This window comes from Rissa tridactyla, chromosome 20 (genome assembly GCF_028500815.1).
Source record: "Rissa tridactyla isolate bRisTri1 chromosome 20, bRisTri1.patW.cur.20221130, whole genome shotgun sequence".
Lineage (NCBI taxonomy): Eukaryota > Metazoa > Chordata > Aves > Charadriiformes > Laridae > Rissa > Rissa tridactyla.
Genome location: NC_071485.1, coordinates 1,080,680 through 1,215,355, shown reverse-complemented (window position 1 = coordinate 1,215,355; position 134,676 = coordinate 1,080,680). Strand labels below are relative to the sequence as shown.

General features: G+C 59.1%; 8 protein-coding genes across 33 annotated transcripts in view; 3 read left to right on the top strand and 5 right to left on the bottom strand.

Annotated features, from left to right (window-relative positions):
• Positions 1-36,424: 36,424 nt before the first annotated feature.
• PPIA (peptidylprolyl isomerase A) lies at positions 36,425-38,656 on the bottom strand. Its single transcript, XM_054180895.1, has 5 exons — positions 38,505-38,656; positions 37,410-37,440; positions 37,213-37,301; positions 36,870-37,042; positions 36,425-36,744 (listed from the first exon to the last, which is right to left on the bottom strand). Exons 1-5 carry the CDS (start codon positions 38,571-38,573, stop codon positions 36,609-36,611), a joined length of 498 nt encoding a protein of 165 aa, XP_054036870.1. The 5' UTR covers positions 38,574-38,656; the 3' UTR covers positions 36,425-36,608.
• A 692-nt stretch (positions 38,657-39,348) lies between these two features.
• ZMIZ2 (zinc finger MIZ-type containing 2) lies at positions 39,349-46,183 on the bottom strand. Of its 2 annotated transcripts, XM_054224836.1 has the most exons (19): positions 46,110-46,183; positions 45,846-45,918; positions 45,663-45,777; positions 45,295-45,497; positions 45,016-45,208; positions 44,681-44,935; positions 44,424-44,597; positions 44,261-44,326; positions 44,008-44,179; positions 43,242-43,386; positions 42,445-42,655; positions 42,250-42,355; positions 41,089-41,246; positions 40,929-40,996; positions 40,739-40,807; positions 40,399-40,646; positions 40,165-40,316; positions 39,848-40,048; positions 39,349-39,737 (listed from the first exon to the last, which is right to left on the bottom strand). In XM_054224836.1, the coding sequence occupies exons 2-19, from the start codon at positions 45,884-45,886 to the stop codon at positions 39,630-39,632; spliced, it is 2,685 nt and encodes an 894-aa protein (XP_054080811.1). In that variant the 5' UTR covers positions 45,887-45,918; positions 46,110-46,183; the 3' UTR covers positions 39,349-39,629. The 2 variants fall into 2 exon arrangements, with proteins under 2 accessions (XP_054080811.1, XP_054080812.1); XM_054224837.1 differs by lacking the exons at positions 44,424-44,597; positions 44,681-44,935 and having other exon boundaries at positions 39,350-39,737.
• A 1,303-nt stretch (positions 46,184-47,486) lies between these two features.
• Positions 47,487-82,259, bottom strand: OGDH (oxoglutarate dehydrogenase). Of its 10 annotated transcripts, none has more exons than XM_054224833.1 (25): positions 82,158-82,217; positions 81,338-81,519; positions 79,257-79,505; positions 72,352-72,540; positions 66,618-66,708; positions 61,413-61,457; positions 58,954-59,069; positions 57,634-57,788; positions 57,050-57,196; positions 56,463-56,553; positions 55,322-55,501; positions 54,086-54,214; positions 53,392-53,571; positions 52,877-53,029; positions 52,092-52,194; positions 51,745-51,873; positions 50,696-50,846; positions 50,468-50,595; positions 50,203-50,381; positions 49,948-50,019; positions 49,335-49,457; positions 48,736-48,808; positions 48,047-48,210; positions 47,801-47,955; positions 47,487-47,712 (listed from the first exon to the last, which is right to left on the bottom strand). In XM_054224833.1, the coding sequence occupies exons 3-25, from the start codon at positions 79,476-79,478 to the stop codon at positions 47,592-47,594; spliced, it is 3,096 nt and encodes a 1,031-aa protein (XP_054080808.1). In that variant the 5' UTR covers positions 79,479-79,505; positions 81,338-81,519; positions 82,158-82,217; the 3' UTR covers positions 47,487-47,591. The 10 variants fall into 10 exon arrangements, 9 of the variants coding, with proteins under 9 accessions (XP_054080808.1, XP_054080804.1, XP_054080801.1 ...); XM_054224829.1 differs by lacking the exon at positions 66,618-66,708 and adding an exon at positions 66,386-66,488 and having other exon boundaries at positions 79,257-79,508; positions 82,158-82,215; XM_054224826.1 differs by lacking the exon at positions 66,618-66,708 and adding an exon at positions 66,386-66,488 and having other exon boundaries at positions 82,158-82,215.
• Positions 82,260-83,362: 1,103 nt separating this feature from the next.
• On the top strand, positions 83,363-85,733 carry LOC128919630 (interleukin-1 receptor antagonist protein-like). 3 transcript variants are annotated; one of them, XM_054225019.1, is made up of 6 exons: positions 83,363-84,177; positions 84,272-84,320; positions 84,405-84,594; positions 84,703-84,873; positions 84,983-85,128; positions 85,216-85,733. In XM_054225019.1, the coding sequence occupies exons 1-6, from the start codon at positions 84,137-84,139 to the stop codon at positions 85,426-85,428; spliced, it is 810 nt and encodes a 269-aa protein (XP_054080994.1). In that variant the 5' UTR covers positions 83,363-84,136; the 3' UTR covers positions 85,429-85,733. The 3 variants fall into 3 exon arrangements, with proteins under 3 accessions (XP_054080994.1, XP_054080991.1, XP_054080993.1); XM_054225016.1 differs by having other exon boundaries at positions 84,405-84,873; XM_054225018.1 differs by having other exon boundaries at positions 84,272-84,594.
• Positions 85,734-86,341: 608 nt separating this feature from the next.
• On the top strand, positions 86,342-94,237 carry CKAP2L (cytoskeleton associated protein 2 like). Of its 8 annotated transcripts, none has more exons than XM_054224838.1 (9): positions 86,342-86,648; positions 87,960-88,026; positions 89,641-89,707; positions 90,078-91,201; positions 91,641-91,833; positions 92,516-92,671; positions 93,194-93,257; positions 93,591-93,738; positions 93,831-94,237. In XM_054224838.1, the coding sequence occupies exons 1-9, from the start codon at positions 86,351-86,353 to the stop codon at positions 94,072-94,074; spliced, it is 2,361 nt and encodes a 786-aa protein (XP_054080813.1). In that variant the 5' UTR covers positions 86,342-86,350; the 3' UTR covers positions 94,075-94,237. The 8 variants fall into 8 exon arrangements, with proteins under 8 accessions (XP_054080813.1, XP_054080818.1, XP_054080817.1 ...); XM_054224839.1 differs by lacking the exon at positions 86,342-86,648 and adding an exon at positions 86,731-86,807; XM_054224840.1 differs by lacking the exon at positions 86,342-86,648 and adding an exon at positions 86,785-86,886.
• A 733-nt stretch (positions 94,238-94,970) lies between these two features.
• Positions 94,971-99,801, bottom strand: LOC128919555 (cytosolic purine 5'-nucleotidase-like). Of its 4 annotated transcripts, none has more exons than XM_054224850.1 (18): positions 99,697-99,801; positions 99,083-99,156; positions 98,873-98,990; positions 98,674-98,769; positions 98,491-98,582; positions 98,322-98,379; positions 98,126-98,219; positions 97,954-98,007; positions 97,767-97,850; positions 97,603-97,644; positions 97,403-97,510; positions 97,165-97,231; positions 96,915-97,085; positions 96,665-96,716; positions 96,510-96,570; positions 96,217-96,393; positions 95,957-96,058; positions 94,971-95,857 (listed from the first exon to the last, which is right to left on the bottom strand). In XM_054224850.1, exons 1-18 carry the CDS (start codon positions 99,777-99,779, stop codon positions 95,801-95,803), a joined length of 1,590 nt encoding a protein of 529 aa, XP_054080825.1. In that variant the 5' UTR covers positions 99,780-99,801; the 3' UTR covers positions 94,971-95,800. The 4 variants fall into 4 exon arrangements, with proteins under 4 accessions (XP_054080825.1, XP_054080824.1, XP_054080827.1 ...); XM_054224849.1 differs by having other exon boundaries at positions 97,403-97,514; positions 97,604-97,644; XM_054224852.1 differs by lacking the exon at positions 97,767-97,850.
• A 1,157-nt stretch (positions 99,802-100,958) lies between these two features.
• Positions 100,959-109,877, bottom strand: SLC20A1 (solute carrier family 20 member 1). Of its 2 annotated transcripts, none has more exons than XM_054224848.1 (11): positions 109,799-109,877; positions 109,087-109,569; positions 108,855-108,995; positions 108,682-108,767; positions 107,039-107,135; positions 105,294-105,413; positions 103,432-103,680; positions 102,794-103,343; positions 102,506-102,691; positions 102,128-102,212; positions 100,959-101,676 (listed from the first exon to the last, which is right to left on the bottom strand). In XM_054224848.1, the coding sequence occupies exons 2-11, from the start codon at positions 109,400-109,402 to the stop codon at positions 101,515-101,517; spliced, it is 1,992 nt and encodes a 663-aa protein (XP_054080823.1). In that variant the 5' UTR covers positions 109,403-109,569; positions 109,799-109,877; the 3' UTR covers positions 100,959-101,514. The 2 variants fall into 2 exon arrangements, with proteins under 2 accessions (XP_054080823.1, XP_054080822.1); XM_054224847.1 differs by having other exon boundaries at positions 109,776-109,873.
• Positions 109,878-126,515: 16,638 nt separating this feature from the next.
• NUDCD3 (NudC domain containing 3) overlaps positions 126,516-134,676 on the top strand; it is a 32,540-nt gene continuing 24,379 nt past the window's right edge. For all 3 annotated transcript variants that reach the window (XR_008469911.1, XM_054224960.1, XM_054224961.1), the window contains exons 1-2: positions 126,516-126,781; positions 129,309-129,616. Coding sequence is in view for 2 of the 3 variants with exons in the window: in XM_054224960.1 (XP_054080935.1) it covers positions 126,584-126,781; positions 129,309-129,616 (506 nt within the window). In the remaining variant the exon portion in view is untranslated. The remainder of the gene's footprint in view (positions 126,782-129,308; positions 129,617-134,676) is intronic.

Genomic DNA, 134,676 nt, shown 5'->3' with positions numbered 1-134,676 from the left:
TTTCTGGGTGGTCCCTGGCAGGTGGGCTGGTTTCCCAGGTGCAGGTGATGGCTGCTGGGGTTGGGGCCGGCTCTCAGAGGTGCTGGGACTGGTCGTGCGGCTGTCCGGGCATGAGGAGTACCTGCTGGTGTTGGGCTGGGCTCCTGAAGCTGTGGAGAGGCGGCTGTGGAGAGAGGAGGCTGCTGAGGCTCTGACGTGGCTGTGGTGCCGGGCGGGTGCGAGGGTGCGGGACAGCGCCAGACGCCCCGGGGGGTGCGGGCATCCGGCTGCACGCGGGGAGCTCCGTGCAGGAAAACGGGGCCCTGCGCACCCCTGGGCTGGGGCTCCACTCGCCTGCCCGTGGCTCGTCTCCTCTCCGCCCTGACCATCCTGACCTGGCTGCTCTGCACGTGCCGGGAAGGAGACCCAGGGGACCAAAGCTGGGCACAGCAACGCAGGGCCAGGAGAGCCTCCTGCTCTCCTTTCTCAGCGTGCCTGGCAAGGACCAGCACTCGCCTCCCCTGCCCATCCCTCGCCAGACAAGGGGACAGCCTGGGCTCCCTCTTCACTGAGCTGCTCTCCATCCTCTCTTCAGAATACCTGTCTGCAGAGATACACACCCCTGCCCAGACAAAACCCCTGCCCTTGCTGAGAACACGCACGCTGGCAGCGCTGGGCTGCAGATGGGACAGCTCTTTCTCCAAAGCCGGGATGATAGCTGGGAAGGTTCCTCACCATGGCCGGAGTTGCTGGGACACCTTGGCTCATCTGTGATTTATGGCATCACCTGACGGACTTTGGCCTGTACCTAACTCGGCACTCCAGAACACCCTACCTCTAAATGCTTCATGGCTAATAGCAGCCATCTAATACAGGAGCTTGGCACCTCCTCCCCCACAACAACTTACGTTTTTCTCTCCCTCCACAAATAGATCGCACAACACAGTCCAATCCCAAACAGCACGGAGCCTAAGATTGTCATGGTGCCTTCTATCCAGTACTTCTGGAAGTCTTCAGGATTTGTGGCATTTGTGTTTCTCTTGCCATCCACACCTGGAGGAACAATTCCGTACGTTAGTGTGTCCTGCGCGCCACTGGCAGTCTCACAGGAGGTCTGACATTGCCAGCAAACGTTCTTTCGCACTTTGTTAGCATCCCTGAAGGAGGGAACACCCTGGGGCTGCGTTGTCTCCTTGGTTTCGGTAGAAGCAGAGGCAACTCCCACAGTCATCGCAAATCAGTGCACTCTGGAGCCTCTCTTTCTCCTCTCGCCCCCAGCTCTCCCGCCCCGGCCAAGCACCCACACCCCGAAGGGACGGAGTCAGGCCCTCTCGGGAGACACCCCAACCTCCCTCTCCCTCTTTGCCTTTTCTTCAGCGTGGGCACCGCTTGCATGCCCCGAGTTTTCAGGACTTGTCTCCCACTTCTGGCCCCCTGCAAGACTGCTCAGTACCTGCTTTCTTTGGAAGAACGTCATCCATCCCGGCGTGGCGGGCTTCCCCGGGGGTGGACAGCACTGCCAAAAATCCCAGAAAGGTAAAGCCTCAGCATGGCCCACGCACAGAGGGTGCAAAAGGACGGTGCAGGTTCCCTCTAAGCCGTGCCCCATCTCTCAGTGCATCCCGTTGGACCTCAGGTCACAGGAGGGATCCCCCGCTGTTGTGCCTCGGGGGACTCACGGTGAGCTCTGGGGTGCAGCTATTGCGGGAGGTACGTTCCATTAAGAGCCGCATTTCCCGTCATCTGCTGAGGCTGGTTCAGATGGCCTCCTTCCCAAAGTGGCAAAGTTCTGAACCTCGGGTGAACTGGGTGTGGTGGGCGGTGAGCATCCCCCCGCATCCAGAGAGGGTTAGGCGCACACTGCTGGCCATAACCTCCACAGCCCAGAGGTGGCAGTCATTCTCAGAGAGCCCTTCCTGGCTTCTTTTCCATAGTTTGGCTGCTGACATGATGTGCGGCAGCAGGCACCAGGGGAAGAGCCTGCAGACACCCAGGGATTTTGATTCAGGACGCTGGATGACCGAGGGACGGCAATTACCTGGCACGCCTGCTGATTGAATTGCCCTCGTTGCTTCGTCAGAGACTGGCGCTGCCTGACTGCCTCCTTCCTGAAGCGCCTCCTTCTCCACAGGCCCCCAGTCCCTCACTTGCAAAAGAAAGTAGGTCAGTCTAATGACTCTAATGAGATAGAAGTAACCGCTCCTCATGGGCAACGTGGTATCTTCCGGAGGCGATACTTCCCAAAATACATCAGTATCGCTTGGACACAAAGCCTGGAAATTTGGGGGTGCACCAGGTCACTAGTCCAAACAACGTGGCCTTCATGGAGAAAAATTCACTCGCGACACGTTTTTGGTTTACCACTGCACGCAAGAGCCCACAGTCCCCCAAAAGAAGTGGAAAAACACCCAAGTTTCCTAAAACACAAGCGGCAAGAGACAGCTAAACCACCCGAGGCTGAATTCACAGCCCTTCATTTGAGTGGCCTTCAAGTTAGGTGTCCGGCCTCAAGCTGGGCGTCCAGCTTTCACCTGTCCCTGAGCCCGAGGTGTCCCCGAGAGTCCTCAGACATCAAGGAGAACAACGAGGCTGGACCAGACTGTGAAGTGGGGCTGCTCCGGCCCGGCCAACTCTGCCGGTCCCAGCAGCCCCAAGCTGCCTGCGCATCCTCTCTGCCACCCAGGGGCACTCTCCTCTCTGTTGACTTGCAGAGAGGGCGCTGGCCCTCTCACGGCTTCTCTGGGATCAGCTCCTCGGCAAGTTCCTCACGCGCTCAAGACGCGAGCACCGCCAGTTCCTGCCAGCTGGACACCACCGTCTGCCCAGAGCAGCTCTGAGGAGCAACGCTCTAACTGGGGCAGCAGCTGTCCCTGGCACTCAGCTTGGACCACACCTGGCAGCAGAGACTCTGGACCGTCTCTGTCTGCAGCTCGCCAGCGCCTGCAAGGCGTGAAATTGAGTGTCACCGCAGGGAGGCTCTGATCCATCCCTTCCTGCTGTCTAGGCTACGGCTTGTCCATACAGCCAGCTAAAACCTCGGCTTCCCGAGCCTTGTGCTTAAGAGTGAGATATGCCCACCATGTGCCGCTTTGTCCAATTCCTTCAGGAGTTCCTTTAGGACTTCTGATGACCGCTGGGAAGATTTTCTCTTTTCAGCTTTGGACTTTGCTCTTTGAGGAACTCCAGCCACGTCTGTAAACAAACACACCAGAGCAGCTCCCGTGAGATATTTCAATAGAGTTCTTCCCACCTGAACGGCAGCGAATGCAGTTCAAACACGGGATTGACCCGTGGCACGCGTCTCGCCCTTCCACGCAGGAGCATTGTGCACAGGCACTGGGCACCTGGACCAGGCCCCTCTGAAACAAAGCATGCACCAAGCTGTCGCGAGACGGGACTCCCTGGAGCTCACACCAGCTCTAACCTCAAGCCCAACAAGCCCGCTGGCTTTGCGGCAGGCGCTGGAAGCAGCGCAGGGTCAGAGAGGCTGGGAAGGAACGCTTTGCAAGGCCGAGTGCCCCGGGGCACATCACTGAGCCTGACCCATTCCCCCTCGGCTCTTCTGCATGTCTGAGCATCGGCCAAGAAGATATTAAGTCAGACTTCGTATCAACAGACTATGAAAACCAAAATGCTCACTCATTCAAGCGACACACCTGTGGGATCGCCCTGAGGCTCCCAGACGAGATCCGGCAGAGAAGTCGGGTGGCCGTCGGCTGCAGGCAGAGCTGTAATCAAGCATGTTTCCATGAGATGTGGTGATCTACTGCTTTCTCAGTGACCTGCAGTGACTGGAGGGGTCAGGTACTGTCGTGGGACCCAGACGTGGCTGGAGATTGCCAAAGCTGCAGAGGGGCCTGGGTGACCCGTTCACTGGCACCTGGCAGCTCTCAGGATACTGTTTCCAGGCCAAGTGCACGTCCATCCTCAAGGACCGGATGGGGAAACATATGGCCCCTCGGGGATTCCTTCCCAGGAGATGTCTACCGTGCACAGAAGCAGCCCACAGGAAAGCACCGGAGGGAAACACTGACCATTCACACCTCCCCTGGAGAAGAGCCCTCCCCACCTCCCACGGCTCTTCTCTGTGGAGAAGAGCCACCTCCCCATGAGGCATTTGCCTTCTGACACCCGCAGAGCTGCCCACGGCTCGCCTGGCACTGCTGCCCTCCCAGCCCTGCCCAACCACGACCCCAGCCCCGCTGCCACCCCGACGTGCGCTGGGTGCTGTGCCACGCTGCCAGGGCTGGGGGACGGCTTGCCCGCCTACCTAATCCCGGCACTCTCCACGGAGCAGCCCAGGCATCATGGGCTTGCAGGAGCACCAGGAGGAGGATAAGGAGGCGGGCGGGGGTCATGACCCCCTGCACCTGCACCATGCCGCCGCTGCTGCTGCCGGCACTGCCGCTGCTGCTGGCACTGCCACTGATGGCAATACTGCCGCTGACGACGTTGGCACTGCTACCGCTACCGCTGCGGGCACTGCCGCTGCTGCAGCTGTCACTGCCACTGATGGCACTGCTGCCGCTGACAACGTTGGCACTGCTACCACTGTTGGCAATACTGCCACTGACGACGTTGGCACTGCTACCGCTACCGCTGCGGGCACTGCCGCTGCTGCAGCTGTCACTGCCACTGATGGCACTGCTGCCGCTGACAACGTTGGCACTGCTACCACTGTTGGCAATGCCACTGCTACGACTGCTGCTGACACTGCTGCCGCTGCTGCCGCTGCTGGCACTGCCACTGCTGGCGCTGCCGGAGCACTGCCCGCGGCACAGCTCTGCACGTGAGGGCGTGGCACAGCGGGGCTCTGTGACCTCACAGCCCGGCCACCCCACCGCAGCCACGGCCCTGGGGCACCGCCCCCAGCGGGACCGGCTGTGACACCTGCAGAGTCCCAGCGCGGCTAAACTGGCCAACCCAGGCTCGTCCCCACGCCATTACCTGGAAAACACTGCTTTTTGGCTTGGAAGCGATTCTGGACAAAACACTCCCACAGCAGACAGACTTGGCTGCTTTGTCAAATGGGCCACAAGACAGAAAACAAAACTTCTCTAAAGAAAAGCCCGGCTTCACTCAGCATGTAAGCCTTTTGCCCGCGGGCTCTGGGGCAGTCCCTCTCGTGCACAGCAAAATACGTGCGAAAGCTGCATCCCCGTCACGTAGAGGCGCTGCCAATGAATTACTGAGCCTGCGAACTACTGCACTTCAGTCACAGCTGCTCAGCAGAGTTGTGAGAAGACTGCCCTTGTGCTCTGGCCTTTGCGCCACCTGACGTGCTCGGAGAAGATCCTCGCCAGTCAGACGCCACGTCAGCCTTAATGGGATCCACTGTGCTCAGCCAGAATGAGTTAGACCTTTTCCAAAGGTCTTCCTCCCATTGGTTGACACCTTCAAAATACCTTTCCCTGTCTTTGAGGTGAGGAGGATGCTTAGGGAGAGTTAGATATCCTTTTTGCTTTCTGGATTAAGAAATCGAGTCAAACAAGGCCTGTCTTCTCCAGCGTTGCTTCAGGAACCTACCGGTGAAAGAGACTTGAAAGCTTGGAGTCGCTGGTGAGACTCTGATGAGAGATAGTTGCCTAAATACAGGACTTAAAACTGAGTGCTTGAAATACCAGTGCCTCTTTTTTTGCTTTTGCTCATGAGTCAAATGGAGCATCTCTGACCCCACAGGTACACCAGTTCTCCGCATTCCCATGGGCTCTATCGAAACGTGTCTGGAAGAGCAGTGCAGGGTCAGTTCTGCTCTCCCGGCCGCGTGGATGCCAGATATGTCCATGCGCTGGGTGTGCTCAGATGCGCAGGTCCCACCGTGCCCCAGTGACCAGACCCTGCTCGACTTCTCTCCTCCGACACCTCCAACATCACCAGCTCCACGGCCAGCGCATCCGCTCCTAAGGCTGGGCTCGGCAGGCCTGTCGACTTGTCCACAAAGTCTTCCAGGGAAAACCTGGAAACCTTACCTAACTTTGGAGTGTTACACCGAGTCAGAAGACGCACTGGGAAGGGATGAGGATGCAAAGCCTAAAACCTTCACGCTCCTTATTAGTAACGTGAAATAAAGAAAAGGGCACAACTGAAAGAACCTCGCCAATTTCTTTTAGTTCTGCTACGTGGTTAGCCGCTGATGTTGTCAGAGACAATGACACCTTAGAAGAGTCAAAAGAAGGTCCTGGCTAAAAGGGAATGTGGTAGGCATCAAGGCATCGCAAGCCTGCAATCGCCACACATGGGCTTTTAGTAACTACTTGCATGGGGTCTATCAAACGTCAGTGATGCTCTTTAAAGTGTGGACGCTCATTCAGCCACCAGCGGTCTCCAGAGCGAGGTTACAAAGATGCTTGTTCTTCCTCTAGGCACTGGCTAGCACAAGCCATGCTGCCCGTGTAACAATGAAAGCAGCGGGTGCAAAGCGTGCATACAGGTGGGCTTCTCTCTAATTGTCCAAGGAGCTGCTGTTGCAGGTACTAAGGAACAGATGTATCTCATTCTCTTTCCAGTGCTCTCATGAGGAGGGGCGGGGGAAGAAGGAATTCCGTCCTTCCCTGACACTTACAAAAAAAGGCCCAGACTGTGAGAGAACAGAAATAGAGTCATTTTTATCCCAGACCTTTACCTAAAGCAATACCTTTCAAAAGAGGAAAAAAAAAATCTTAGAAGTCATTTTACCTGAACAGCCAGCGCAGGGGAAACATTCTCTTTTTCTCATTTTCAGGATAAAATGATGTCTGTACACAGTCAAGCACGCCTTGCAAACCTCAGAGGTCACCGAACACGGGAACTGAGAGTTCCGTTTAGTTTAGGATGTTCAGTGTCTGACGGTATGCAAAAGACATCTTGAACACGCTCCTGAAAACTTGAAGTAAAAACCTTTCCCTTAACTTCTCAACTCTTTTGAACCAGAAGAAGGAGAAAAAGGGAAGACTGTGTGGCTACAATCTTTCTCGCTTTAAGATGTGCCAAGCAGGAACGAGGATGCTGGACGTGCTACTCACAAACCAAGCCCACCTGCCTCGTAGCGCCTCAGTTAGTGACAGCCTCGGCTGCAGTCATCTCAGTATTGTGGAGTCTGGGATCCTGCCGGGCGCCCTGAAGGTTAGCACTGAGGCAAAGATTTCAGATTTTTGAAGAGCAAGGTTCAGCTTGCTGAGAGCCCAGATGGCAGGGATTCCACGGGAAGCTTCCCCGGAGGAGCAAGTGAGTGCTGGGAGTTTTTCAAGAATGCTCTCCTGGAAGCACAAAACCAGTTTATTCCCAAGAAAGGGAATTCCCTTCGTTGGGCGGCTGGCCTTGGGAACAACAATCCAGGCTGACGTAAACACAAACCCAGGGAGAGTTGGTATAGAAGCTATTACAGGAGCCTGAGCCCTACACATCAATGGGCCCTGACGATATCCACCCGAGGGTGTTAAGAGAGCTGGCTCCTTTTCAAACTGGCAACCTGTCTGTGCTGGTGTCGGTGGCGGTAGGGTTAATTTCCCCAGGACCTGGCAGGGACACAGGTATTCCATCCCCTGTGGGCCATGCCCTGGGAGCTGCCCCTTCGCAGGGCTGGGGCTTCCCAGGTCCGGCCAGTGAGCGGTGCTATCGTAATCATGTTTTGTATATTCCTCTCTCAGTATTCTTGTTGTTGTTTTCTTCTTCTCTTTGCTGTAATGTTAAACTGCCTTTATCTCAACCCATGAGTTTTGCCTTTTTCTTCCAAGTCTTTCCCTCATTCCATGGCTGGGGGCTGCGTGATGATGGTCCCGTCCACCGTCTGGATGGCCGTCTCCGAGACCCCCAGCTCCACAAAGCACCGGTAATCCGGTCCCCGGTCCCTCTGCTGCACTGAATAAATCTGTAAGTCCGAGCCACTGACGATCTTGACGGCGTCAACGTTGGGCTGCTTGTGGGTGCCGTAGCAGAAGACGGTGCCGCAGGTCTTGTTCTTGCAGATGAGGCCTTGGGTGCCATTGTAAGTGCCGCAGCGGGGACATTTCCGGATGCCCCGCAGCGTGGCCTTCCCCAGGTCCGATAGGAAGGAGGGGACTTTGGTCCTCACCGATGCCAGTTCCATCCTCTGGGAAACCTGTAAGGGCAGAGAGAGTGGGGTGAGTTACCCGCCTGGGGAGGGACAGCGGGGACGCGGTGCTCGGCTGGTGACACCCACGGGTCCCTCTGCAGGTGGCGGTGACTGTCCTCAGCCCCCAGCAGCCACAGAGATGGAGGGGACAAAGAGAGAGAGGGGGAAGCGACTGGCTGAAAGGACATGGGACGTAAAGCTGGGTGGCCTGCCACCATTGCGGGGGGACACGCGGTGAGGGGACACACAGAGCAGCTCCTCGGAGGGACACCGGAGTGGAAACCACCATCTGAGGCAGCAACAATGGGAGAGAAAAGCTTGCATGGACGGGACAGAAACCGAGCGATTTCCCCCTAGATCCACCTGGGTCGGGTTTTGGCAGCAGGTTGGCAGCCGAGGAGCACGAGCGACTCCCGGCGAGCAGCCCTGGTGCTGCTGGACCCACAATCCTGTCTGGATCGTGGAAGGACAGAATCGTTTAGGTTGGAAAAGACCTTTCAGATCATCAAGTCCAACCATTAACTCAGCCCTGCCCAAAACACCACTAACCCACGTCCCTCAGCAACACGTCTGCCCGGCTTTTAAATCCCTCCAGGGGTGGCGATTCCACCACTGCCCTGGGCAGCCTCTTACGATGTTTGACAACCCTTGTGGTGTAGAAATTTTTCCTAATTTCCATCCTAAACCCGCCCTGGCACAACTCGAGGCCATTTCCTCTTGTCCCATCACCTGTTCCTTGGGAGAAGAGACCGACCCCCCCTGGCTACACCTTCCTTTCAGGGAGTTGTGGAGAGTGAGAAGGCCTCCCCTCAGCCTCCTCTTCTCCAGGCTGAACACCCCCAGCTCCCTCAGCCACTCCTCACCACATTTGTGCTCCAGAGCCCTCACCAGCTCCGTTGCCCTTCTCTGGACACGCTCCGGTGCCTCAGTGTCCTTCTTGGAGTGAGGGGCGCCAAAATGAACACAATATTCAAGGTGGGGCGTCACTAGTGCCCAGTACAGGGAGACGGTCACTGCCCCAGTCCTGGCCACACCGTTCCTGACACAATCCATAAACATTTCTCCCCTGCCAACCGCATTTCCCCCTTCCCCTGCCCCACCCTGTCCTGGTGTGAGACACCAGGCGGGCTGGGAGGGCTGCCCGGCTCCCCTCGACCCCACGGCAGAGCCCTCCGCTCACCCCTGCCTCCTCACCACCACCAAAACCCCCCTTTTTGGGGCAAAACCAGGCACCGCGTGAAAAGCCACACGCAGCCCAGCCTTCGAGCCAGCGTCCCACAGACGCAGACAGCGGGCAGAGGCAAAGGGCATTTATTGTCACCGCCGGAGCTGAGCGGTGGGTGTGAGGAGAGGCTGGGGACGCTGAAATGCAGCTCCCGGTGCCTCCGTGCTCACTGAAGCCAGTCCCAGACCTCAGTGGGTATTTACACTGGATAAACTGGCGGCACTGGGAGCTCCCAGCCCAACTGCAAAGGACAGGGCACAGCTGAGGGGACGGTGGGTCTGTGCCAGGTGGGACAATGCCCCGACACCCCCCTGGGTGAGCAGAAGGGCCCTCACCGAGGGGAGCGCAGGGGCAGGGACATCCACATCCCAGCAGGGCCCGGGGACCAGCACAAGAACGAAGGGCCAGGTTGGGCCCTGCGTGAGGCAGGACCAGGATGGGGGCACGCTGCTGGGCCGGGCACTGGGAGCAGGGCCTCCCCTTGGCCACTGTCACCTCAGAACTGCGTCTGGGGCCTCCCCACGGCTACTGTCGCCTCAGGAGGGGGCCTCCACTCGGCTACCGTCGGGTCAGGGCAAGGGCTGGGGCCTCCCCTTAGCCCCTCTCACCTCAGGAAGGGTCCTGGGGCCCCCCCGTGGCCTCAGTCGCCTCAGGACGGGGCCTGGGGCCTCCCCTCGGCCACTGTCATTTCGGGTCGGGGCCTCTCCTCGATCTCCGTCGCCTCAGGAGGGTGCCTGGGGCCTCCCCACGGCCGCTGTCGCCTGAGGACAGAGCCTTCCCTCGGCTGCTGTTGCCTCAGAACAGGGGCTGGGACCTCTCCATGACCACTGTCACCTCAGGAGGGGCCCTGCGGCCCCCCCACGGCCTCAGTCACCTCAGAACAGGGCCTGCGACCTCCCCTGGGCGCCGGTCCCCACACGACCAGGCCCGGGTTCACCTCCGTAGCAGGCCCGAGCCCTCCCCCCGCTCCCCACCGTGCAGCCTCACCCACAGCCCCTCGCCCACCCCCGACCCCCGCGCTGACGTCACTAACGCGGCCTCACCGTGTCGTCGGCCCCTCATCCCCGCCACCGCCACCGTGTCGCTTCTTCCCCTTCCCGTTCCCAGTGCCGTTTTCCCGCCATCCTCCCCGCCCCTCTGATGTCACTGCCTGTCCCGCTCGCGCGCGGGGCCCTCCCTCCTCCCCCCCTCTTTTTTAACCTGCGCTGCGGCGCGTGAGCCCGGCCCCGGCCACCGCGAGGGACTCGGCTGTGGCGCCACGCCCCTTCGCTCCTATTGGTCGGCCAGTATCACGTGGGGTGGCGCGGGAGCTCCTGGCAAGGCGCCAGGGCCGACAACCCGGGCCTGTTCTCACCCCGCGGGCGAAGGAGCCAGGAGGGAAAAGTGTTGCTTCTTCTCACCCTCTCTGGGGACAGCTTTCCTTGCCCCAGTAACCTCTGTGCTAACGCTCTCCCCTGAGCTGGGCTCTACAACTGCAGACATCTAGAGATTGCTCCAAAATGGGAAGTGCCAGGAGGGAGAAGTGTTGCTTGTGCTCTCTGTCTCTGGGAACAGCTTTCACTGCCTTGAAAACCTCAGTGCTACCACTCTCCGCTCAGCTGGGCTCAGAGAGAGCAAGTATATAGAGATTTGTCCCACTGCGAAGGAGCCAGGAGGGAAAAGTGTTGCTTCTTCTCACCCTCTCTGGGGACGGCTTCCATTGCCCCCTGTGCTAACGCTCTCCCCAGAACCGGGCTCAAAACCATCAAACCTCTGAGAATTTCTCCCACAGGGAAGGTGCCAGGAGGGCAGAGTGGGGCTTTCCAGAGACAGTGGGAAGAAGCCTCTCTTTTCTTTATGGGATTTCCATTCTTTATGGAAATTTTTGAGGCTGGACCTGGGGCGAGTGAGAAAGGGTGGTTTTGAGGTTGAGGGCGCCAGGAAAGTCCAGAGCCAAAAGGTCTGACTTTTGGCAGCCCAACGGGATGTCTGGAAGTTTGCCTGCTGCTGCCTGCGTGGTCCACATGCCAACCAAGGGTACCCCAAATTTACTGTGGCAGGATGACTGTGCTAAGTCAAGCGCTGCCCACGCAACAGGGGCAGGGAAATCTCACCCAGCAACCGCATCAAACGGTGACTGGCCGAGCCAAGACGACCTGCAGGCTGATTGATCGAACTGTGAGCCGACAGGGACTATAAACTAGCGCCAAGCCAGGCCACAACTGGGACCCTCACCACCGTCACTTGAGACCTACGGATCAACGGGATGCTGTTGAAGTCCAAAGGACCGACGAGACGCCATCGGGCCTGTGGGGGTGACTATACTCTTGCTGTGCTCCGTAATACTGCTCCTCTCTTTTCTGCCTTTTCTCTACTTCCTCCTTTGCTCTAGTGCTCATCTTAGTGACTAATGATGGGGAATAACAATAAAACTGCAGTGAGCGGCATCTGACCTTGTTTGTGTCTCAAACTCACACTCAGAATCAGTACGAACCCCTCCTGGACCCAACGTAGTTGGACCGGGATGTAAGAGGGTGATGACCTGTTGACAAGCCCCATGGCTGCCTCAGTGGCTCAGAATTTATCGGGCCGGTCCCACCAGGGAGGCTGGGATCCCACGGCCCGTCGTCTGGTCCCGTGCCCAGCTCCCTGCCTGCTGACACCGTGGGCATCCTTGTCCCTGCCCGCCCCAATACGAAGTTTGGCCCAGAATTGCTGAATTCCTGGCATTGCTGCCGTTACAACCTGGATGTCGTGGTTTAGCCTCAGACGGCAACAAAGAACCACGTGCCGCTGGCTCGGGCCTTCCTAATACAGGAAGAATCAGAAGAAAAAGGTTGAGACAAAGGCAGTTTAACAGAACAGCAAAGGGAACAAGCAAAACAACGACAATAACATGGATAGAGGAATATACAAACACGATTACGGAACCACCGCTCCCCACCGCTCACCGACCGGACCCGGGATGCCCCAGCCCGCTCCAAGCGGTGACTTCCTGCCCCCTCCCCCGGCAGCTCAGGGTGGGCATGGCTCACATGGCATGGAATACCAGGAAAAATTAACCCTATCCCCGCCGGAACCAGGACATTATCCACCCCTTAGTCCATACCATCTATGCCATGCCCAGATCTTACAGGTTCCAATGAATTGCCACCACTTTCTCCTGTCATATATATATACATATATATTCATGCAGATATAATGCCCTTAGTTTATGGGCCATCCCTCCAAAGTGTCCGTTGAGTTCTTGTAATCCATGGCTTTGGGATCCATCTGTTAGAACAGTCTCTCAGGGCAGGTGAGATGCTGGGTGGTGCTGGTCTGTTGCATGCTGTATTTTTTGGAGCTTGTGGCTGGTGCACCCGGTGTGGCTCATGCACACAGTCCGTGGGCTGAAGATGTAGATCTTGAGGAAGTTGCTGGGCGCCAGCTGCTGAGGCCAGTTCTTATCCCATCACCCCCGTGCCTTACTCGTAGTACAACTGATAGCAATTATAGCAATGAGGACATACAGTGACAGTGTTACTTAGTAATGAACAACACACAATTTGATTCATTGGCTATTCTCACCCAAAATCAGATCCCCATGAGGTACACATCGGACTTCCCCATCCTTCCGCATCACCCACCAAGTGCACGCAGGTCCTTGGGCAAAAGCAATCCCACGAATGGGTTTGCCTTTGCCTGAGGCAGGACTAACCCAGACTGTCTTCCCTAGCGTATTCTTCACGTGCACTACGGGGACTTTATCCCCTTCTACAGTACGTGGAAGTTTTGATTGGGCAGGGCCAGCCCGATTGTTAGATCCCCTGGTGTTAACTAGCCAGGCAGCTTTTGCTAAATGTGTATCCCAGTGTTTTAAAGTCCCACCACCCATTGCGCTCAGCGTAGTTTTTAACAGTCCATTGTATCGTTCTATCTTCCCAGAGGCTGGTGCGTGACAGGGGATGTGATACACCCACTCGACACCATGCTCTTTGGCCCAGGTGTCTATGAGGCTGTTTCGGAAATGAGTCCCGTTGTCCGACTCAATTCTCTCTGGGGTACCATGTCGCCACAGGACTTGCTTTTCAAGGCCCAGGATAGTGTTCTGGGCAGTGGCATGGGGCACAGGGTATGTTTCCAGCCATCCGGTGGTTGCTTCCACCATTGTGAGCACATAGCGCTTGCCTTGACGGGTTTGTGGCAGTGTGATATAATCAATCTGCCAGGCCTCCCCATATTTATATTTCAGCCATCGCCCTCCATACCAAAGAGGCTTCAAACGCTTGGCTTGCTTGATTGCAGCGCATGTCTCACATTCATGGATGACCTGTGCAATCGTGTCCATGGTCAAGTCCACCCCTCGGTCACGAGCCCATCTATATGTCGCATCTCTTCCTTGATGGCCTGAGGAGTCATGGGCCCACCGAGCTATGAATAGTTCACCCTTATGTTGCCAGTCCAGATCCACCTGAGCCACTTCAATCCTAGCGGCCCGATCCACCTGCTGCTTGTTCTGATGTTCCTCCGTGGCCCGATTCTTTGGTACATGGGCATCTACATGGCGTACTTTCACAACCAGATTCTCTATCCGGGCAGCAATGTCTTTCCATAGTTCAGCAGCCCAGATAGGTTTGCCTCTGCGCTGCCAATTTCCCTGCTTCCACTGCTGTAACCACCCCCACAGAGCATTTGCCACCATCCATGAGTCAGTGTAGAGATGAAGTACTGGCCATTTTTCTCGCTCAGCAATGTCCAAAGCCAGCTGAATGGCTTTCACCTCTGCAAACTGGCTCGATTCACCCTGTCCCTCACTGGCTTCTGCAACCCGTCGTGTAGGACTCCACACAGCAGCCTTCCAGTTTCGATGCTTTCCCACAATCCAGCAGGACCCATCAGTGAACAGGGCATATTTCTTCTCATTTTCTGGCAGTTTATTATATGGTGGGGCCTCTTCTGCACGCGTCACCTCCTCCTCTGGTGACGTTCCGAAATCCTTGCCTTCTGGCCAGTCCATGATCACTTCCAGAATTCCTGGGCGACTGGGGTTTCCCATTCGAGTTCGCTGCGTGATCAGTGCAATCCACTTACTCCATGTAGCATCAGTTGCATGATGTGTGGTGGGGACCCTTTCTTTGAACATCCAACCCAGCACCGGCAGTCGAGGTGCTGAGAGGAGCTGTGCTTCTGTACCAACCACTTCCGAAGCAGCTCGAACCCCTTCATATGCTGCCAATATCTCTTTTTCTCTTGGAGTGTAGCGGGCTTCGGATCCTCTGGATCCCCGACTCCAAAACCCCAGGGGTCGACCTCGGGTCTCCCCTGGTGCTTTCTGCCAGAGGCTCCAGGTAGGGCCGTTCTCCCCGGCTGCGGTGTAGAGCACATTTTTAACATCTTGTCCTGCCCGGACTGGCCCCAGGGCCACTGCATGGACTATTTCCTGTTTGATTTGTTCAAAAGCTTGTCTTTGCTAATTCTCTCAGGTATTGGATACCTCTTTCCATGGTAGTCCACTTGCTTGGTTGACATACAACATCCTCACTGAAGGGGCACCTCTCCCTCACGCCTGACAGGAGTCGTTTCCAGAGGCTGAGGGCTTGGGTCTTCTTCCCAATTGCCTTATCAATGCCGCCTTCCCTAGACAGGGATCCCAGCTGCCTGGCTTCTCTACCCTCTGATTCCAGGCTACTGGCCCCATTATCCCAGCACCGGAGCAGCCAGGTGACAATGTGCTCGCCTGAAAGTCGGCTGAAATCTTTTCGCATATCCCGCAGCTCACTCAAGGATAGGGATCGAGTAATTATCTCTGGTTCTGCCTCTTCCTCCTGCTCTCATGATGACCCTGGTTCATCATCATCTCATACTAAGCGAACTGATTTCTTCGTGTACTTCTTCTTCTGTATGGGGGCAACTGATACTGGCACGGGTTGGTTCCCTGGTTCAGTGGCAGTGGCTGCCATAGGGGTTGGAGTAGCCGCAGTGTCCGTCGCAGGGGTTGCAGTAGCCGCAGTGGCTGCTGGTCTGGTCTCCATCTCTTCCCCCTGAGGGTGCTGCATAATACTGAGCAGTGCCTGATAGATACTGGCCAGGGCCCAGCACAGCGCGGTGAGTTGTGCCTCTCTAGAATAGCCACAGCATTTTCCCTTCAAATGTCCTACCACTTTATCAGGGTCCTGTAATTGTTCAGGGGTGAATTCCCAGACCATTGGAGGTGAGAAGTTCTCTAGGTACCTGCCCATGTTCTCCCACATGCCGTGCCACCCCTGACTATCCAGCCTCGGAGCAGATCTCCGGGTGGTAGTCTTAAATAGCTGTTTAACCTTAAACAGGACCTGGAACACATTCAGCAGACATAACAATAGGACCAGGCTGGTTTGAGTATCCCAAGGATATTCAAAATTCTCAAAAGCTGCCATACCTGACCCGAAGGAGAAGAGGGAGGCAAAAGACCTGGGCAAAGTGTCCCCCCTGTTTCCCCCACAGACTGGGTGTAATTATTAATCAATTCTGAGAGACGATGCCCAAGGTACGGCCAGGACAGCAACACCACATAAAAGCCCCAAAGTAACTGTCGAACAAGTGATGTTATCATCTCATAAGCCGATATTGCACAGGACAACAAAATGATAATCCTCATCCCTCTCCCAGAAGTAACAAAAATCATCGGAAGGAGTACATAAGCCATATAGGAATTCACATAACACAGCCACGAGAACAAACCAAGCAACATGGTGACCAGCGACTATTTGCCTAATACAATAAACGCATACAAGAAATTCGTTTTTTCAAGCTCTAGTTGAATTCTGTCGCTATCTCAACCCTTCGAGCCCCACGTTGGGCGCCAAAAAGGACTGTCGTGGTTTAGCCTCAGACGGCAACAAAGAACCACGTGCCGCTCGCTCGGACCTTCCCAATACAGGAAGAATCAGAAGAAAAAGGCAAGACTCTTGGGTTGAGACAAAGGCAGTTTAACAGAACAGCAAAGGGAACAAGAAAAACAACAACAATAACACGGATAGAGACATATACAAACACGATTACGGAACCGCCGCTCCCTGCCGCTCACCAACCGGACCAGGACGCCCCAGCCCGCTCCAAGCGGTGACTTCCTGCCCCCTCCCCCGGCAGCTCAGGGTGGGCATGGCTCACATGGCATGGAATACCAGGAAAAATTAACCCTATCCCCGCTGGAACCAGGACAATGGACAATGGCATGACTGGTCTGTATTTATGGCTACGCCTTTATTCTGCTGAACTCAGAATGGTCGACCCCTGCAGCTGTCACTCCGGAGTGTTGTGGCAGCCCAAACCCGTACCGCTGTCGAGGCCACCTGGCACCCTTGCAGGACGACGAGGGCGATGGTCTTGGGGGGCAGGCGGGTGGTTTCAGTTCCTGCAGGGGCTGGAGGGCGCTGGCCTGGTCCCGAAGGGTTGTCTGGCCGAGCAGGGCAGTGGGGAAGGCGGGCGTTGGGTTGGGAAGGCCGGGCGGCTGTCCAGGCTGTCGCAAGCCGGTTCCCGGGTGCTCCCTGGCAGGCGGGACAGTTTCCCAAGCACAGGTGATGGCTGCTGGGGTTGGGGCCGGTTCCCAGAGGTGCTGGGATGGGTGGTGCTGTTGTCCGGGTCCTATTAGTAGCTGCTGGGGTTGGGCTGGGCTTCTGAAGCTGCAGAGAGGCGCCTGTGGAGAGAGGAGGCTGCTGAGGCCCTGAATACTCCAGAACACCCTACCTCTAAATGCTTCATGGCTAATAGCAGCCATCTAATACAGAAGTTCGGCACCTCCCCCAACGAGAACTTACTTTTTCCTCACCCTCCACAGACAGATCGCACAACACAGTCCCATCCCAAACAGCATGGAGCCTAAGATCGCCATAGCGCCTTCTATCCAATACTTCTGGAAGTCTTGAGGATCAATGGCATTTGTGTTTCTCTTGCCATCCACACCTGGAGGAACAATTCCGTACGTTAGTGTGTCCTGCACGCCACTGGCAGTCTCACAGGAGGTCTGACATTGCCAGCAAACGTTCTGTCGCGCTTTGTTAGCATCCCTGAAGGAGGGAACACCCTGGGGCTGCGTTGTCTCCTTGGTTTCGGTAGAAGCAGAGGCAACTCCCACAGCCGTCGCAAATCAGTGCACTCTGGAGCCTCTCTTTCTCCTCTCGCCCCCAGCTCTCCCACCCCGGCCAAGCACCCACACCCCGAAGGGACGGAGTCAGGCCCTCTCGGGAGACACCCCAACCTCCCTCTCCCCCTTTGCCTTTTCTTCAGCGTGGGCACCGCTTGCATGCCCCGAGTTTTCAGGACTTGTCTCCCACTTCTGGCCCCCTGCAAGACTGCTCAGTACCTGCATTCTTTGGAAGAAAGTCATCCATCCCGGCGTGGCGGGCTTCCCCGGGGGTGGACAGCACTGCCAAAAATCCCAGAAAGGTAAAGCCTCAGCATGGCCCAGGCACAGAGGGTGCAGAAGGACGGTGCAGGTTCCCTCTAAGCCGTGCCCCATCTCTCAGTGCAGCCCTTTGGACCTCAGGTCACAGGAGGGATCCCCCGCTGTTGTGCCTCGGGGGACTCACGGCGAGCTCTGGGGGGCGGCTATTGCGGGAGGTACGTTCCATTAAGAGCCGCATTTCCCATCATCTGCTGAGGCTGGATCAGATGGCCTCCTTCCCAAAATGGCAAAGTTCTGAAACTCGGGTGAACTGGGTGTGGTGGGCGGTGAGCATCCCCCCGCATCCAGAGAGGGTTAGGCGCACACTGCTGGCCATAACCTCCACAGCCCAGAGGTGACAGTCATCCTCAGAGAGCCCTTCCTGGCTTCTTTTCCATAGTTTGGCTGCTGACATGATGTGCGGCAGCGGGCACCAGGGCAAGAGCCTGCAGACACCCAGGGATTTTGATTCAGGACGCTGGATGACCGAGGGACGGCAATTACCTAGCACGCCTGCTGATTGAATTGCCCTCGTTGCTTCATCAGAGACTGGCGCTGCCCGACTGCCTCCTTCCTGAAGCGCCTCCTTCTCCACAGGCCCCCAGTCCCTCACTTTCAAAAGAAAGCAGGTCAGTTTAAAGAGATAGAAGTAACCGCTCCTCATGGGCAACATGGTATCTTCCGGAGGCGATACTTCCCAAAATACATGAGTATCGCTTAGACACAAAGCCTGGAAATTTGGGGGTGCACCTAGTCACTAGTCCAAACAACGTGTCCTTCATGGAGAAAAATCTAAACGCGAGACCCTTTTTGGTTTCCCAGGGCACACAAGAGCCCACAGTCCCCCAAAAGAAGCGGAAAAACACCCAAGTTACCTAAAACACAAGCGGCAAGAGACAGCTAAACCACCCGAGGCTGAATTCACAGCCCTTCATTTGAGTGGCCTTCAAGTTAGGTGTCCGGCCTCAAGCCGGGTGTCCAGCTTTCACCTGTCCCTGAGCCTGAGGTGTCCCCGAGAGTCCTCAGACATCAAGGAGAACAACGAGGCTGGACCAGGCTGTGAAGCTGGGGCTGCTCCGGCCCCGGCCAACTCTGCCGGTCCCAGCGGCCCCAAGCTGCCTGCGCATCCTCTCTGCCACCCAGGGGCACTCTCCTCTCTGTTGACTTGCAGAGAGGGCGCTGGCCCTCTCACGGCTTCTCTGGGATCAGCTCCTCGGCCAGTTCCTCACGCGCTCAAGACGCGAGCACCGCCAGTTCCTGCCAGCTGGACACCACCGTCTGCCCAGAGCAGCTCTGAGGAGCAACGCTCTAACTGGGGCAGCAGCTGTCCCTGGCACTCAGCTTGGACCACACCTGGCAGCAGAGACTCTGGACCGTCTCTGTCTGCAGCTCGCCAGCGCCTGCAAGGCGTGAAATTGAGTGTCACCGCAGGGAGGCTCTGATCCATCCCTTCCTGCTGTCTAGGCTACGGCTTGTCCATACAGCCAGCTAAAACCTCGGCTTCCCGAGCCTTGTGCTTAAGAGTGAGATATGCCCACCATGTGCCGCTTTGTCCAATTCCTTCAGGAGTTCCTTTAGGACTTCTGATGACCGCTGGGAAGATTTTCTCTTTTCAGCTTTAGACTTTGCTCTTTGAGGAACTCCATCCACGCCTGTAAACAAACACACCGGAGCAGCTCCCGTGAGATATTTCAATAGAGTTCTTCCCACCTGAACGGCAGCGAATGCAGTTCAAACACGGGATTGACCCGTGGCACGCGTCTCGCCCTTCCACGCAGCAGCATTGTGCACAGGCACTGGGCACCTGGACCAGGCCCCTCTGAAACAAAGCACGCACCGAGCTGTCGGGAGACGGGACTCCCTGGAGCTCACACCAGCTCTAAACTCAAGCCCAACAAGCCCGCTGGCTTTGCGGCAGGCGCTGGAAGCAGCGCAGGGTCGGAGAGGCTGGGAAGGAACGCTGTGCAAGGCCGAGTGACCCAGCGCACATCACTGAGCCTGACCCATTCCCCCTCGACTCTTCTGCATGTCTGAGCATCAGCCAAGAAGATATTAAGTCAGACTTCGTATCAACGGACTATGAAAACTTAAATGTTCACTCATTCAAGCGACACACCTGTGGGATCGCCCTGAGGCTCCCGGACAAGATCCCGCAGAGAAGTCGGGTGGCCGTCGGCTGCAGGCACAGCTGTAATCAAGCACGTTTGCATGAGATGTCGTGATCTACGGCTTTCTCAGTGACCTGGAGTGACTGGAGGGGGTCAGGTACTGTCGTGGGACCCAGACGTGGCTGGAGATTTCCGAAGCTGCAGAGGGGCCTGGGTGACCCGTTCACTGGCACCTGGCAGCTCTCAGGATACTGTTTCCAGGCCAAGTGCACGTCCATCCTCAAGGACCGGATGGGGAAACATATGGCCCCTCGGGGATTCCTTCCCAGGAGATGTCTACCGTGCACAGAAGCAGCCCACAGGAAAGCACCGGAGGGAAACACTGACCATTCACACCTCCCTTGGAGAAGAGCCCTCCCCACCTCCCACGGCTCTTTTCCACGGAGAAGAGCCACCTCCCCATGAGGCATCTGCCTTCTGACACCCGCAGAGCTGCCCACGGCTCACCCAGCCCCGCTGCCCTCCCAGCCCTGCCCAACCACAACCCCAGCCCCGCTGCCACCCCGACGTGCCCTGGGTGCTGTGCCACGCTGCCAGGGCTGGGGGACGGCTTGCCCACCTACCTAATCCCGGCACTGTCCACGGAGCAGCCCAGGCATCATGGGCTTGCAGGAGCACCAGGAGGGGGATAAGGAGGCGGGCGGGGGTCACGGCCCCCTGCACCTGCACCATGCCGCCGCTGCTGCTGTTGGCACTGCCGCTGCTGCTGGCACTGCCACTGCTGCTGGCACTACTGGCACTGCTGCCACTGCTGGCACTACTGCTGCTGCTGCTGGCACTACTGGCACTGCTGCTGCTGTTGGCACTGCTGCTGCAGCTGCCACTGCCGCTGCTGCTGCCGCTGCTGGCACTGCCGCTGCTGGCGCTGCCGGAGCACTGCCCGCGGCACAGCTCTGCACGTGAGGGCGTGGCACAGCGGGGCTCTGTGACCTCACAGCCCGGCCACCCCACCGCAGCCACGGCCCTGGGGCACCGCCCCCAGCGGGACCGGCTGTGACACCTGCAGAGTCCCAGCGCGGCAAAACTGGGCAACCCAGTCTCGTCGCCACACCGTTACCTGGAAAACACTGCTTTTTGGCTTGGAAGCGATTCTGGACAAAACACTCCCACAGCAGACAGACTTGGCTGCTTTGTCAAATGGGCCACAAGACAGAAAACAAAACTTCTCTAAAGAAAAGCCCGGCTTCACTCAGCATGTAAGCCTTTTGCCCGCGGGCTCTGGGGCAGTTCCCTCTCGTGCACAGCAAAATACGTGCGAAAGCTGCATCCCCGTCACGTAGAGGCGCTGCCAATGAATTACTGAGCCTGTGAACTACTGCGCTTCCTCCTTCTACACCCGTGCGGAGGCATCCCCTACACATCCCCTTCCCTGTGTCATCGTGCGCATCAGTACTTGGGTCACCCTGCCTCCCAGGTGCCCCCGAATCCCCCTTTTCCTCTGAGACCTCTTGGGTCATCAGGTGTTGTCACATGGCATGACATGTCACATGTCATCAGGTGTCGATTTGTGTCAGCTCCCACATCCCACTCCCCGTGCTGCTGTCTGGGCACGAGGGGGAGTTGCTGGGGTTGGGGCCGACTCTCAGAGGTGCTGGGACGGGTGGTGCGGCTGTCCGGGCACGAGGAGTAGCTGCTGGTGTTGGGCTGGGCTCCTGAAGCTGTGGAGAGGCGGCTGTGGAGAGAGGAGGCTGCTGAGGCTCTGAGGCGGCTGTGGTGTCGGGTGGGAGCCTCTCTCGGTCAAGCCTGGCCAGCGGCAGGGACCCGCAGGGAGCCCGGAGCTCACGCGACAGCGGCTGAGGAGGCCAGGCCAGAGCCTGCAGCAGCAGGGGCAGGTTTAAATGAGGCGTAACCGCCCACCAGTGGTCACTCACTGAGACAAAGCGCTATGGTGCTGGTACGGGAAGCCGTGGTGGGGGTGATGACCTCTAATGAGCCCCATGGCTGCCTCAGTGGCTCAGAATTTAGCGGGCCGGTCCTACCAGGGAGGCTGGGTTCCGCTGGCCCGTCGGTGGGTCCCGTGCCCAGCTCCCTGCCAGCTGACACCGTGGGCATCCTCGTCCCTGCCTGCCCCGAAATGAAGTTTGGCCCAAAATTGCTGGATTCCTGGCATTGCTGCCATTGCGACCTGGACAAGAGCGCCACTGGTCTGTATTTATGGAGATGCTTTTATTCTGAAATCAGAATGGTCGACCCCTGCAGCTGTCAGTCGGGAGTCTTTTCATATCCCAAATCCCTACCGCTGTCGGCAGCGGAGGAGGCAGGGGTGGGGTCGGGAAGACCAGGCAGATGTCCAGTCTTTCGGGGGCCCGTTTCTGGTTGCTCCCTGGCAGGTGGGCCGGTTTCCCAGGCACAGGTGATGGCTGCTGGGGTTGGGGCCGGCTCCCAGAGGTGCTGGGACTGGTCGTGCGGCTGTCCGGGCACGAGGGGTAGCTGCTGGGGTTGAGCTGGGCTCCTGAAGCTGTGGAGAGGCGGCTGTGGAGAGAGGAGGCTGCTGAGGCTCTGACACGGCTGTGGTGCCGGGCGGGTGCGAGGGTACGGGACAGCGCCGGACGCCCCGGGGGGTGCGGGCATCCGGCTGCAGGTGGGGAGCTCCGTGCAGGAAAACGGGGCTCCGCGCACCCCTGGGCTGGGGCTCCGCTCGCCTGCCCGTGGCTCGTCTCCTCTCCGCCCTGGGCATCCTGACCTGGCTGCTCTGCACGTGCCGGGAAGGAGACCCAGGGGACCAAAGCTGGGCACAGCAACGCAGGGCCGGGAGAGCCTCCTGCTCTCCTTTCTCAGCGTGCCTGGCAAGGACCAGCACTCGCCTCCCCTGCCCACCCCTGGCCAGACAAGGGGACAGCCTGGGCTCCCTCTTGGGTGAGCTGCTCTCCATCCTCTCTTCAGAATACCTGTCTGCAGAGATACACACCCCTGCCCAGACAAAACCCCCGCCCTTGCTGAGAACACGCACGCTGGCAGCGCTGGGCTGCAGATGGGACAGCTCTTTCTCCAAAGCCGGGACGATAGCTGGGAAGGTTCCTCACCACGGTCTGAGTTGCTGGGACACCTTGGCTGAGGTGAACATCTGGGATTTACGGCATCACCTGACGGACATTGGCCAGTACCTAACTCGGCACTCCAGAACACCCTACCTCTAAATGCTTCATGGCTAATAGCAGCCATCTAATACAGGAGCTTGGCACCTCCTCCCCCGCAACAACTTACTTTTTCCTCTCCCTCCACAAATAGGTCGCACAACACAGTCCCATCCCAAACAGCACGGAGCCTAAGATTGTCATGGTGCCTTCTATCCAGTACTTCTGGAAGTCTTCAGGATTTGTGGCATTTGTGTTGCTCTTGCCATCCACACCTGGAGGAACAATTCCGTACGTTAGTGTGTCCTGCGCACCACTGGCAGTCTCACAGGAGGTCTGACATTGCCAGTGAACATTCTTTCGCACTTTGTTAGCATCCCTGAAGGAGGGAACAGCCTGGGGCTGTGTTGTCTCCTTGGTTTCGGTGGAAGCAAAGGAAACCCCCACAGTCATCGCAAATCAGTGCACTCTGGAGCCTCTCTTTCTCCTCTCGCCCCCAGGTGTCTCGCCCCGGACAAGCACCCACACCCCGAAAGAGCACCCACACTCCTGGGAAGACCAGGTGGATGTCCAGTCTGTCAGGGGCCCGTTTCTGGTTGCTCCCTGGCAGGTGGGGCCGGTTTCCCAGGCACAGGTGATGGCTGCTGGGGTTGGGGCTGACTCTCAGAGGTGCTGGGACGGGTGGTGCGGCTGTCCGGGCACGAGGGGGAGCTGCTGGTGTTGGGCTGGGCTCCTGAAGCTGTGGAGAGGCAGCTGTGGAGAGAGGAGGCTGCTGAGGCTCTGAGGCGGCTGTGGTGCCGGGTGGGAGCCTCTCTCAGTCAAGCCTGGGCAGTGGCAGTGACCGCAAAGAGCCCGGAGCTCGCGCAACAGCCGCTGAGAAGGTCAGGCTGGAGCGTGCAGCAGCAGCGGCAGGTTTAAACGGGGCGTAACCACCTGTCGTGGTTTAGCCTCAGACGGCAACAAAGAGCCACGTGCCGCTCGCTCGGGCCTTCCCGATACAGGAAGAATCAGAAGAAAAAAAGGCAAGACTCGGGTTGAGACAAAGGCAGTTTAACAGAACAGCAAAGGGAACAGGCAAACAACAACAATCACACGGATAGAGGAATATACAAACACGATTACGGAACCGCCGCTCACGGACCGGACCCAGGACGCCCCAGCCCGCTCCAAGTGGCGACTTCCTGCCCCCTCCCCCGGCAGCTCAGGGTGGGCATGGCTCACATGGCATGGAATACCAGGAAAAATTAACCCTATCCCCGCCGGAACCAGGACATTATCGGCTGGTGACACCCACAGGATACGCAGGTATCCATGAAGCAAAACTTCTCTAAAGAAAAGCCCGGCTTTACTCAGCATGTAAGCCTTTCGCCCGCAGGCTCTGGGGCAGTTCCCTCTCGTGCACAGCAAAATATGTGCGAAAGCTGCATCCCCGTCATGTAGAGGTGCTGCCAATGAATTACTGAGCCTGCGAACTACTGCACTTCAGTCACAGCTGCTCAGCAGAGTTGTGAGAAGACTGCCCTTGTGCTCTGGCCTTTGCGCCACCTGACGTGCTCGGAGAAGATCCTCGCCAGTCAGACGCCACGTCGGCCTTAATGGGATCCACTGGGTTCAGCCAGAACGAGTTAGACCTTTTCCAAAGGTGTTCCTCCCATTGGTTGACACTCTGCAAAGCTTCGCCGATTTCTCTTTACACCGCCATACTGTTGACCTTGCTTTTAATTCTTCCTCATCTATTGAGCACCCCGCTCCTTTGAAAATGCCGTTTCGCAAGAGAACCATGAAATCAGTATTTCAGCATTTTGAAAAAGAAAGGAACACCTGTTGTGTCGACAGTACAGAAATATTGCGTGGATCGATTTCAAAATACCTTTCCCTGTCTTTGAGGTGAGGAGGATGCTTAGGGAGAGTTAGATATATAATACAGGACTTAAAACTGAGTGCTTGAAATACCAGTGCCTCTTTTTTTGCTTTTGCTCATGAGTCAAACGGAGCATCTCTGACCCCACAGGTACACCAGTTCTCCGCATTCCCATGGGCTCTATCGAAACGTGTCTGGAAGAGCAGTGCGGGGTCAGTTCTGCTCTCCCGGCCGCGTGGATGCCAGACATGTCCATGCGCTGGGTGTGCTCAGATGCACAGGTCCTGCCGTGCCCCAGCGACCAGACCCTGCTCGACTTCTCTCCTCCGACACCTCCAACATCACCAGCTCCACGGCCAGCGCGTCCGCTCCTAAGGCTGGGCTCGGCAGGCCTGTCGACTTGTCCACAAAGTCTTCCAGGGAAAACCTGGAAACCTTACCTAACTTTGGAGTGTTACACCGAGTCAGAAGACGCACTGGGAAGGGATGAGGATGCAAAGCCTAAAACCTTCACGCTCCTTATTAGTAACGTGAAATAAAGAAAAGGGCACAACTGAAAGAACCTCGCCAATTTCTTTTAGTTCTGCTACGTGGTTAGCCGCTGATGTTGTCAGAGATAATGACACCTTAGAAGAGTCAAAAGAAGGTCCTGGCTAAAAGGGAATGTGGTAGGCATCAAGGCATCGCAAGCCTGCAATCGCCTCACATGGGCTTTTAGTAACTACTTGCATGGGGTCTATCAAACGTCAGTGATGCTCTTTAAAGTGTGGACGCTCATTCAGCCACCAGCGGTCTCCAGAGCGAGGTTACAAAGATGCTTGTTCTTCCTCTAGGCACTGGCTAGCACAAGCCATGCTGCCCGTGTAACAATGAAAGCAGCGGGTGCAAAGCGTGCATACAGGTGGGCTTCTCTCTAATTGTCCAAGGAGCTGCTGTTGCAGGTACTAAGGAACAGATGTATCTCATTCTCTTTCCAGTGCTCTCATGAGGAGGGGCGGGGGAAGAAGGAATTCCGTCCTTCCCTGACACTGACAAAAAAAGGCCCAGACTATGAGAGAACAGAAATAGAGTCATTTTTATCCCAGACCTTTACCTAAAGCAATACCTTTCAAAAGAGGAAAAAAAAAATCTTAAAAGTCATTTTACCTGAACAGCCAGCGCAGGGGAAACATTCTCTTTTTCTCATTTTCAGGATAAAATCATGTCTGTACACAGTCAAGCACGCCTTGCAAACCTCAGAGGTCACCGAACACGGGAACTGACAGTTCCTTTTAGTTTAGGATGTTCAGTGTCTAACAGTATGCAAAAGACATCTTGAACACGCTCCTGAAAACTTGAAGTAAAAACCTTTCCCTTAACTTCTCAACTCTTTTGAACCAGAAGAAGGAGAAAAAGGGAAGACTGTGTGGCTGCAGTCTTTCTCGCTTTAAGATGTGCCAAGCAGGAACGAGGATGCTGGACGTGCTACTCACAAACCAAGCCCACCTGCCTCGTAGCGCCTCAGTTAGTGACAGCCTCGGCTGCAGTCATCTCAGTATTGTGGAGTCTGGGATCCTGCCGGGCGCCCTGAAGGTTAGCACTGAGGCAAAGATTTCAGATTTTTGAAGAGCAAGGTTCAGCTTGCTGAGAGCCCAGACGGCAGGGATTCCACGGGAAGCTTCCCCGGAGGAGCAAGCGAGTGCTGGGAGTTTTTCAAGAATGCTCTCCTGGAAGCACAAAACCAGCTTATTCCCAAGAAAGGGAATTCCCTTCGTTGGGCGGCTGGCCTTGGGAACAACAATCCAGGCTGACGTTAACACAAACCCAGGGAGAGTTGGTATAGAAGCTATTACAGGAGCCTGAGCCCTACACATCAATGGGCCCTGACGATATCCACCCGAGGGTGTTAAGAGAGCTGGCTCCTTTTCAAACTGGCAACCTGCTGTCCTGGTGCCGGTGGGGGAAGGGTTAATTTCCCCAGGACCTGGCAGGGACACAGGTATTCCATCCCCTGTGGGCCATGCCCTGGGAGCTGCCCCTTCGCAGGGCTGGGGCTTCCCAGGTCCGGTCAGTGAGCGGTGCTATCGTAATCATGTTTTGTATATTCCTCTCTCAGTATTCTTGTTGTTGTTTTCTTCTTCTCTTTGCTGTAATGTTAAACTGCCTTTATCTCAACCCATGAGTTTTGCCTTTTTCTTCTGATCCTCCCGCCTGGCCATGGGAGTGGGGGTGGGACGAGAGAGCGGTTCTTTGTTGCTGTCTGAGGCTAAACCACAACAATAGCATACAAAGCAGTAAGTGCTGATTTTGCGCCTCAAAAATGATTGTGATGTTGCCACAGGTGACGCTCTGGCTGGTTTGATCTCATCCTGTAAAGATGGTAAAATGTATGTCTCTTGACAGACTGAGTTACCTGAACTACAAGGTACCTTGGGTCTCCTGACATTGTGCCCTACGTGGAAAAGGACCCCTGGGTAGCGCGCACAAAGAGAGCAAAAATAGAACTGGGAGGATATGTAGGATGGCAAGACCCGGGAGTAGCCCTTCGCATAGCTTGGGGGATGGAAAGATTTTGGGGATTTGGGTCTGCTACTACACAAACATGATTAGGATGAGTTAAATAAGCCTACCAAGTAGAGAAATTAGCTAATGCTACCGATGTCAGTCTACGGTTGCTTAACAGTCAATTACAAGCTACTTCAAAAATGGCTCTTCAGAACCACATGACACTAAATGCTGTTACAACAAAATGGACATTTTGTTTGGACATAGATACAGCCATGAAGGCTATATCTAAACCTCTCCAGCGCAGACTGCTGGGTGCGTATCCCTAATGTTACACAGGATCTCAACACTCAACTAGACAAAATGCAACAAGTGGAGAAAGACACTGCCCATGTCAAGAATCAATGAATCGCAGCTGCCTTTTGAAAGTGTCTAGTTGGTTTGGAATTGGTGTTGTTCGTTGGGATCCAAAATTTAACACCATATATGTTAATGTTTGTTGTGATTAGAATTGTTCTAAGTGTAGCAATGTCTTGTGTAAAATCAACCATTATGAAAGCTATTAGCATAAAGATGATTCAGCTTACCGATTATACCCCTTTACAAGAAGAGGATAACCCCATCGATGTCGCAACACTGTGGCCCTAATTTGAGACCACGCAGGGTGGAAGTGCTGCACACGCAAAACAATAGCTCAGCATCACTGACGAACACCTGTTGCCTAGAACAGACACCGAGACTGGGTGCAGATCTGGTGATTTTTGTTTCCACAGGCTCTGAGGGGGGACAAGAGGTGAAGTGGGGGTCGCGTGGTCCTGTTCTCCCAGTTCCTACAGGAAATGCACCAACTGCTCACAAGAGATACACAAATGCTGACCAACCATAAGCAACAATGGCTTGACCACAGTCCCACCCACTCACTTTGCCCAAAAAAGAGGCGTAAGTGTTACTCCGATTTCGTGCCTAAAGTTGGAGACGAGAATCCGATGCCAAATTGCAGGGACAGATCGACATGTTTGTCCTCCTCGCGTGTCCCCCCCGCCTCAGAAGGGATGCCTTTTGGTAAGACATGTGACCTCGGCCTTGCCGAGTGCTTACCCGGGAAATACCTTTAAAGCTCTAGAGCTACACTGCAGTTTAGTGCATTTGCCAGCCCGATCTTAAAAAATCTGTAAATGTTGCATAAGAATAAACCGTACTATTCATGACCTGATGGCTGCTTTTGAATGCAGCCGGACGTATGGCAGATCAGCTATTCGTGCATCTGCTGTCAGGCCTATAGTCATGGCAATAATTGGCCTGTTACTAAGAGATAATTAGCCGCCCCTAGCCCCTGTAATCTCTGAGGATCAGCTAGAACGCAAAGGGATTCACCTCTTATGAAATTTATCCATTCGCTAAATGCGACATTAAATTGGTGTCACAGACAAAATTGCCATGGATAAACTACTGCAAGACACAACTGCGCACTGTCCCAGGCAGGGACTGAATGGGCCCAGAAATTTTGGAAAGATGAGGGCAAGGTAGTAGAGCAAATACAACAATGTAGGAGTCAACAGAAACTAAAAAAAGGAAAAGGTAAAAGAGTAATTTATGAAATATTAAATATTTGTGAAATATTAATAAAATAATAAAAACAAAAGATAACAATATTAATTTTAAAAATGAAGTATATACAACATACATAACCTGTATCGACCTCCCAGGATGACGATGACATCACCGGCAGGCACTGGGGGAGTCCCAGACCAGACACAGTGACGGATGGGAGCTGGATTCCAGATCTGGAGTCAAGAACGCATGGATCAGGATCAAAGGCAGATGAACAGACTCCTTCTCGGACACCAGCCATTAAAGAAAGAGGATGACCCCTTGATCCCTCAGCATTTATACTGAGCATGAGGCAGATGGGATGGAATACCCCATTAGTCAGTTTTGGGTCACCTCTCCTGTCCGCTCCTCTCGCAGGTGCTACGCTCTTCCACTTCGAGTTGGGAAACCCGGCCAGAGATGGAGGCGTTGATAAAGCGATTGGGAGAAAGTCAAACACTTTCAGTCTCTGGAGGCGACTCTTGCCAGCTGTAAAGGGCAGGTATCCCTTTAAGGATGATATCGAACGCCGCCCGAGCAAATGGACCACCATGGAGAAAGGTATTAAGTACCTGAGGGAACTGGCTGTGTGAGAGGTGATTTATGGTGACTAGCAAGTGAATGTAGATCCCGATGAAATGCCGTGCAAACGACCTATGATGAGGAAGTTTGTGCAGAGTAAATGTAGTGGCTAACAGAGTACAACAGTGCCTTCCAACCATTCTATGATTCTATGATCCGCAGTCATCAGGAGAGATGGAAAGAATGAACAAAAATAAAATTGCTCAAACTTGTAGTCAGGTAGGTTTGAAGTGGCAAGTGGCATAAAGTTTCTCGAATAGTACTGTGGGATATTAGAAACACCCCTCGCCAACCTCTAGGGCTGTCAGCACCAGAAATAGCATTTGGCAGGCCCTTAGCTGTACCTGGGACCTTTGTCCCTGCTAGGACCAGCCTCTTAGATGGTGATGAACAAGTTAACAAATTCGTGTTGGGGATACAAAAACATCTACAAGAAAACAGGGCACAAGCCAGATGGTTTCATGCAGTACCAGCTGGAATGCAATTACAAGATATCCAGTCTGGAGATGCAAGTCCGCTCTTGCAAAGCAAAGTTGGACCCTAAATGGAAGGGTCCATATTCTGTGTATATGTAAGCAACCACTTACTTTGCTGTAAAGGTTGCAGAGAAGGCTAACTGGATTCACCACTCTCTTGTTAAACAACTGCCAAAAGAACATCAGTTATGTGGACCACCGTCAACCATGTGGGACTCTGTCAAACCCGCCTTGGAGGTTGAGTCTGGGACCATTAGAGCTTCCAAAGGCTAAAGGAATCCCAGAATCATGTCGGTTTTGTTTTCCTTCTAGAGCAACCTAGACCAGGAGTCATCTGCTGCTTGGCCAAGCGGACCGTCAGAGACTATAAATCAAGGACAGTGTGCTATTTGGTGTATTTACCACCCTTACAGAGCAGCGATCACTCCAGACTCAGTTCCAAGAGGGGAAGGTTTGAGATGGCACCAGTATGGTTGGCTTTGGTTATCCTGCACCAGTTGTGGCCCATGTCATCCTGGGTGGTGTATCAATAAAGGTTGTTGGGAAAACCATCGTTGAGGTTGGGGCTGGGAAAATACAACCTGACACCCAGAAGCAGCGGCGAGTAGGTCAAACCCACGCAGGGCTGCCTCTGCAGCGCATTCTCCCCCAGCTGGGCCATTCAGGGCGGATGACTCTGGGGGGCAGCTGGGGGGCTGGGATGGAATTCGGCAGCGGGATCTGCAGGGGGCTCGGCAGGAGACTCTCTGGAGGACCCTTTAGAGGACCCTCTGGGCAACTCTTCAGGGGACTCTCTGGAGGACTCTCCTCTGAAGCCTCCGTAGGACTCTCCTGAGAAGACTCCCCAGGACTCTCTGGCAGCCGGGTGGGGAGGGCTGCCACCACCCTGCCCTGCGTCCTCTTGGGGGTCCAGCAAGGGGGATGGCACCACCCCCAGGAGGGGTCAGCATCCCCCAGCACCACTGCCACCACTCGCTCCTCAGGGCTGTCGCCCTCCGCCCCGTGCTCCGAGACTGTGGGGAGCTGGTCGAGCAAGGCAGGGCTGTCAGGGACATCGGAAACGTTGGGGGTATTGGGGACAGTCCCCCAGCCCCGCTGCCACTGCTCGGTCCTTGCGGCAGCCACCCTTCGCCATGTGCTCTGAGAGGTCAGGGAGCTCACGGACAAAGGTGCTCAAGCTGGAGCTGTCACGGACATCGGGGATAGTGTCCGTGCCAGGCAAGCGTACCGCTGATGTTGGTGTCACCTGCCTGCTGGGGAAAGACCTCGGCAAAGGCATCTGGGCCCTGCTCAGGCAGGTCCGCAGGCTTCTCCGGGGCTGCCGGGGTGGTCACCACTGCTGAAAAGGCAAACAAAGACAACCCAACCGCGGGGTGATGCAAGCTGTCCTCGGCGCGGGCCACCCGCCTGCGGGCTCGGCCTCCCCCCAAACCTCACCTTTGGTCTTTGTCGTGGTTCTGCTGGTTGGCGGAGCCAGGGCGGGCTGGTGGGGGCCGGCGGTGGGGATGCGGTCCTCCATGGCCACCACATCCTCCTTAAAGGCCTCCGCCGGGCTCTGGGTGCCGCCAGGCAGAGTGCGGGGCACGGGGGTCCCTGCACCCCGCGCTGAGCCAGGGCGGGGGCCGGGGCGGTGACGCTCCTGCCGGGCACCTCCGAGGCCATCGGCAGCCAGAGAGGGACCCTCCCTGTTGGGGAGAGTGAAGTGGGTGCTGAGTGGGATCCTGGGGGCCCGAGCGGGTGAGGGGCATCCCGGGACGGGGTAGGAGCACCAGGAGAAGCAGGACCTGCTGCTGCCCCTGCCACGGCATGGGGCAGGGGGGAGTTTGCTGGGGACAAACAGCCTCTGTCCCCCTGTTGATCATTCTGCCAGCACCTGTTTCAGCCAGCCTCGCAAGGGTTTGACTTTTCATACCACAACTGCCTGATTTTTGAGGGTAGGTGAATTTCCTCCCCAAGGGGAAGGGATGAGGCTGGCACCGGTGGCCCTCTGATGCTGACATATGCTGCCCTATGCTGCCCCAGTGGTGGGGATGGGGGGAGTCGGGGAGCTTTGGGGTTGTTTTTGTCCTCCCCCTCTCTGCTCCGAGGGGCCAAGTTGCTGCTCCCAACTGTGGTGGAACCATTACTAGTACCAGCTGTCACGAAAATTTGGCAACTGGCCCAGGCCAACCGAGGAGAGAGGTTGGGACACAAAGTACAGCATTACAAGAGGAATTCTTGCGTTTGTGCGCATGAGGTGTCCCTTTGCAACTGGAGGACCCCGAGTGCAGTCTTACGCATGGTTCTTGCACCTTTCAAGTGTTCAGATCCAACACGATTTGGCCAATTGTTACTTACACACGCTGTTGTTTGGCAAAGCCACCCTGATTCTGCGGCCTCATCATCCACCAGCTTCTTTCTTGATCCAGACATCCCTGCGGTCAGTCTTGCTGCAGGTCCTTGTGTGGAATAAATACTAAATTGGCTAAAAATACAAAAGTACAGCACTGTTCACACATTAAGGAAACTTATAAAATCAAGAGGCTTCTGAGGTAGAAAATAGCCGCAGCTGGCATGAAGGACACAACATCTGTGGTTCCCTGATAAGCTACATGAGGTACGGGACGGGATGCAATTATTCCGCGGCTTTACCTTATGATGTATAGCGGATACGGGAATGGGATGATACCATGAAACAGATAAGCTGCCAATTAGCTGCCCGCTCGATACTCGGAGCCAACATTTTGTCAAATTTTGATGAAATGCTGTCCTTTGTGCGAACTTTGCTCATTATAATGTCATTATAATACCAAAACACACCTCCATCCCGAAGGCTACCCGCCTCCAAGGTGCGACCACTCCTTCTTGAGTCTGCGCCCTGAATTTCTCGTAAACTATACCTTTAATTGTGAAGGGAGGGAATTTTACACCAGTCATAATAAAAGTACGTATGACTAAAGTCACTCAAACTCCACTTTGAAGATAAAAAATAGTATAAAAATAGCCCGAGAGAGGGGGGATACCCGGGGAAGACAGAAGCGTTTGTCTCACTGCAGTGTTTTGCCCCAGCCTCAAGTCTTCGGTCAGTCCTTGAAACCCCCAGCTGAACAGTCACAAAGCAGCGAGGGCCTGAGCGCTTTCTGGTTTGGCTTGGTGTAACTTGTATGTCTGTGTCCCTTTGCCCGTCACCTGTGTCTTTCTCCTTGAAGGGATGATGATCTTTGGGAGGAACCTGAAGCAGCAGCACAGACCTGCTCCCTCCATCGACCCATCGCAGCGTGCCTGCGTTGAATGCCCACCGTTCAACGTTCTTTCCTCTCAGAGCTGTGATCAGAACCTTCGTCCAGAGGAGAGCTGTTCGTTTCATGGCCTCATGAAAGAAAATCCAAGAGTAGGAGGAAGAACTGGGTCTGATGGTGGACCTGACATCCAGAATTGGATACTACAGGCCAGGGGTCAGTCTTGGTCCTGCTGGGGGGGAAGCGAAGCTTTGTGATGTTCATGTGTCCCTTCCTGGGGAGTGCTGGTGGGGCCGTGCCGAGGCAGTGTGGTTGGGCAGCAGGCAGGCGTCCTTCCCTGCAGGGTCTGCCCATGTAAGGGGAGACATCCATGGCTTTTCAGATATCATGGAGAGTGGCTTGGCAACTACATCAGCCAGTTCCCTTGGGGCTCTGGGATGCATCTCACCAGGTGCCCTAGACTTGTGTATGTTCAGGTTCCTCAGGTGGTCACAAACCTGATCTTCTCTTACAAAGGGAGGGATTTGCTCCCCCAGTCCCTGCCTTGTGGGCCATCCACACGAGGGGTGTGGGGAGAGAGGCTGCCAGTGAAGGCTGAGGCCCAAAAGTTGTTGAGTCCCTCAGCCTTCTCCTTGTCTACTGGCTCTAGCATGGGTGAGGTGCCAGAGCAGGCACGGAGCCCCAGCGTTGGTGGGGCTGTGGAAGCGCTGCTGAGGGCCAGCAATAGCTTTCCCTCCAAGCACCTTCTGTCCGGGAGCCTGGGGTGTCCTTTCTGGTGCTGGGCTCTGTGGAGGGTGAGGTGGTGGAGCGCAGGGTTGGTCCTGGCTGCTGGGGGGACGTGGCACAAGGGAAGCCATTCTGTGCTGTATGAGGCGGGAGGGAGAGGCCTGTTGGTGCCAACCGGGTCAGTGCCGGGGAAGCCTTTGCAGCACACAGGCAGGGGAGATGTGAGCTCCTCCTTGACCCACCGATGTTTTCTCGTTCTCCTTCTGCAGCTCTGAGGGGTCAGAGGAGACCTGTCCCTTCCACATCCCCCATGTCGCTGCGCTCATGCTCCAGAGCAGGGGTCTGCCGGGTGCAGCAGCGTGGCCTGCACCCCAATAGCCCCCATCAACCTTGTGTCCAAACCATGCAGGGCTCCGGGTCCCTCTGACATTTCTTCCTTGGCCTCCTCCAGGGTCTGAGCATCCGTCGGGGACGCTCCCAGAGCCCGGTTGAGCAGGGGAGTGGAGTCCCCAGCGACTGGAAAAAGGGAAACATCGTACCCATGTTTAAAAGGGGGAGAAAGGAGGACCCTGGGAACTACTGACCTGTCAGCCTCATCTCTGTGCCTGGGAAGATCATGGAACAGATCCTCCGAGAAGCTCTGCCAAGGCTCAGAGAGGACAGGGAGGTGATTTGAGACAGCCAGCATGGCTCCATGGCGGGCAAGTCCTACCCGACCAATGTAGTGGCCTTCTACGATGGAGTGAATGCATCAGTGGACAAGGGAAGAGCTACGGATGTCATCTATCTCGACTCCTGTAAGGCCTTTCACATGGTCGCCCACAACATCCTTCTCTCTAAATTGGAGAGATACAGATTTGATGGGGGGAGCTGTTCAGTGGGTGAGGAATTGGTTAGATGGCCATGGACTCCAGAGAGGAGTGGTCAACAGCTTGATGTCTGGAAGGAGATCGGTGACAAGTGGTGTCCCTCAGGGGTCCGTACTGGGGTCAATACTGTTCAATATAGAATCATTGAATGTGTTGGGTTGGAAGGGATCTTTTAAGGTCATCTAATCCAACCCCCCGCTGCAGTAAGCGGGGACAATATCTTCATCGATGACATAGACAATGGGATCGAGTGCACCCTCAGCAGGTTTGTGGATGACACTGAGGCGTGTGGTGCAGTTGACGCACCTGAGCGACAGGATGCCATCCAGAGGGAGCTGGCCAGGCTGGAGAGGTGGGCCTGTGCGAACCTCATGAAGTTCAACCAGGCCAAGTGCAGGGTCCTGCACCTAGGCCTAGGCAACCCCCGGCAGAGCACGAGCTGGGGGAAGAATGGATTGAGAGCAGCCCTGACGAGAAGGACTTGGGGATACTGGTGGATGAAAAAAATGATTATGACCCAGCAATGTGCACTCACAGCCCAGAAACCCCCCGCAGCCTGGGCTGCATCCCCAGCAGCATGGGCAGCAGGGCGAGGGGGGGATTCTGCCCCTCTGCTCCGCTCGGGGGAGACAGACACCCCGCTCTGGGGCCACCAACAGCAGAAGGACACGGAGCTGTTGGAGCGGGGCCAGAGGAGGCCCCGGAGGTGCTGGGAGGGCTGGAGCCCCTCTGCTGTGGGGACAGGCTGAGAGAGCTGGGGGGGGTCAGCCTGGAGAAGAGAAGGCTCCGGGGAGACCTTGGAGCCCCTTCCAGTCCCTCAAGGGGCTCCAGGAAAGCTGGGGACAAACATTTTAGCAGGGCATGTTGTGATGGGACAAGGGGTAATGGTTTTTAACTAAAAGAGGGGAGATTCAGACAAGATCTCAGGAATTCTTTACTGTGAGGGTGGTGAGACAATGGCCCAGAGGTTGCCCAGAGAGATGGTGGATGCCCCATCCCTGGGAACATTCCAGGCCAGGTTGGACAGGGCTCCGAGCGACTTGGTCTAGTTGAAGATGTCCCTGCTCATGGCAGTGGGTTGGGCTAAATTGACCTTTAACCCTCCCAGCCCAAACCATTCAGTGACTCCATGAACAGCCCAGGTACAAATGGCACACCCACCACCTCGAGCTCCCACACCAAAGGTGCCAGAGGGAAAGCGGCTGCTAGCCCTCAGCAGCGCCTTCAGTCTCACTACCACCAAGGCCCTGCACTCGCCCAGACCCCTCAGCCACACCAGAGCCCAGCTCCAAAGCAGCTCAGCTCCCAGCTCAGCCCCAGCTCTCAGCACAGGCAGTGGTGCGCCCCACAAAGCACCACCAACCACCCTCAAACTGGAAGGAAGCACTGGGATCATCCTAAAGCTGGGCACCCTTCAACCAGGACCACCTCACCCCAAACCAGGGCTGCACTAAACTGGGAATCTTAGCAGAGCTGGACACCCCCAAACAGGGACCACTGAGGTCCCCCTGACACAGAGCTCCCTGCAAACTGGGTTGCTTAAACTGGGAGCACTAGGATCCTCCCACACCTGGACCTTCCCTTAGTGGGACCATTGCACCTGTTCACCCTGGACCCTACTGAGGGCCTGGTGTAGCTACACTGAAGGTGTCCCCCCAAAACCCCAACTCCTCCCCGACCAGCCCACAACCCCCAGGAAGGGAAGGGAAGAGGGGCGCTGTGGTTTAACTCGTTTTATTTAAGATTCATACAAGGTAACTGCGGCCCAGCTGGACCGTGCACATGTGGCTGAGACCCCGTAGAAACGCAGCAGTAAGTCAGGAGCAGGGTGGGACAGGGTGAGCTGCAGCGGGGCACAGCGCCCAGGCTGCTGAAGGAATGGTCAGTTGTTAAGACAAGGGTTTATGAGAGCTGCCCGCAGTCAGTAATGGTGATCTTCTTGCTTGTTTTGCCATCTTTAGAACCACAGCGTTCCATGGCCTCCACCACATTCATCCCCTCCTTGACGCGGCCGAAGACAACATGCTTGCCATCCAACCTGCAGGAGAAGCATTGGTCAGAGCTGGCACCTGCCATCCCCATGCGAGGGCCTGGGCACCCAGCCTGGCATGTCACCTCCCCACCAGGGACTCCCAGCTTGCCGTCCTGCAGCCCCGAACTCACCACTCGGTCTTGGCAGTGCAGATGAAGAACTGGGAGCCATTCGTGTTGGGGCCAGCGTTGGCCATGGACAGGATGCCAGGGCCCGTGTGCTTCAGGATGAAGTTCTCATCAGGGAACTTCTCCCCATAGATGGATTTGCCGCCAGTGCCGTTGTGGCGCGTGAAGTCACCACCCTGCGAAGCAGTGGCGTTTCAGGTCACAGGAGCAGACTCTTGAACCAGCCGTGGCAGCAGGCAGACCCACCTTCCCACCCCAAATCTGCCAGCACTCAACTCCAAAACCCACGCAAGTGCCAGATCTCCTCACCCACCCACCTCCCTGCTGCAGCGGGAGCACCACACACCTGGCACATGAACCCAGGAATGATTCTGTGGAAGCAGGACCCCTTGTAGCCGAATCCCTGCTCACCAGTGCTCAGGGCACGGAAGTTTTCTGCAAAGGAAGTGGAAAACCACCATGAACTGGACTCGTTTTGTCCACAGTTAAGGAGAGCATCAGGGTTTGGTGCAGCCGCAGCGCGGCCAGCGCCGCTTTACCAACCTGCTGTCTTGGGGACCTTGTCTGCAAACAGCTGCAAAGAGAGGAGAGGTTGTTAGTGAAGTTGGGGTGAAGACGGGCCGCATGCCCAGCCTGCAGGGATACCCCCCCTTGCTGCTGAGAGCGCTGGGCTTCCCTCCAGGAGGTGAATCCCGGCCATGCCTGTGGCCGCAGAATATTCCCCGCCTCACGCTTTCATCTGGAAACTCTGCACTAACGGGCATGGCATCCAAACAACTTTAAATACGCCCCACGCCTCCCCAGCGGGGCAGATGCGCATTCGTTCCGCTGGCTGGGATTAAATTAAAAACCTCTTTGCCGGGAGCTCCCCCGGGCAGGGCGCTCGCCGCCGCCCCGCGGCTCCAGGTGGGTTTTGGGCAGCAGCCGCCATCTGCGCTGCCAGGCGGGGCTCTGCGGCAGCCGCAGCGCGGCCATTCCTGGGGCGCAGCGCCCGGGCGTGCCGGGGATGCCTCACGCCGCGGCCGCTCGCCTCGCAGGGCGTTAAACGCATTCTTTTGGCAGCGATAATCCCCGGCCATCCGCCTGCCGCCGCTCCGGGACGCGGGAGCGCAGCGGGAGCCCTGGGAGCATCCCCGAGGGGGGGAAAGCGGCTCGCTGCGATGCGCCGGGCGAGTCCGGGGGCTGATGGGGCGAGGGGGAGAAGAACGGGACAAAATGGCGGCGCGGGCAGCCGCTGCCCCGCCGCCGGGGCGGAGCGGAAGCTCCTGGAACGCGGGCTAGTGGCGGGGCCGGGGGGGGGGGGGCGGCAGGTGCGGGGGAGGGCAATGGCCGCGGGCGACGGCACGCCCTGGGCGAGCACTCACCACCGCCGGCGCCTCCCCAGAGAGGCCGGCCGCATCCTGCGCCCCGCGGCGGGGCCTTTGTTCCCTCCCCGCCGCCGCCGTGGCCGAGCGGCCCGGGACGCCCATACCATCCCCGGGGAGGCCCGCAGCCACGTGGAGGCACCGCGGGCCCCGCGGCCGCGCAGGTGCGGCGCCCACCGCCCCTCACGGCCCCGGCGAGGAAATGGCGGCAGGGGCCCCTACCCCAGCGCCGCCTGCTCTCCCCCGGCCTGTCCCCCAGCCCACCCGCCCCCACCTCGAAGGTGACGCGGCCCAGGGGCTCGCCGTTGGCGGCGATGTCGAAGAAGACGACGGGGTTGGCCATGGCGGGACCGGGGCAGCGGCGACGGCTCCGTGCGGCGGGCGCGGCGCAGCAGAAGGAGAAGGGGTACGCGCCGCCGCTTATATAGGGCCGAGGAGGACCCGCCTCCCCGGCGGCGCCGCCCAACGGCCGCTGGTCTTGTGGCGGAGCGGCGGGGCGGGCGGCGAATCAGCGGCGCCGCGCTGGGAAAGGCGGGGGGGAAGGGGAAGGAAAAAAGGCGGGGGCGGGGGGGCGCGCGCGGGTCTGGCGGCTGGGCCGGGCGGGACGCGCATGCGCGATGCCGGCGGCGGGGAGGCGGGGCGGGGGGGGGCGGTGCGGGGGAGGAGGGGGGAGCTCGGATCCCGCTCCCCGCCCTCCAGGACCCCCGGCCCGGGCAGGCCCCCCCCCCCCCCCCCCCCCCCCCTCCCCGCCATGCCGGGTGCCGGCAGCGCTGCCCGCCTGGCGTGACCGGTGGCGGCGGACACGCTCCGCCGACCGGCCGGGCCGCAGGATCCATCCAGCCCGCCCCCACTCGCCCCCCCTACCCCCGCGTGGGGAGGTGGGGGGGAGGTGAGGGGGTGGCGTGGGGCCGGCCCCACCGCAGGGTGACAAAGGACGGAGGGGGACAAGCGTGAGCCCCGCCGAAACGAAATCCTTTAATAGGCAGCGATAAGGACGCGGTACAGGGAGCTCGGCGGCGGCGGGGGGGGGGGGGAGGGAGGGAGGGAGGGGTGCGGCGGCGGGGGGGGCGGCGGGGCCGAGCCCCACCGTCCTCCCCGCCCCCGCCGGGGGGGCGGCGTTATGCACATTTATACAGCGGCGCGGTGCGGCCCCGCGGCGACGCACTTGCCTTTAAATAAGGGGTGGGGGTCGCGGGGGGGGGCAGTAGTGTTTCTACACTATGTACAGCCTTGTGCTTCTGAGGGCGGAGGCGAGCCCGTCCGTCTGTCCCTTCAGGGGAAACCCCCTTTTGGGGGGGTTGTCCCGGCTCCGCGGCGGCAGGGGCACGCCGGGGCTTCCCCACCCCCCGGCCCCGTGGCGGGGTCCGCGGTGGCGGGGGGGGCAGGATGGATGGATGGCTTAGTTGTTCTCGAAGAGGGAGAGGAGGTCGTCGTTGCTGCTGGCGGGGAGGTCGGGGGGGCCCAGGTAGGAGAGCAGCTCGTCGGGGTTCGTCAGCTCGGGCAGCAGCTGCGGGGGGGGGGGGGGGGGGGGGGGGCAGCGTGAGACCACCGGCCCCGTCCCCAGCCGGCGGCGGGAGGGCCAGCCGCCACCCCCCCCCCCCGCCCCGGGGTACTCACGTCCAGGGCAGGCTCGGCGCCGTCGCCCGGCCCGGCCATAGCCGGAGGGAAGGCGAGGTCGGCGGCGGGGGGGCCCGGGGGGGGCCGCGCTGGTGCGCTCCGGTGGTGCAGCGGCTGTGGCGGCTGGCTGCCCGGGGGGGTGTTGTGCAGCCCCGGCTGCACCGGGGGGTGGGAGGGCTCCATCCGCCCCGGCGGGGGCAGCTGGTGGGGGGGAAGCGGTAGTGAGACCCCCCCCGTCCTCCCCCGCGACCCCCCCAAGAGGAGATGGGGGGGCCGGGGGAGGGGGGGGGAAGCCTCCCACCCGCAGCCCAGCTGACCTGCGCGGGGGGCTTCTCGGGGGGCAGGAGGCCACCGGGGATGTCAGACTGGTAGGAGATGGGTGGGGGTCCCGGCGTGAAATCGCTCAGCGTCGGGGTGCCGGGGGGAGGGAACGGCTCAGGGAACCCCCCGGGCCCTGGAAAGCTGGGACCTGCAGGAGGAAAGGAGGCAAGTGAGTGGGGTGGGGGAGGGGGGACATGGCCAGGGCCCGTCCCCCGCGGGTCCCCCCGTACCCGGGGCACCGTAGTCGGTGGTGGCCCCCGCGGGCGGTGGCGGCGGCAGCGCCGGGAAGGGCACGGAGCCGGGCCCCAGCGCCGCGATCATCTCCATGATGTTGGGCAGCACCATGTGCGTGGGGCTGAGGGTCCGGCACCGCTTCATTGCCGGCCCCTCCGGCTCCTCCTTGACGTGGACGTCGGGTTTGACCGGGACGGGCTTCCAGCTGCAGGTCGGGTCGATGGTGATCTCCTCGTGCTCTGAGCTGGGGGTGGCAGGAGCGTGGTGAAGGGCCAGTTGAGGGGGGGGGTCCATGCCGGTGGCATAGGGCCGGTCACAGAGGGATGGAGTACTTACTTCTGGATGTAGATCAGGATGCCCAGCATGTACTGGTCCACCTCCAGCCCCTCCAGCAGAGCCGTCTTACTGCCGGCAGGGAGAGGCAGGGTGAGGGCGGGTAACCCCCACCCACAGGCAGGGAACACCCCCCGCCCCCCTCCCCGCAGGCAGGGAACCCGGGACACGACCCTGTCAGTCCCCCACTCACTTGCAGACAGGACACCGCCACGTCCCCCTCTCACAGTTGAGCTGCAGGTAGGACTCCAGGTCGAAGCACTGCAGGGACAGGGCAGCAGCTGAGCCAGCAGCAGGGGGTGCAGGGGGGGGGGACACGACACAACCCCCCAGCCCCCCGCCCCCCTCCCTACCTGTATGTGCCGGCAGTCGTGGCCCCTGGCTGGGAGCTGAATCCTCCGGAAGGTGATGGGGCACTTGAGGGACACCTTGATGGCTGTCTGCTCCACGCCATCCTCGCCATTGGGCCCCGGGGTCCCTGGGATGGTCCCGCTGCTGAAGTTGCGCTTGACTGTGTTGGGGGGGGGGGGGTGAGGGGCACCGAGGGTCAGAACTGGGGCGTTGGGATGGGTGTGGCACCTGGGCATGGTGCCGCATCCACCCCATCATTCTGCAGCCCTGGACCAGTGTGTCGTCCCCCCCACCGTGCTGGAATCCCCGGAGCAGGGGGTCCCGTCCCCCACCCGTGCTGCAGCTCTGGACCGGGGTGTCCACCCGCCCTGTGCCAGAGTTCTCAGACCAGCACGTGTCCCCCACCATACTGCAGACCCCGAGCAATGTGTTTCCACCTGTGCCAGAGCCCCCAAATGAGGGCGTCCTCCCCCACCATGCCCGAGCCCCCAGATCAAGGTGTTGTGTCCCTATTTCCCCCCCCCACCGATGCTGGAGCCAGGGTGTGTGTCCCCCACTATGCTGCAGCCCCTGATCAGGGTGTTCCCCCCCCTCCGTACCAGATGAGGGTGTCTCCCTGCACCGTGCCAGAGCCCCCAGACCAGGGTGTGTCCCGTGGCCACGTCAGAGTCCTCAGCCCAGTGCGTGTCCCCCACTGTGCTGCAGCCCCCAACCAAGGTGTCCCCCATGCCAGAGCCCCTGGATCATGGTGTCCCTCCCACCACACCAGAGCCCCTGGACCATGGTGTCCCCCTCACCATACCAGAGCCCCCGGACCAGTGTGTCATTGTCCTCTCCATGCTGGAGCCCCCCAACCAGGGTGTGTGTCCCCACTGTGCTGCAGCCCAACCAGGCTGTGTGTCCCCCCCATGCTGGAGACCCCTGGATGAGGGTGTCTTCCCACCACCACGCTGGAGCCCCCAGACCACAGTGTCCCCCCGACTGTGCTGCAGCCCCCAACCAGGGTGTCCCCCCAGCACGCCAGAGCCCCTGGATGAGGGTGTACACCCGCACTGTGCTGCTGCCCCTGACCAAGATGTTGTCCCCACCACCACCACCGCTGCAGAGGCCCCGATAAGGGTGTCTGTGTCCCCGTCCCCAAGCATGCCGGCAGTGGCGCTCACTTTTGGTGATGCAGTGCTCGGCAGGGAGCAGGCGCTTCTTGATGAGACCCTGCAGCACTGAGCGCACCGAGGGCCGGTGCACCAGCTGCAGGACGAAGAGGTGGGACTGTGGAGAGATGGGGGACGCTGAGCCACGGCCCCAGCTGCCACCACTCCCCCACCCCACCCCCGCCCAGGACCTCCCCGGTGACTCACACAGCAGCAGGCGGTGACAGTGATCTGGATGGTGTTCCTGCCGGGCTGGCAGACGTGCTTCAGGTAGAGCGGCTTGTGGGAGGTCTTGTTGTCACCGCGCTCGATGGTGAGCGGTGTGGCGTTGACGCTGACCTGGACGGAGGCCGGCCAGTTGGTGTTCATCTGGCGGTCCTCGTGGTGGTAGCACTTGAACTGCAGCTCCAGGTCAGGCCTGGTGGGGCAGGGCAGGGTGTGGCTGGGGTGTGGCAGGGGGTGTGCCACACCCGCGAGCTACCACACTGGGTACCGCCGCACCATACAGCACCGTGCCAAGCCACCCTGTGTGCCACCAGGCCATGCCACACTGGGTGCCACCACACCACGCGGCACTGTGCCATGCCGAGCCACGACACGCAGCACCATGCTGTGCCAGATACGCCCTGTGCCGAGGCGTGCCATCCATGTACTGCCGCACCGTACGGCACTGTGGCAAACCGCACCGGGCACTACCACACTGCAGTGCCATGCTAAGCCACGCCACGTACTACAGTGCCGTATGGCACCATGCCATGCCAAACACCGCCATGCGTCCAGCACCGCGCTGTGCCGAGGCCTCTGGGTGCCACTGTACCGCACAGCACTGTGCCGTGTTGAACCGCGCCACGTGCCGCCATGCCGCGCTGTGCCACGCACCACGACGCAACGCCACACTGCGCAGCGCCCCGCCGCGCCAAGCAGCCACTGCATCGCACCGCTGTGCTGCTCTGTACCACGTGGTGCCGCGCCACGCCCTGCCGCGCCCTGCCACGCCCCCCCACCTCATCATGAGGGTCTTGTAGACAGAGTCACGCAGCTGGAAGACGTGGTTGCTGACGGCCAGGTTGTGCTGCAGGCGGAAGGGCTCCAGCACCACGCCGTCCCGCACCGGGAAGGTCAGCCGCAGCTCCTCCCCGGGCGCCGGCCCTGCGGGGACGCCTCAGCAGGGACCACACCCCACGCCCAGGCCACGCCCCCAAAAGCCCCGCCCACTGCCTCGGAACCCACCCTGCGGGAGGCCCCTCCCCCTCCGGGAGGCCACACCCCCTGCAAGAAGCCCCTCCCCCTACAGCCACACCTCGCCCATGCCTGAGCCCCGCCCACTCCAGGGCACCCCACCCCGTACAAGAAGCCCCGCCTCCCAAAGCAGCCGCTCCCGGGGCCCCGCCCACTGAGGCCCCGCCCACGGAGGCCACGCCCTTGTCACAGGCACTGCCCACTACGCGCAGCCCCGCCCCTTCGCGCGAAGCCCCACCCACTGCCTCAAACCTCCCTCCCACTGGCCAAAGCCTGCGAGGCCCCTCCCACCCACCCACCCCCCGCGAAACCCCGGCAGTGGCCACGCCCCCTGCGCGGAAGCCCCGCCCTTTCCCTGCGATGCCTCCCTGCAGCACGCTCCCCTTAAAGGGGCAACGGCTCCCGGGCCGCCACCAGCGGCGCCTACACCCGGGCCCGGCGGGATGGCGGGGGTGTCTGCGATGTGCCACCCCCGCCAGTGTCCCCCCCCCCGGCAGCGCCCCCCCCCGCTCCCCCACCGGGGACACTTACCCGAGGGGGATGGGTGCAGGGAGGTGACGCTGGGCTTCATGTCCGTCAGGAAGGGCGACTTGACATCCTGACCCGGGGACGCGTAGGGGGGGATGCCGCTGCCTGGCGCCATGGGCGGCGTGGGGTTCCCCGCCAGCGGCGAGCTGGGGTACCCCGGCAGCGACCGGCCCGGCTGCAGAGGCACCGTGCACCCTCAGCGCCCGGCCGGGACGGCATTGCCCCCACCACCACCCCACCCGCTGCCGGGACTCACCCCGTTAACGGCCGCCTGGCTGTAGGTGGTGAAGCCAACGCTCTGCCCATTGAACTGGTCAGCTGGCTGTGGGAGGAGGAAGGCCCCCAGGGGGTGGCACCAGGGGACAGCAGGCACCCATCCCCCCCCATTCCCCTCATGCCCACCGTCTCCCCATCGGTACCTTGTAATAGGGTCCAGCGTTGCCCGAGGCAGAGAGGTACTGGCCTATGCCCTGCTGCAGCCTGTGGCCAGGGTAGGAGGGGGACGGGGCAGAGGGCTGGGGGGCGCTGGGGGCGTACTGGGCACCAGCTGCAGCGTACTGCCCGCCCTGGAGGTACTGCTGCGCCGCATATCCCTGCGGGGCCGGGGCGGTCAGTGCCAGCAGGGAGGGGGGGACCGTGACGGCACGCCGCAGACCCCGCCGGTGCGGATGCTCACCTCACTGGAGTACGCCCGCTTGAGGCCCTGGCGGGGGAGCTGCTGGCTTGGGGGGGGGCCGGGGTAGCTGTGCTGGGGCACCCGCTGCCCGCTGTACAGGGGGCCGGCACCGGGTGTCCGCACAGGGCTCATGCTGACGGGGGAGACGCCAGAGGAAGCCATGACACCTGCCATGCCAGCTGGGCTCATGCCGGCAGGGCCGCGGGGTCCGGCGTGGGGCAGGAACTGGCTGCCGAAGGGCTGCCCTGCGCCCATCTGTGGCAGGGAGAGATGGGGATCACAGCGCGGCAGTGGCAGCTGGCGGCCCCCTGGCTCTGCTGTGGCAGGGCTCTTACCGTGCCATACTGGCTCAGCTCCTGGCTCTGCTTCTCCTGCAGTGCCGCCACTGTCGCCGTAGCCGTGGCCGTGGCAGTAGCGGCAGCAGCAGCCACGGCGGCGGCAGCAGCCGCCTGGGTGAAGTCGGTGGGAGGCCGGCCGGCATGCGAGGGGAGCCCCATCCCACTGGGGCCACCAGGGCTACCAGTGAAGCTGGAGAACAGAGAGACAGGGAAGGGGCGTGCAGTGGCCCTGTGGCGGGAGGCACGCCAGGGTGGGAGGCGTGGGGATGGCCTTACCTGGCGGCGAAGCCTGTCCCACCAGGATAGCTGCTCCGGCCATAGACGCCCGGTTGCACGTAGCCCTTCCCGGTCGCTCCCTCAGCAAAGGGCTGCTGCGGCAGGAACGGCGGCGAGCTCATCCCTGAACCAGTGCTGGCCATCCCGGGCAGCAGCGGGGTGCTGGAGCTGCTCCCCCCAGGACCCATGGGGCTGCCGAAAACCTGGGGGGGTGTGGAGGTGGAGGGGTTAGGCTAGGGGTGGCCATGGCTGGGGTGCCCGGGGGGGGGGGGGAAGGGTCTGAAGATGCTGGGGGGTTCCTTGAGGGGGTGGGGCTAAGGATGCTGGGGGGTCCCTGGGGGGGGGGGCTGAGGTTGCTGGGGGGGTACCTGGCTCTGGGAGGTGTTGCTGACCCCCCAGACGGTGGTTACCACGGAGAGGGATCCCGCTGGCTGATTGGTGCTCGGTTGCCAAGGAACGGCCTCGTATGCAAATGAACCATCACTAGGAAGAAAAACAAATTAATTAAAATGAAGATGGGGGGTGGGGGGGGGAGGGGGAGGGGTGCTCACCCGTGGGGGGTGGAGGGTTTCATGGGGTTCATGGAGTTCATCGGCGGCGGGACGGCGTCACCCTCAACCGGGGCTGCGGGGACGAAGGCGCGGGGGGGGGGATGAAGAGGACGGCAATCTCCGCCCCCCCCCCCCCCCCCCCCCCGCGCCCGGGGGCGGTTGTGCCTTGTGCACGTCAGGGGGGGGCCCGGGTGGGGTGGGGTGGGGGGGTGGTGGGGGGGAGCCATTTTGCTTCCCGTCCCCTGCCCGTCCCCCCGCACTCACCGTCTCGATCGGCCCCAAAATGGCCCTGGCGGCGCCGGGCGCGCGCGGCTGCGCGGAAGCTGCGCGGGATTTTCAGCGCGCGCGGCCGCCGGGGGGGGGGGGGCGGAGGGGGCGGGGCGAGGGGCGGGTCCCGGCCGGAGACCGCCCCGCCCGCGCGCACAATGGGGCCGCGAGATCCCGGGGATGCACCGCCCCGCCCCCGCCCCGCCAGGCGCGGGCAGTCGAGCGCCGAGCGCCGGTGGGAGTGGGCGGGCGCGCGACGCGCGTGTGACAGCCGGCGCGTGACGCGGCGCGCGAGGGCGGGGCGCGCGTGTGACAGCGCGACACGCGGGTGTGACCGCGGGGGGGGGGGGGGGGGGGGGGGGGCGGCACACCCGCGTGACGGCACGACGCGCGCGCGCGCGACCGCGTGGGGCGATGAGGCGTGACGCACGTGCGTGTGACAGCGCGACAGGAGCGCGTGGCCGCGCGCGGCGGTGGGGTGCGGCAGGTGTGCCGGCGTGCGCGGGGCGACGGGGCAGGGCACATATGGGCGGCACCACAACACGCGTGCGTGGCGGGGGCCGTGGGGCGTGACACGCGTGGGTGAGCAGGGGGGCGAGGGGGCACGGCACACCTGTGTGACGGCGTGACACGCATGTGTGACAGCACGACACACCTGTATGAGTGACACGCCAGTGTGACCACGTGCAGGGTGACGGGGTGTAACACACGCGTGGCAGGGTGGGACCACGGGCTGCGTGCGAGCGTGCGTGCGTGTGTGGTGCCAGGACGACAGTGGGACAGTAACGCGGCAGCACTGTCACGCTGGGAGGTGGCACACGCTTGTGCGAGCACCCCGGGGTGGGGTGGGGGGGGGAAACACCTCCTGCTTGAAGGCCCCTGGTGGCCCCGGGGGGGACACAGTGTTTGCTGGGGATGCCCCACCACCCCCGCTGGGGGTCGCCCCCACGCAGGCCCCCCCCGGGAGAGGGACACAGCAGCCCCAAGGCTGGGTGTGGACAGAGGGGCCAGGGCTCCCCCCGGGACAGGCACAGCCCCACGGATGGCCCTGGAAGCTGGGGGGGGGGCGGGGGGGCCAGACCCACCTGGGCCCTTCCCCCCCCACCCCCGAGAGCCAGCAGCTGCGGGGCAAGTGCGACAGGAGACCTGGGGAGCGGGGAGGCAGCTGGCCCCATGGCGCCGGACGCCCCCCGAGCAGAGCCGGGGAAGCAGTTCCTCCTGGGGGATGACAGGGGCGGGAAAGCTGAGGGTCGCACCTGCCCTTTGCCGGGGGGCACCTCCCGGCCCCTCTGCCCCCCCCCCGCCCCCCCCCCCGGGGGTGGCTGCACCGACACTGGCCCGGTGCGAGCCAGACAAGGAGTCCAGGCACCAGCGTGGGGTTTGACAAGGTCTGTAGTTAAGGATCGGGGGGAGGCGAGCAGGGTACAGACAGAGGGACAGACAGACAGGCGGGCGCATGCTGCCGCCGCCGCCTGGCGCTCAGGCCAGGTCCTTGAAGGCGTCGAGGTTGAAGGCTGTGTCGAGGAGCCGCTGCAGCTCCGTCAGGTGAGTTTTCTTGTTGCCGGTGGCGGGGGCAGCCGCCGGCTCCCGCCCCGCATACCTGCGGGGAGAAGAAAGAGGTGATGGGGGGAGAAGAAGGTGCAGGCTGAGCTCCCCCCCTGCGCCACAGCCACCCTCCGAGTCCCTACCAGACAGGCTTGGCGCGGTTGATGGTGGTGCGAAGCCGGGGTTTGACGTAGTCGTAGTAGCCCTGGTTCTTGTGCTCCTCCTGGCACCACACCAGCTCGGCTGCCGGGTACTTCTCAGCTTCCCGCTGGAGGAGGTCGAAGGGGAAGGGGGAGAGCTGCGGGGCAGACGGAGTGGCGTCACGGCGGTGTCACGGGGGCCACGGCACCGCTGGCCCGCGGGCTCGGAGGCAGCTGGATCCTGCTCACCTGCTCCACCCTGGTGATGGCCACGTCGGCCTCCATCTGCCGGGCCTTGCGCTCACGGGTCAGGTCATAGTAGACCTTCCCTGTGCAGAACAGCACCCGCTTCACTCGCTCGGGGCTCTGGGCCGCAGGGCCGCTGTCAGGGATGACGCGGAGGAAGTGAGTGCCTGGAGGGGAGAGGATGGCACCGTCACCCTGCACCCTTGTCCCCTGCCAGCCCCCCCAGCACCCTGGCCTGGGCAGGCAAACCCGAGAGGCAGAGCCAGACCAGCTGGGACTGGCTCCGGCTCCCAGTACAAACCATCACGGCTCTGCGTGACTCTAGTCAGGGCTGCCAAACGCTGGCAGTGCCACTCCAGTGGGAAGTGGCTGCGGATGGAGCCACATCTCCCCGGGGTGCCAGGCTCAGCGCTAACGAGGGGTGGCTGCAATTCCCCGGGGTATGTGGCTGCAGCCGGCAGCGGTGCTGGAGGGGAGCGGGGAGGGAGGCAGGCAGCCTGCGTGCCGCACCGGCGCAGTTCCCCGCACGGGCTGTCTGCGATGCCCCGACGCCGGTGGCGTCAGCCGCGCTTGGCCGCTGCAGTGTGGGGAGGCTGCTGCCGGGCAGACTTTACCCGAGGCAGACAGATCCTGCCCTTCACCCTTCATCCCGCGTTGCAGGAGGGGAACAAACACCTCCGCGCCGCTCATACCTGGCAGCATGTCATCAAAGCTGGAGCGGGCTTCGGGGTGGCGCAGCAGCGACTTTGGAGTGAAGATTATCAGCTGGAGGTGGGGGCAGAGGCAGAGCAAGGCGGTCAGCCTCACCAGAAACACCTCCCTTGCAAGCAAAGGCCGGAGCACCGACCTGCCCACCCCGCCCTGCCCCAGCACAGCCGCCGCCGCCAGATTTGCTCCGTGCTCTGCCAGACTGGGCACTGGTTTCCCACAGCACCAGCTTTCCCAGTACGGGTTTCCCCTGGGGAGGAGACTGAGGTGCTGCCCGGGACCTGCCTGCCCCACGGCACCGGGTTATTTACTGATCCCCACTGGCCCCAACGCCTCTGACCTCCCCAGGGAGCGCAGGAAGGGGTTGCAGCCACCCCAGGTGGCAGGAGCCGGCCGGCATCACAGCACGCACCAAGCCAACCCCGAGCACCAGGAGGTCCTTGGCATGGGCAAAGGAAAACTGCCTGCGTTTGCTGCTGAGGTGCAAGAACAAGCCCGCCCTGAGTCCCATCCCCAGGCCGGGCGGGGATGCTGGGCTGCCCTGCCCTGGCACCGAACCGGGCACAGAACCGCCGGCACTGACCGGTTTGCGGAAAGGCAAGAGGATCTGGCGCCGGAGGACGTGGAAGAAGTTGGCCGGAGTGGAGCAGTTCACAACAATCCAGTTGCAGTCGTAGAGCTGGCGCACGTCAAAGTCATCCAGTTTCTGCCTCAGCAGGCACAGCCGAGGGGATTTCAACAAACACAAAGTGCCTCTTGGCCTCGCAGCTCCAGCAGCAGGGAGAAGAGCGGCCCCCCCTCTCCCTCCCTCCCTCCTCTCCCCCTCCAGAGCACATGGAGACCCACAGAGATCTGGAGAGGCTGCAGATCTGTGCCTCCCACCTCGGGGCACCCAGCAGCCCCCTCCCACACCACCTTTGGGGCCACCTCTGCCTTACGCCATGCAGCAGCCCAGGGGCAGCGGGGGTGCAGCCTGGGCACCGGGTTTCAGCCCCTTTCCCCAAACCCTCCCAGCTGCAGCATGAGCCCAGGGCGTCCCACGCCTCCTGCCACCGGCTCCCGACACCCATCCCGACCACAGCGCTGCGCTGAGCCCACCCGGGTGTAATTGCCCCCCCTCCCCGCCCCATGGCAAGGCAGCAGTCGGATCCAGGACACAGGAGGGCCGGGCTGCGCTCAGCACGGCCGCCACTCACAGGGAAGACGTCAGGATCGTCGTTGCACATCTGCAAGAATCGCTCTGGGCGGGCGGAGGAGTGCTCGGGACCCTGCGGGGACCAAGCCGAGGGCAGAGTGAGCTGGGGGGGGGGCAAGGCCAGCGCGAGGAGCCGATGTTGGGCACAGTCACGCCGCGAGCAGTGCTACCTGCTGCCACTGCCCTCGGCTCTGCTGCTGGTGCCGGCCAGGCAACGGGCGCCCCTGGGCACCCACGAGCTGGGGGGGGTCCTTACCATGCCCTCCATGCCATGGGGAAGCAGCAGGACGATGCCGTTCTGCCTGACCCACTTGGCCTGCCCAGGACAGATGAACTGGTCGATTATGCACTGAGCAGTGTTGTGGAAGTCCCCGAACTGGGCTTCCCAAAGCACTAGGGCGTTGGGGCTGGCCATGGCAAAGCCCAGCTCGAATCCTGAGGGATGGGAGAGAAGCGAGTGGGTTATCCTCCCGGAGCGGGCTCACCCACCCTGGGCAGCGGGCACAGACCTCCTCACTCACCGAGGACGCCGTACTCCGACAGAGAGCTGTTGCAGACGGTGTAAGGAGCCTGGTTGGGCCAGAGGTGATTCATGGGGATACAGGTCCTCTTGTCCACGTTCTGATCGTGCAGGACATGGTGGCGATGGCTGGAAGAGGAGAAAGCGTTACTCCATTATCACCCTTTGGATCCCTTCTGGAAAGCCTGGAATCACCTTTACGGCCACCAAAAGCAAGCACGGCTTTTACCTGAATGTCCCCCTCTCAACATCCTGGCCACTCAGGCGGATGTGGATGCCCTCTTTGAGCAGGGAGCCGAACGCCATGTACTCTGCCAGGGCCCAGTCCACCGTCCGGTTCTTCACCATCTCCCCACGGGTTTTCAGAATACGGCTCAAACCTGCCGGGACAGCAGCTGGTTCGTAGCTGGCACGGGAAGGAGCTCCAGTGACACTGTGGTTGTCCCTCAACCTGCCCACGGACTGACAGACTGAAAACGCCCAGAAGCAGAGGAACAGATCCACCTCTGCCCGAGGGATGAAGCAGGGATGAGGAAATCAGGACTGCAGGGAAGAAGAGCTATTCCATAGTTCACTTCCTTAACGACAGCTCCCTCATGAACTAATTCTCATAGACTCACAGGGTGGTTTGTGTTGGAAGGGACCTTCAGGGGTCACCTAGTCCAAGCCCCCCACCACCAGCAGGGACGCCTTCCACTAGACCAGGCTGCTCAAAGCCCCCTCCAGCCTGACTTTGAACACTTCTAATGATGGAGCATCCACAGCTTCTCTGGACAGCCTGCTCCCGTGTCTCACCACCCTCACCGTAAAACATTTCTTCCTTCTGTCCAATCTAGACCTACCCTCTTTCACCTTAATCCCCTTGCCCCATCTCCTGTCGCTACAGGCCCTGGTAAAAAGTCTCTCTGCACCTTTTTTATCAGCCCCCTTTAAATACCGCAGTAAGGTCTCCCTGGAGCCTTCTCTTCTCCAGGCCGAACACCACCAACTCTCTCGACCTTTCTGCTCAGCAGAGCTTTTCCAGCCCCGGGATTATTTTTGTGGCCTCCTCTGGACCCGCTCCAACAGGTCCATGTCTTTCTTGTGCTGGGGACCCCAGAGCTGGACACGGTGCTCCAGGCGGGGTCTCAGGAGAATGGAGAAGTGGAGCAGAGTCACCTCCCTTGGCCATGCAAATTGAAGCACTCTAACAGGTCCCTTGCTTCCAGGCTACGTTCAGCCCTATCCCGCATCTCTGGAACAAACGCCCAGCCTGGCATAGCTTCCACAAGCTCCTACCTCCATGGATAGTGAAATCCTCCACCGGCACTGAGCTGGCCACTTGACCAATGTGCGTCAAGTCCTCTTCATTCAGACCAGTGGAAGGGCAGGTCATGCTCCGGGGCTGGCCATCCAGAGTGAAGAAACCTGCAGGAGGAGGAGCAGTCCACCACGTTGCAGAAGCCACACCCAGCTCCGTGTGAAGACCTCAGGTCACAGACACCCTCAAGCAAGAGTGGGGATGCCAGGAGCCAAGAGCACCACCCCACCTCCCCACCAGGTTGACCTACTAGAAAACAGCTGCCATGGCTCCAGAGAAGCCAGGCTCTTTGCTAGGGACCTCCAGAACATTGCTAGTGACTTACCAGGCCAGGGTGAATCCAGCCAGTGCTTGATGTGCAAGATCTTTTCATCCTTGGATCTCGCATGGGCCTCCTCACAGATCTTATCATATTTGGCAATTTCCTCCTGAAAGCAGAACCAAGGGGCAGAAAAACATTAGCGAGGGGTCTCCAAACAAGCGTGCCGAGCCTGGGGACCTTGGCACGAGCTTGGAAGGGTGCTGGAGAGCACAGCTGGCCCCCACAGCAGGGGAGCCCCAGGGCTGTGCAGCTCAGCCTTAGAGAGCAGAGCTGTTGGCAGGAGGCCCCCCAAGGGACAGCTCTGCTGCCATCTGAACCGACAACTTGATTTCAACCCTAGAGATGCTGCAAAGTGTTACCAGGGCAAGGAAGAGCCGGCAGAGCTGCTGCCACACTTGCTGCTGGGGCGGCGGAGCTGGGGCAGGGGACCTGCCCCAGATACCCCCAGGCCACAGCAAGCGCAAGTGCTGCAGAGCCCAACTCCCAGCTGTGCCGCAGTGGCCCAGGACTGTGTGGCCTGTGCTGCACCGATCATGGGGCAATCCTTGAACTAGATGTTCCTGCACTGTTTGGAGTTGGCACAGTCCAAGGACGAGCCTTGGCTCCTAACCCATCACTGCCAGGACTGCAGCACCCGCCCAACCATACCACAGCTCTGCCACCTTTAGGTGACAAGCACAAGCAGAAACGGGTCCCGTCACATCGTCCACACCCAGGTCTGAACCAAACACCGGTTCTTCCCAGAGATGTCGCCTGCAGTTTTCCTCCCAGGCCCCACGGGACAGTACCTCGTACTCCGGCTGATTTACCACCCCCTGGGAAATCAGCAGCTCTGCGTATTTCTGCAGCACCGGTTTCTGTTTCCGGATCTGTTTGTACATCAGGGGTTGCGTGAACATGGGTTCATCCATCTCATTGTGACCGTTGCGCCTGTAACAAACCTGCCGGGAAGGGAAACAGCCTTTGAAAACAGCCACTTGCAATCCACGGCTCCAAAAGCCGTCAAAGGTACCTGGGTCTCTGTGCTAGGAAGGGTCTGAAACAGCCCAGGAGGGATGCGAGCGTGTCCTCCTCCATGCCGGAGGCGAGAGCAGGCTCCATACAGAGACGGTGTCGCCTCTCCAAGTGCTATTACAGCCTCACTGCCTTGCTTTACAGCACCTCCTCCCTCCCCTCACATCAAAAGGGACAGAAAAGCCCTGAAGAGAAACCTCAGCTTTCAGAAAATACACCCCAAGAGGTATTGTCAAGCACCCACAGAGAGCTGCAGCTTTAGGATAAAGCCTTGTGCCGTGTTTCTTACCAAATCCACCACCACGTCCTTATGGAAGGTGCTCCGCCACTCTGCTGCCACATTGCACACGTAGACAACGGCCTCCGGGTCATCTGCGTTGACATGGAAAATGGGCGCGTTCACCACGCGGGCAACATCGGTTGGGTATGGAGAGGAGCGGGCCATCCGGGGGTCTGTTGTGAAGCCGATCTGTAGCAGGTGAGAGGGAGCAGGACCAACACAGCAGTAAGGATTGGGAAAGCGGCACATACAGCTTTGAGGGCAGCTTGGCTGCTGCGGCTGAGCTGGGGGTTCCCTCACGGCTGCACCGCTCAGTCGTAGCACAACCTGCCTGTCTCCTGCACCTTGGGCACTGCAGCCCGTCCCAGTCCCTGCACCTGGGCTGTCATCCCTCTGCACCCACGGGGATGGGCTGGTCCCAGTGAAACGACTCTGCTTTACGCGGGGGCAGAACGGAGCAGCCCTGTGTGATCTTGCACACCGAGCATCGGGTTGCACCACCTTTGTGCCAGGCTGGACTCAAAAGCTGCTACTGTTGAGCAGCTGGGTATAAAGTATCCCCTGCCGACCCCAGGATGCCAGGCTCATGCCAGGACCATTGCCTGGGAAACAGCTACTGCCTGCTGCCAGCTACCACCCAGACCTGAGCCTGCAGAAGCTGGTCTGTGAGGGACCCCATGGACGCAGGGCATTTGCTCCTCACCTGGTTGTTCACCACGACGTGGACGGTGCCGTGGGTGGTGTAGGAGGGCAGGTCGCTCAAGTGGAAGGTCTCGTACACAATGCCCTGCCCAGCAAAAGCGGCGTCTCCATGCAGGAGGATGGACATCACCTGTGAGACGTGAAGCCACGGCGGTCAGCAGGGGCTCTGCGGGGATGGTGGGCAGGGACAGCCACCAGGAAAGGGCCCAAGTCTCATCCCCGTGAGCCTTCGGCATCCCAGAAAGTACACGGAGCATCTCATCAGCACATCCGATGCTTCTCAAGGGATCAGAGCAGAGCTGGCCACGGTTGGCACAATCACCAGGGAGAAGGCTGCGGCCACCAGTTCTCCCCCGAGCAAGGGCGGCACGCTCAGGCACCTCAATTGGGCAGCGGGACGGCACCCAGCACACAGTGGCTGGGAGGCGAGTCCCATTCCCAAACACACACATCCCAAAGCAAAGCCTTTTTCTAACTGTGGGAAGATGAGAAAAATGCCTCTTCCCCCCAGCACTTTCACCCCAGAAGATCTTTGGGCAAGGAGCCATAACAGGAGCTCGCTCTGACTTCAGTGCCGTTATTTCGCTACCATACCCAGGGGCTGGCTGAGGACGCCACCTGTCAGACGAGGACGGAGTTTGTCTATTTATATCCAGCCCTCGGGGTGTAGAAGGAGGGGAAGCACTTTTGATCTCACCCTTCCACTTCCTGGTGTTGGAGACAGGTCTGCGACGCATCAGACCGCAAATAAACCCCCACACACCAGCCTGTTCCCCACCTGCGCTCCCACCCAGGTGTGCAGAGCTGCCTCCTGCTGCCGGCTCCGGCTTTCCCAGCCTCAGGAATGGTTACCCCTGGTCAATTGAGATCCTTCAGCTTGAGGCTCCTACTGCCAAGGCTCCCAAGCTGTGATTCTCCGGTTGGCTTTCGGAAGCGCCCCTCATTTCCCTGCTTTCCAGCCAGGGGTTCAGGCATCTGCTGCTCCACACAGCCCGGCTGAGCCAGTCGTTCAGAGATGGAGGAAGTGGCAATGGGAGCTCGCGGTAGGTGAGTCCCTACCAAAGTTATCCCAAAGACAGCGGGGAAGGATGGGGGAGTTAGGGTGATAGCAGGGTAATGGGGGAAGGAGCACGGCAACAAAAACCAGGTGGGTTTCTTCACTTTCCCACCAGCCTGCCTCCCACCAAACCCCATCCAGCCTAGGCCACTTCACTGCGGGCATCTCAGCACCACTCACCTTCTTCCCTTCTGTGTCCCCGCAGTAAAACTGCTCCGCTTTAGTCTTGCCTTGAACAACGGGATCAGCTGCCTCCAAGTGAGAAGGATTTGCCACCAAGGAAAGGGTGATGTTCCTGTCGGTGACGCGGTTAATCCGCCGGTGGTACATTCCCAGGTGGTACTTCACATCACCGGAGCCCTGAAGGAGGGGAGGGGAGAGGAGAGTCACCCCTAGGAACATGAGAGCTTTGGGGGCACAGAAGGAGACCTGAGACAGAGCGGTGCTGACCCCAGCGGCTGGACAAAGGGAGCACTTTCTGGAGGCACTGTCAGAAAGCTGCAGGCACTCGCTTTAGTTGCTGACCTGGCACCAGCAGAGCAGAAGTAGCCTGTTCCAGGTGCCGAACCACCAACAAACCTCAGACACGCGTCAAGCCCATTTAGGTAAGGTTGTAGGTGCAGGGGAAGAACCAAGTGTGGTGGGTTTGGGGAAGACACTGGAAAACAGAGCTGGGATAACACTTACCCAAGCTCTGCCCACACTGTGGCAGTACAGCTGTTCCTGGCACCGCTCACAACACCCTGCAGTTCCCAGTCGGGGCACCTCAGAGCCTCAGGCTGATGCTTTCTCACCTCAAAACCCCACCTGAAGGGCACGGCAGGATAAAGCCAGCCCAGCCCAGCTTTCTGAAAGCAAAATCATCCCTGCTGATGATGCTGGAAGCTTTGGAGCACAACAGAGCACATGGCACGAGAAATTCGAGCCTCAGAGCTTTTGGAGCTGCTTTAGGACCCCGTATGGGGACCAGGGGCGGCTGCAAGAGTACAAGCCAACCTCTGCTCCTGGCCGCCTTCCCCTCGCCTTGTTGTTCACCCCACGGCTGCTTTACGCCCATGGAGAGCCACTGACCGCCCAGCCTGCACTGGAGACACCAGCACCGGCCAGGGCACGCGTCCCCCCCGGAAAAGGAAAGGGCACACCAGCACCAGCACCAACATGAAGGCTTCAGTCACACGAGCATGCATGCAACATGGAAATCCTTGTGACGCCAAACTCAGTGAGTGACACAAGCAGTGGAACAATCCAGCTCACTCTGCATGGCCACAGACCGCATGGGGATAGGCGACAGAACGCGCTACAGGCAGAGGAGGAGACTCACTTCATCAGCAGCCTCCAGCTTGGAGTCAAACTGGCAGAAGATCTGCTCCAGCTCTTTCCTGATCACGTTGGCGAGAACATTCAGGCGTCCCCTGCAAAAGCCAGACCGTTGTTGGCAACCAGCAGCGCCAGCCTGGCATCGAGTGCCGACAGTGACCTGCCATCCCCCCGTCACGCAGAGGCAATGCGACAGCCCCACACCTCCAGCGATGGCTGTAGGGTCACCCAGGGAGGGGGGTCTGCGGTTTCACCTGAGGAGACGGCAGACCCCTCAGCTCAGGGATGGACCAGCTGCTGCCACATCCCGACAGCTGCCCCGGAGCGGGCAGGCCGAATCCTGCGCTGGGATTCAAGCTCTGCCGGTTGAGCCACCACCCCTCTCCAGATGAATTTACAAATGAGCTGAAGCTGAAAACACCGTGATGAGCAGAGAGCAGCCAAGGCCTGAGCTCTCCAGCTAAGGTTCACCACTAGCCAAGACCAGTTAAGTGATGGCAGAAACCCGTTTGCCCTTCAGTACCAAACCCCAGCAGCATCCATCCCCCTTTCCCGCACCCCAAGTGCCGCCGAGGAGAGAAGCAGGGTTACCTGTGGGGCATCCCCATGATAACATAATCCACTCCCTTCTCACTCGACTTATCAATAATGGTCTTTAAGGCTGGGATCAGCACTTCACAGCCCTCCAGACCGAAACGCTTCTCAGAAGACCATTTCCGATGGAGGAACTCCTCAAACCTGGAAGGTGAAGGATGAGAGGGATCAGTGCCAGTGCTACAGCTGAGGGCAGAAACCAGAGAAAGGATGGGGACCGCACTGAGGGAGCCACAGCACCAAGCGATGCTTAAGAAGACATCATGCTGCAGACCGACAGCCTTCCCAGTCACCCAGTCCCCTCCTGCAGAGCCCAGCTGGCTGCTGCACCCCCAACAGTGTGCTGCATTTAAACCTTATTTTTAAACCTTTTCTTTCAGGATCATCCGTGTTTTCGGGCTCTTTGCCAGCACTTCAGCCTGCCAGCCCTGCAGCTCACTGGCATCACCCTGCTGATTAAGCTGAGCGCAACAGATGATGTCAAGATGTGACTCAGGTGGTGACTGCACCACTCTGGCTGGGAGCAAACCACCCCGGCAGCAAGGGAAGATAAGGGGAAGGTGAAGACCCCCCCGGGGTACCTGGTAGAGCGGACCAGCCTGGCCAGCAGCGTGCGTTTCTCTTCGTTGGTGAACTGCATGATGCCCGGGGTCTCAAACTTTTGACGGATCCACTGGCACTGCTCCAGGTCGTTGATGAACATGAACTCCACGCCGATGTGCTGGCAGTATGCCATCTGCCCCAACAGGAGACGGGCCATGAGACAACAGCCAGGGCTTTAACACCTCCTCACCCCCACAACACCACACACGCGGCACCATATCGGCCCAGGGACTCTTTCATTCCCCTCTTTAACCTTTCAGCAAGATGAAGAGCCCTCCTGCACCAGCAGAGATGCAAACCCTCCTGTGTCTGGCAGCCGCACCGTGCTGCCCAAACACCACCAAGCGCTGCCTGCGGTGGCAGCCGGGGGGACCCATGAGCAGCGCCCAGCAGCCAGCCCTATTTTTGGAGTCTGGTTGGAGCTATTTCACCGGGAGAGGGGATGCCGCAGAGGACCTCAGACCCTGCACGTGACCCAGCATCAAAATGTTTAATTCCCTTTTCCTGAGGGGCCCAGGATCAGACCCTTGAGTCCTTTACATCCACCATCCACCTTGCAGGGGAGATTTTCCCTCAGTGGCATCAGCTGTGACCAGGTCCACAAACCCACTTCATATGGCAGGGAGAGAATCAGCAAAACGACCTCCCCCAACAAACAAGGAGCCTGTTCTTGCAGCATATCTAAGATGTTGATGCAGCTTTGCTTCTCCCAAGGTCAACCTGTCTTGGCAGAGACAACCCGAGCAAGCCTACAGCGTGCCTGGGAGGCATCTGCATTCTCAGATCAGGCAGAGCAGGGTATGAAATGTGTCAGGAAAGGGGAACTGGCTGCAAGAGCTGGAAGCCCCAGCCCCAGGTTGGAGCTGCTCCTGCACCGAGACCCTCCAAGGGGCCACCGTGCAGGACAGCAGCACTATGGAGGGGAGTACCACCTGCCTCCAGCCTGCTCCTTTGCTCTCCCAGCACTGTTTCCTGCTTTAAACTGGAAAATATAGATGGAGAGGTTTCCAAAAATGCAACGTTTAGTTGCCTGGGGTTTGCTCCACCTTGGGTGGACCAAACGTGTTGCCCCAATGCAGCGTGAAGCTGGAGGTGATCAGAGATGACCAGGTTAACATGGGGCAGCTGCTACGAGTGGGGCAAGCGCCAAGGAGCAGCTCCCAACCTGAAAAGCTTAAAATCTGCAGGTTGGCGCAGGCTGCGGCCAGCAGCAGGGCCCAAGACCTCCAAAAAGCAACTGCTCTGCCCCTGCCCCAGGCTGCAAACAGGTCTCGCACAGCCCTCCCTGCCTTCCTCACCTCCAGCCGACGGATGATTTCCCGGAGCGGAAGAGCCGATTCATTTCCACCGATGAAAGTGGTTGTGGGCAAGTGGAAGACCTTGTCGAGGTCAGATTCATCCAGCCCGTAAAAGCCTGCAGGATTTTTCATGGGTGGGACAAGCGAAAGCAAGAGAGAGAAGGAAGGAAGGAGGACGGGGCGACACCGTCACACAGGGACCGGGTGCGGTTGGGAGAGGTGGGGAAGGGACAAAAAAAAGCAGCATAAAACCAAAAATAAGCATGAAGGAGGTTTATATGGATAAAAACCAAGCCGTAATTAAACAAAAAGACATTAAGCACAGAACAACAAGGTTATTATGAAAGGTAGCACAGGAAATGAAACACAAAGCAATATATATATGCATGTAAATTGGTAATTAAAATCCAGGGTGAGAGTCAGGAAGTTTGAAGCCCCAGGAACGCAAAAAATACACCACAAATTATAACAGAGGGGAGAGAAAAGAAACAGAGGAATTGAGGAGTCACTGAGCACAACGGAGGTGTCACCACGTGATGGGAATTAAAAATGAAGAGCCAAAGTGGAGAAGGAAATGGTTAAAACAGACAAACCCCAAAGAGGGAGAGAAAGAGAAGCGAGAGAGAAAATGACATCAGGGCTCTGCAACGGACTCTCCTGAATAGCTCAGCCCGGGATCGGGGCAGCCAGCCGGCCCCTCCAAGGTTTTGCTGCCCAGATACCCCCTCGCCCAATTACCAGCCTTTGAAGTCGGGGTTTTGCCTAGCTCTGCTCAGCAAACCCTCTCCTTTTTGGGTGCTGGCACCCTGTGGTTCATAGACGGCTCCTACTTATGGCACGCAGGGCTGGGGATAGCTGGGTGCCCCTGGAGAAGGTGCTGAGCAGGGCTGGGAGCCGAAGGTCGGGTTTTAGAGCTGCCGATGAGCCCCGCTGCTGCCTGCTGCTGTTACAGCATCAGCACGTCCCTGCCAGGGCCCGCAGTGGCTCTGCGGTACCCCAAAGCCATCAGAGGTGCCTCAGCGCCCACTGAAGCTCATGGTTGTCTTTGGGGAAACTGAGGCACGGAGGAGGAGGGACCATGAACTGGCTGAATGATGCAGCAAGACAGAAGCAGAGCCAGGGAGTCTCAAGATCCTTTTGAAGCAGGAGCTTGGCTGGAACGGGGGGAGTGAGGGGAGCTGCCCACTCCCAACAGAGCCAGGTTTTGAGGTGTTCTCTAAGCCAGGGCAGGAGCCACAGAGGAGGCAGTGTTACCCCCGCTCCTCCCAGCTCTCTCCAAACCAGCCCAACGCCCCAGCTGGGGTCTCGTTTAGGCAGGGTATGGGGGATGCCACCCCTAAACACTGCAGGGTTGTGCAAACCACCTTTCCCCGGGCAAAGGGAGGCAAAAATTGGCCCCTCCAGACCAAGCCATCTTTGAATTTAATCTTAAAAGAGTCGATCCCTCACACTCTGGTCAGGAATGGAGGATGAGCTGGAGACAGGGCTGGCCACAGCTCATCCCTGTGCAGCCTCAAGGATGGCACTTGCCGGAGGCTGGGAACATCCACAGCAAGCCCGGAGCAGAGGTTTTCCCGGTTGCCACCGATGTCCATCCCCTCCGTTGCCCACATCACCCTGCTGGACGCTGCTAGTCCCCAGGGAAGGAATTAAGCCAGACCCTGGGGAGCTCAGCCCCAGAGCCATGCCTGGGAGCACCGAACCACAGCTGGCAGGTGTTGAGGGTCTCTCCCCGCATCTCCAGGACTTCTCTGTGGTTCCCTTCCATACCGAAGTCCTGGAGAGAGGCGGCATTAGTACAGAGCATCCCAGTTAAGCTGCCTGCTGGAGGTTTCAGGGAAGCCTCGGTAATTTGCTGTGGCTCCCAGCCCCGCGGCAGAAGGCTTCGGCTCGCTCTGCCACACCGGTTTGAAGGCTCAGGCACACTTTGTGGGGTATCAGATTTTACAAGGAGTTTTCAAGGCTCTAAGCATCTCTGCTTCTGCTTTGCTGCAGCCTGCCAGCTTTTTTGACAGTGCTGAGTATTTATAGGCAGCAGTATGATCACATGGCGGGGGAAAGCGAGGGAGGAGCTGCCAAATTTTCACTGGGACAAAACCAGGGCAGAGTCAGGAGAAGACAGCTTGGATTTTTAGGAGATTCGAACCAATCGGGGAGATTGAGGCCTCCTAAAACTAACGTTCACAAAAAACATGTATTCTAGTAAGCTAGGCATGCAAACACACAGTATGGAAAAGGCCAGCGAGGCTCTAAATTGGGGATCTCTACAGGTGAAGCATCACTAACCAAGCGCCTACATCAAGACTTTTAGTGGGACAAATTAAAAATAAACACATTACAAAACTCAAGAGTGGTGCAAGATTGGAAAGGACCGCTTTACCAGTTTGGTTCATGCCCAGAATAACCTATTCAAAGAGAGTCCTGCACTCCAGAGGGTTAAAGGCTCATTAATTGCATACCTCCTACTGTTAACACTCTCAGCCGCTCCTTGAACACTGCAAGATCTGGGGTGGGCAGGGAAGGGGGTGCAGAAAGGGAGAAGATAGAGAGACGCAGTCAAAGTTAGTAAAAAAAAAACACCTGGAACCGTGAAAACTAGTCATGGAAAGCACAAGTCAAAAAAATACAGTATTTAAAATACAGTCAAAAACCATCAGAGGCAAAAGGGCTGGGATGGAGGATGACTAAGCACTAGTCGGAAAAGAAAATCTGGTGGAAAGTCCGGCGAGAGGAGGGAGGAGTAGGGAGGGGAACAGGGGACATCACTGGGTAGCAGTTGAGCTGCATGGTTTGAGATCTCCTCTCACGCGCACGCCTCAGACGGGAGACAGCCCAGCGTGGCATCTTCACCTGCTACGACCAAAAGGCATCATCCCATCACACTGCATCAAGGGGAGCGTTATCCTCTGCAGAGCAGGGAGCTGCCTCCCACCAACATCTGCTCCCGGAGGGTTTTGCTCTGCTCATCACTACGGGGAGGATTTCAGGGTCAGCCCCAAGGAGGCACCACTGCTGCCCATGCACAGGCAGAACGGGAACCAGGGTATTAACGAGCAGGCCGTTAATGAGGAAGCCCAACAGTGAGGCAGGCACGCACGATGCCATTATTTCTCGAGTATGCTCGGTGCAGGCAGGAGCGCCAGGACGCCGTGCCGGATGCAGGCAGGGCTGCCGGAGCGGCAGGCAGCGTGCGTCACCGGAGCGCGCTCCCCAGCTAGGTTAGGTGACCCGAGTGCCTCAATCTCACCTGGGTTACAAGAAAGGCTTTGGAAACACTTCTTCTTTTGGTTATCAGGGAAAAGTCATACATTTAGGTGGGATGTTTGGTTAGCAAGGTCCCAAGCTGGGGAGAGGGGAGGCGGCAGTGTTCCCGGCCCATCTCCCCGCAGGGGCTCGCCTGGCTCTTCCTGAGCTGGAAGACGATTTCCATCAATTTCCCTGGGCAAGAGGCAGGAGCAGCTGGCTTCCACAGAGAGACAGACAGACAGACGGATGCTCAGACACACACCGCCTTCCACGCACAACCTGGATTTCAGTGTGCTAAGGTATTATTTTCTTGGACAGGTCACATCAAGTTCTGCAGTCATCTTGTCCTTGTTTTACAACACTTACCACGCCAGACCAGCTGCAGTAGAGGACCAGGATGAGATTATTTTGGTTTTTAAAAAGAAAAGACAAGATTAAGAGGAATTTGGTGGCTCCGGCCCCACCACTCGTCAGACCAAGTACCCCCAGGCAGGCTTTCCTCCCCTTACATTTTCTCCAAAGCTCACACTGCTTAATCTAACGAGAGCTTCCAAACCAGGTCCAAACCAGTTGCTAAACAAAAGGCAATTGAGAAGAAAGATCGATTTCTGAGATTAACCATGCAACTCCTTTGAATTACAGCACTGCCCGGCCACAGTTTAAGCTGCTTGTGGCAGAGCTCACACCACAAAAGTTGACCTTTTAGGATTTCACTGCTCAGAAAGACGAAACAAGATTGTTTCCAAGTTTCAAAACTACTCTTGTTATTAACTGCTCTGTCAAGTGTTAAGAAAGACTCTTTCAAAGCAAAAAAAAAGCCAGCAGGATCTGCTTAGAAATTGGCTTTCCCTGCCACAAGCAGGCAACACCCGATCTTGGACTCAGCCAACGCTCTGCCCACACTGCACCAGCTCTGCTCTCCTCCCCTCCTGCTGAGCGCTGTTTGCAAGCTATGATCGCCAAGTTGTATTTTAAGATTGACCTGATGAGGTTTTCCAGGATGAGGATACCAGGGAAAGTCTACTCAGTATAAATAATACTTAGAGCAAGATAATAAAGCCTCCTTTGACTAGGCACAGCCATTTCAGTCTGGGGTCCCACCACAGGACACAACCCCAGCATGAGCTATCGGCTGATCCCAGCAGAGCTTGTTCCCAGGACTCATTATTTCCTACCAATTCATGGATTCCTGGTAATTAAATCAACACCAGGAACCACAATGACAAATATGTTAGTACGAAAGCCACAAAGAAAGAGAAATTTCACTTCAGGCCTGGCTCAGACACAGAGATCACGGGCTGAGATTCTCTTCCAACTGATGCCTCGGGACTAGCCATGCCTGAACGCTTTCCACCGTGGCAAGCCAGGCTGGGTCACACTGCTGGGCTCGTGACCACTCACCCTGGGGGAGCAGGAGAAATGGAGCTTATACTACATTACCCGGATTCTGTTACAGCTGTGACGATGCTGTCAGGCCAGCTCTGCAGTCAGGGCTCCAAGGGAAGACCTGCTCTTGGATCACTTTGAGCCCTTGGGCTCTTCATCCTCTGAAGCAAAGATGCTGCTGGAGCACACCTTGCTTCAGAGGAACCACGTGGTCAAAGCAGAAGAAAAGCCCTCTGAACTGACCATCCCCACTGAAGCAGTCCTCTGAGTTCAATGCCAAAGCAGAAACCAGGAAGGAGCAGTATCCCTCCAGGGTCTGTACTGGGACCAGTACGGCATAGATAGTGGGTTTGAGGGCACCGTCAGCCCTTGGTGCAGGTGACACCACGCTGAGTGGTGCAGTTGATATGCTGGAGGGAAGGGATGCAATCCAGAGGGACCTGGACAGGCTGGAGGAGGGGCCCCTTTGAAGTTCATGAAGTTCAACAAGGCCAAGTGCATGGGTCGGGGCAATCCCCAGTCCCAGCACAGACCTGGGGATGGATGGATGGAGAGTAACCCTGAAAAGAAGGACTTGGAGATGCTGGTGGATGAAAAACTGGACATGAGCTGGCACTGCGCGCTTGCAGCCCAGAAAGCCAAACGTAGCCTGGGCTGCATTCAAAGAAGTGCAGCCAGCAGGTCAAGGGAGGTGCTTCTGCCCCACTTCTCGATTCTTCTGAGACCCCGCCTGGAGCACCGTGTCCAGCTCTGGGGTCCCCAGCACAAGAAAGACATGGACCTGTTGGAGCGGGTCCAGAGGAGGCCACAAAAATAATCCCGGGGCTGGAAAAGCTCTGCTGAGCAGAAAGGTCGAGAGAGTTGGTGGTGTTCGGCCTGGAGAAGAGAAGGCTCCAGGGAGACCTTACTGCGGTATTTAAAGGGGGCTGATAAAAAAGGTGCAGAGAGACTTTTTACCAGGGCCTGTAGCGACAGGAGATGGGGCAAGGGGATTAAGGTGAAAGAGGGTAGGTCTAGATTGGACAGAAGGAAGAAATGTTTTATGGTGAGGGTGGTGAGACACGGGAGCAGGCTGTCCAGAGAAGCTGTGGATGCTCCATCATTAGAAGTGTTCAAAGTCAGGCTGGAGGGGGCTTTGAGCAGCCTGGTCTAGTGGAAGGCGTCCCTGCTGGTGGTGGGGGGCTTGGACTAGGTGACCCCTGAAGGTCCCTTCCAACACAAACCACCCTGTGAGTCTGTGACTTACTGAGTGGCATGGTAACTCTGGTCCCCACACCCAGCTCCCTCTCCTCAGGAGGGAGAGCAGTCACTGCAACCACTTGCAGCCATCAGCTCTGGATTTCGGGCAGATCCAGCTCTCCTCTCAAAAGGGAAACATGTCCACTAGGCACAGGGCTTCAGCTGCTCGGCTTCAGCAGGACCGTAGTGCCCATAATAGAGGCCAAAATCCCTGAGCTAGAAAAGGCTCTCCTCACCCTTTCCTCTCCCCAGCCACTGGGAGTGGCTTCAAAGTCACCAGAAAGGCCTCCCTGCTCCCCTCGCAGGGCCCACCAAGAGCACTTGTGCCCTCTCCTGCACCTGGGTTCCTGGCCATCATCTCCCCACCTCTTCCCATCAAAACCTCCCAGGCACAGGGCTTGCTCAAACCCAGAGCCAGCCGGCTCCCAAGGCACAGCCAGGGCTTGGTCCTCCAGACAAGCATGTCCGAAGTCCAGACCTCCGGGTGAAGCAGATTCCCCATCATCCAGCAAGTTGGGACAACCAAAACCTAATCCTTCCCTACCATTCCCAGTACACGTTGTCCTGTATGAAGGTCCACCAGGTCCAGGGCTGGTGTCCCTGCACTGGCAGCTGAACAAGGAATCAAGATCATTTACATGCACCATACGTTCTGATCAGCTGTTTCAGTTGTGCAAGGTTAGTAATCATTACTGCTGCTCTACTCTAAGTTAGAAGCATGCCTCTCGAGCGCTCGTAGTGCCAGGGTAACAACCCTTGGAAAGCACCAGCAAGGTGAAAGAGCTCAGCGCCGCGACCTTGTTCTAGCTAGAAGAATGGCAGCGTAACACAGAGATCAAATCTAAAGCACGTTGAGAGGCGCTGAGTTTAAGCACTTACAGATTAGGATTTCAAGTCCTAGGCACCACACACACTTCTGTGCAACACTCATGCATTTTTCACTCAAAAGCATTGGGATTTCCACCTCTCTACTCGGATGGGAACACATCCCAAAGCTTCCTTGTTATGATCACCAGCAGGGACTTATAGCTCAGTCTTGGCAAAAGGGGGGAAATTAAGGGATTTACAGACGCTGCAGCAAGCTGGGAGTGAATGAGGGCAGGGCATCGCCGCAGGAGCACGCCAAGAGGCGCTTTTCAGCCCCACAGAGATGAAGCCAGCCCATTCCCCCCAGCTCTTGGGGTCCCCAAAAGCAGCACTGGAGCTGAGGGAACAGACCTCCAGCTCTCACCAACACAAAACCTCTCTGCTTCGCATTTCCAGAAGATTCTCCAATTGCTTCCACCCCTGGATGAGCGAGTTCAGTGACATAATTAATTGGCATCGGATGGAGGCGAAACATGAGCCGGGCAATAGGGTTTTGGCATAAGACTCATTCACGGTGACAGCCGGAGGGGGGCAGAACTGCTCCACAGCAGCCGGTTGACTATAAATTTAGAGTGATCATTACTAAGGAAACTTAAGACCTTTCCCCCCTTTCTGGTGAAGCAATCTACCTATAAAGCTGTGAAAGAGAGAGGAGCTCAAGCAATGCAGCACTAACTGCTCTCAAAGCCCTCACCCAGTTTGTCTGTGGATGTGATAATATCGGCTGGAAGGGAGGAGTCCAGATCTGCATCCAAGATGCCCAGTGGGTCGAGTTGTGCTACATGATGCCCTCGTATCTATGAAATGGGCCAGGAATGGAAAGGAGAACAGGCACCAAGAGGGAGGGGGGAAAGGGAGAAAAACAAAAGAGGGGAGGGGTAAAAAAGTTAAATTACATTAGAATTAATTTGCAGAGTAATTCTCACCGACGTTTGGAGAAACAGTTACTGGCGCATCATCAAAATTTACACAACTAATGCCGAGAGGATCAAGCTTTGCAATGTGATGACCCCTGACCTGGAAGCAATAACACAGATTAGTCATTAAAACAAGTTAATTGAAGAGACATTCCTTAAAAAAAAAACAAAACACCCAAGTCATGCACAGTTGCCCTCTTTACATTTTCGGCAGAGCCACCCCAATTTCTGGCTGCCAACTAAAGCCTGGAGAAGTTGTGTTTACTTTCAGCTACAGCACGTAGAGGTGTGAGTGCCACCAGCTGCCAGGACCACTCTGCTCTGTCTGAAGCCAGGCTTCGGCAGGGCGAGCAGGGGGAGAGCGATCTCCTTCACAGCAGAGACCTTCCAGAGCCGCGGTCCAAGGGTCTCCCACCACCTGCCTGGTGTCCAACCTGAGCACCTCCTCTCTACAGATGCAGTAACTCCACACTGATGGTTTCCTCCTAAGCATCATGGCAAGTGAAGAGGCAATTTTCCAGATTTTGGAAGATCTAGGTGCTCCCCTGCCAACGTGGCAGAGAAAACAAGCATTGCCACCAGCAGCAGTAGCTTCTGAAAGGCAGAGAAACTTGACCGAGGAACATCTGCCTGTCTGTGCTATTAGAGGTCAGCAGCTCACAGCAACGTTTGGGAGACAGAAGCCTACAGCAGGGCTTGGAGCACCCTTCTGGGAAGGGGCAGGTGTGGAAATACCAAAGAGCTTTGGCACCAAGCCGGCTCCCGGCAGCAGCAGTCAGGCCAAGCGTCACCACGCTGGGTTTGAATCTGCATCAGGAGCCCCAGAGAATAACGAAAGGTAATGAGGAGTTCTGCTTTTCGCCTTCACAGGAGAAGGTGCCCGCAGACAGACCCCACCACATCTCGCTGGGCAAACTCCATTCATTTCAGCAGCCAGCACTGTCCAATTGGCAAGCCAGTTTATTTCTTCACAGCTCCTGCTCTCGAAGCTTCAGGCTCAGCCATGGTGGGAGCAGGGCAGGAAACACTACTGCCACGGTAGAGAGCATGGTGCCTTCTTTACCCTGTGAAAACGATACTCCTTGGCCATCAAATCTGTTACCAGTTAGAAAAATCATATACGAGGGGATTACTAAACCTCTGGTACAAACCAGACATACTGATCTGACCTTATTTACCAGAAAAGCATTCCTATTCAGAGTACCCCAAGGAGATTTTAGGAAAGGATTTTTGTGGTCTTACCAGCCAAAGAGCCTGAAATCAGCCATTGACATTGAGGCAAACTGCTAAGAAAGCACCGATCTCCCTCCGTGCTCTCTGCAGGGCCAGATGACGATGTGCCTGAGCACTGGTGGCCACACGGAAAGCCCTTTTTCTGGGCCAGCATTGTCTGGGAACAATTTGCTTGTCTGCCTTGCAACAAAGCACGGGGGCCAGCCCATCATTTAGCAGTCGGCAGGACGCAAGCTCACCCCGCTGTTCCCCATGGCCAAGATGCTTTCAGCACGACCAGGAGGCCACTTTGTCGGGCAAGTAGCTTAGAGCTTGGGGGTCTGGTGGCTTTGGGGTCTACTCTGCGGTTTGCAGGTACACAGCAAATCCTCAAATGAGTGTGGAAGCGAGGAGAAGGTCTTTTCCCCCATAGGAGCCATGCTGCTCATTATTCTCCACGTGCAACAAAGTCAGGCAGATTGTCTTCCCCCAACCCAAAACAAGAGCACAGCAGGTATTTGCAGGAAGCACCACGCTGGCAGGCCCCGACCCTGATACAGGACTTCAACCACCCGGTCATCTGCTGTAAAAGCAGCACAGCGAACTACGCACGGCCCAGGAAACTACTGGAGTGCATTGAGGACAACTTCCTAGCACAGGCGACGGAGGGCCTGACCAGATGAGAGGCACTGGCGGACCTGTGGCTCACTAATGAGGAAGAACTTATCACAGAGGTGAAGACTGGAGGTAGCCTGGGCTACAGCAATCGTGCCCTGGTCAAATTCTCAGTCGTGACAGGTACAGGGTGGGTGAAAACCAGTCAGGACCCTAAACCTCAGAAAAGCAAACCTTCGGCTGTTTAGGGCGCTAGTGCATGGGATCCCTTGGGAAACTGCCCTCAGAGGCAAGGGAGCAAACCGGAGCTGAGAGATACTGAAAGATATTTTTCTTAGGGCACAAGAGCTCTCAGTCCCGACGTGCAGGGAGTTGGGCAGGGGAGGCAGGAGGCCAGCTTGGCTCAGTCAAGACTTCTTAGCCAAACTTAAACGCAAAACCAAAACGCATAGGCAGTGTAGACAGGGATACACATCCTGGGGAAGTGATAGGGATATGGCCCAAGAGGGGAGTGCAGGGAGGGGGGATCAGGAAAGCCAAGGCACAGCTGGAGCTGAACTTGGCCAGGGATGTGAAAAATAACAGAAGGGGTTTCTCCAGGTACACAGGACAACAAAGGAAGATGAAAGAAACTGTAACCCCCTGATGAGTGAAACGGGAGACCTGGCTATAACTGACATGGAGAAGGCTGAGGGACTAAGGACTTTGTCACCTCGGTCTTCACCAGCGAGTGCTCTAGCCACGCCACCCAATTCACGGAATCTAAAGGCAGGGACTGGGACAACGAAGTACCACCCACCATAGATCAGGTTCAAGACCATATAAGGAAACTAAACGTGCACAAGTTAATGCATCCTGATGAGATGCATCCAAGGATCCTGAGGGAAATGGAGGATGAAGTTGCCAAGCCCCTATCTGTTGTATTTGATAAGTCATGGCAGTCCCGTGAAGGTCCCAAGTGACTGGAAAAGGGGAAACATACCCTCCATTTTTAAAAAGGGAAAAAAGGAAGACCTGTGGAACTATAGGCTGGTCAGTCTCACCTCTGTGCCCAGCAAGATTGTGGAGCAGATCCTCCCAGAAACCATGCTAAGGCACATGGGAAACAGAGAGGTGACTGGTGACAGCCAACATGGCTTCACTGAGGGCAAACTGTGCCTGAGAAATTGATGGCCTTCTATGACAGGGTTACAGCATTGTAAGGGAAGAGAGACTGATGGCATCTACCTGGACTTGTGTGAAACACTTGACACTGTCCCGCATGACATTCCTGTCTCTAAATTGGAGAGACATGAATTGATGGATGGGCCACTCTGTGGGTAAGGAGTTGGCTGGACAGCTGCACACAAAGAACTGCGGTCAACAGGTCAATGTCCAAGAGGTGACCAGTGACGAGTGGCGTTCCTCAGGGGTCAGTACTGGGACCAGTGCTGTTTAACATCTTTGTCGGTGACGTGGACAGTGGGATTGAGTGCACCCTCAGCAAGTTTGCCAACAACACCAAGCTGCATGGGGCGGTTGATATGCTGGAGGGAAGGGATGCCATCCAGAGGGACCTGGACAGGCTGGAGAGGTGGGCCTGTGCGAACCTCATGAAGTTCAACCAGGCCAAGTGCAGGGTCCTGCACCTAGGCCTAGGCAACCCCCGGCAGAGCACGAGCTGGGGGAAGAATGGATTGAGAGCAGCCCTGACGAGAAGGACTTGGGGATACTGGTGGATGAAAAAAATGATTATGACCCAGCAATGTGCACTCACAGCCCAGAAACCCCCCGCAGCCTGGGCTGCATCCCCAGCAGCATGGGCAGCAGGGCGAGGGGGGGATTCTGCCCCTCTGCTCCGCTCGGGGGAGACAGACACCCCGCTCTGGGGCCACCAACAGCAGAAGGACACGGAGCTGTTGGAGCGGGGCCAGAGGAGGCCCCGGAGGTGCTGGGAGGGCTGGAGCCCCTCTGCTGGGAGGACAGGCTGAGAGAGCTGGGGGGGTTCAGCCTGGAGAAGAGAAGGCTCCGGGGAGACCTTGGAGCCCCTTCCAGTCCCTAAAGGGGCTCCAGGAAAGCTGGGGAGGGACTCTGGATCAGGGAGGGGAGCCACGGGACGAGGGGGAAGGGTTTTACACTGAAAGGGGGGAGATTTAGATTAGATGTGAGGAAGAAATTGTTTGCTGTGAGGGGGGTGAGCCCCTGGCCCAGGTTGCCCAGAGAAGCTGTGGCTGCCCCATCCCTGGAGGGGTTCAAGGCCAGGTTGGCCGGGGCTTGGAGCAACCTGGGCTGGTGGGAGGTGTCCCTGCCCAGGGCAGGGGGGTGGGAACCAGAGCATCTTTAGCATTCTATGCTTCAAAAAGAAATAATGACTTGGAGATGCAACCACGGCTACAATTAAGAAGCCATCACTACTGCCGCAGCAGTGCAGGGTCACTGCTCACCTACAATTACAGGGACAATCCAGCTCAATCCAATTAAGAAATTAATTGCCTGGTGTTTTAAGTAGGTTACCCATCACAGGTGGGGTTTCCTCCTGCCTTCCTACTCTTTTGTACCTACACTGTGCTGAACTTCCACACCTGGACACCCCACTGTAGCTAAAGCCCTACAGTGATACTGGGGTAGGAAGGGAGGTGGATTTCTCACTGCAGGCAGCTTAGAAAAATACATCCAAGAGCTATCACCTCTCAGCACTGCCATTCTGAGACTGAGGAAGTGACGGGAACGCAGAAGAGGTTGTGGATTTTGTCTTCATATTGCTGACTTGGAGTTGCTGCCTCCAACGACATCAGTCACCACTTGTTTGAACTTGGCGTCTGCCCACATGTTCCCCCAGCAAGAGCTGCACAGCCTTTAGAAACGGCCTGCCAGGATCCACCCGAGCTGGAGAGAGCTGGCCAGGTAGTCACCTCCGATGAACTCAGTCACGAGGGAAGACGCAGGTCCTCACAAACATGTCCCAGCTTCCTCCTCTTAAAGAAAAGCAGGGCAGTGCCCCAATGTTGACATTGGCACATCGGCTGCAGAGACAGGCAGGGCAGGGTAGGGGCACTTTCTTCAAGACGGAGAGCAGGGTCAAAGCTGGGCAGACCTTTGGACTTGCCCAGTGCTGCAGTTCTTGCCTTAACCTGTGGCCTTGTACATTGGATTTTCCAATCTGGATTTTATCTGAGCAGGAACACGACCTGCAGTGGGTGCTTCTTTGCAGGAATAGGTGAGAAGACCATGGTCACACCTCCACAGCAGCTGGGTTTGTTAACTTCGCACCACAGCCCCAATTAAAGCTCCCACACTTGACAAACCAGAGTGCAACCAAAGGTGAAAGGATAACACAGATGTAGAAACACATTTAAATGTCCTCTCAAGTTAAAATATTGGCTGGCCTCCCCCAGCCAGAGGATGTTTCCTTCCTTGTTTCTCCCAACAGGCTGACTTTGGCAGCATCAAAGTTGCCCAGCGGCAAATCTGAGTTGCAGCCCAGCGGCACCACAGCCCTCTTCCCAGTTGCAAATCGCAAGGAAATATTTCCTGAACTTTTATTTTAGGACCTCAGAAGTTCTCTCAGCAACATGGGGGAAGCAGGATGGGGGTCCCACACCACTGCTGAGCAAGGCAGAAGCCCACAGCACAGCAGCATCATTCCAGCAGCCAGCAAACCACCCTGCTCAGAGAAGATCTCCCCCTCCCTGCAAACCTAATTGCTCTATTTGGGTGACAATAGCTTTAATCTTCCCATTGTCCATCAAAGCATCAGCTGAGCTACTGCCCTAAGGGATCAGCAGCTCCTGTTAAAAACCAGTCAGTCCAGCACTCATCCTGCATGCTCATCATGCAAAACACGTGCATCAGCCGCACTAACCCCAGCCCACCTCAGCCACCACATGCTCCTCCACGGAGGACATGCTCCTCCTCGGCACAAAGCTCATCTCCTTACCTGATATGCCCTGATGAGAGATTGCACTGCGAGATGGTCCTCCACCAGTTTATCTACGTTGGGCTGTGCTTGAACCAGGAACTGGGCTTGGGACAGCGTGGAAAGGCTGGTACTCAGTGGAGGGGGGCTTTGGTAAGCAGTGCCTGGAGCAGCTCCGGCATTGGCATTGCGGAAGAAGATGTCCCACGACTAGGAAAATGGAAAGAAGAGAGGCGAGAGGGTCATTACCTGCAACCCAAACAGCTCCTCACTCGAGGTTACTGGGGTCTCAGCTCTATTGCCACAGCAGAGAGAGAAATCCCCCGGGGGCAGAGCTGCCTCCTCCCTGGCACCCCAGCCCTACACAGCCACTGCCGAAGGCACCCACCTGCCTTGGACAGGAGAACACTAAAGCTCTCCCACTATTCCAATTACACCATTATCCCACTTCCCATCCACCTGGATTGCTTCTTTTGGCATGAGACCGTCCCCAGAGCCCCCCCTCCCTCTGCAGCAGTACTCAGGACAGGACACAGGTGACACCCCTCGCCTGGCTCGCCTACTGAAACCTCTGAGCAACGAGCCCCAGCCTGGTCTTCAGGCTCTAGTTTCCCTCCCTCCAGGGCAGGAGACTGTCCTCTAAATACTGACAATATTTCCTGAAAAATATTTTTGCCCTCTAATCAAATACACTTTTCCATGGTCTAAATGGCCTGAGACCCAAGTCCCAGTGTAAGCCGTGTTGTCCAACCCTCAACCAACAATGGCTTTTTTCTTTTTCTGCCTCCTCTCCAATTTTTCCCCATCCCTCAGCGACACCAGCACTATGTGGATACTCCCATGCCAGCTCTCCCATGCCCTTAGCGAGCCAGATACCCCCTCTGCTCCTGTTCCCCTCTGCAGATGGGTGTTAAGAAAACAAAGGAACCCCCCCACAAAAAAGCCCTTCAACAGACATGGTGCAACTTTGTGGTACTTATCCATCACTGCCTGAAGAGGCCAGAAGCGTCCCAGGCCAAATTCAAGTTAAACTGTCTACTTGGAGAGGCATCTACAGGCATGGGGAAGGGGAGAGACCAGCAGAGCAAAGTCCCAGACACGTCCTCCCATCACGCTCTCACCCCTGCCCACTTCCCACGTGCCACTGAGTGATAGCAGAAGACGAGGGCAAGGCAGAGCGGCATCTGCGTGCCTGCACCTACCCAAGACACCAGCTAGAGCAAACAAATCCCATCAGATTCACGCACTGGTTTCAGCCCAAGGGTCTCTCCGCCAACTGGGAGCAAGAGCCCGGCACTCAGCACCCTGCGTGCTCCTGAACCTCGTGTCTGCATCACCCAGCCTCAGTGATGCAGAGATGGGCAAAGTGCTGCCCTACCCGAGTCGAAAAGAGCCATGAGAGCAGCTCCAGTGGTGGTTTGGGGCAGAAAAAGCAGCTTTTGTGCCCTGGTAGCAGGGCAGAGGTGACTGAAAACCTGACCTTTGCCAGAGGAGCACCAGCTCTCCCCCTTCCCTGGAGCTCCTCCAGCTGCAGCACCCATCACATGCCCCAGGAAGCTATTTCCAGCACGGGCCTACCCAGACACCCCATCACACGGCTGCGCGAGGTGACTAAATTTAGAAACAGGTCACTGAAGGAACATAAATAAAATCTGGAACAATTTGGCATGGTAACTGATAAACAACAGCTCCCCCAAAGGAAAAATGAAAAACAAAAAAAACCCAAAAAAAAAAAAAAAAAAGCAAAGCCGGAAAGCACCCAATCCTGTCCTGACTGTTGTCTGCTAAAGGAAATTTCATCTGGAAAAGACGGAGAGCTGCTTTTTGTACGATCCTTACTCCTGGCCACTGGTGAGAGCACCCCAAGCCCCTTCCCTTCCCCAGGCTCACAGAACTCATGGGTGCCCCAGAAGCCATCGGCTCCTGGGAGCAGGAGGGACAAGTACCCCAGGATGGGCTCTGTGCCCTTGGGGTGGGGAGGAATCTGTCCGGCTGCTTTGCTGGTGGTTTCAGGTTGATTAACGTGCCAGAAAATAAAGACAGACAAGAGAAAGGGAGCATCTGCTAGCCCAGGGAGGGGGGTGGCAGCGATGCTGGGGGACAGGGACAGAGCCAGGAGGCAGAGGTGTTGCCTTTATGACCTTCTCCCTTCTGACATTCAACACTGTTAACCTCCTGGAGATGCAATTTGCTTCTGTTCTGAACGAAAAAGTTCATTTTAAGCTCTCCAAACAAGGTGTGGCACCGGCTGCGTCAGCTCAGGCACTTTCACTAAATGCTTTATTGCCCAACATAATTACAGAGTATTTCAGGCTACCTGACCGCAGGCTTTGCCCCCAGTGAAGGCTGTGGCCCTGATAAGAACTATAAAAACATCAACTTTCAAGTTGCTGATGTGGTTTCGAATTCAAGGGTATTCAAGGGCCGTGCCTGGGGTTTCTGGTCACCCATGGAGGCGTCTCTGGAGCTCACGTATCCCACGGGAGAGGCTGAAGAGCCCCATCAGCCTTATCCTGCTTTATTGCAGGAAGGAGGACTTTGCCTTAATCCAGCACTTGCAGAAGGTAAGAGCAGTAATAAAGCTCATCAGGTTATTCCCTTCTGACCCTCTCTGCGCCCACGGCAGCCCTGCGAGCATTCCTACAGTTCCTATACCCTACATATAAAGATAGGGTATAATACATATATATATATATACACACAGGGTATAAGAGAGGTCAGATTCACCTCTTTTTTACTAAGAGGTCCCAAAGCTTTTATCTCCCCGCTCCTCGGTGCGCAGGCAGTGCTCCTCGTCTCGGTATGCTAAATGCTCCCAGGCCCCTACTGTGACTGTCCCACAGCCACGTGTCCCACCACAGCCACAGCACAAGGTGTTAGCCCGGACTGACCTTCCCAGCACTCCTTTGTGCCGCTGCTCGTGCGCCGCCAAAGCAGGATGGGAGAGGCAGCTGACTGCACCAAGCCTGGATAGTTCAGGCTTTAGAGGGATTTTGAGCTCAGCTCTGAGAGCAGAGCTCACCCCAGGCTTCTCTGCTGAGAACAGCCCTCAAAACAGCTCCCCAAGTGAAACCAGCATCTTTCACCTCATTTATCAGACTCGGTTCCTGGAGAAGGCTGTGAGTCCCAGGCTCCGCCACAAAACCGGCTCAGAGGTCAGACGCAGAGCAGAGGGAGAGGCGTGACATCTCCCACCCGCTGCAGGGCACCTCAAATTGGGCTGGGGCTGCTCCAGGCTGGGAGGTGCACAAGGGAGATACAGCCTGTGTCCCTGCTCCTTCTCCTGCCACATACTCCAGGGGACAGAAAGCACCAATCAGGCATGCTCCGCACCGCGGGCAAGCCACACAGGACCTCCCGCTGTGGCAGGGAGAAGAGGAGGAACACTCAGAGCTTAAGGCAGGAAGAGCAGCCTGAACCAAATTTACAGCTGAGCGTAGGGAGTCAAGCAGCGATGGATCGGTTCAGGCTCTGCACATCGCCTTGTGCCTTATCAACAGAAGCAAGTTCTCTGGGGTGCCTGCTTTTGAAGATGGAGGATGAAACCCAAACATTTCCAACTCCTAAACGATATTCTTACCAAATTCAGACTGGGCCCCTATTTGCGAGCACGACTGCAAAGGACACAAAAGCACCACCCAGGGCCAGGTGCGGGGCTCTGGCCCCGCTGAAGGTTGTGGGCTCCTGCTGTCATGTCAGCAAAGCTGTGGTTACACATCGCAGTCTACACACATTGTGGTCATAAAACCACTTTCAATATAAAAATCAAAACACTGGCATATTGAGAAGTCCGTGTTAAAGGCTGTGTGATGTGCATACATACAGAGAGAACTGTATCCCTTTACACCAGCCCAACCTGAACACGGGGGCTGTTGTTCAGGAATGCTAACCTTGTCGCAGATGTATGACTGTGGGTATCATCTACCCGCAGTCAAAGCTCTCCGGCCACCTGCCCTGAAGCAAGACACTCAGGGTCCTGGGGAGATGGTGTGGGCTGTGACAAGCATTGCTAGCAGCCAGCACCATACCCCCGTCGGCAAAGAGGGGGGCGGGAGGAGGGAAGTGGTCCCAGGAGCGAGCAGCACTCCCTCCGCCGCAGCCCACAGGCACCCTCGCCTCCTCTTCCCCCAGCTCTGCTCCTCCTTACTCATCAGAATCAGAAAATGGAGTTCAACTGAAGTTTAGCTCACAAAAAAAAGCCTAAAATAGCTTTAAAAAAAATTACACTACTCTAAACACTGAAGTATATTCTACAGCTTAAACCACCAGTGTTTGCACGGAGGAAGTGAATTCATTTTGCTCAGCCGGGATGGTCATGCTGGCTGAAAGTCTTGTAGGTTTTGGTGACACCAGCAAAGAAAGCCCTTGTGAAGACCTAGTGAAGGTCTTGCCCTCACTAGCAAAAAGCGGCACGGCAAGGTGCAGCTGGCCTCTGCTCTGTGCACAGAACAGATAAGCCACAGCTGGGTCCATGTAACTGCCCAGCTTTTTTTTGGGAACTCCACCCTCGGATCTGACCCTACATCTACCAGGGTAGAGGCCAACGCTTATCAGGGATAGGGGTGACATACTCCACTGCTGCTTCAGGGGACGCAGGCTGATGGGGACCACTCACAAGCTGATACTAGGGACGGCTGCAACCCCAATCCCACTGCAGTGGCTCGGTGTCTCAGCAGGGACAGGGTGAGCCGTGAAAAAGCGTGGAGAGGAGAAAGGGGCAAAGCCAGGAGCTGGGAAGGGATCTTGGTAAAGGGGTCACTGGAACAAGGTGGGATCCACCCAGGAGAGATGAGTCAAGTATCAGTGCATTATCTGTCTAAGTGTGTCGGGGAGTAGCAGCAAAGTCCATGCCAAACCTCAGCTATCAACTCCACCAGGAGTTTTGGGACCGGGCATTGGATTTCATAAGATCAGTGGTTTGGGTTGGAAGGGACCTTCAAAGACCATCCAGTCCAACGCCCATGGTCTGGATCCTACTTTCTGCCAAGTAGGATGTCACCTTGATTTTGGTTAAAAAGCAGTCTGTAAGACTTGCTTTTTACATCACTAGCATCAGGTTTGCTTCCTGGCAATGATAAGACCCTGCTTCATTTCACACTGATTTTCCTACTGCCACAAACCATCCCCAGATGCACTGGAGGCAAAATCTTATGTCAACTCCTGCACTGCTCACTAAGCACTCAGAAGTACTGCAAGGGACATCGATATCCAGGGGTGACTAATATACACTTGCAATTCTTCACCATAAACATTGGACTGAGGGCCTGGAGAGGTGGTGGGAGCGCCACCCCTTCACAGTGCTCAAAACTTAACCGCACGAGGCCCCAGCTGACATGGTGCAGCCGCAAAGCTGGAGGCCACCTCCAAGCTGGCTATGCTGGGGCAGAGGCTCCAGAGGCTCCTTCCAACCTAAACTCTCCCAATTTCTTCAGCTGAGCATGCATGAGGACTCCCGTACAGCACTGCATGCACTGCCCACCTACAGGCTAGCTGCTGAAGCTCCAGAGGCTACATTAAAGAGTAGACAGGACCAGAAGAGATCCAAGGTCTGGCCTCAGGACCCAAACACGCTTCCCAGTCAGCTGCCCCTGTTAGTCTTGATGTTTACTCTCACATCTGCTCAGAACAACATTCAAGACTGAGTAGGGTCTGTAGATCAAAGAGCCAGTATCAAACCATGAAGACCCTTTTCCAAAGGCACAACTGTGCCTGTCGCTGGGACAAGCGCGGTATAACCCTCACTCGTTTTCAAATTAGACTACAGCATTTAGATTCATGGGTTTTAATTCAATATCCTGCCTCCAAAAGACTGGGCTGCATCACGTGCATGTGCTTGGGTAGCTTTCAAGTCACTATTTGACAAAGGGCACAACCCAAACCAACATACTTTGTGTTTTCCGAGTCTGTATTGCTTGGCTCAGCTACCTGTTTGCCTCAAAAGAAGCATAAAGTCAACGCTGTTTGTGAAAATTCAGCTTTGATCCTACCATAAAACCTTTACAGCACCCTAGAGGCTGTGCATTTTGGATGTGTGGGACCGGTGCCATCGCAAATACACTCAATGCTGATGCACATGTTGGGACATGAGATTCCTTACTCACTGTTGACTGCTCATTTAACCATCGCATCTTGGTTTGCGGACTGCTCATGTGCTACCGAATAAAGAAAATCCCTGCTCTGTATCAGGACGTGTATGAAACTGTCTTAAAAATCCCCTGGGTAATGCTGAGACTTAGTCACTAGAGGAACATTTTCCTTGTGAAACGCTGGGGATGGGGAAAAAATGCAGTTGGGTTTCAGAAATCCTCTTCTCAGCTGAGCCCTCACCTGCTGGACTCTATGTTAGAGACATGGCCTTCTCCTCACTGCAGGAGCTTCAGTAATTCAGATCGAGACAGAGCTCTGCGCATACTGCCCACAGCCTGGGCGATTTCCCAGTTTTAAGTTCAGGAGCAGCTGGTGGGATAGCTACAGCCCACCTACCCCAACACGTAACTCAACATGTAACACCACCCGTGCCCGACGTAAAAAGGAAACCAGTGGAGAAAACCCTCTCTGCCTCCCCCCCATTCTCCACTCCAGAATAGATGAGCCATCAGAGCTGGAAAAATAAAGCATCGGAGCTCGTTAAAGATGGATTCCCAGGAGAAGCGATTCCTTGTGTCCGCTCGTGATCCAGGATGCTGCCTGCGTCCCACAAGGCGACGGCGTTCCCTTTTGAAGAGAAAAGCTCCTCTTGGATCTTGCTCAAGGAATCGCTGACATTTCTTTTGGGCAAAGCAAGGCAGAAGGACCATCCACAACAATCTGGCCCCTCCGGCTGAATTCGATCCTCCCTGGGACACGTGCACTTACTTACCTGAACCCACTGCTCAGACACACAGAGAGAGAAGCGAAGGTGATATCCTGGTGAGGTTGCTCCTTACCTTATGTACACTTTTGGGATTTTCCAGCCAAGCATAATACATTTCCTCCACGTAGTTTGAACTAGTCCCACTCAAAAAGGGCTCAGCAGCCACCGGTGCGCTGTAGCACCTGATCTGTTGAAACGTCCTGGGTGCTGCCAGCCTGTGTTGGGAAATTGTCTTTACAGTCTGCGAGGCCGTCAACGGCCTCAGCTTTGCCGCACAAGTCCTTAAGTTAAGCATGTTTGTCCTGTCACCTCACGCAAATCCCTGCTGGGAGAGAAGGGAAAAATCAGTTAGAAATTACTGCAGAAGAGCACAGAGCAGAGACTAACCCCCCTTCACTCCCCATGAGCCCCGAGCACGGAGAACTGAGCTTAGGATCGGTTTTTAATTCAGGTAAATCCATCCATCCCGTCCCACAGCCAAGTCCCCAACAGCTGGGAAACACAGTTTTTGCTCAAGACACTTGGCGCAGCCAGGTCTGCCTCCCCTGCCCCTGCCAGCACAGCACCATCATCTCCCGACACGTTGGTGAAAAGCAGATTTTCTCGGTGGGGTACCCAATGGTGGCCTCAAACAAGCCACTGCACCTCAAAGCCACCTGCATCTTTTTATATCCAGCACCTTCCTACAAAATAAGGCACGTTTGATGGCGAAACACAGCCTGGATTAACAATGTAAGGTATCAGTTTCCCCCAGTGCTTTCCTCTTTAGTTCCTAGCCAACAACATCTACTCTTTTTCCAACAATAAATCCATAAAGTATTCTTTGATTTCTTGTGATCTTTTAATTCTTCCTCTGAGAATCCTCTTTTTGTTTGTTTTAAACAGGAAAATCCTCTATGAAACTCAGATTCCATCAAGAGCTGGACACTTAAGCCTTTCCATCTCCCATTTGCAGGGACATCGTACAAGTTTGAAGAAAAGCACTTTAAAGCACTGTGCCCAGAAAGGTGCTGGAAAAAACTTGTTACCAGCTGCATTTTAACACTGAATATCATGTTTTCCTTCACATCGAGCTGATCAAGCCTAGCAGGGCAAGCTCCTCCAAGTCTGTGCAAGCTGCAGGAAGACAGCTCTCATCACACCAACCCAGCATGGAAGCTTTTTCCATCGCCCTCTCTCCCAGGTAGAAGGTCTGGGCTTGGATTTTTGTTGCGTTATTCAACCTGCGACCACTCTGCTGGGCCAAGGTTTTCTTCTTGCTGTTTTCTGTTACGTGCACCAGGATAAAGCTGGGAAGAAACCGTCTACGGCAAAGACCCCTCTCAAAGTAGAGGTACGGTGGCGCAAAGCACTTCAGATGTGGGCTCCAGGACAGACCACTTTACCACTCCTTAAAAGCTCACAGCCAAGAAGGCCAATGCAGTCCAAAGGCCCAGGGAGGGGCTCTCCCCTGCCCAGAGAACCCAGAAAAGCAACCTTGAGCTGGCGTGGGACCTCTCAAAGGTCCCCCAGCAACCTCCACCTCACAGCTCTTGGTGGGGTGCAAGGACTGTGCTTCTCCTTATACACATCTGACCGACAGCCACAGCCCAAGGGGAAGTGTTGGAGCAAGATCATCTCGGGGGAAGCGCTGGCACTTGGAGTCAGCTCTTCTTGAAAGGAAAGGAGCTACCCTTTCCACCCAGCTCCTCCCGCAAGAGTGGAACCCGAGGCTGGAGGGGACGCAACTGGCCAGTTTCCATATTCCCGACCAGTTTAACAAGCAGCATCCCAATGTCAAAGCAGCTATCATGCATTCACCAGACTAAAATGAAGCTTTGCAGTGGACTGGAGAAAAAAATACACCTTCGTTACCAGCATTTCATCAGCTGGGCTTCCAGATTTGCCTTGCAGAATTTAGTTCTGGCTACCTGGCACAGCAGCAGCTACGCTTCCAGCCTCAAAACACAAGATTTTGGTCCAAAGAGCCTGAGGAAGACCCAGGATCACTTTAATTCAGCCCAAGCGTTTTACAGATGTACCTGAGGGAAGGAGGGAAGATCACTCGTGCTTTCCACCCTGCTTGCTCACTTCTGTTTGCAGTCAAACAGGCAAGAAATGGCAGGCAGGTGCAGGACAGCAAGCATGGCAGCACGAGACGCCTTCCCAGCTTACCCTCCTCAGAGTTCAGCAGCAAAACACAGGCAGATACTTCAGAGACCGGCTGAACGGCGTGTCAGCGCACAGGCAGGCACGCGGTAGGGGGAAAAAAAGCTTCAGGACGAAAGCGTGGGCGGCATCTCTGGCTTGGGTGTCTGGTTTCGGCGGTGCCGCTCAGCAGCGTCCCGGTGACCTCTCTGGAGAACAGGGGTGTTAAGGCCAAGCTTTGCCCCAGAACGAGCAGAACCAGCCAGTCTCCAAGGGCCCCTCGCGGGGAGGGCTGGCTGCCCGAAGGCGCGGGAGGCCGTGGCGAGCCGGGCGCTGTTTCTGAGGTAAACCCCGTTAGCGCTAGCCGGCGGGGCGGGCGGGCGGCGGGGACCGCGCCCGAGACCGCCGCTGTGGGGTGACCCGAGGCTCGGGGAGGCGGCGACAGCTGCGGACGGGCCCGGGGACGGGGGCGCCCGGCCGGATCCCGTCCCAGATTTCACCGAGAGGTCGAACAACGGGAAAATCCAACACACAGTGAGGAATGGCGGGGGGGGAAGGGGGGCGCGCGGCCCCACACACACTCGCGCGCGCCCCCGCCCCGCCTATCGCAGCGCCGCCAGGCGCCCAGCCGCCTCCCCATTGGCCGTGCCGGGCTGCCCGTCCAGCCGCCGTCCCGCCCCCCGCCCTGAGGCGCCCGGGTGGCGGCGCCAAGGACACCGGGGAGCGGCCGCGGCCGCGCCCGGCCCGGCGGGACCCGCGCCCGGCCCGGCGGGACCCTCCCCCCGCCCCTCGGGCTTCGGGCTGCAGCCCTCGCCCAGGCCCGGCCCGGCGCCGCCGCGGTACCCACCGGCCCGGCCCCTCCGTCCGCCCCGCTCCTGCCCCGGCTCTGACAGCGGCCCCAGCGCCGGCCTGCCCCGCCCGCCCCGCCCCGCGCTGCGTCACCGCGTCGCCACGCCCCCCACGCTGTGCCGCCACGCCTCCCCCAGCGGGCGCGGCTCAAGGCGCCTGCGCCGCCGCCCCGCGCGCCGGGCGGAACCTCCAGGGGAGGGGCCAGGCGGAGGGGCGGGGATTGGGCGGGGCGGGGCGGTCGCCATGGTTACCCGGCGCGGCCACCGCCTCGGGTGTGGGCATCCCCCATGGCCCGGGGACCCCTGCATGGCCTGGGGACCCCCCCAACGGCCTGAGGAGCTTCCATGGCCTGCCTGGGGACCTCTGCCATCACCTGGGGACCGCCAATGGCCTGGGGACCCCTTCCACGGCCTGGCGACCCCACCAATGCCTGGGGATGCCCGCTGTGCCCTGGGGACCCCTGCCACAGCCTGGGGACACTAGCCATGTCCTGGGGACCCCTCCGTGGCCTGGGGGCCCCCTGACGGCCTGGAGACCTCCACCATGGCCTCGGAACCTCCACCATGGCTTGAAGACCTCTACCACCGCCTGGGGCCCCCTACTGTGGGGACTTCTGCCATGGCTTGAGGACCTCACCGTTGCTGGGGACCCCACCACAGCCTGGGGACAGCCACCACGATGTGGAGGACCCCCTGGCATGGTGGACCTCATGGCCTGGGGGACCTCAGGCCTTTGGGGACATCCTGACGTGGGTGAGAGCCAGCGGGCCTCGCCTCTGTGTGGGGGACAGGCAAGAGGCGGCTGTGGGCACAGGGCCCTCCCGGGGAATTTTGGGGTGCTGGCTGTTTCCTGGGGATGAGTCACAGCAGTGGCAGGAGCCGGCCAGCACTTTCGGGAAGTGAAACAGGCGCCAGGAAAACACCCTGACAGCCCGTGGCGACGCAAGCTTGGCCACGCTTGTCCCCAGCCCAGCCGGCATGGTGCAACCGCTGGCACTCCATGGACACGGGGCATGCAGCTGCTGCGGGGGGTGACGAGGAGTGTCCCCCAAGGCCGTGTCCCCAAAGACCGTGTCCCCAGGGCGGTGCAGGTGGGCATGCGGGACCGAGGGGGTATTGGGGCAGTGGGGACAGGAGGGGTGACGGAGGGCGCCGTGGGCAGCGCAGGAGGAAGCTGTGGGGAAATGGCGGAGCGGCAGCGCTTGCGCCACCAGCCCCTTCCGGGGCAGCTGTGGTCCCCAGCACTGACGAGGGTGGACGTCATTGTGGCCCCGGCGGGATGGGGGTGGGGCAGGCCCTGCTGCATCAGCACGGCCACCAAGAGCTGGCACGCAAGCACCAGCCCCACACATTGACCCCAGAGCATCCCCCCTGGTCTCTGCCCCACACACCAACTCCAGAGCATCCTCCCTGGTCTGCCCCACACATTGACCCCAGAGCATCGCCCCTGGTCTCTGCCCCACACACCAACTCCAGAGCATCCCCCCTGGTCTGCCCCACACATTGACCCCAGAGCATCGCCCCTGGTCTCTGCCCCACACACCAACTCCAGAGCATCCCCCCTGGTCTGCCCCACACATTAACCCCAGAGCATCCCCCGTGGTCTCTGCCCCACACACCAACTCCAGAGCATACCCCCTGGTCTGCCCCACACATTGACCCCAGAGCACCGTCCCTTGTCTCTCCCCACATGTGGCCCCTTGCTTAGACCCCCAGTGCTGCTCGGGGACAGCCATCTCCCCAGGCCTCCCAGTTTCATCCGAGGAGCTGGGCAAACACGGGTGTTGCGAAAGGTGGAAATCCCGCTCTGACGGCGTTTCCTTCCAGCAGCTCTTGAAAACCGGCTGCGCCGACGCCGGGCTCAGAGGGCACCCGAGCGACACCGCCAGCAGGACAGGCAGGAGCAGGCAGCCAAGCGCCGCGGCGTTCAACAGGTACCAGCAAGTCTCTGCCCAGGTTTTCGCAGTCGGCAGCAGAGATGGCGTTCGTCCCCGATTTGGACACACTGGAGAGCAGCAGGTAAGTGTGGCTGTGCCAGGTGGGGACACTGGGGACACAATGCTGCCCTCGTGCCGTGGTGGCCCTGGCTTCACCATCTCTCCTTTCCTTCCAGCCTGAACGAAGAGACATTTTATGGTCCCGACTGCCTCTGCCTGCAGAAGGTAATCCTGGGGCAGTGGGAATGGCCCTGGGACCACTGTGATGGGGAAGCCAGGCTCTCATCCCACATCCCCTTTCCTTCCCAGAAACCCCGCCTGGACTTGGAGGTCGCATCGCCTGAGGTGGGCATCCAGGTGACAGTGACCAAGGGACATGGCACCAGGACCTTTCGCCAGGCTGCCGTCCTCGTGGTGGCTGTGACCAAGCTCCTGAAGCGGCCGGCGCACAAGGACTTTGCTGACAGTGACCTTGGGGGCTTCCTGGATGATATTTTTGGTATGGGGACGTGGCATCAGGGGTGTCACCCCAGCCAGGGGATGCTCTTGGGGGATGCTATTGGACCTGGGTGCATCACCATCCTCCTGACCATCTCCCTCCCTGCAGAGCCCGTCTCCTTCCAGCGGATCGAGGGCAGCTACACTGGGGCGCCCATCTACCGTTACACCCGCTCCCAGTCCTTCGACATCCTCGACATCGACCAGAAGTGCTTTGTCCTGGAGTCGCCCACCCAACTGGTGGCCCTGCACCTGCAGGGACCCTCCGCCGAGCGGAAAGGTGAGGGGACACAGTCCCAACCCAATGTCCTCATCCCCGACCCCGGGACCACCCGGGAGCCACCCCACAGCCCCAGGACCGCCTGTTAACCTGTTCCTTCTCTTTGCAGTGAAGCTCAACATCGCTCTGTACCGTCCCCGGTCATCGAAGGGTGGCCTGGGGACTGGACGGATGCCAGTGGCATTGGGCATCAAGGGCTACCAACTCTATATGTCATGTGTGATGAGCGGCGCTGAGCCCGTGCTGCAGCTGGAGGTGAGTTGGCGGTCCCACCGGCTGCATCCCCCATGGGGCTGAGGGCTCCATCCCACCCTGAACCCTGTTTTACCCCCTTGGCTGTAGGAAGCCGATGTCAGGAGGGACATCGAGAGCGTGGAGCTGACGCGCTTCATTTTCTACCGCTTGGACAGCCCAGCCGAGGGGAAAACCCGCTTCGAGTCAGCTGCCTTCCCCGGCTGGTTCATCTGCACCTCCCTGCAGCCCCGCCAGCCCGTCAGCATCACCAACCGCCCTGACCAGGTCAACATTGCCACCTACGAGCTGAGCGGGCGCTGAGGAGCCCCCGCACCCAACCCAACCCAACTGGCAGTTGCTGGTTTTCAGGCTGTATGTACCGAGTACAACCCCCTCCCAGCCAGGACCCCCGTCCTCCCCATCTATTTCAGGTGAAATAGCAGCTCTGGGCCCTGTGGGCCTGAGTCACCCCAATTTATACTTATTTATTGTGTCTGGCCAGTGCTTTTAATTTATATACATTTTAATGGAAATATTGTGATTTTGTTATCTGGAATGGAGGTATTTGTTGGTGATGGAGGTGGAAATAAAAGGTTTCCCAGGATGGCGTTGCTCAACAAATTGCTCTCACAGGGTTAAACGATGAGGGGGTGGTTTGTGGATGGGAAAATCTGGCTGTTTCGGCTGCTTTTGGGGGTCCTGCAGGCCTGGGCACAGAGCCCACGGGGTGGGGGGTGACCCCCCCCAGCCCTGGGACCATCCCACACCCAAGGGACCACCCCAGACACGGGCTACCCCGTTCCCACACCCACCCTGCAGCAGGGGGGCAACTGGGGCGGGCATCCCCAGGGCTGCCAGGTCTGCCCCAGCCACTGCCACCACCAAGGCGTGACGTGGTGGGCCATAGCATGGCCTGGCATGGTGCGGCATGGTGTGGCATCACATAGCACGGTGTGGCATCACATGGCCTGGTACGTCATGACATGACATGGCATGGTGCGGCATGGTGTGGCATGGTCTGGTTTGGCATAGGATGGTGTGGTGTGGCATGGCGTGGCATGGCATGGTCTGGCATGGTGTGGGGTGGCATGGCATGGCATGACGTGTCGTGACATGACACAACACGGCATGGCGTGGTGTGGCATGGTCTGGCATGGCGTGGTGTGGCATCGCATGGCATGGCCCGGTGTAGCACGGCCTGCAATCACATAGCGTGGGGTGGGGTGGGGTGGGGTGGGGTGGCATGCCACGTCCTGGCGCGTCATGCCATGACATGGCACGGCACGGTGTGGCTTGGCATGATAAGGCTTGGCGTGATAAGGCTTGGCGTGGTCTGGCCTGGTGGGACGTGGTCTGGCACGTCACGACACGACACGACATAGCGTGGCATTGCCTGGCATGGTGTGCCGCGCCGTGCCGTGCCGTGCCGTGCCGTGCCGTGCCGCCCCGCCTCACGCTAATTGATGGGAACGGTCTAATTGCCGGGGCAGCGGCCGGCGCCGGGTCCCCCCCTCGCCGCGCCCACAGCTGCCGGAGAGGAGGTGACGTTCGCGCCCCCCCCCCCCGTCCTCCTCTAGCCAATCACGACTCTTCGCGCCCGCCGGCCCCGCCCGAAGCCCGCTCTTTCTCGCTCTCCATTGGTCGGTTTGAAGGAGGGTGGCGGCCAATGAGCGCGGCGCGGCGGTTGGCGGCGGCAGCGGGTGGGTTGGTCGGTCGGTGTCCCCGCGGCCCCGCTGAGGCGAGCGGCCGGCATGGAGCGGGCAGGGGCGGTCGCGCAGGGTGAGGGGCCGGGGGGGCCCTGTGGGGCGGGGGCTGCTGGGGAAGGTTTTGGGGGGAGCCCTGTGTGGCGGTGGGTGCTGAGGGAGAGAGGCCGATGTGGGGCGGGGGGACCGTGTGTGTGCGTGGGGGGGGGGGGGCGATCGGAGGGTTCTGTAGGGCAGGGATATGGGAGGCCCTCTGGGGTAGGGGGGACACCCCGCTGGGGACGGGCTGGCAGTGGTCAGTGGTGGAACGGGGAGTGCTGGGGGGGGATCTGGGGGCGCTGGGCTGGGGCGGGGAGCCGGAGCGGGTGGGCCTGCTCCGTGGGGCAGAGTGGAGGGGCAGGGACGGCGCGGGGGGGCGATGAGGGGTGTGGAGGGGGTACCCGCCAAATGGGAGCACTGGCGGGGTTCGGGAGGGTCTCTGTGGGGGCGGCTGGGGGGTGCCATGGGGTGCGAGAGCGCCCGGGGGTGCCTTGGAGCTCTGCGGAAGCCTCGGGGTGCAGCACCAAGGGGAGGGGGTGGCGAGAGGGGGGGGACTGAGGTGCCCTCCGAGCCCTGGGCGTGCGGGCTGTCGATGTGGGTGGGACAGCTTTGGGGACCAGGGGCGAGGCCCTGGGGACGGGGGCGATGCCGGACCCTGGCCAGGCCGGGCTGTCCCTGCCATGGGGTGCCCCAGCACCGCAGCCAAGCTGGGGGTATCCCCTGTCCCCTGTCGAGACGCTGCTCGCTGTTCCCACCTGCCCACGTTAGCAGAGGGGTCCCCTGCGGCAGGGTACAGGCTCGCGGGATACGGAGCTGAAGCGGGGTCATCGGCAGCATCTCCCCTTTCCTTCTGCAAATTGACCAAGCCCCACACAACTGGGGCTTCCAGCAGCATCACGTCACGAGCAATGGAGAGCTCTGGTCTTTATGTGGCGACGGGAAATGGAAACGCTCTGGGAATTTCTGAGAACAGCATCGCCAGGCTTGGGCAGGGAGCGCAGGGGACCTATACGGCAGTGCTGTGAATGTAAAGGAAATCTGTTCGTATCAGTGCTCTGAATACCAACGTTGTGGTGCGTGCACTGCATTTTTCCTACCATCTCTTTGCAGAAGAGCAGAGAAGACGGCTCCAGGAGTACCGAGCAGCCAAAGAAAAGCTGAAATGCCCAAGTGCAAAGTAAGTCAGGAGGATGTTGGGCTTGGGGTAGATGATTTGTAAAGGTCCCTTCTGACCGAAATCACTCAGTGATTTCTCTGAGACAAAGCTGACTTCCCGGGGTCTGCCTTCCCTGTGCAGCTGTTCACGAGCCTACAGAGCATCTCCTCCCACTGACGCGCTGTCAAGGCAGCGACCTGGGACGGCTCTGCCCCACAGCGCCCTGGCAGCGCTCTGCAGAGTTACTGGCAGCGGGACCAAAGAGATGCTCTGAGTGTTGATGTTTCCTGCTGGTGGATGTTTTCTCTTCTGGGTATTTTCTGAGTCTCTGTGAAACTTTCTTGTCTCAGCCCTCGGGTCTGGCAGAACGGGCCCTTTTGCCAACGACTCAGCTTCGTAACTGTGCCTTGAAGAATGAGTGGTTCAAGCCTCACCACTACTTTTTAGTGGCAGCTTTCGGTGACCTTCTGTGGCAGGTTAATGTTAGGCAGGGGCATTTTCAGTGCGTTTAAAAGGAAATAGATACAACCACCTTTCAAATGAGTTACCTGGCTCTGGGAACCCATTGCTGCCTTGCTCGGTTCCCCTGGAGCCAGCCTGCGAGCAGATTCTCTGCTGTGAGCGCAGCAGCCGCTTGCAGGCTGCGGGTAGTGAGGCACCTTTCTGCACAGCTTTTAAATGAAACTGCTGATGTGCTTGGCAAACCTGAAGACTTGAAAGACTCCCTGTTGCACTGAGTATTTCTCATGACATTGTGGTGCAAAGGAAGCCATAAAACTACTCAGTGGGGAGAAGATAAAGGGAAGCAGGATCAGAGACCAGAAGGAGCAAACCATTCCCTGGTGCCGGGCTCTGGAAAACACCAGTAATATAATAGAAACGAGGAGAGAAGATTCATGATCTTTCTTTATGGCATAGTACGCCTCTTGTGTAGAAGAGAGGACAATACCCTAACTCTCCGGGCTCTTTCATTACGGAAAAATATCTGCACAGGCATTAATCTTCCCTAAGGCTGAGCTGCTAGCTGCAGAGCAGAGGGGTGGGAGAACTCCGCAGCTGGTTGATGTCAGAGGGCTCCACTTCAGGGGGGAGGAGGAGGGCGACAGGATGGGGGGAGCCGCAGCGAGGGCTGCTGTCCCATCTTCCCACTTTGCTGCCAGTGCCTGGGCAGCTTGAGGGACTTGCGAATCAGCTGCCGCAGCGCTGGGGCTCACCGTGGCAGAGTAAACCCTGCTGATGCGCTCTGAGACGCTGCTGTGACCTGCAGCGCGGCTGCAGCTGGCTGGATGCACCGTGGCTGCCTACAGCCCGCGGGGGAAATCGGGTGGCAGCCAGGGACAGCAGCCTCAGGAGCCTCCAAAGCTACTGCCTGCCAGGCCCCCCTGCCTGCCGGAGCCATGTTGGTTACTTTTGGAAACCGTTAAGTTTTGTGACAACCTTGGATGTCAATTTTTTTTGTTGCTTTTCTGTTGCTGCACAGAAGAAAAAGAACTAATATTATGTGGTACTTCCTTTTTGATTTCCAAAAACTTATCGTAAGTTCCTGTGACTGATACAACCAGCAGTGGTTTAGATATTTAACCTTTTTCTGCAACAGTCGTTAAATAACCTGATATCTTGTCTAACTTCCTACAGACCCTTTTTAAAGGACAGGACAAATGGCGTGAATCCACCCTTAGACCCAGTCTCTAAACTAGTCCGTGTAAGTAGAAATTTTTTGAGTCTAGTTTTGTATTTCATGCTTGAAGTGAGTCGGGACAGAACAGGGTTCCCAAATCAGGGTAGTGAGCTCCTGACCCCAATGGGGTGCAGTCAACAGATTGCTAAATAGCTGTCAAGAAGTTATTATAACTAATTATTTTTCAGATGAACTTAGTGTGGGAGACACATCCTCTGCCCGTGCACTGGTGGGTGTTGTGTTGTTGTTCTGTTGACAGCTGCTTTGTCGCCTTTTGTCACCTTTGTCTTCGTGTGGACGTCCCCTGGGCTAGCAGGGCTCGGGCAGGAGCAAGCTGTCAGGTTTTGACCAGGCTGAGCTCTCCCTGGGGCTGAGGTTCCCTTTGTCTCTCCAGGTTGATAAGAACAAGGATGTGCTCAGAAACGTGGCGAAGGGCCCTCAGAGGGATGGCAAGCTTGGTACCAAATCCACAGAGCACGTTGGCCATACTGCTTCACAGAAGTCTTCAAATACATCATCCCAGAGAGCAGCGGTGGCGCATCCAGAGCCGCCGAGAAAGAGCGCAAGGCCTCCCATGGGACTCATGCCAAGTATGAGCCACCATACGCAGCCCAGAGGGAGGCTCCCGGCTTCAAACCCCGGTCACCTAAATCCAGAAAGGAGCAAGAAGCCTGCGCAGGAGACTGCAGCACCTCAGGCTGGAAGTGAGCACTCCCCTCCTGAGGCACCTTGCTCCCTGAGTGAGGGGCTGCGGGACAGGCTGGTCTGCAACAAGGAAAACGTCCGAGCACAAGCCTCTGCGCGCCCTGTGCAGAACAGAGTTTTTCAGTCTGATGGAAACAATCTTGGGAGCAAGAGAGACTTGGCTCGCAGACAAAGCTCAGCCACAATGTCAAGAACAATCATGGACCCAAAGGACAGAATTAACAGCCGCCAGGCTAAGGAAGAGCCGATTCAGGATAAATTCAGGAAAACCCTGCCAGGCTCAAAAAGCACATCTCAAAAACCAAGTGTCAAAACTCAGCCGTTGCAGCCCCCTCGGTTACTTAGTGCTTCTACTAATTTGCTACATAAAAAAACAGAGGCAAACCATGAAAAAACTAATACGGCAAGGGAACCTGTAGGAAAGCCACTGGGCATAGTTCCAGCGGGAGGTCTGAAGCACCACAGTAGAGCCCCCCAACTGAGAAGATCTCCCACAAAGCTTCTGGCCTCCAGCAGGCCCCGTGGCACCACAAACATGAAATCCAGCCTGAAACCAGGGAGCACCGTGCCATGGCAAAGGCCCATGGCTAAAGAGGAGGCGGGTAGGAAGGAAGTGAAGGTGGTGCCTCCCAGACACACAGCAGCATCCCGAGCGGCAGTCCCCCAAAACCAGCCTCGCAGCATACACGGCTCCAAAACTCAAGCAACTGCGAGTGATTTTAGCGGCAGAGATAGGCTTAAACCAAAGCTGCCCATGGGAAGTGGAATCCAGGCTAGGCGTGTTCCCAAGACCCCATCGGCTGCGGACCGTAAGTAAGTTGCAGCTTTGGCCAACTGTCCTCACCTCCAGGGGACAGCAGAGTTTAAAGTGTTTCACCGGGTGAACCAGCACCAATCTGCTGGAAACAGGGTCCCGAGTCCCCTTATCAGTGAATCCCTGCTTGGAGCTTGGTGCCCCAGAAGAGAGGAGGGTGGGGAAGAGATTTGGTGGTACCCTGGCTTCCTCTGCCACCAGTTCACCAAGCAGGAGGAGAGTGTGCAGCCGCTCTCCTGTTTTATCTTCAAGGCACTGTTAAATTTGAGAGGGTTTTCCTTTCCCAGCCTGGAGCTCGGATGCTTTTTCAGGATAGATGTGCTGGTTCTTCCTGAGCAGCTGAAGTTGGCTAGAGGGAGATTCCGAGGGAGAACAGTAGCCTGGCAAGTGTTGCCGGTCTGCTGGGGTGGTAACAGCGATCCCTTGCTCCTTTAACAGGAAACAGCTGGAGGAGTGGTTGGCATCCAAAGGCAAGATATACAAGCGGCCACCTATGATGCTGCTTCAGAAAAAGGCAGTGAAGCTGTCCTGGAGAAATGTCAAGGAGAAAGAAAAGCAAGAGAAACCGGAGCAGCTCTGCCTGGAGAAGATCGATGACATATTGACTGAGTGCCTGAAGCTCGTTGAGGAGGTGGGAATGGGAAAGGAGCAACTCGAATGGGCTCCTCTTCTCCTGGAGCATCCCAGGAGATGAGAGCTATGTCCCCCCAGCAGCACGCTGTGGTTTGGAGCAAGCGTTCTTGCTTGCTTGGTTGCAGTTACTTTTCCTACCCAACATCATATGTAGGAAAAGTAGAAGTCCTTGTGGAGTTATGGATAGGCCAAAGGCACGCAGCGCTGTGTCCTAATGGGGAAAACGGAGCAACAGCCGGTCATGGGGCCTGTGTGTGTCCTTGCCGGTGTCCTGGTACGCGGCGGTGCAGTCCGCAGCAGGAATTTCTGCGGCAGCAGCCCAGGCTGATTGAGCCAACTTGGGGTATGTCCCTGGTGGACCTCACGGCTGCTGTGAAGTATCACCTCTGGGAATGCTGCCCGCGAGCCCTGCTCTGGGATTTAGTGGCTCCATTAGTGCCAGCACTGAGGAGTCAGTCCCTTGACATCCCTCTGAAATACTGGACTCATTTTACCACGGGGAAAATAGAGGCAGGAAAGCTGTTATCTGTCCATGGTCACAGAAGACTTGCAAAACCAAACTCTCCATACACTCCTTTTCCTAGAGAGCGCTGGGAGAGCAGTTATGCGCCAACAGCTCCCCCAGCGCGCGCCTCTGGCCCTTGCCATTGACACCTTTCTCTGTGACCTCGCACTTGTAGGGTGTCCAGGCAGAGGACATCTCTGCAGTGCTGTCCCAAGTGCCCCAAGCAGAGAAATTTGCCAAGTTCTGGATCTGCAAAGCGAAACTTCTTGCCCGGATCGGCCCTTTTGATGTGACGGGGTTGTACAAAGCAGCAGTCTGCGCTGGTGCTGCGGTGAGTGAGACACTTCTTTTCCGTGGCTCCCCGTGTTCCCTGACTCTGCACCAGCAGGTCTCCTCAAGATCCAGGGGTCGGATTTTGGGATGAGTTTAGCAACACTAGCCACCGGTGAAAAAGCCCTTTAGCGCTGCCGGTCCCATTTTGTCCCATAGAAACACCTTTAAGCAGGCAGTGCCGTGCGGGCATGAATGGGGTCGGGGGAGGACACGCACCCTGCTCTGTGTCGGAGCGGTGGCTGGAAGCGATGTGACGGCAGCTCTGTGCTGGTCTGGGCGGCGTAAGTGCAGTATCTGGTGGGATTTACCAGGGTAAACGCTGTGCAGGGCGGATGCCTGCCCAGCCGTGCCTGTGCGCTGACGGATCACACCTGGCGAAGGGAAACTGCAGCCTTTTGCCACTGGCTCCGGCACGGGGTGTCACGACACAGCAAAAAAACCTTTTCTCCTGTTGGGTTGTAACTCTGGTCTCCGTTCTCAAGTCAGGCCTGCCTTGACCTGCATTCTGCTTTTCCTGCAGCCGCTTCAGGAGCTCAGAGAAGTTGTCCTCGATATTTTGAAGGCTACAGGCCAAACATCGGAAGGTAACATGTGCATATGGGGGCTGGCTGGCGGGCTGGAGCACGGGCAGGCTGGGGGTCCCTGCTGCTGCAGGCAGGGAAGCAGCACGGTTTGCAGTCTGTCCCAGCACCCCGTGTCCCTTTTGACTTGGATGGAGACAGTGTTGTGAAAGTCCACAACCCTGGTCTCAAAAATGGGGCAAGATTCGTCTGCCAGGGCTGGGCACTGTCCCAGTGCATCGCACCTCCGTAGCAAGGTGCCCTCGCATGTGTCCGGAGTGCCGCAGTGTTGGAACCCCTCCCAAGCTGCCGCTCTCTGCCCTCTGCAACCATGCTGCCCTTTTCCTCTCCCGTCAGGGGAAAAGGCTGAGCAGCCCGTTCCTTGCGAGCCTACAACACCTTGCCCAAACGAGAGGCAGCACGTGGCAGTGACTCCCTGCCCGACGGGGAGATCCCTGACCAGCCTGCCTGTCTCGGTCAAGTTACAAGTTACGTCTGCATCCAGGTAAGGCTGAGCTGCCCGCTCCTGGCAGCAAGTGCCCTCTCTGCCACCGCTCCTCTGCAGGGTTTACCTAAAGGCTCTTGTCCTCTCCACAGAGGAAAGGAGTTGCTGGGAGGCCGGGAGCTGAAATTCCTGACACCGGTGCGGCGCTCGCTGCGGATAGAGGGGGCTGGGAGCCACTACCCAGAGATGCTGAAGGACCATGACCCCGTGGTGTCATCCCTTAGTGAAATCCTGGATGCTGAGGAGGAGACTCAGTTCTTCTTCCGTAAAAACAAGGCTTTGCCAGAGGTGGCGGAGCTGGAAGGTTTGAGTTTGTATCCCCCAGAGTGCTGCTGAGGGATTCCCAGCAAGGTGCAGGCTGCTTGCTCCCCCATGCTGCCTTGCACACACTCCACTGACTCTTGTTGCCTCTCAGATGTGAATATGTAGAGGAGGCACGTAATAACCCTCTTTTAAATATACAAGCACTGTTTATAAATATATACAAACTTGCAGTAGAGATGGAGTGTGGCCTAGTGAGTAGTGTGCAAGGTCTGGGCTTGGAGACATGGGCTGTCCCCCTTGGGACCGCCCTTGGCTCCTCTGCTGCGTTGTGCCCCGATTTTCCTGCTGTCGGATGATGTCAGACAGACTCTGCAGCGCGCCAGGCACCTTCCGGTGTTTTGGAAGCAATATCCTGAGGGATTTCCTCAGGGCAGCGTTGTGCCCTACCTGGACAGCATCTGGAGGGTTCCCGCTGGGAGCCACGCACGGACGCGATGTCTCAAGTCCCGTGCAGCAGCGCCAGCTGTGCCCGGCCGGTGAGGGGCTGGAGGGACTGGGGTACCTGCGGTACCCTGCTTCCGCACGGGCCCCAGCGAGGCTGAAGATGGCACTTGCAAGGGGTGCAGAGGTCCTCGGGATGCAGCCATCCGGCTCTGGGAAGACCCCTGGGCACGGCTGGGGGTCCAGGATGGGCCAGCCCACCCCTGTGAGCACGCTCGGGGCCCCTACAGCAGCCCCCCTCCCTCAAGGGCTGTTCTCACTCCCAGAGCAAATAGCAGCACTGGCTGCTGGTGACGGGCCGGTTGCTGGGGGCTGGCACGGTTCCCCGCTGCGGGAAGAGCAGTAAAGCAGTGCGACTGCCATGAAAGGTGGAGGGCAGCCCCGTCGTCACCCTCCTGTACCCAGCAAGTGGTGGTCCTGTCCTCATCCCGCCCTTTTGCCTCCTCCCGATACAGCCAGCACCAGCGTTGGCTCAGCATCTTTATTGAGAACCTCACTGTTGGAAGAAGTCAGAGCAGGATCTGGAAGTCCCGGCAGACCTTGTCCCCCTCCTCCGGAGTGCAGGACAGTGCTGGCAGAGGTGTCTCGGGGTGGCCACGCTCTGCCTGAGGGCTTGCACTTGTCCCAGCTACTGGCCGAGGATTTGGGAATTTCCCTTTGCCCCCACCTCCCAGGCTCGAGGGCAAAGCAGTTTTGGTTTAAAATAGCCAATTTTATGTCTGCAGTGCCAGGAGTTTGAGTCCCTTTTATAAATAGAAAAGGATAGAAAACAGAAGCGGGTGACAGCAGGGAAAAGGGATTCCTGGGGAGCAGCAGTCGCCTCCAGAGGTCTCCTATGTCTGAGCAACGTCACCCACCTCCACCCAGAGCCCAGCGCTGCGGTGAGCCCGGGGTTGGAGCTGCTGGGACCACCAACCGGTGCAAGGTGGGCTTCCAGCGATGCCCAGAGCCGCAGCGCTGCCAGCTCTCCCCAGCATTGGGTGGCCCCAGACTGGCATCGAGCTGGCCGGGAGACGCAGCTGATGCCAGGGGGGCCACGACTGGAAGCGGGGGGCACTGGGCAGCCCATGGGCTCAAGGACCTGGCTCCTGGCGCAAGCGGGAGAAGGGGCACCACTGCACAGGGAGAGGCGTGACATGGGGCATGGGCCAGGGCCACCAGCCATCCTGTGGCCATGGGAGGCGGTGGCTGGCCATGGGTGGCTTTGGTCTGCCAGCTGGCAGTGGTCCAGGGCTACCGAATGCCCCCATGTGGGCTGTCACCTGCCAGCTCAGCAGCCGTTGGTGCTGGGGTGGGCTCAGGCTTCTCCATCATCCTCCTCCTCCCCGCTGGAGTCTGGGGGGACCCCAGTGACCTGCGATGGAGGCGGGGGGGGCTCAGTGGGCACAGGACCCCACCGGCATGGGGGTGCTGCTGCTGGGACTCCCATGCCCCTCTGTCCCCTGCCACCCACCTGCTGGCCGGGGTGGCTGTGCCGGGTCAGCCAGGGGGCCAGGGCCATGCCTGCCTCCCCCGTGTCCAGGCGGCCGTGCTCCACCGTCGACTCGTGTGCCATCTGCGGCAGGGAGAAGGCTTGTGGAGAGGGGCCGGCACTGGCCAGCCGAGGGGCTGGGTGCCCACCAAACGTCCCCATCATCCCCATACCCCCCTCCTGAGGCAGGGAGGGAAACTGAGGCATGGCGGGTGAGTCGGGGGCGGGGGGGGGCTGCGTACCAGCACCGGGGGTGCCCGGAAGAGGTAGCTGAAGGGATAGTAGAGGAAGTTGATGAAGGAGGCGGCATAAAGGTCTGCGTAGCGCATCAGCTGGTTGGCAAAGAGCGTCTGGCGCGAGCCACAGCGGAAGAGGCTGCCCATCTTCCCGTAGCACATGTCCATCTCATGCGTGACTTTCTGTGGGCACAGTGGGGGGAAGGTCAGGGCACCCAACAGCCCCCCCCGGGGTGCCCCCCTGCAGGGGGATCTGGGGCGGGGGGGGGGGGGGGCTGGCGTAGTGCCCTGGGTGTCACCTGGATCCGACGCTTGATGGAGCTGATGTCTGGGCGCTCGCTGCTGCCACTGTCCAAATGCCTGGAGTGGGAGAGACCCAGCTGGGGGCTCGCCCGGAGGGGCCCCCATAGGCGCCTGCACCCCCCTCCCCCCCGCCTGCCCTGAGCCCACTCACTGGTACAACTCCGCCAGGAAGAGGTCCAGGCTCCGCAGCTCCTCAAACAGCTCTGCAAGGACAACGGGGACGGATCAGTGCAGGCCAACGGCCCCCGCTTCCCGGCACGACTGACACGGCGGGTGGGGGCACGTCCCACCAGGGTCAGTTTTGCCATCGAGCCAGGTAGGAGGCTCCGGCCACCTCCCCCTGGGGCTCGGCCATGTCCAAGGCTGGGCAGGGTCTACGTCCCTGGCCAGGTGCTGCTCACCGCTCTTCTCCGTCCAGACCTGCAGCTCGCGGGCCAGCTCGGGCACCACCAGGAAGGTGCGCCAGCCCTGCCGCTTCTTGGACTTGAGGATGTCTCCGAAGATGTGGTCCCCCATGTAGAGGATGTCCTTGCCTTTCACGCCCAGCAGGTCACACACCACATCCGAGGATCCTGCGACAGCGGGACGTCAGGGCGAGGGTGCGGGCAGGTCCCTCCCCGTGCTGCCCGCGGAGCCCGGCCGGGTGCTCACCGCCGGAGTAGACGGCGCAGTGCTGTAGCGGGCCGGTGTACGTCCCGATGCGCAGCTTCCCCGTGTCCTGCGGGACGAGAGAACACCGGGATGGGGGGGGTGTGGGGGGGAGGTTTACCACTCTCTGTGACTGCCCGGTGCCCGCCCGATGGTGAACACCCCCGACTGTCCCCACGGGAGCCCCCACCGTGCCCAAATGGTGCCCACCGCCCCCCACAGCGATGGAGGGGTCCCCCACCGTGTTGACTTGGCGCAGGACGGTGCCCTCAGCAAAGAAGAGTGGCTTGCGGGTGTCTACCACGATGAGGTCGAAATAGGATCGCCAGGGACGCTGCGGGGTCTCAGCCTGCCGAGTGTTGGCATGGGGTGGGGTCAGCGAGGGGCTGCCGATGGCACCCCCCACACACACCCCCGGCCCCAGACCAGGGACAGACTCACCTTGTCCCCATCGCTGAAGTCGAACAGGTAGGACATGATGGCCTGCAAGGACACCCGGCGTCTTCACCACTTCACCCCACTGGCGGGGCTTTAACACCCCAGCCCGGGGCAAGCTGGAAGCGGGAAGGGGGAGGGGGGTGCAGGCACAGGCAGCCCCTACTCACGTCAGTGTAGTTGTAGTCGCTGTTGGTGGCCAGGAAGACCTTCCCCACCTCCTTCATGCGGCTCAGCAGCAGCGGCACGCGGGGCTGGCAAGGGGCAAGTCAGCAGAGGGGCCACGGGGACCACGGGGACCTGGCCAAGAGGACTGGGGGGGTGGCAGAGCAGGGGGTGGGGGCCACAGATACTCACATCCTTCACCACGTATTTCTCCAGGTTCTCCAGTGTCTTCTCCTTCAGGCAGCCCTGCAGAGGGAACGGATGGATCTGGCCAAAACCTCCGGGGGGAGTGGGGTGGGGGGGCATTCCCAGCACTCTGAGCTCCTCCCCTCTTCCCTCCCCCCCCCCCCCCCACTGCACCCACCGAGAGGTGGACGTGGTCCATGGCCTCACGCACATCCTGGAACATGCTGCGGAAGGACATGAAGAGGTTCCCATGCTTGTAGCCGGTGTCGCAGCTGCAACAGTCAGAAAAAAGGGAGGGGGTGAAGACACCCCACCCCCATCATCCCACCCCAGATCCACAAGGTCCAAGCCCCCACCCACCACCTCCCTCTTACTTGACGTATCTGGAGCAGTTGGTGAAGAAGTCCACGAGACAGGCGTAGAGGTAGGCCTCTGCCAGGGAGGGGGCTGTGAGAGGGGACACGGGGCGGGGGGGGGCACGGCGCCCCTTGATGGGGGAGAAGGGCAGTGGGGGGGGACGGGACGGGGTCGGATCTCACTCACCAGTGAGGTTGAAGAGGGTGTTGAGGATGTGGAAGCGCTTCATGTCATCCCTCTGGATGAACTTGTTGGGGTAATAGTGGAGGATTTCGGCCCTGGGGAGGGAGCACAGAGCTGCACCCCATGCTGAGGGTCCCCTGCCCCATCGCCCCCCCCCCCGCCCCGGGTGGGCGGTCCCGGACTCACCCCTTGAGGAAGCGGAAGCCATGGGCACAGACCAGCAGGTTCCCGTGGGAGTCCACCTTCAGCAGGTTCCCATACAGGGCGTCGAACACCAGCCCCCTGTGCCACGCTCCCTGTCAGCAGGTGGGGGGTCCCACTGACACCCCCACCCTCTGCTCCCTCCCCCCCCCTCCCCCCCCCCCCCCCCCCGCCCAAAACTCACCGGGTGGGGAAGGTGGGGTCGTACTTGTAGGCGAGGATCTCGTGGGGGTACCCGATGGAGACGAGGTGCTCCAGCAGCAGGGCGAAGGCCAGCTCCTCATAGTCGGGCGACTTGTACACTGTAGGGGCCAGGAGGGGCAGCGTGGGCAGGGGCTGGGGGGGTTCCACTGCCCCCCACCTCGCCTCAGCACCCCCCACCCCAAAAACGCACTGGCCAAGGTGTAGTCCATGTCAAAGCCAAAGCACTTGATCTTCTCCAGCGCCAGACTCCGGTTGACGAAGATCCTGGGGGACAACCCGGGGGGGGGGGTTATGGGGTGTGGGGGGGTGTCTAGGGCTGGGGGGGGGGGGGCACGGAGGAGGGGATGGGGACCTGTCCCCACGTCGCCTGTCCTTGGCCAGAGGGCTGGGGGGCACGGGCTGCACGCCCGCCCTGGCCCAGGGGCCGGACAGTGAGTTATTGGAGCAGAAAAATGGGCTTTTGAGCTGGAAATGGAGCCCTGGGGGGAGGGGGGGTGGGAAGGGGGGGATGGTGAGCCCCCTGTTTTGGCCTGCACCCCCCGGCGTGTCTCCATGGGGCCCCCTCAGGGCCGCTGCCCCTTCCCGCCCGCCCCCAGGAGTCCTCCCCGGTACCTGCCACCCCCGGGGTCCTTCCCCCAGGTCCTGCCCCCCCCTCCACAGAGTCCCCCCCCGACCCCCCCCCAATCCCTTTCCCCGCCGCTCCAGGTCCCGCTGTCCCCGATCGGACCCCCCCCGACCTCCCCCCGCCCCCGCTCCTGCCCCCATCCCCCGCCCGCCTCCTCCCCCGCGTCCCCCCAGCCCCACCGGTGCTGGCAGTCCCTCCGCAGCGCCCGCGGGTCGCCCGGGCCCGGGGCCGCCGCCGCGCCCCGCTCCCCCTCGCTGCCCATCGCCGCCGCCTCCGGCCACGGCCTCCGGCCGCCGCTTTAACGGCGCCCCGCGGGACCGCCCCGCCCCGGCCCCCCCCCCCGCCCCGCGGCCACCGGCCCCCGGCCCGGCCCCCCCCCCCCCGGGAGCAACAGCCGCGACGGGACCCGGCTGGCGACCCCCAAAACGGGGCGGTGACCCCCTCCCCGTGCCTCCCCCCAGAAGGGGCTCCCCGGACCGTGACACCCCCCCACCCCCCCGGGCCGTGCCCCAGCAGCCCCCCGGGGGATGCGCCCCTCCCACGGCCCCGGCCCCGACGGCGCCAGCAGCGCCCGGCCGGGCCTGGAGCCCCCGGGCTGGTGTTTGCCCAGCGGGGCCGCTGGCAGCGCCCGGCCGCGAATCATTAACCGGGGTCAAGGACCGGCCCCGCCGCCGCCCCGACGGGCGCTCCCGGGCTCGGCGAGGGAGCGGGAGGGGCTGCACGGCTCAGGGCCCACCCCCGGCACCTCGCCCCGCCAGAGGGACAGAGACGGGAGGCGGCACCCACGGCCCGTGGGACGCAGCCCAGCGCCAGCGGTGTGTCCCGGGCGGGACCTTTCCCCGGCCCCGCGGGTCGCATCCCCGCGGCAGCTCCGCCAGGCGCGTTCCCGACCCTGTCCCCCGATCCCGGGGCTCAGCACCTCCGGGGGAAGCACTTGGTGTCCCCCAGCCACCTGCCCTGGCCCAGGGCCAGCCCTGGCACTTGCCCGCAGCCCTTGCGACATCCCGGTGCCGACCCGCTGACGTGGGTCCCCGTGACTGGCCTTGACCCCCCGGGACAGGAGGGAGCATCACTGGGGCACCCGGGGGAAGGTGGAGGGGACAAGTAGGGGCAGCTCCTGCCCCGGGGGGTGAGGGGGAAGGGGGCTGGTAACAGGGCAAGGAGCCGCTCTTGCAGCACAGTGCCACAGCTGCCCCCAGGTGTGGGGCCCCGATAACACCCCCCCCCAGGGCTGGGGTGCAGCTGGGGGCTGTTTACAGCAGGTCCCGTGACACTGGGGGACACACGGGGCTCTTATCAGCCACCCCAGCCCCAGCTCCCTCCCAGGGCGTGGGTCCAAGGAGGGGCAGGAGAAAAGCCACGGGGGGGCATGTGACAAGGGACAGGGCCCAGGGCCACCCCAGCACCCCCCCTTCCCCTCCAGGAGCACTGACAGCGCTGGTGTAGGAAGGAAATCTTTATTGAGTCCGAGGTAGCAGCAGTGAGGGGGGGTGGGGGGTGCCCCCCCCAGGCACCCCAAGCAGGATGGGTGGGCAGCGCCTGGTGTCAGCACCACTACAGCAAGGGAGGCAAAGCTGAAGAGTACAGCCCACGGTGGGGGGTGCCCCGCAGCCCCCAAGCCCTCCCAGGAGGGGCAAGGACCAGCCCTGGTCCTTACTGAAGGAGCAATCACTGCCAGGGGATCTGAATTAAGTCATTAAAAATAAGAAAAGTGGCTTCCCGTAACTGCTAATCTAAAGCTACAGCGCAGCAGGGGAGTCACGCCGGGGGCAGGCACAGCCTCAGCGCTGCACCCCCCCAGGAACTTAGCGCCAAGACATTTATATTAAAAAAAAAATAATATATATATATACACACACTTCAGTGACAACACTATGCAGAACTGAGGAAGCTCCAGAGATGATGGCAGCCCCCATCCCGCACCAGGACGAGCCTTCCTGGCTCCTGGAGAGGAAGGTGGCAACAGGGAAGCAGGAACAGCAGGAGCCCCGGAGCCCTCACAGCCTCAGGACAGCGTACTTGAAGACAGCCATGATGGCAGCACTGATGAGACCCGAGATGGGGACGGTGACAAACCAGGCCATGAAGATGTTGCGGAAGAGGCGCCAGTCCACTGCCTTCCTGGAGCGCAGCCAGCCCACCGAGACCACCGAGCCCACCTGCCCGAGGAGCCAGGACACCATTCAGCACGGCAGGGGGATGGGGCAACCCCCCCCGTGTCCCACTACCACCCCCAGGGGGACGACACACACATGACACCAGGGTCTTGCTCCAGCCCCTTGGGGACCCAGGGGAGCCCAGGGCAAGGAGCTGCCAGCTCAGAGCAGCACAGAGCCCCAGTTCCCACGGCTGCTCGACCGAGCCCAAGGGTCCATCAAAGGGGTTTTGTTCTCCCCTCACCCCCTCGAGTGCCCCCTCACCCAGCCCTGGGAAGCCACCGTCACCCCATTGAGATGTAAATGCAGAGCTGGGACCTGAAGGACAGCCAGCAGCCCACGCTGGGGACCTCCCACACAGCTCAGCCTTCTTAGCACCAAGACTCGGGGCGGGGGGGGGGGAAGCCGAACTCACACTGAGCCAGCACCATCCCCTCCTGCCACCCCCACCTACCTTGCAGTGGGTTGTGCTGATGGGGAGGCCGACATTGGAGGCGATCACCACTGTCAGAGCAGACGCCAGCTCAATACTGAAGCCGCTGCGGGGACAGAAAGCGCGTGAGACCCTGCGCACCGGAGCCCCCGGCAGACCAGGCTGGCTTAGCCCAAGCTGGACCTCGGACTGCCCCCCCGCCACCCCCAGGCAGGGTCAGCTCCTCCCTTGGCTCTCCAGAGCCCCAGGCCGATCCCCAAGGGATGCAGGGAGCTGTTACGGGGCCACACGTGGCCCAGCTCCACCACCTGAGCAATGAACCCCCCCCGAAGGGCTCCAGGAGCAGGAGGCAGCTCTAGGACTGCCTGAAGCCTCCCCCTGCCGCAAGGCAGGCCTTACCTCGATGGCGTGATGGGCGTCAGGTCCTTCCCCATCGTCTGGATGACTCTTCTTCCCCAGACCCACAAGCCAATGCAAATCCCCACACCTCCATAGAGCAGCAGCCAGAGGGGAGTTGCCACCTTGGTAGCCACATCACCTGTCTGATAGACCAGGTAGAGCGCGACCAGGGGCCCTATGGCATTGCTGGAAGAGAAAGAAGAGCTGGTCTAGAGGGCCAGAGGCTCTGGGCAAAGAGGGCACCAGCTCCAGCTAGCAACCCCACCAACTCCTGCTGGCCCAACTCACCTGACATCGTTGCCACCATGAGCAAAGGAGCCAAAGCAGGCTGTGAGGATCTGCAGGAACTGGAAGAGGAGGGACACCTCGGGCTTGTCCTGGTCATGCCATTCTTCCAGGGAGGTACTGCTGCCCTTGCGGTCGCTGATGCCCATCTCCACCTGGGCTGTGTTCAGATCCACATCAGCCGCTGGGTGGGCATCGGCCACTGCGTTGCAGTAGCTGGTGTAGCTGTCCATGCGGACCCTCTTCTTGGTGTCCGCCACGGGCCAGGTCAGCTTCTCCGTCTCCTCACCCTCCTTGGCACGGAGGGAGTCCAGGGGCATGCCGCAGATGGCCATGGTGTAGGAGGTGTAGCTGTTGTTGCGCCGCAGGGGCTTGTCCCCCGAGTCCCCCATGCAGTCCCCCATCTTGGCCAGGTGCAGTTTGTGCAGCAGCTCCTTGTAGAGGCCAGAGTCCTTGTGCACGGTGTGGTACTGGTACTGCCCGCTGGAGCTTATCTGGTGGCCCACGGCCTGGTTGAACTGGACAAGGTTGCCATTGGGCAGCCGCACGGCTCCTGCCAAGAGACAGTGGGGGTTTAGCAGCTGGGGGTACCTGGAGTGGGGTACGACCCCCGTCCTCCTGTACTGCCGCCCCCCACTCACCACTGTCAATGCTGGTTTCCTTCAGGTCAAGGCTGGGGAGCTTTTCCTGCTCCGGGGCCTCCTCCGGGTCCCCCATGTTGAAGGAGACTGTCCTCTCCTCCACCACCACCCGGTGGGGCACGGCCGACCCCACATCAGCAATGGGGCTCTTGGCATCGCCCAAGGGCATCTTGGGCTCTTCATGGTCCTCCTTTGGGCTGATGTTCTTCTCCATCAAGGGGCTTTCAGAAGGACTGGATTTGATCTCTCCTGGGAAGGGAGGCAGGTGCTATCAAAACCCCTTCCCACCACCACACCCAACACCAGGAGCAAGCCCACACCCCTGACCACTCAGATTTATGGCAGCTAAATAAAATTTACAGCTTCCCCCCATCCTGAACTCTGGAAACTGCTGGGCAGTCACACTTTGTCCCGGGCACGACAGCCAAACCATCACAAGCCAGCTCATCTCCTATTTTTAGAGCCCCCACACCCACACGGGGTGTGGTGAGCACCATTATGGGGCTTCTGTGCCCGTTCTTCCAATGGCAGAGGTTCCTCTTCGAGCCATGTTTGTCCCTTCCCCATTCCCAGAGGATGTGGGATGCTCTGGACCTGCTTCTGGGGTGGCTGTGATCCCTGAAGTTGATGGGAAGGTGCCCAGGAGAGACCAGCTCCTCCGCCAGCCCATCAGCTCCTGCCGGCAGGACTCGCCTGCCTGGGCTCCTCTCCAGCTCCCGCTGGTGGGTGACAAACCCAAACAGGAGCCGGTCTCCACCTCCCGAGGGCAGCCTGGTTTCCTGTCCCACTGGAATTGCCAAAGCCAGCAGCACCAAGCCCTGGAAGCTGAGGCTGTTACACCCCCTCTACCAGGAAAAGCATGTTTCCTCCAGGTGAAAAACATGAGGTCAGCTCCTTCAGACAACAACAAGAGCCACCTCCTCGTCACAAACATAACCATTTTCCAGCCAGTTTGTGGGCCGCGAGGGCCCGGCTGTGGCATCCAGCCCCTCACCCTGGCATCAAGCCCCTGCAGAGCTCATCCCCGCCCCGCACCACCCCCACCTCCCAGCAATGCTCCCCAGCAGGCAGGGGAGGCCGCCTCGCAGGCAGGAGTTAAGCCAAAGCTCGAACAGCTGGAAGAATGTCAAGGGCAGCCATAAAGCTGTTAGTCACACCCCAGTTACACCAGTCTGGCAAGGACACTGGTTATCCCCTCATCTCCAGCTCCTTCAGAGCCCCAGACTGCACACCACATTTATATGCAAGACCACACACGGCTCCAGGAGAGCTGCCCGTACTTTTCAGGAGGCAGAGCTCGGGACTGCTCTTTTGGATGCCTTTCAATAGATTTATTATTTCCCCCCCCCCCACCCCACAGGGAAAGGATTTCATCAGCTTACACGCTTTAAACTTGTGATCTGCATCTTCCAGGCCAAAGATTGATCAGCAGGTATGCAGAGGATTAAAGGTTACACTGGTTAACAGGAAGGTTGTCTCCTGCCTCCTCCTCTTCTACATTAAAGGGCGAAACGGGGCTGTTTAATATCGCCCGCTGTCCTGTGTGGCTCAAGGAGAGCTCGCCCTGCTCAGAAATCAGCCGCCAGACGCCGCTGGGAAACACAACGGCGACTTCCCGGGGGATTCTGGGGTCCCCAGAGCGGCGTCGTGGTGCTGCTGGGGGTTAGGAGCAGGCAGGGTCCAGCTCACAGGGATGCGCCCCAGTGACTCAGGGTTTGCAGAGCAGCTTAAGTGATAACCGACGCTGAGGATCCCTGCTAATAACGGCCCTGCGGCTAATGAGATCTCCCGCTGGGAAAAGAAGTTGGTTAGTCCGAGCGTGCCCTTCCCCAAAGGATTGCAAAGAAAGAGGTGTTACTTACGTTCAATTTTCTTCTTCATTCTCGGACATACAAAGAACCAGACGACAAGAGCACAGACAACAGCACTCCCCGCCGAAATTAGGAGGATACCCCACAGAGGAAGTTTGTCAAAGCCCAGCACTAGGAAATAAAACAACGGATCTTTGAAAAACCTCTGGGCAAAAGCCTCCTCGACATATGACTTTGCTCTTCCCAACACGGGGACTCCATCACCTGCGACATCCCTGAGCTAATTCACCTGCCAGGGAGAAAGGCTGTCGGAAAGCCACCGCTGAGCGCACCGAATCCTCAACCCACGCGGCATTTCCCCCCCAGGTTACAGTCTCCCCCATCAAGGGCTAATCTTTCACACGTGCAGACACTTTCCCCTCCCTCCCACAGCCAAAGCCCATCAGGGACCGGTGTCTGCCCTGAGCAGGGACAGGAGGCTCCTCGCTTGCTGCAATGTCAAAAAAAAAAAAAAAGAACCACACACACACCTCGCCAGCCGGCAGGGCTGCTGCAGCGACAGCACCGCTTACCCCACGCGGGACCCGGGCTGCTCCCACCAGCGAGCCCCACGCCTCCATTCACCCCCCCAGCTGCTGGGGGAAGGTGGTTCTCTTGCTCCCCGAGTCCCCAGAACTCCGGTTTCAAGGCATCCAAGATATTACGTGACCTATTTACAGGCATCCTCACACGCAGCGTGACTTTTAGCAGAGGTTTTGCATTACACAGCCTGCTGCAGCCCCTGGTCGGGCTATCGGGTGCTTGCGACTGCTCGACTCCTGCATTTTCTGCTGCAGGCAATGCCTTACTGCTCCTGACGCACCACCAGCAACATCACGGCTACTTCACCCGCCCATTCGGCTATTTGCTTACGCTTGCCGAAGGCTACATCCAGAGACACAGAGCTCACCCAGCCCCTCCTGCAGCTGAGGACTTGGGATAAACATGAATCCGCCTCGGGGGTGCCAAGTGATAAGGTGATCTTGGAGCAGCACCGCAGCGACCCTGCCTCCTCCCCAGGGCCGGAACGCCGTGGGAAGGGGAAGCCAACATCCCTCCAAACATTTTTCCAGCCACTGTTTACAGAGAAAACCCTGTGGGGCCAGTGCTGCCTGCCCTCACCCCCCCTCCAGCGACTCCTCCACAACAGGAAACCCATCTCAGACCAAAAACAGCTCACACCGAGTCACCCTGGCAGGTGGGGGCTACGGAGCCTCCGGCACCCTCCCCTGCCGAGCCTTCTCCTAGCCCTGCCTGCACCCTGGCCCCGTACACAACGGCCAAACAAGCATTTCAATTTGGCTTTTCAAAGTTCAAATGCTTCTTCTCAAGTGCGGGTGCCGGCGCTTCTCACCAGGGATAACGAGTTTATTCTTAGGGACAAGGTGAGCGGGGAGGCGCAGCCTCCGTCCCTGCTCCCAGCCCCGCTGCCGGCAGCCGAGGAGTCTCTGCAGTGGCAGCCGGTACCTGAGTTTTAGCACAGGTAAGAGAAGGGGAAGTCATGTTATCTGCCAGTCCTGTGAAGTCTAAGGAGAAAGGTCTGGAGGGGTTTAGTTTGAGCAGGTCTCTTTGGCCGGGCAACTATCTAGCCCAGAACTCAGCGCACACTAGCCTGCAGCCTTCTGAAACCGGCACAGGCCAGCCGCCTTCTAGGAGATTTCATCCCTGTAAAGCAAAAAAGGGGTAAATCGTGCATTTAATGGAGGTTTTGTAAAGCACTTAAAACTTAAGGTTCAAGTAGTCTGTGGTGTACTTACAGGGTGCGCCAGTATACATGATGGAGAAGAGGTTGATCCCCACCGTACAGGCATAGAAGACAGGCAACGCTCGCAGGCCATTGGGGACGGGATCGGCCTGCAAAACAAGGGCTGGCGCTGGGAAGGGCAGACCCCGGGGGCTGAGCAGCCGCCGAGGAGCGGTCCCTTCCCACCAGGGGTTTTGTGCCCTCGCTTAGCTGCTGACAGCAGCTCCGATACCAAATCCCCCCCCGCAAGCTCTGCCAAAAGCCAGAGCTCCCAATGGCTTTTAGAGAACAACCCGGGGGCTTGCCATCGTCTGACCCCCGGCAGTCCAGGGGAGAAGGCGGCAGGACGCCGTGGGTGCTGCGGGGCTCCGCAGAGCTGGACCAGCTGAATGTCCCGCAACTCCCGAGGCTGAAGCATCTCATTGCGCTCGCAGCCTGGGCTGCCCGGCTCTCGAGCCCTCCCCGGCCTCCAGCTGCACGGATGTTTTCTTTCACCTCCCCAGACACTTTCAGACAAAACTGTTTGTCAGACAAAGCTTTTACCTCTTTCCAGCTGACTTGGACAAAATAAAAAAAGCGTCCATTACTCAAAGCAGCTTATTTGAGCACATACCTGCACAGAGAGGCCCTCACCCGAACAGCAGGAGCACTTAATCTCCGCTGCTGACCAGCGGTTGGGGTCTAGCGTCAGTACAAACACACCAAGCGTTACTGAACGCGGAGCAGGACAGAGCAACCAGGCTATTCCGTGCCAGAACGAAGCATGACGGGGCCAGCCCGGCTTTGAAAGACCAGTTACGCAAGGTTACTGTGACAGCGGTGACGCTGAAATGTTTTAAAGGGCTGCTAGGTAGAAACCAGCAGTGATAAGATCTTAACACCTCTTGAACCAGAAATAGTTAAAGCGAAGTCCTAAAATAATTTAAGTTAACCTTGCATACGCCGAAGAAAATGCTGGAGCCCCTCTGCACAGCTGGCTGGATACCCCTGCTCTGGGCTGGCAGCACCCCGCACTCCAGGGTCACCGTCGCCTCAGAAAGGCGAGGTGTGGTGCTGCCGCTTTTGGGTGCCTGATGCCCCTTCCCGGGCCGTCAGACAATGCCAACAGCAGGAGCACATCCCTGAAGCCAGGCTGAGCACCCCTCGGTGGACCTGGGGCCCCGGGTAGGAGAAGAGCATAGTTTTCACAGCACCAGGAACAATTCTGTCCCTCCTGGCTTCAAAAAAGCCACTGCTGTTGGTCACTGCCTTCCTCTGCAGCAGGACACAAGAGGAGGTCCAGCCTCGCACCAGGACTCAAGACCAGAGCTTCTTGTCAGGCTTTTCCTATCTGTTCTGGGTTTCTTCACTACTTGGAAGCTGCAGCCTTTTCTGCTGAAGCCAGGCAGGGCCCTCCCAGCCCAGAAGGTTTGGGGGAGGCTGAATGAAGCCTCCTCACGCCCCAGGCTCTGCTTCACGCAGCAGCTACAGGTCCCGTTTCTCCCATCCCTTCAGCTCCTCCTGGGTAAGGGCTCACCCAAGTGCCAACGCGAGGGTGGATGTGCCTGGAGAAGCTCCGGTGCACATAAGCAACGAACCAGTCCAATGGGCAGGCAAGGGAGCACCTGGGAGCCCCAAGGTGTCGGAAAACAAGAAAGTGGGGTGAACAGCCCTTACCTTACGGAGGATGAACCTCTGGACAAGGAAGAACAGGATAGCAGACATGATGCCCGAAAGGAGGGGTGAAATGAACCAGGACAACACTAGGAGAGAAGAGGCAGGATCAGCCGCCCGCCACTGGAAGGGGAAGCCCCAGGGGCACGTGGGATGCTCAGACCAGCCGGACTTACCAATCTTTAGCAGCTCAGACCACTTGACGCCTTCTTGCCCTTTGGCCACCAGCGAAAAGCCAATGGTGGCTCCAACGATGCAGTGGGTACCAGAGATGGGGAGCTTCAAGAACGAAGCCACCAGCTGCCACACAGCAGACCCTGGAGGAGAAGGAGAAGCCTGGTGAGAAAGCCGTCACTGGGGCACCTCGGGACACACCACCCACCCCATTTTGACCCCCCTGTTCCTCACCAAACATGGCGCTGATCGAACCCGCCATCATCAGCTGCTGCTCAGACTTGTACATATCCACATCGATCAGCCCCTTCCGGATGGTCTCGCTGACTTTGGCTCCCAGCAGGACAGAGCCCACTGTCTCGAAGACGCTGGCCAGGACACAGGCCTGCCGGAGGGTGACCACCCCCGAGCCCACCGCGGTGCCGAAGGAGTTGGCCACGTCATTGGCGCCGACGGAGAAGGCCAGGACGAAGGCGATGATGAACCCCAGGACCAGCATCCAGAGGAAGTCCACCATGGGGGCGGGGGGCACCGCGGAGGTGGGGTCCATGGTTCAGGTGAGGTATTAATAAATTAGATATAAAATTAAATGGGGTGGGGGGGGGAGGGCGGGTGGCAGTCGCTATAGGGTGCAGGGGCACTCCGCCGTCCTACGGCCCCGCCGGCCGCGGGGGCTGGGGACCGGGTGCCGCGCCATGGCCTGGGCTGCTCTTCATCCTGCGGGAGAGATGGGGTCAGCGGGACGGGGGGGACGGGATAACGGCGCTCAGCGGGATCGGGGTGGGGGGGGACGGGATAACGGCCCTTCCCGCGCACCGGTAACGGCCGCTCCCGCGCGCGCCGCCGCGCCACCCGCCGCCATGTGGGCGGCTGCCTCGCCGCCTCGCCTCCCCGCCCCACCGCCCGAGGCGGCCGTTGCTCACCGGCCGGGCTGGGCCGCGCTCACCAGGAAGGGCCAGAGCCGGTGCCGGTTCCGCTCCGCTCCGTCGCCGCGCCACCCCCGCCACCCGCCGCCGCCGCGCTTTAAGCGCCCCCGCCGCCCCACGTGACCGCCGCCCCCGCCCACCCCCCACCCTCCCCGCCCGCCGCGCGCCCCCGCCCGCCGCCCCCATTGGCCCGCTCGCCGCCGGGGCGGGGCCAGGCCGCGCCCCCATTGGACAGCGCCGCGCTCGCAGCCCGGGCCTCCCCCCCTCCCTCCACACACCCCCCCCGCCCCGCCCCACCCCCACGCGGGCAGCGCGCCCCGGCACCACGTGCACGCTCAGCGGCGCGGCCGCGGGGGGCCGGCCCGGTTCCGGTGGGCTCGGCCCGGCTCAGACCGGCTCGGTTGGGTTTGGCTCGGCTCGGCCCGGCCCGGTTCCGGTGGGCTCGGCCCGGCTCAGACCAGCTCGGTTGGGTTTGGCTCGGCTCGGCCCGGCCCGGTTCCGGTGGGCTCGGCCCGGCTCAGACCGGCTTGGTTGGGTTTGGCTCGGCCCGGCTCAGACCGGCTCGGTTGGGTTTGGCTCGGCTCGGCTCGGCCCGGCCCGGTTCCGGTGGGCTCGGCCCGGCTCAGACCGGCTTGGTTGGGTTTGGCTCGGCTCGGCCCGGCCCGGTTCCGGTGGGCTCGGCCCGGCTCAGACCGGCTTGGTTGGGTTTGGCTCGGCTCGGCCCGGCCCAGTTCCGGTGGGCTCGGCCCGGCTCAGACCGGCTTGGTTGGGTTTGGCTCGGCTCGGCCCGGCCCGGTTCCGGTGGGCTCGGCCCGGCTCAGACCGGCTTGGTTGGGTTTGGCTCGGCTCGGCCCGGCCCGGTTCCGGTGGGCTCGGCCCGGCTCAGACCGGCTCGGTTGGGTTTGGCTCGGCTCGGCCCGGCCCGGTTCCGGTGGGCTCGGCCCGGCTCAGACCGGCTTGGTTGGGTTTGGCTCGGCTCGGCCCGGCCCGGTTCCGGTGGGCTCGGCCCGGCTCAGACCGGCTCGGTTGGGTTTGGCTCGGCTCGGCCCGGCTCAGACCGGCTCGGTTGGGTTTGGCTCGGCTCGGCCCGGCCCGGTTCCGGTGGGCTCGGCCCGGCTCAGACCGGCTCGGTTGGATTTGGCTCGGCTTGGCTCGGCCCGGCCCGGTTCCGGTGGGCTCGGCCCGGCTCAGACCGGCTCAGTTGGGTTTGGCTCAGCTCGGCCCGGCCCGGTTCCGGTGGGCTCGGCCCGGTCCGACCCAGGCGCAGTTGCAGCCTCATCCCGGCCTGGCCCCGGTGGGGGCTGGCTCGGCACAGCCCAGCACTGGTGTGGCACGGCCCGGCCCGGGTGTGGGCTCGGCTCTGCACGGCCTGCTTTGTGGCCATGTGGGTCCGGCACAGCTCAGGACCAGCCCACACCAGGCCCAGCACCGGCACCGCACCAGGTCGGGGGGTCACTGAGGCAGACCACGGGGGACACCCCGCGGAGCAGCTCCGGGCTCTCTGCATCAGTGTCACACAGGGGCCCTGGGGTGGCTGGTGCCCCCGTCCCCGCCCCGGGGTGACCATTGCCCGGCAGGAACCGCGGCCCAGCGGGCTGAGCAGCGGCGGGTCAGCCCGGGGCAGGAAGCAGCGGTGTCCGGCCGGGCACGGGTCAGCGGCTTGATGCTGGCCGGGGCTGGGCTGTAGCACACCACCGCACCGCGGGGACAGCGGTGACGTGGGCCCACGGATGGCAGCCGGTGGGGGGCATGCGGTCGGGATGCACCGGCCCTGCTGCCCCCGTGTCACCGGGCCAGAGTCCAGCCCGTGTCCCCATGCACCCTGTGTCTCCGGCCACGTGCGGCACTGGGTGCGCAGACAGGGCAGGCCTGGGGGGCCGGGGGGCACGGGCACGGGGTCCCCTCACCCCTCTCAGCAGGGGCTGACCCCATGCCCTCACCCTGTCCCCATCCCATCTCCTGTCCCCCTTGGGTGGCCCCGTCTGCCCCAGACGGGTGAGGCTGCAGGGGAAACAGGCAGGAGCCAGGAGGACCCAATGGCCTGGGGCCCTGGGTCCCATCCCTCTGCACCCCAAAAGCTGGGAAGGGACCCAGGTGTGCCTGCAGCCCCACAGGGGCAGAGGGGGTGCAGGGGGCACCAGGAACGTAGTGGGCAGCACCGTGAAGGTGGGGTGCAGCGCTGAGCATAGGGGAGTGCAGGGCCAAGGATGCGCTGGGGAGTGAGCGGGCGCGGGGGCCTGGGATGCAGTGTGAGGACCCACCAGGAGCACTGGAGCGCTTGGGGGAGCTGGATCTAAATTAACTTTGATTGATCGTGGGGACTGGGAGAGCTTCCAGAGGACTGGAAGAGAGCAAAGTATCACTCCTGTCTTCAAGAATTACGCCCCGGAAACCATTTCCATGTTCGTGAGAAGCAGATGGGGAGCAGTCAGCACGGGCTGCCACGGGGGAAATTGTGCTTCACCGGCCTGATGGCCTTCTGCAATGAGACAACCGGCTTGGTGGAAGAGCAGTGGGTGTTGCTTACCTCCACCTCAGTAAGGCTCTTGACACCGTCAGCCATAACATCCTCGTAGAGAAACTGGAGAAGTCTGGTCAGGTAAGTGGACGGTGAGGTTGACTGAGGACTGGCTGCACGGGCGGGCCAGAGTGTGGTGATCAGCGGCACAAAGTCCAGCCGGAGGCCAGTCACTAGTGGTCTACCCCAGGGGTAGGGGATGCTGGGGCCAGTCCTGTTCAACATCTTCATTAATGACCTGGACACCGGGGCAGATGCACCCTCGGCAGCTTCGCAGATGACATGCAGTGGGGAGGAGTGGCTGACCCACCAGACGGAGGGTTGTGCTGCCATCCAGACGGACCTTGACAGGCTGAACAACTGGGCTGAGGAACCTCATGGTGGATGTTCAACAAGGTGACATGCAGAGCCCTGTAAATATCTGATGGGAGGGAGTGAAGAAGAGGGAGCCAGACACTTCTCAGTTGTTCCCACAGACAGGTAAGAGGCAACAGGCACCAACTAAAAACCCAGGAAATCCCACCCGCACAGAAGAAACCCTCTTTTAGGTGGTCAAACACTGGAAACAGGTTGCCCAGAGATGTGGAGTCTCCATCCATGGTGATATTCAAAAGTGTCTTCCTACAGCTCCTTTACTCCAGTGGGGGTTCCTCGATGGGTTTCATTCTCTCAGCAGCGTCCTGCTCCAGCACGGGTACTCCATGGGCTGCCGTCCCTCAGAGGTGTACCACCTCCACCTTCTGCCAACAGAGCCCCCTCCTGCAGGTCTCCTCTGCCGTCTCCTCCTCACTCCTCACACACCTCCTCATGCACGCCCTCGGGTCTCTCCCTTTGTGTCTCCTCTTTGTGTTTTGGGTCTTTTGCTCAGCATCTCCTGCCCCAAATAGCTGCTGCTCTTCCTCCCGTGGTTTTGAGCAGAGGTGCCATGTGCTCTGGCTTATCATACAGTTGTGGCTCCCACTTTGGCTCATGGTTGTCCTCAAATGGGAAGCTCATTCTTGACAGTAATTGCCATCCTCAGCTCCATGGAGGGAGGAGACAAGTGCCCCCACGTCTCCAGCCTTCCACCAGACCTAGCTGTGGCTGTCGGCTTATTCAGAAGAGAGGAGGTGCGGTAGCTTGGTGGAAGACCTGCCTGGACACCAGGAGGTGCAGGGTCTAGAAGAAAGGAAGGGACACCCCCAGCTCCCCAGGTAACTGTGGGCACTCGGGAGCCACAGCAAGCAGAAGCGTGTGTAGGATCTGTGGTGGTATCAGTAGAGATCTGGTGAGCAAGTCTTTGGGAACAGCACCATGAGATCAGTGCAGGGTGTCACTTCTAGGACGGCATCTCCAAACCCCAGTGACCCCAAGACTTTCATTGACTGGCGTCACCTGTGGAAATGCTGTTGTTTCTGAGGAAACTAGAAAGCTCATTTATGTACCAACGTCCCTGTCTGGAGCTGTATCTACAGGTTGTGGGCCAAGGGCTGTGGGACAGCTGTGTCCTGGGACTGGGGGGTGCAGTGGGAGATGCGGGATTCTCATCTGAAGCACAGGAGCCCTCTGCTGAGATCAAACCAGCCTAGGCTGGATGACAGCCCAGCAGCCACCACCGCCTTGCTACGCCATGCCATTTGTCCTGTCGAGTGACTTGCACAGGCACACGGGGTTGCCACGATGGAGATGTGAACGACACAGGGAGAGGGGCCGCCATGCAAACACGGAGCCAAAGCATGGCTCAGCACCACTGCCGGGGTACCGAAGCACGGCAGAGAAGGGCAATCCCTGCAGGTCCAGCCAGCGCTGGGTGGGGCAACCTTGGACCTGCAGCAGCTCTGCTCCTGCAGCTCCCTCCCTGAGGAGTGGGGACTGGGAGTCGTAAGGTGCTGGGGCAGAGGGATCTGCTCGAAACAGCCCGGGAACTGCTCCAGCCCGTGCCCATTCCACCTCCAGAACCACAGGCTCCATCTCCCCACCAAGTAACACCAGCAAATCCGTCAACCCTGCGCTGGATGCACTGGCGGGGCGGGATTTTAAGGCTGTGGTTTCTCTGCCAGGTGCCAAGCCCTCCCCCAAACTCCTCCGGGACGCGGGGCCATCCCACCCGGCAGCACACTCCAGGGAGAGGAGCTGTGTCCATCCTGGAGGAGAAGTGCCCAAACCGCCCGTGGGATGGCACAGCAGAAGGGGGACAGGATTCTCGGTGCCGCTGAGCTGAGGCTTTTTGCATCAGTGCTCCTGGCCCCGACACTAGCTTTGATCTGCAGGTCCCTGAAGGTGCCCCAATGGCCAATGGCACCGCTGGGCACTGCAATGCTTGCTGCCCACCCTGGACCCACGAGTGGCACCAGGGACACCCCCCTCAGCACCCCAATGGTCACCACCACTGCCCACCCCGGCCCCAGGGCAGCTCCACGGCCCCACTGCTGACCAGTCCCCACAGCCCCCGCCCCTCCTCACTCAGGTCTCCTCCAGGGTCCCCCTGGCCCACATCATGCCCTGCCAGACCCCCACCGTCGCTCAGAACCTCCCGAGGGTATGCCGCCCCTTCGGTTCCTCCCCTGCCCTCGCAGCCCCTGCCTTACCCACCAGGCAAGCTCACATCCCCTCAACCCTGGACACATCGGATCTCCCAGTACCCACCTGCATTGGATTTACGTCACGAGGTTTTCCTAGTGGGGAGACAAGATGCCGGAGAAGATGCTGGAGAAGATGCCAGAAGCATCCCCATGTCCAACAGAGTCTGTTCCAGCCAGCTCCAGGATGGACCAGCTGCTGGCCAAGGCTGAGCCCATCAGCAACGGTGGTCGTGCCTCCGTGACTTTAATTTAAGAAGGGATAAAAACTGCAGCATCTGGGAGAGAGAAGTGAGAAAGTGAGAGGAACAGCTCTGCAGACACCAAGGTCAGTGGAGAAGGAGGGGGAGGAGGTGCTCCAAGTGCCAGAGGTGAGATTCCCCTGCAGCCCCTGGTGAAGACCATGGTGAAGCAGGTTGTCCTCCCACAGCCTGTGGAGGTCCATGGTGGAGCAGAAATTGTGAGCAAAGCTGAGCCTGGGAAGAAGGGAAGTCTGGGGGGAAGATTCTTTTAGACTTTTTCTTATTTTTCATTACTCTGCTATGCTTAATTGGCAACAAATTAAATTTCCCTAAGTTGAGTCTGGTTTGCCCATGATGGTAATTGGTAAGCGATCTCCCCGCCCTTATCTTGTCCCATGAGTTTTAAAGCGTATCTTCTCACCCTGTCCTGTTGAGGAGGGGAGCAAGCGAGCGGCTTGGTGGGCACCTGGTGTCCAGCCAAGGTCAAGCCACCACACCACCCTGTTTGCTCACATCCCATTCCCTCCCTGAGCACCCTCACCCTCTCCCTTCCCTTCTGCAAGCTCCTGGACCCCCTCCAGGCCCACTGTAAGCAATCATGTCCCTGGCCTTTCCCCTCCCTGCGCAGCCAGAGCACCTCACTTCCCCTCCAAGGCTCCTCCAGCCTCCCATGCAGCTCGCAGCTCCCCACAGTGCCTCGTCACACTTCTCCCCGCCACCCTCCCTGTCTGCTCCGATCCTCCATTCTTCCTTTGTTCATGCTCACGCTCCCTTCATTCTCCACCCTGGAGCACTCACATCTCCTTCCTTCCCCTCTTGGGATGCTCAAAGTCCCTTCCTTCCCTCCATGCGTGCTGACATCTTCTCCACTGACCCCTGCCTGAACCAGGATACTCTGCTTGCTACCGTGTCGGATCCCTTCCCCTCCCAGCACAATGGCTCAGGTCTCCTCCCTTCCCCTCCTGCAGGCTCATACCTCCCCTTCTTCCACTGCCCCGGGCTCACCTCTCCTCTGCTGCCCTCCGGGTGCCTCCCTGATCCCCCCAGAGAGACCTGTGTCCCCAGACATCCACCGCTGGAGGAGCCCCCAACATCAGAAGGACATGGACCTGTTGGAACTGGGCCAGAGGAGGCCCCGGAGATGCTGGGAGGGCTGGAGCCCCTCTGCTGTGGGGACAGGCTGAGAGAGCTGGGGGGGTTCAGCCTGGAGAAGAGAAGGCTCCGGGGAGACCTTCCAGCCCCTGCCAGTCCCTAAAGGGGCTCCAGGAAAGCTGGGGAGGGACTCTGGATCAGGGAGGGGAGCCACGGGACGAGGGGGAAGGGTTTTACACTGAGAGAGGGGAGATTTAATTAGATATTAGGAGGAAATTGTTTGCTGTGAGGGTGGTGAGCCCCTGGCCCAGGTTGCCCAGAGAAGCTGTGGCTGCCCCATCCCTGGAGGGGTTCAAGGCCAGGTTGGACGGGGCTTGGAGCAACCTGGGCTGGTGGGAGGTGTCCCTGCCCAGGGCAGGGGGTGGCACTGGGTGACCTTTAAGGTCCCTTCCAACTCGAACCACCCTTTGATTCTATGATTTCCCTTTCTGGGTGCTCCCTTCCCCTCTCTGCACCTGCTCAAGTCCCCTGTGGGGCAAGAATGGGGTGAGCCGTCTGAGCAGGGCCACCTTGAGGGGGGCTGCTGTGCCCCTGTGCCACCATCCGCCACCTTCTGGATCTGCACCCTCCTGCCCGAATCCCTGGAGATCACAGGCTGGTGGTCCCAGCTGGGAGCTGGCCCCAGGGAGCTTTATTTGGCATTTCCAAGGGGGCTGAGGGCAGCAAGAGCTGGAGCTCCCACACCAGCACGCCTCCGCTTGGCACTGGCACTGCCGACTTTGGGGTTTCCCTACCTTGGGGTTTCCCTAAGTCCCCTCATGCGTCACTCGTCTGCAGTCACACAGGTCCATGTGATTCCATGCAGATCTCTGTAAGCTTCCTAATGCTCTCAGGTCGCAGTCTTGCCCGCAAGCCTAATGGGCAACCCCAAAGGCGTCCATGTGCACGGAGAGAGGAGGGCAAGGTGTCCTGCCCAACAGGGTCTGGTTCCCAGAGGAGGAACCACTGGCCCTAAGGACAAGGTGTCTGCTGGTGGCTGCTCTGCCAGAGGAAGGACAGGCTCTCTGGGGTGGAAGGGCAGAGCCAGGTTCCACATTCCTCCTCCACCTTTCCTGGTGGCCTTTATGTGTTTCCAGCCTTGCCAGAACCTCTCTTGCTTATGGTGACAAGATGCTACAACGGCAGGGAAAAATTCCCTCTTGACCCTGGCTGAGCCCCAGCCCTTGCCCAGGAACCAGGAGAGTCACCTCAACAGCCCTGCGAGGTGTCCCTTGTGGCACCGCAGAAGAGGGCAGGGAATGGCTCTTTGCGGAGCAGGAACAAGGAGGGCAAAGCAGAGGTGTCAACACAGGCAGTGCCACCGAAGAGCCCAAGAGCCCTCTAGTGATGGTACAGCCATTCTCACAACATGCAGCCCCAAGGCCTTTTTCCCAATCAAGTCAAAATTTGAGGCTCCATCCCTCGCCTACTGAAGACAGTGGACATTTTCATTTCCTCTTTGGATGCTTTTTAAGCCAGTGTGCTTGGGAGACAATCCTAATGCTCCAGATTTAAAAGAAAACAAACACACAAAACCTCCCAGACTTCCAAATCCATGTTCCAGTCATAAACAAAAGTTATTGGTCATGCTAAGAGAAGTATGGTAAATTAGAAGATCAATTGGAGCTCCCTGCTACAGCGTGGCTGTGACTAGCTCCAGCCACTGGACCTGAAGAGCCCGGGTCAAACTCAGGGCAAGCTCTGCAGGCAACAGCTGCCTACGTTGCAGGGGGTGATTGCTCTATGCCCTCGACACAGCCCATTGCTCCTTCTGTCCTTTGACTTTTCTTGTGAACTCCTCCCTCACGGTCATACGGGCAGGCGAGCACGAGAGACAAGCACAGCGCAGAAAAGGATGGAGCCATCCACAAGACTGAAAGGACGACCCCACAGAAATGACTGAATGAGCACATCTGAAGGGCTCCTTCAAGACTCCATATCCAGAAAGCTGTTTTTGTACACGTGACACCATCACTTCGTCGATCTGTACCCCGTATTGCTCCTGCTCTCTCACGCTCTTTTCTCATCCAATGAACAGGAACTCAAGCAAAAATGCCCAGGAGCTGGTTGAAAAGAAAGCCACTGGTTTCCACCACATGCATCTCCGGTGGTCTCGCTGGAACAGGTAGTCCAGATAGATTGTGGAGTCTCCATCCTTGGAGGTATTCAAAAGTCCTGGGCAACCAGCTCCAGGAGGCCCTGCTTGAGCAGAGGGGTTGGACTCGCACAGCTGCGTCGATCTCCTCCGTAGCTGGGATGGTGCTGAGGGGTGCTGAGCCCCCTGGCTCAGAGCATCACTTGTTTTTCAGAAGTCAGGAGGATTCAGGACGCCGTGTCTGAGTACATTCCACAGCAGTCGCGCTGAACAAGGTGGTGTTTTCCTCCTGGTCCCCGGATGCTTGCAGCAGCCTGGGCAGCTCCCCTGCCTCGGAGCGGGGGCTCCTTGGCATTCTCCTGAGGTCCCCTCAGAGGACTCAGGAGCTGGCTTCTCCTGGCCTGCCATCATTAGCATAGCAGATCTGTGTCACTGAAAGCCCAGGGACATGTGTGTGGCCTTGGAAAGGCCTCGACTCAGCACTGAATCCCTGTGGAGATACATGGGGCAGGAGGGGTCTATCTCACGTCACCTGCACCATGAAGAGGTGGTTCATCCTGCCCATCAGGACCCAGAGGGCACCCGTAGGCCTCTCCTGGACAGACCCTGACACGGTTCATCCCCTCACCCTTTCTGGTACCCTCGATGGGCCCTGTGACCCACACCCTGCTGAGATACCTGCTGGTGAGGGCATGGCCAGTGTTTTGGCCACCCTCAGCTCCAGGCTCATCCTCCTCTGGGGGGGCAGCCCCCCACTTGCTGCTCCCTGCATTGACCCAGCTGGTTTGGAAAACCCATGTCCTGGAAGCATCAGTCGCCATGTGAGAGGGAACTGGAGTGACAAGGGGACAGAGTTGGTTTCACGAGTCCTGCATGTGCTGGGGGAAGGAGACCCGCGTTTGGGCAGGGCCCTGAGGAGCAATGTGCACGGGGGTGGGAAGCTCCCTGCTCTTCCCAGCCAAGAGTAGCGGTTCCAACAAAAGGTTTTGCCCGTCCTTGCAAGCTTTGACTTGCCTGTTGCGTGTGGCCATTACAGTTAGGGAGACACTGCCATAATTTGCACCCAGACGTGCATCCCATGTGCTCTGGGACCATCAAGAGGATCTCACTCACCCACGGCTATCTGCAGGGTCACCTTTTTCAGCTTCCCTAGCCATGCCAGGGGGTCCAACGGGCAGGTGAGCAGCAAGAAACGCCCGATCATTTCCAGGCCTGTCCTCTGGGATGGGGTGACTCTGTTCCAGTGGGGCACAGGTCTCCTTAGGACAGACCTACCAAGCCCCGCACATCTCCGTGCTGTTCCAGAGCTCTCATTCCAGAACGCTGACCTAGAGAGGGTGCTGAGGCTGCAGCCCAGCCAGGCGCCAGGCTCAGGACTGACCACCTCCCCTTCGACCGGGTCTCTCTCGTGGGTTGAAGAGCCAGCTTCTCACGCAGGCTTGCATTCAGACGCCTGTACTCGGGTATCTCAGTGCTGTCATGAACGGGTGATTTAGATCGCTTGAAGAACCACTGCCAAAGGTGTTAGCAAAGCCGTTTGAATGGGATGTTGTGCAGCTTAACAAAGTTCAATGGCAAGGTTCATTCTATTAATTACTGCTGGAGTTAGAATGATTCACAGAGAGACCGGGGACACGGAGGGGAAGGGAAGACCTCCCGTTGAGTCACGAGGTTCAGAATGGACCCCCTTGCTTTCTGCACTCCTCAGAAAGGAGTTCAGGTGTGTCTGGATCCAGACTTAGCCCCAGACTTGGCCAATGTTTACGTCCAAAGGACTGTATATATTCCATTAGCATCAGTTCAGCACGCTATCAAACTACCAAGGCAAATCAAAGTTACCGCACTACAGGGTTATGGGCGATATCGGTTGCTTACCAAAGATCTGCCATTGGTGAAAGGTCTCTCTGCCTTGAGGTGCAACCTTGAGAGGTGTCCCAGCTCGAGGGGAGATCACCACCATGCAGCCACGCTGCCTGGCAGGGAGAGCTCAGAGACGGCTCACTTAGGCTGTCAGGCTTATGGGATAAAGCGGTCGGCTCGTAGTGAAATCACGTGCGATGGAGAGGGAGGCATTAGACTCCTTGAACCCACACCTTTCTTGGTTCCTTGATAAACGAGTCTTGAAAAGCCACCTCCTCTACCAATTTAGTATGAGAATACTTTGATAACACAGATTGTTTTAAGTTGTCGCTAAATGATGTTTACATTAGTCAAGGACTTTTTCAGCTTCCCACAGCAGCTGAGAGGGAGCACAGACGGGACAAGCTGCCAAAGGAATATTGCACACCATTGACACACGCTCAGTGTATAACTGGCGGTTGCCCAGGCCAGGGATATGCAATCACTGCTCACGATGGGCTGGGCCACCGATCATCAGACGGTGAGAGCGACTTGCGTTGTATCACTTTATTGTATATTCTTCTACCATTATTATTATTATTGTTATTTTTCCTCTTCTGTTACTGTTCTATTAGAGTGTCTTTATCTCAACCCGTGGGGTTTCACTGCCAAGAAACTGTGCCAGGACAGACATGGCAGGAATTGTGCACGCTTACTGCTGCAGATCTTCACTGGCAGATACTTTGGTTCCCATCTCCGCACCTCCCGTCTCTCCTGGACCTCAATGTAATAGTCCCGTTTCCTGAGGCAGGCTGGAGTGATGGGGCAATAGGATTTCTGAAAAGCAAGAGACTTCTCAAGCAGCGGGCAAATACGCCCAAAAGCACTGGCCCCAGGGTGGGCTGCAGCAGGGACGCTGCAGACGTAGTGGAGGCATTAGGAGAATTCCTGCTGCAAGTCCCCGCGGGGATGCCAGGGCTGGACCAGGACCTCGCTGCGCTTCCAAAGCGGCACAGCTGAGACGCAGCAGGTACCTGCTGGGGAACTCTCGGTTTCCTTTTCTATGAACTCCTTACCAGGTAGCCTTGGCTCTCTTACTTTGTCTGTCTTTTGTCAACCGCCAACTTCAAGACAACGCACACTCTCCTGTCATGCGATGGGAAAAAAAAGGGCGTATCTCTAGTGTGCTACCGGTGACGGGGGGGGCTCCGTGCAGGACAGCAAGAGCAAAACCACTCGTCAAGGCAAGACGGAAAACTGAAATCCCTGCTTGCACAGGCCATCGGAGAGGGACAGGCACGTGATCTCGCCCCATGTCACCACCCTGTTATAGTGAACAGTCAGAGGTAATGGAGATGTAGCAAAGACCGGGGACAATTCAGAACGGGCCGTGGTGCGACCACAGCCAGGCACAGCTGCAGTGTTGCTTATGCAAGGACTGAAGGCCCCAGCCTGGGTGTTTATGAAAGCTCCTGAGTCCATGTGGGGCTGTGGGGAAGGCCCCAGGTGAGGCTGGCCAGGGCCACCAAGGCCGACGGATGCCCTCTGGGCCCTGGCGGGTAGGATGAACCATGTCTTCACGGGGCAGGTGACGTGAGCTACACCCACCCTGTGTGTCTCCACAGGGATTCAGTGCTGGGCCGTGGCCTCTCCAAGGCCCCACACACGTCCGTGGGCACGTCCACAAAGACAAGTCCCTTACACTGCCAGCGATGGGGAGGGGATGGCCACCCGCAGGACGCAACACGGGTGACATCTGTGCCTCCTGCAGTCTGGCCCTGCTGGACCAGGACACTTACTCCAGGTGTAGCATCTCCCAGAGATAACTCTGCAGGTGAAGCCCAAAAAAGCAGGTGCTGCAGCTGCAACTCGTCTGAGCATCCCCCCTCAACCTGGAGGAGAGAGATTCCAAAACGCAAGGTGGCTGAACAAGGCAGGTCCCTTCTCCGAAGAGCTTCAGCCCACAGGACCCCACGTGCTCCCCACTGCTTGCCTCCCAACTTTCAATAAACTCAACCCAGGTACATATTTTCTGGATGAACTCTTTGCACGACCAGCCTCTTTCTTTGGAGGCTGCAGAAATACAGCTGTTTCTCAGGTCACTGGACAAACTTTCTTCCACACCAGACACGCAGGTGGGAGGCTCTGACAGAACAGGTCTCCATCCCCACATACACAAGGCATGCGGTGCCACCGGCTGGCCGCGTTCCCAAAGGGAAACCTTAGGCAGGAGGGCATAAGGGTGGTGCAGCTCCCCACGAGCTTCCCTGACACAGGAATCCGAAGACAAGGGCACAGACAGACACAGCGCCGGGACAGCGGAGCCCGGTCGCAGGTTCCTGAAGCACCTCTGGGGCTTTTCTGTACCGAGACCTCTGGGCGGGCAAGAGACACGGCACGGCCACTGAGTCCCCCCGCTGGCAGTGCGACAACAGAGCAGGCAGCGGCTGCCCCGGCAGCAGGAGGCAGAGCAGGCCCGGCCTGCCATGGCTCCCGCCGTCGCCGCTCTCGGGGCTGCCGAGGCCTCCTCTCACCTCCCCGACACGGGGCTGAGGGACGGGGCGGGGGCGGGAGCGCGGATCCCCAGTGCCGTGGGGCTCAGCACTCGCCCGGCTGAGGGGGGGCAGGACGGGCGGCGGGGGCAGGAAGGGGAGCAGAACAACCTGCCCGCCGCTCCTCGGCACCGGGCGCAGGCCCCGCCATACCCGCGCCGCACCTCACAGCTTCGCCGGCCTGGCAAGATGGCGCCGGCCCCGGCCCACCCCGCGCCACTTCCGCTTCCGCCGCCGGGCTCCCGCGCTCCGCCGGCCCCGCCCCCGCGGGGAGGCACCGCCTGGCGGCTGGGAGGAGGCACCGCCGTCCCGGCCCCATTTCTGGGGGGAATGGCCCCAAAACGCCGTCGGGGCGGGGATGGCTGGCGGGGGAAATGGTGGTGCGAAATGGTCGGGGTGTGAGACCGTCCCCCGGGTGGGAAACTGTCCCTGGGGTGGGAAACCAGCACTGACCTGGGAAGCTGTTGTCATGGCGACGGGAAGCCGTGACGGGAGTGGGCAACCGCCACTGGGATGGGAAACGATTGGGATGGGAAACGATTGGGATGGGAAACCGCCACTGGGATGGGAAACCATCACTGAGGTGGGAAACCATCATGGGGATGGGAAGCCATCGTTGGCGTGGGAAGCCATGGGGATGCTGTCCTGGTTGGAGTGAGACAGGACTAATTTATCTTCTAATGCTTGGGAAAACTGCACTTTTATAAGACTCTGGTGTTTGAATTTGTGAAAATATTTACTTCATAGGCAGCTCTGGTGTGCGGGTTTCAAGGTTTCGGTGTTTTCAAGCTTGCCAGGTGGGGGGACGAGGAGGAGCGAGACCCAGGCACTTCGCCCCAGCTGCCAACGGGATTATTTCATACCCTGAACGTCACATTCTCTGTCAATTAGAAAGTTTGCTGCAAAGCTCTCCGTTCTACGATGGCTGCCATCCTGAGCGTTCCTCGCCCCACTGCCAGAGCCCCGAGCCCTTCCCTTCCTCCCGAAGCCGCGGCGCTTGCAGGGTCCCACATGTTCTGTCTCCTGCTGTGAGTGCACGGCTTCCTGCTGGTGGAATGGGCTGAGTATTGTGTATTTTATATTGGTGTTAGATCCATATTGGTTCTTCGGTATTATTCATGTTAATTATCTAGTCTTATTCTAGTAAATCTGCTTATATTTCAGCCCTTGGGTTTCCTTGTTTTTTCCTGATTCCACTTCCCAGGTGGGGAGGGGTCCTCAGGTGAGAGAATAATTGTCTAAACAACCGTGAATTGTGAGTTCCTCAAACCATGGCAGATGGGAAACCATCACCGGGATGGGAAACCATCGCTGGGGACAGGAAACCATCCCTAGGATGGGAAATAGTGGAGGCAGGAACTCATTGTGGTATGAAAAATCCAGCCATCGTGATGGTCAAGGGGACATGAGGCTGTTTGTCCCCAGCAAACTCCCCCCTGCCCCATGCCGTGGCAGGGGCAGCAGCAGGTCCTGCTTCTCCTGGTGCTCCTACCCCGTCCCGGGATGCCCCCCACCCGCTCGGGCCCCCAGGATCCCACTCAGCACCCACTTCGCTCCCCCCAACAGGGAGGGTCCCTCTCTGGCTGCCGATGGCCTCGGAGGTGCCCGGCAGGAGCGTCACCGCCCCGGCCCCCGCCCTGGCTCAGCGCGGGGTGCAGGGACCCCCGTGCCCCGCACCCTGCCTGGCGGCACCCAGAGCCCGGCGGAGGCCTTTAAGGAGGATGTGGTGGCCATGGAGGACCGCATCCCCACCGCCGGCCCCCACCAGCCCGCCCTGGCTCCGCCAACCAGCAGAACCACGACAAAGACCAAAGGTGAGGTTTGGGGGGAGGCCGAGCCCGCAGGCGGGTGGCCCGCGCCGAGGACAGCTTGCATCACCCCGCGGTTGGGTTGTCTTTGTTTGCCTTTTCAGCAGCGGTGACCACCCCGGCGGCCCCGGAGAAGCCTGCGGACCTGCCTGAGCAGGGCCCAGATGCCTTTGCCGAGGTCTTTCCCCAGCAGGCAGGTGACACCAACATCAGCGGTACGCTTGCCTGGCACGGACACTATCCCCGATGTCCGTGACAGCTCCAGCTTGAGCACCTTTGTCCGTGAGCTCCCTGACCTCTCAGAGCACATGGCGAAGGGTGGCTGCCGCAAGGACCGAGCAGTGGCAGCGGGGCTGGGGGACTGTCCCCAATACCCCCAACGTTTCCGATGTCCCTGACAGCCCTGCCTTGCTCGACCAGCTCCCCACAGTCTCGGAGCACGGGGCGGAGGGCGACAGCCCTGAGGAGCGAGTGGTGGCAGTGGTGCTGGGGGATGCTGACCCCTCCTGGGGGTGGTGCCATCCCCCTTGCTGGACCCCCAAGAGGACGCAGGGCAGGGTGGTGGCAGCCCTCCCCACCCGGCTGCCAGAGAGTCCTGGGGAGTCTTCTCAGGAGAGTCCTACGGAGGCTTCAGAGGAGAGTCCTCCAGCGAGTCCCCTGAAGAGTTGCCCAGAGGGTCCTCTGAAGGGTCCTCCAGAGAGTCTCACGGGGAGTTCAGAGGAGACTCCAATGGAGACCCCCATGGAGAATCCCCTGAAGAGTCTCCTGAAAAGTCCCCCGAAGGGTCCCCTGAAGAACCCCCTGAAGGTTTCCCTGAGGGTCCCTGGAAGAGTCCCTTGAAGGGTCACTCAGAAGGTCCCCTGAAGGGTCCTCAGCAGAGAGTCCCCTGAAGCTCTCCTGCTGCCAGCGTCCTTTCAGCCCCCTGTCCGGCAGGTTCTGCGGGCCCTACACTCTCTGGGGAGTGCCAAGACCAACTGTCCAAGCTCAAAGGTGTGACCATGCCATCTCAGCCCCAAAGCCTTGGAAGGGGCTCCATCAGCAGCTGGACGGCTGAGCTCTCCCGCTTCCTGAGGTGGCAACAGGGGACCCGCACCAGAGGAGGAGCAGGAGGAGGAAGAGAAGGAGGAGGGACAGGTGCTCCCGCCCTCTCCCACCTCATCTGAGCAGGAGCTACAAGTCGCAAGTCATGAAGTAGAGAACTTCTGGGCGAGAAACTCATGACACACGCGATGCCTGGGGGAGTTCAGGAGTTGGACACGTCTGTGCAGAGGGGATGGAGCCCTTCGTTCGTCTGGTTTCCTAATGACCTTTGAAATCAAAGCTTAATTTACGTTGTCCTGTAAATTTGAGAGATGCAAACGGGCTGTGACAGGGGACACGGGAGCGGGGAGGAAGCGGCCAGGGACATGGGGGACATGGGGGGACAGGAAGGGGGTGGCTGGGAACATGGGCAACATGGGGAATTCGGAGAGGGTCCCCAGGGGACGTGGGGAGGGGGTGTCGGGGGACGCAGGGCACACGGGGACGCGGGCGTGGGGCCAAAGGGGGACAGAGCATGTGGGGTGGCGTGGCGGGGACCCCCACCGGGGGAGCTGCCCCCCACGGGGCCTCAGGACCCCGTAGCCCCCAGACCGGGGGGAAGCGGGTGCTGCCATTCCCGCGGCCACCTCCCGCCCCGGGGCAGGCCCCCCCCGCAGGTCACGGCGGCCCGGGCCCTGCACCGGGGCTGCTCAGGGCCAGGCCGAGAGGGGCCCCGCGTCCCCGCAGGGGCTGAGGCTGCGCCGGAAGCCGCGACGAAGCACCGTCCCCCCGCCACTTCTGGGGAGGACCGGGGGGTCCCAGGGCCGCTGGAGGGCTCGGGGGGTCCCAGCGGGTCTTTCGGGGCCGGGAGTCCCCGGGCACCCTCCGCGGCCCGTCGTGCGGGCGGAACGTGGCGGCGCGGGGGCGGGTTCCGGGCGGGCCGGAAGCGTGGTGCAGTCCGGAAGCGCGGAGCGGACAGGAAGCGGGGAGGACCGGAAGCGCGGCCGGGCGGCGTTGCCGTGAGAGCGGGCCCGGAGCCGCCATGGAGGCCGCCGCCGCGCTCACCGACATGTACGACCAGGCGCTGCTGGGGATCCTGCAGCACGTCGGGAACGTGGAGGAGTTCCTGCGCGTTCTCTTCGGCTTCCTCTACCGCAAGACCGACTTCTACCGCCTCCTCCTGCGGCCCGGGGACCGGCTGGGCTTCCCGCCCGGCGCCGCGCAGGCCATGACCCTCCAGGTATCGGCGGGGGCCCGAGGCCGCCGCATCTCCCGGGGCTGGCGGGCCGCGGCGGCTGTGGGGCGGGAGGCCCCGGCGGCTGCTGTTGTCGCCGTGGACGGGCCTCCCGGCCGTGTTTGTCCCCTCCGGGTCGGGCGGGGGTCCGGCGGGGGGTGCTCGGTACGGGCTGCGGCGGAGATGCGGTTAGGGCTGGGGAAACGGGGAGAGGGGCTGGGCAGCGCCTCAGCCGGAGGGGTGCGGGTAGGCGGGAGCGGTGTCCTGGCGGAGTGTCACCCGTGTCAGAGGATGGGAAGCCCCGGGGGTGCCGAGGCCGGCGAGAGCCTGGCGGGAGGAGCCGGGGGCGATTCCTCTCTTGGAGCTCGGCCCCGGCTGAGGGTGGCTGCTGGCGGCGTGGGGCCGGGCCGGCGTCGTGGTGGGGGTGGCAAGGAGGTGCCAGTGGGAGCCTGGGGAGCGGGTGAGGGCCGACGGAGCCGTGGGGGAGCTGGGCTGGGCTCTGCTCAGTGGGGGCTCATGGCCAGCACTGGGCTCGCCGCCATCGTTGGGGAGAGGTGGCAAAAGTCCTGACCTGCCGTTGTTGCCACCCAGCCAGGCTGGGCGCAGCGCTGGATGTCTCTGCCTCAGGGCTGTTGCAGACTGTCATTTACCTGTGTTAGTGGGGAGGAAATGAACTCGTAAAGCTTGGTGTCAGGTTGGATTTGGGGTGTTAGTTTGCTTGGCCTGGGCGAGTTTTCCTTCACAGGCCTGGCAGGCGGGGGGGTGACGTGGGCAGGTTGGTGGGAGATCCCTGCCCCTCTCCCTGACATGGTCCATGGCACAAGGGGGTCCTTGCCACCCCTGGCCCCCATGTCCCTGGGTTGGCATCTGCAGTGGGGGTACCCTGGGCTCTGGGACTGAGTGGGGAGCCCAGGAAGGTCTCAGGCTGCAGAGGGGAGAGTGCAGAGCCCAAACCACTTGGCAACAGGGCAGTGACGGGGGAGACCTCTGTCGTGTGCCACCTGGGGACCATTTTGGGGCTATGCACAAGGAGGGACGTGCAGAGCTGCCGTCCGCAGCGTTCATTCTCCAGAAAGGTGTTGGCCAGGGCAGCCTCACAGCTGCAGCCACAGGGACCTGGAGTGTGGGGGCCAGTTTGGAAGGGACTTGTCCCTGCTCCTGGCTTGGCCACAGCCCAGGGGAAGGAGATGGTTTCGAGGTGACACTCCGTGTGATCCACGCGGGGCTGGCTTGAGCTCAGGCTTTGGCTGGGGAGAAGGAGCCAGGGATGGGCACTGCGGGTTTGCATGGGGTAAAAGCGATTGCAAAGAAAGAAGCAAACAGAGCAGGGATGATGCCCAGCACTCACCTCTTCAGTGTCCTCATCCCACGGGCTGTCCCCGTGTGGGAAAGAAGCCTGGGATGAGAGACAGAGCACACACCATGATAAAGCTGCCCCTATCCTGCTGTGGTTGCACTGGGAGAGGCCCCCCCAGCGCTGTGTCTCTTTGCCTTACACGTCCTGTGCCCAGAGGAGGACTTGGATCGAGCAGCACCACAGGCTGGTGTGCAGCTTAGGGTTGGTCGCTCTCTGGAACCACTGGAGCTGGCTCTGAAATATTCATGGGAAGCAAGGGAGGGCTACATTTGAGGCTCACTCACCTTCTAGCGTGTGTTTACAGTGACAAATGGCCTGGCAGTTGGGTGGGAGAAGCTTCAGCTCCTTCGAGGAACAGGTGCAGGTCCCGGAAGGCCATGCCTCCCTCGTCTGCGTACCATTATTGTGGGTTTAACTTTTAACGTCCGGCCTGCACTAGACAGGCACGGCTAGAAGCAAACTGCAGGGTAAGATAACACTTTCTTCTGCTGCCTCTGGTTGAGCAGTGACCTTCTCACCTGCTGCAGCTCTGGGAGTGGGGAGGGATAGCTTTTCTTTGAGCAAGTGCATGTTTTTGGCCTGAACCAGTCAGTTCTGGCTCAAAACCCCACATGAGGGGTTCCTCTCCTCCTCCTTTGGTGCCAGTAAAGAGAGCTCTGAGTCCCTTCAGGCTCAGCCAGCACCAGGTAAGCCATCCTCCAGCTTCTCCTGAGGCAGCTCATCCCGTTTGCACCTTGGAGGTTTGGTCTGAGCTTCAGGCTTGCAAGTGGCCCCTGGGTGAGTGCTGGAATGCAGGGCAAGGGGAGGCTGGAGGGGCGAGGGCTCCCTCGGAGCCCCTTCCCAGCCAGGAATCGGAGCTCATTGCTTTTCCTTGGAGTAACCAGCCCTTCTCCCAGTGGTGGAGGGATTTCGGTGATTTCACAGTGGCTCCCAGGAACTCACGCTTTCTCCTGAAGTGTGTTTAATGTGTCCGTATGAGTTTTGAAATCTTTGGCAGCTGTTTTTGTCAGCGATTGAAGCAACTCAGTGTAGGGAGTGGGAGGCGTGTGGCGTCCGGAGAGGGAGGGACAGTAATAAACGCCCCAAGCGTGCGGCGCTTCTCCTGTCCTTCTCCCCCAGCTTTTCAGGCAGAGCTTGGCAGCTTGACTACCACTTGGTTTGCTTTTTATCTTTCAGGCGTTCAAAGTCTTTGAGCGAATGGCCCGGCAGGATGATGAGAAGAGGTGCCGAGAGCTGGAGGCGAAGCTAAGGAAGAAGGAGGAGGAGGAGGAGGCTGCCGCATCCGCCGAAAGGGTGAAACTGTCCCCTGCAGCTCAGGAGGTTGAGGTCGAGACAACATCAGAGGACATCCCAGCGCCGGATGCCACGGGAGCTGTGGGGATGCAGGAGTCAGCTGTAGCCCAGGATGCAGCCCCCAGCCCTGTGTCGGCAGAGCCCCCGGGGGCCACTGCCCCAGCAGAGCACCAGCCAGCAGAACTGCCCACGTAAGGGTCTCTTACTTTCTTTGTGCTTCTGGCAGGGAAGAGGCAAAACCACAGAGGTGGTGTTTGCTGTCCTGCTGTACAGCCCTTTTCGGGGGGGTGGCCCTTCTCTGTGGGCACTCAGCCCATTGGGAGGCTGCGAGGATTTCCCTTGCGGGCTCCTGAGGCCGGAGACGTCGTGTAATTCCCCACGGGAGGGCAGGGGTTTGTTCTCCTGCGGGTGGTTTGCTCCGAGCAGGGAAGGTGGCACGTCCCTGTACACAGCCCCGCAGTGCTGGGCCAGTCCCCGTGGCTTCTCCTTGTACTGGCTCCAGTGAGCAGCGTCCCTTTTCCGGCACTTGCCATAGCACAGCTGGGCTCATGGCCCTGTCTGTTGCAGCTCTGGGAAACCCTGGCGCCATCCTGTAACCCTTTTCTCATGAAAATTCAGCGTCAGGCTCCCCTGCTATGCTGTGAGAGGTCTCAGCAGCCAGCTTGGAGCTTGCACAGGTACCCGCAGTACCTGCCATTGTCGTGGGCAGGCCTGGCTACGTGGCAGGCAGCGGGGCCAGCTGTGGCATCAAATACATGTGGCCAAAAATGGCTTCAGAGACCTCTGGAGGTCTATGGCCCAGCCCTTTGCTCAGAGCAGGGCCAACTTTGAAGATCAATCAAGTGCTGCCGAGAGTTTTCCCTTTAGCTGTGTTCTTTCACCAGACTCCCTTGCTTTCAAGCGGAGCTAAGCAGCCTTGGTTCTTACAAAAATGTCTGTGTTTCAACGTCCTCCAGGGTGTCTGTGTCTCTTCCAGCTCAGCTCTGTCGGCTGAGCAGCGGGAGGCGAGCTCCAGTGGGCTGGCTTGGACTTTAAGAAATGCTCACCTTGCATGGGGTCCTGCGCAGGTTCCGCTCATCCTTCCCTGGGCGTCCCCTTGACCCCGGGCCCAGGCAAAGCTCTCTCCCCCTCTCTTGGGGCCTCACACTCCATTGAGTTTCAAGCTCCTATGTCTACTCACTGCTCGAGTCAGTCTTTGCCTCGCCTTGGGGAGGGATGCTGCGAGCAGGCTGTGGCAGATCCCTGTCGTCTCCTTCCTTCCCCGGTGTCTCTCGTGGTCAGAGCCTCATACGATGGCTGCGCTGCCCCCCACCTGCTCACCGCTGCTTTTCTGGTTGTACATGGGGCTTTGCTGTGGTCTGTCCCCACTGTCCCAGTGGTGCTCGGCGAGGAGGACAGCTTGGACTGGTGATCCCTGGCCTCCGGGCCAGATTTCGACACGTCGATGGTGAGAGCAAGCTGCCAGAGGGAAGCGGGCTTTATTGGGAGATCCCCGAGTCCTGGAAGGAGTGGGGTGGCCGATGCCCTGAGGGGCACAGAGACTTCAGAGCCCGGATTCTGGGGGCTGTCAGCCCTTGGTGTGTGGAAGGGATGGTCTGAGGACCAAAATCTTGGGGGCAGTGGAAGGATAAGTGGCGGGGTGTGGCGGAGTGTGAGCCTGCAGCCCGGGCTCCAGGCAGCGGTAGAGAGGAGGGCCCGAGCGTTGCAGCCGTCGGGGAGAAGGGGAAGGCTGCATCCGGACAAAGTCTCTGCTGAGTGACTCGATCCAGTGGGGAGGAGGAAGGGACTTGCGCTTGACTCAACCAGTCTGACACACATCCTGCAGCATAAAAATAAGCCAGAGCCAAAAATGAACTCACCTGAAGAGCCGCATTGTGCTGCCTGTGCTGGAGCTGTCCTGTGAAAGAAAGATTGTCCCTGGGGCTGTCAGTCTGACACCTCTCCCAGCGCAAAATTAACGAGCCAAAAAAAGCCCTGTTAGAGCTGGCAGGTCTCTGTGGCCGGGCTGCGCAGCCATAGCGCTGACCCGAGTGTTTCCAGCCCGGCTTTATCCTAAAGGGAAAAGAGGGAGCGAGGCGCGAGGCCATGAGCGGGAAGGAGCCGGTTGCTCAGGCCCCCTTGAGTCCACGGTTGTTGTGTTCCGCAACATGAAATTTCAACTCGGGCCTTTTGTTGTGGGGGGAGCGGCTGCTGTGAGAGGTATTTAGCTGCCTGAAAACAGATGTCAAGGCTGTGGGAAGGAAACTGGAGGGATTCAGAAGAAATCTGAGGGCTGGTGCGGGGGCCGGCTGTGTTTGACGAGGACAGTTTCTGCTGCGGATGGGGAGAGCCCAGCCCTTGCATCCTCCACCCCTGGAGTGTCTGTCCTGGCACAGCTGGAAAGCAGCCCCAGATGGGCTTCAGACACGCAGATGCTGTTTTGCAGCCTGCAGATGTGTCATCGAGCACAAATCCCTGCGTGGCAGCTCTCGCTCCGGTCTAAATGTGAAAAGAAGGTGCCTTCAGCTGAATACAGGTGCCCCTGCGGCTTCTGCCCTGCCCGGCGGGCTTTTCCGCCTTTCCTCTTCCTGCCCGTGCCTGCTCCCGCTGCCCCAAACATGCCGGCAGGGTAAAACACTCGCAGCCCCCTTGGCACCTGCCTGCTGGGGGGCGTGATGGGTGAGACCGGGGCAGGAGGGATGTCCAGCGAGGCTTTGCAGCCCGGTGATTTCCAGGCCGGGAGAACGGGGTGTCTGCGGACTCCAAGTAGGGCAGAGCAGCCGCTAGGTTTGTCAAAGGGCTGTAGTTGGTTTTTGTGCCTCTGGGGGGCACTGGAGCCCCCCGAAAGGCAGCGGGGATCAGGAACGGGCATCCTGGGCACCCCCGACAGACTATTAATAATTTAGCCGGCTGCTTAATTCTGCACAGCCCCTTCTGAGCAAAACCCAGAGCCACCAGCCTGATTACGAGGGGTGCATGAATAATGTGCGGCTCCAGCAGCAAGAATGCAGAAAAGAGCTTAAACGAAAATATTTTCCATCGCCCTTCCCCCCCAACCCTCCATCCGCCGCTGGTGAAGAAAACCGCTGCCACCAAAATCTATATAAAAACTCGCTCATTCTGTCAACCTGCCTGCTCGGTAAATGTAGGGCAGGTACCATCCCAGATCTGCCAGCTCCCATCAGAGCCTTGCTGTGCGCCCGGGTGCTGGGCGCTGTTGGTGAGCATCTTGTGAAGCGCAGCGAGATGGCGACAGCTTTTTCAGGGTTGATCCGGAAGGGGAGAGCAGAATGGAGCCAGCTTTGCGAGTGCAGAGGATTGCCCGTGGGCGAGGAGGGTAGCAGATGACTTGCTTGGCCAGGTCTCCCTGCATCCCTCGCCTTCCCCGCCTGTGAAAGGCAGGTGATGCACTTCCTCTTCACTAGGAAGGCTGCCCCGTAAATGCTGAGGACTGGGGCGTCTTTGGGGTGACCCAGGTGCCAGAAGCTGTGTCGAGGGGGACCAGAGGTTGCCTTCAAGCTGCTGAGGAAGCTGGCTCCTCGGCCTGGCTTACAACTGCCCTGGGTGTCCTCGCCATCCTTCCCCAGCCATCGTGGCTCGTGTACTCACCCCAGCGCACTGGGAGGGCGGAGGGGAATGTGTCCCCCTTGCACCCCCACCCCGGGACCGCTCATCCCAGGAGCGCATAGCCGGGGTCGGCGTTGCAGCTGCGCATCTTACACAGGCCCCGGCTCTTCTCCCATCTGCTCCCAGTTGAGCCTGAGCTCAGCTCCTAATTTTGAACACCTCCGCCGCCCAGCACCCTCCCCTTCCCCCAGCTTGGATTTCATCCTGCATATATTTGCCACACAGCATTTAAAATAGAGCCCAGCAGCCCACGTGTGGCACTGTGCAGCATGGCCTGGGCGCTCAGCTTGTGCTTTCCGACTCCGGTCCTGGCTCCCCTCTGCTCCTTTCTCTTTCTGAGTATGAACCGGGGGGCATGCTGTCCTCCTCTGTCCCGTGAGCCCCCTCCCAGGGTTACTCTGTGCAAGATGTGGTGGCAGGAGGTCAGGAGCTGCAGCTCTGGAAGCCTGTGCATGATGGTGAATGTCCCACCTTCATATATTTCTCTGTCTAGCCTCTGCATCTTGCCCTTGCATCTCTCCTGGGTGCTCTGGCCAGGTGTGCTCAGGATGGCCAACTCTGGGCTGTATCTTAAAGACCGTCTTAGACCTTGGGAGAACAACCCAGCAGGGCCTTTGATTGTCAGGTGGGGGAGGTCCCCCAGAGAAGAATTTTTAGGGTGGACAGATGTTGAAGGGTTTCCCCAGAAGGTGGTGGTTCCCTCCAGGTGAGTCCAGCCTGGCTCCTGCCTCTCCTGGGCAGCGGGGAGTTGGGGGAGCTTCTGGTCCCTCCTCTTCCCGGCCTGCGCAGGGCCACGGCTCACGCTGGAGCGGGCTGGTGTGGAGCTGTTGCACCCACACGCTCCAGGTCAGGCGTGCACAGTGTGCCTGGGTCTGGAAACAGGACCAGCAGGACACGGAGCACCGGTGAGCTCCGGGCAGGCTGAGGAGGACGTATAGCGCCTCGTCCCTGGCGAAGGTTTGTGGGGACCTGCCACAATACTCACACTGCTGAGCCAGAGCAGAACAAAGCCCTGGGACCTCCGTGGGTCAACTGTTCACCTCCTTCGGGGTGAAGAGGGAAGAAGAGGCGGTAGGAAGGGCCTGTGGTGAGAAGGGGCCTGTTTGCCGCTCCACCACTGCTTTGGTTGGGCCTTGAAGGGAGACCCTGCAGGTCTTTTGCTGTGCGTGAGCCAGGGAAGAGACTCCCCCGGCCCTGTGCGTGCAGTGCGGTTGTGCTGGGGAAGGGGACGGACAGGCAGCAGCGTTGCCACCGCCCCATCCTGGCCCTCGCTGGCCAGCAGAGCCCTGGCCGCTGTGAGCACTCTGTCCCGGTGAGCTCTGCGGCAGGGCTGGCCGCCCGCTGCTCTGCCGTCCTTGTAAGTGGGTGGCGGGGCTCAGCAGCAGCCTACAAAACCACTTGTGTACTTCCCGGCTCACTGTCCCTAGTGAGAGGCAGAGCAAAATTGAAGTGAAATGTGTTAATCCGGTGAGCTGAGTCCTCTGATGCTCCAGCTCTCTTCTTTCCCGAGAGCAGCCACTTCCATTCCATTCCCAGAGCCCCTAGGGCCTGGAGTTAACCCTTTGCAGGGCACGCTCGGGAGCATCCCTAAGATGATACAGTAGCGCTCTGGGAAATTTCCACGAGGCTCCTGTGTGGATCTAAT

What these genes read in the sequence shown, in the direction of transcription:
- OGDH (XM_054224827.1), bottom strand. Translation starts at nt 79,478, where the DNA reads ATGCTTAACTTAAGGACTTGTGCGGCAAAGCTGAGGCCGTTGACGGCC. An exon ending in GAGAGTGTTAACAGTAGGAG is followed by an intron (nt 59,070 to 61,412) that starts GTATGCAATTAA and finishes AAAATCCTGCAG; the next exon opens with GCTTTTACGGGCTGGATGAA. An exon ending in CCATCACCAGGGTGGAGCAG is followed by an intron (nt 47,956 to 48,046) that starts GTGAGCAGGATC and finishes TCTGCCCCGCAG; the next exon opens with CTCTCCCCCTTCCCCTTCGA.
- SLC20A1 (XM_054224848.1), bottom strand. Translation starts at nt 109,402, where the DNA reads ATGGACCCCACCTCCGCGGTGCCCCCCGCCCCCATGGTGGACTTCCTC. An exon ending in GGAAACCAGCATTGACAGTG is followed by an intron (nt 103,344 to 103,431) that starts GTGAGTGGGGGG and finishes GTCTCTTGGCAG; the next exon opens with GAGCCGTGCGGCTGCCCAAT. An exon ending in CATGGTGGCAACGATGTCAG is followed by an intron (nt 102,692 to 102,793) that starts GTGAGTTGGGCC and finishes TTTCTCTTCCAG; the next exon opens with CAATGCCATAGGGCCCCTGG.
- ZMIZ2 (XM_054224836.1), bottom strand. Translation starts at nt 45,886, where the DNA reads ATGAACTCCATGAACCCCATGAAACCCTCCACCCCCCACGG. An exon ending in TACAAGACCCTCATGATGAG is followed by an intron (nt 42,656 to 43,241) that starts GTGGGGGGGCGT and finishes CTGCCCCACCAG; the next exon opens with GCCTGACCTGGAGCTGCAGT. An exon ending in CACCGACTACGGTGCCCCGG is followed by an intron (nt 40,317 to 40,398) that starts GTACGGGGGGAC and finishes TTCCTCCTGCAG; the next exon opens with GTCCCAGCTTTCCAGGGCCC.
- CKAP2L (XM_054224838.1), top strand. Translation starts at nt 86,351, where the DNA reads ATGCCACGTCCTGGCGCGTCATGCCATGACATGGCACGGCACGGTGTG. An exon ending in CAGTCTCTAAACTAGTCCGT is followed by an intron (nt 89,708 to 90,077) that starts GTAAGTAGAAAT and finishes TTGTCTCTCCAG; the next exon opens with GTTGATAAGAACAAGGATGT. An exon ending in GCCTGAAGCTCGTTGAGGAG is followed by an intron (nt 91,834 to 92,515) that starts GTGGGAATGGGA and finishes TCGCACTTGTAG; the next exon opens with GGTGTCCAGGCAGAGGACAT.
- LOC128919555 (XM_054224849.1), bottom strand. Translation starts at nt 99,779, where the DNA reads ATGGGCAGCGAGGGGGAGCGGGGCGCGGCGGCGGCCCCGGGCCCGGGC. An exon ending in GACTTCAGCGATGGGGACAA is followed by an intron (nt 97,515 to 97,603) that starts GGTGAGTCTGTC and finishes TGCCAACACTCG; the next exon opens with GCAGGCTGAGACCCCGCAGC. An exon ending in TCCTGCGCCAAGTCAACACG is followed by an intron (nt 97,232 to 97,402) that starts GTGGGGGACCCC and finishes CTCGTCCCGCAG; the next exon opens with GACACGGGGAAGCTGCGCAT.
- LOC128919630 (XM_054225016.1), top strand. Translation starts at nt 84,137, where the DNA reads ATGGCGTTCGTCCCCGATTTGGACACACTGGAGAGCAGCAG. An exon ending in GACACACTGGAGAGCAGCAG is followed by an intron (nt 84,178 to 84,271) that starts GTAAGTGTGGCT and finishes CTTTCCTTCCAG; the next exon opens with CCTGAACGAAGAGACATTTT. An exon ending in AGCCCGTGCTGCAGCTGGAG is followed by an intron (nt 85,129 to 85,215) that starts GTGAGTTGGCGG and finishes CCTTGGCTGTAG; the next exon opens with GAAGCCGATGTCAGGAGGGA.
- PPIA (XM_054180895.1), bottom strand. Translation starts at nt 38,573, where the DNA reads ATGGCCAACCCCGTCGTCTTCTTCGACATCGCCGCCAACGGCGAGCCC. An exon ending in TGGGCCGCGTCACCTTCGAG is followed by an intron (nt 37,441 to 38,504) that starts GTGGGGGCGGGT and finishes CTCTCTTTGCAG; the next exon opens with CTGTTTGCAGACAAGGTCCC. An exon ending in CAAGGTCCCCAAGACAGCAG is followed by an intron (nt 37,302 to 37,409) that starts GTTGGTAAAGCG and finishes CTTCCTTTGCAG; the next exon opens with AAAACTTCCGTGCCCTGAGC.